This window comes from Meriones unguiculatus, chromosome 2 (genome assembly GCF_030254825.1).
Source record: "Meriones unguiculatus strain TT.TT164.6M chromosome 2, Bangor_MerUng_6.1, whole genome shotgun sequence".
Taxonomy (NCBI): domain Eukaryota; kingdom Metazoa; phylum Chordata; class Mammalia; order Rodentia; family Muridae; genus Meriones; species Meriones unguiculatus.
The window spans coordinates 32,312,147-32,456,325 of record NC_083350.1 but is presented as its reverse complement, the minus strand read 5'-3'; the positions used below and the strand labels follow the sequence as shown (position 1 = coordinate 32,456,325).

At 43.8% G+C, this 144,179-nt stretch overlaps 1 protein-coding gene, 2 long non-coding RNA genes and 2 pseudogenes across 4 annotated transcripts; 3 read left to right on the top strand and 2 right to left on the bottom strand.

Moving 5' to 3' along the window:
• Positions 1–41,318: 41,318 nt before the first annotated feature.
• LOC110562127 (cofilin-1-like) lies at positions 41,319–41,755 on the top strand (annotated as a pseudogene).
• Positions 41,756–49,928: 8,173 nt separating this feature from the next.
• Gramd2b (GRAM domain containing 2B) lies at positions 49,929–137,384 on the top strand. Of its 2 annotated transcripts, none has more exons than XM_021658805.2 (14): positions 49,929–50,161; positions 109,696–109,815; positions 113,769–113,880; positions 116,335–116,401; positions 118,041–118,144; positions 120,305–120,400; positions 122,995–123,066; positions 123,161–123,241; positions 125,400–125,511; positions 126,167–126,289; positions 126,823–126,910; positions 127,990–128,094; positions 131,206–131,299; positions 136,108–137,384. In XM_021658805.2, the coding sequence occupies exons 1-14, from the start codon at positions 50,040–50,042 to the stop codon at positions 136,147–136,149; spliced, it is 1,338 nt and encodes a 445-aa protein (XP_021514480.1). In that variant the 5' UTR covers positions 49,929–50,039; the 3' UTR covers positions 136,150–137,384. The 2 variants fall into 2 exon arrangements, with proteins under 2 accessions (XP_021514480.1, XP_021514481.1); XM_021658806.2 differs by lacking the exon at positions 49,929–50,161 and adding an exon at positions 80,454–80,758.
• On the top strand, positions 65,935–66,375 carry LOC110562126 (fatty acid-binding protein 5-like; annotated as a pseudogene).
• Positions 76,424–80,498, bottom strand: LOC132652303 (uncharacterized). Its single transcript, XR_009589795.1, has 3 exons — positions 80,381–80,498; positions 79,757–79,881; positions 76,424–76,613 (listed from the first exon to the last, which is right to left on the bottom strand). It is a non-coding gene; the product is annotated as an uncharacterized LOC132652303 (long non-coding RNA).
• Positions 91,408–96,140, bottom strand: LOC132652302 (uncharacterized). Its single transcript, XR_009589794.1, has 3 exons — positions 95,913–96,140; positions 93,759–94,077; positions 91,408–92,900 (listed from the first exon to the last, which is right to left on the bottom strand). It is a non-coding gene; the product is annotated as an uncharacterized LOC132652302 (long non-coding RNA).
• Positions 137,385–144,179: the final 6,795 nt, after the last annotated feature.

The following is a 144,179-nucleotide window of genomic DNA, read 5'->3' as shown; positions in this document are numbered from 1 at the left end:
GACACATTGCCAGCTAAAAGCCTTTTACTATGAAAACCACTTTATGAAATTAAGAGAGGCAACTCAACCACCAGACGCACAATACCAAGGCAGGCACTGGGGAAGCCTCAAAATATATAACAGGATGCTGCCAGAGGAACACAATTACTCTATAGCAACAAACCCAAATAAATTGATGCATTACTAGAAAAAGAATTTGAATAATTATTTTAAAGAAACTTAAGGAGACCCAGGAGAATACACACAGATAATTCATGGTGTTAGGAAGCCAATACAAGACGTGTGGGAAATTCAGCAAAGAAAACATGATCCTAAAGAACAAATCAGAAAGCTTGAAGCTAAAGAACTCAATAAATGAAATAAATAAAGCTGAGAGTCAACGGAATTATTAGACAGAAGACTGTTTTGCCAGCTGGATATCATATGCCTAACATCCAGCAATCAGGAGGCAGAGGCAGGAGGGTTTCAAGACCATTGGTAGAATGGGATATAGAGCAAGCCAGAAATAAAGGGGAGTGGGGAGAAAAAGAGAAAAGGAGGGAGGAAGAGGTGTGGTTGGGACTTGCATACAAGTCCTTTGAAATAATCCAATACTATAAAGGAAAAATGTGTATATCTTCATTTGTTTATGTCTTTTTAAAGGGAAAATATTAACAAACAAAACTCTGGAGGCTTACTGTCTTGCGGGCAAACCTTTGCATTATGGACATTCCAGAAGAAGGGAGGAGCAAAGGCACAGAAACTCCAGTCAAGGAAACTGTTTCTGATAACTTTCAAACTCTTGAAAAGACATAAACATCCAAGTCTAAGAAGTTCAAGAACCCCCGGGCTGGTTTGATCAAAACCAGTATTCCCCAAGCCCTATGTAGTCCAACAGTCTAAAGCGCAAACAAAGAATCCTGAAAATGGTAAGGTGAACACCAAGTCGCTTCTAAAGAAACCCCCATTAAACTAACAGATTGCTCTGTGGGCATCTTAAAAGACAGGAAATACACAAGGATACATTTAAAGCACTGAGGGGGAAAAAAAATTTCAGTCAAGAGTATTATACCTACAAACCTATTCTTCAAAAATTAACAAGAAATGTTTTCCAGGCCAAAAAAAAAGAAGCTGAGAGAATGTACAGCACTTCAGTAAGGCCCTTTGACAACTGTTTAAGGGGAGGCCAGCATCACAGGCAAAAGAAAAGATAATTGCTCTCCTGAAAGCACACCAAAGTAGAAAACACATACAAACACAAACAAGAGATTAAAACATAATACCAAAAAGCATCAAAACAGTGAACAGAAGATGAAGAACTGAGGGAAACAAAAAATAACCAGAAGAAAATAGACATACTGCCCCCGTTGCCTTGTTAATAACCTTCAGTGTAAATGGATTAGCTTGTCCCTCAATTAAAATATTCAGATGAGCTGAAGTGATCTTTAAAAAGAAAAGCTAGAGCTAATAATAAGTCACTTTCAGGAACTCCTTTCTTTAATAGATACAAAAATTAGAATGCAAATGAAGGGAGAGGCAAGCAGACATACCCTACCAAGCAGAAACTCAAAGCAAGGGCTGGCAAGATGACTTAGAGGGTCAGGGGATTGCTGCTAAACCTAATAACGTGAGTTTAAACTCCAGGATCCACTGACTCCCAGTAGTTGTCCTTTAATCTCCATAAACATGCTCCAGAATGAATAGATTAGATAAACGAATAAATGTGATAAGGAAAATGTAAAAGAAACCCAAGGCAAACATCTATCAGAACTTTTTCACTCACGACAGAAAAGGTCACTATATCACCATATGGTCATAAAGGAATCAATTCAGCAAAAGGAAGACGTATTTATTATATATTATTTTATTTTATAGTATATATTTTGTGTCATATATTTATATCATATATGTGATGTCTGTGTGTGTCTGTGTATGTCTGTCTGTCTCTCTGTCTGTCTGACTCTCTCTGTATCCAAATGCTGGAGCATTTAGTTATGCAAAGAAAACGTTATCTAAAAGCAAGTAACAGTCTCTTTCATCAGTGAAGACTGTGGTGGTTTGCATGAGCAGTGTCCCCCTCAGGCTTGTGTATTTGAACTCATGGTTCCATTTTGTGACAGTGTTTGGGCAGCTTATGGAAACTTTGGAAAGTACAGACTTGATGAATGAAGCACACCACTGGAGATGAGCTGGAAGGGTTTACAGCTGCACCCCACTTCCTAGTCTCTTTCTCTGCTTCATGGGTAAGGATGAAACTGATGAGTCAGCTTCCTTCTCAAGCCACTAAACTCCCCTTACCTGTTCCCATGCCTTCCTCACCGTGCTGGACTCCATCCCTCTCTTCCATAACTTGCTTGTCTCAAGAATATTTTTGTCACAGCCACAGAAAGTATCAAATAAAGACATGGTTATCCAGACGAAAGAAAGATATCTTAGGACATCAAAAGGAGGAAGGGAGGGAGGAGAGTGAGAGAAAAAGGAACCTTGTAGCTAATGTACTCCAAATGGACATAATAAATACAGAGAGCTTCATCCAATAGCTACAGAATATGCATGCATATCTGCAGCAGCCAAAAACTCATACAGAACAAAAAAGAAATAGATCCTGGTAGGCTACAAATCAAGTCTCAAATTCAAAAGAAGTTGAAACTAAATAACTTCTATTTCTACAACGAAGTGAAATTAGAAATCAACAGGAACTTCAGAAAATGTACAAATACATGAAAAATAAATACAACTCTTAAGGGCTGGAGACATGGCTCAGAGGTTAAGAGCATTGGCTGTTCTTCCAGAGGTCCTGAGTTCAATTCCCACCAATCACATGGGGGCTCCTAACCATCTATAATGAAATCAGGTGCCCTTTTCTGGTGTGCAGGCATACATGTAGGTAGAATACGACATATATAATAAATAAATAAATTATATATATAAAATCTGGAGAGATGACTCAGAGCTTAAGAGCACTGGTTGTTCTTCCAAAGGTCCTGAGTTCAATTCCCAGCCACCATATGGTGGCTCACAACCATCTGTAATGAGATATGGTGCCCTTTTCTGGCCTGCATTCCCACATTTAGGTAGAACACTGTAAAAATAATAGAAAGATAGATAGATAGATAGATAGATAGATAGATAGATAGATGATAGATAGATAGACAGATAGACAGACAGATAGAATTTTTTTTAAATACAACTCTTGAGTGACCAATTGCTCAATGACAAAAAATCAAAAGAAAAAATTTTAAGTTCTTGAAACAATAAAATGTACCAAAACCTGTGTGTTACAGCAAAAGAGGTAATAAGAGGTAAGTTTATAGTAAGTACCTACATAAAAGGAAATATTTCTCCATCATGGAAGACACAGGGGATCATGAGGTCACTCCCCTCTCTGAGGACCTATAGGTAGTTAATGAGTACTGGTCGACGGAGAGAGATTTTCATTAGTAGCGTACCCAACTAGTAAGTTACCCATGCTCCTGCAAATAACTCCTCGTCCACATTCATGTCAACAATACTAACTTATTGTGTCATATAAAAATACAAACTTTTAAAGGCATGGAGCAGCGGAGGGGAAGGTGGACTAGCTAGTATAATGAATCACATAAGAAAATTGCGGACTACCACACTTACTAAGCCAATTAGGAATAGAGAGAGCCCTTCATTTAGCCAGCGACCAAGAGCAGGCCATTGTCTGAGGAGAGTCTTCCTGCTAGAGTTCAGGGTACAGCATTTGAAAGGCAAAGAGCGTAGGCCACAGTGGCATCAATGTAGCCGTCAGTGTAGGTCGGAGTTACGTTGTGTAGCAGTTCTTTTGGTTACTTGCAGCAATTGTTTGGCTGCACCTTCCTGGACTTGTTTTTGTTATTTTTCTGGACTGATCTCAGGGTCATGAACAGTCCTGAATGTGCTACCAAGGTGGATATGGCTGGGATTTTATTGGGAAGGGGCAGAATATCTAGGACTGAACCCTCAGGAAGTCACAAAATAGCGTCAGAGCAGGGCCAGAGCAAGATGGCATTACCTCAGACATTTTTCACCAGAAGTGGGTAAGTGAATGTGAGAAGGAGACAAGAGAGAATGTAGAACAGGAGTGAATGTGGTTACAATACACAGTAAAAAAAAATGCAACATATCAAATAACCTAATGAAACAATCTAAGAAATATGAACAATCAAACTCAAAAGTAGTAGGAGAAAAGAAATAAAGATGATGGGACTAGAAATAAATTAAATAAAAACTAAACAAAATCCCAGGCTGGGGATATAGTTCAGCCGGTTTACTGCGCTTGTCTAGAACTTGTGAAGCCTTGGGCTCTGCTCCCCACATACACCAAGCACAGTGGCACACACCTTCATCTCAGCACCTGGGAAATGGAGGCAGCATGATCTGAAGATGAAAGTCACCCTCAGCTGTGTGAGACCTTGTCTCAAAACAAACAAACAAAAATATTAAAGATCAATGACACTAAGACTTGGAAATGTTTAGGAAATTAAATTGGTAAGCCTTTTTAGGTAGACTAAGAAAAAGAGAAGAGATCCAAGAGCATCTGAGATAAAAACGGATGTTAAAGATGATACATAAAAATACAAAGGTTCAAGGAAGCCTCGTGATGTGGACCCAGTGTTCCCCTAACCCTAGTTCTTCCCATCACCCCTTTCAGTGTTTCCTTCCAGGCCATCTCCAGTCCTCTGTGACCCTGCCAACCCACAGAACACCTGTTTACTAGGGACCCACACAAGGCTGGGACTCAGGTAGGGACTTTCATCCTCCTCCTGGGTCTCCAGACTTGCCCTTATTCCTATTACAGCCTGCCTGCCTGGGCCTCTTCTCCCAACCTTCCTCCATCAACCAGGGACTCGCCTCTTGGTGTGAACCTGGGATCCCCTAGTTCTTCTGGCCCTCCCAGCCTTTCTACATTCCTTACGATCCCTTACCTACCTGCAGAGTAGCACCTACAAGGGGCCCTACACCGACCTCACTTGACTGGGACCCAGAACTGCTCTCTCACAGTGACCCGCACAGCCATCACACTTGGCTGACTCAGATGGGGGCAATAGCATTCAGAGAATGGAACTTCCGCCCAACAAAAAGATGAGACCAGATCTCTTCATCAAGAAGTTTCTCAAACGTCATAACTCTAGATGCCTAGATCTCAGCACAAAAAAAAAAAAAAAAAAAAAAAAGTAAGCATGAACAACTAGGACTCTATGCCTCCTCCAGAAGCCAGAAATCCTATGGTAGAACTCCCTGAAAAAAGTAACTTAGCCAAATTCCCAAATAACTGAAAGTTAGCAATTATGAATGTGTTAAAGGACGTTAAAAAGAATATGAATGAAGACTTTCAAAACACAAACAATTGACTGAAACAACTAAAACAATTTGAGACATAAAAATAGAATTTAACAAAAAAAATAGTATCACTAAAGAAAACTCAAACTGAAATAAAACTGGAAGAAAATAAAAAAAAAAAAAAACCTCAGGATTTCAAATAAAACTTCAGAAGTAAACCTTACCAATAGGTCATGACATGGAATAGAGAAGCTCAAGTCTTGAAAGCAAGGTAAATGAAATGGATAGTTTGGTCAAAGAAAATGTTAAACCTAAAAAAAAAAAAAAAAAAAAAAAATTGAGGCAGACTGGTGGGAGTGCAACTGTCAGCCCCTGAGGTCATGAGAGTGGGAGAGCTGGCCCTGCCCCTTACTGGCTGCAACGCTTGAAATAGCAGGCCATGCACCTCACCTGAGTGGCATAGTAGAGCTAGCCCTGGTGGCAAATGTGTGAGTGAGCAGTCCACAAGGACAAGAGCAGGAGAGCTGACCTTGCTTCTTGCCAGCTGTGGCATTGAGTGAGCTAGCTCGGGCACTGCTGGAGAGCTCATCCTGGTGGTGCTGGCACAGGAGAGCTGGCAGGTTGTCCAACTCAACTAGCTTCCAGGCCTACATCCAGGGCTTTGACTGGGCCCACCCCAACATCTACCCTATTTATGAACTTCTGGAGGGTTTGAAAGGGCTGGTACTTTGGATCAAAAGATGCAGGAACTCCATGACTCAAGTAACGACAGGATATCTGAAAGGAGTCCCTGTGAGGCTCCAATACAGACTGTGTAGCAGAAGCCAGAGGCCTCGAACCAGACCAGTGACTCAACGCAATGAATATTCTCAATTAAAGAAGTATGAACAAAAGGGTATGCTGTGTGACATGACAAGATTTATTTCTTTTCTATCTTATTTTCTTTTGGGGAGGGAGGGAGGATGGTTGCAAGTGCAGAGGGCAGCTATGAAGGAACAGGAAGATGAGTGGGATTGGGGTGCATAATGTAAAATTTACAAAGAATCAATTTAAAAAGTTTTTTTAAAAAAAAAAAAACTAAGATAAAAAAATTAAGGCACAAACATTTAGAAAATCTAAGACACTATGAAAAGACCAAATCTAAGAATAATAGAAGAAGAAGCTTGGGTCAAAGGCACAGAAAATATTTTTAACAAAATTACAGAAGAAAATCTTTCCAGTCTAAATAAAGAGACACCTATCAAATAAAAGAAGTATAAAGAACACCAAATAGACAGGACCAGAAAAGAAAAGAAATTCCCCACAACACATAATAATCAAGAAACTAAATAAATGTACAGAATAAAGAAAGGATATGAAAAGCCCCAAGGGGAAAAGTCCAAGTCACGTCTAAAAGCAGATCTAATAACTCCTCAAATTATTCCAGAAAATAAAAACTGAAACAGAAAGTCTTCTTAGTTCTAATCAATCCCATATATATGCGTGATGCAACCTTGTTGAAGAAAATACGTCATGCTTTGAGAGTCTCTGTGCTTCCTAGCTGCAGCCTGAGGCTGTGAGCTCTCAGCCTCCTGTTCCTGCTGCCTTTTCTGCTACTATGTCTCCCTGCCCGTGATGGGTTCTTATCTCTTTATAGCTTTCAGCCAAAAGAAACTCCTTATCTAAGTTCTCTTGGTGGAGACAAGCACCAAAAAGTAACTATAACATTATTGTGGTGTAGAACTCTACAAGCTATCTTTTCACTCCAGTTTGTACCTTGTGTCTTTAACCCCTTCAACCCCCCTTCTTAGGCACTGGCAAGCACTATTCTGTTCATTGGGACTAACTTTTTTTTTTAAGTTTTCACAGATAAACCAAAACATGTACCTTCGGTCTTTCTGTTCCTGACTTATTTTTTTAACATGTTATCTTCTCATTCCATCTATGCTGCTATGACAGGATTTCATTTTAATTGTAGAATGCTAGCCTGTGCTTATATAGAACATTTTCTTCATCTCCATCCATCAGTATAGTCATTACTCACTTTCTGTTGCTGTGATAAAACATGGCCAAGGTAACTTCCTCCAACAAGGCTGTCTTAGTTTGGGTTTTATTGCTGTGAAGAGATACCATGACCAAGGCAGCTCTTATAAAGGCAAACATTTAATTGGGGCTGGCTTACAGTTTCTGAGGTTTAGTTGACTAACATCAGGGCAGAAAGCACAGCAGCATGTAGGTAGACTTGGTGCTGGAGGAGCCAAGAGTTCTACATCTTGATCCACAGGCAGCAAGGAGGAACTGTCTTCCACAGGCAGCCAGAAGGAGGCTAACTCCCGAAATGGACAAAGCTTAAGCATAGGAGATCTCAAAGCCTGCCTCCACAGTGACACACTTCCCCCAACAAGGCCACACCTCCTCCAACAATAGTGTCAATGTCTACGACCAAGCATTAAAATACTGATACTATGGGGGGCCGAAACTGTTCAAACCACCACAAAGGATACATCACCTAAACATTCCCAAATAGTGTCATCAGCTACAAAGCAAGTGTTCGTGTATTTGAGCCTATGAAGGACATTTCATTCAAATCACCTCATTCCATTCCCTGACCTCCATAGGCTCATGGCTGTATCATTAGACAAAATACATTTAGTCCAACTTCAAAAGTCCCCACAGTCTTTACAGTCTCGACGCTTTTTTAAAGCCCAAAGGCTCTTCTGAGGCTCAAGGCAATCATTTCATTGTAACCTATCGTAAATGAAGCCAAATCCATCCTTCCAACATAAAGTGGCACTGACTAGATATTATCAATTTAAAAGGAAGGACTAAGGGTATAGTAAGAAAGTGCCAGCCAAAAACAAGACTGAAACCCAGCAGGGCAAACTCTAAATCCTGTAGTTCCACACCTGATGTTAAAGGGCTGGGATGGCTTATCTGTCCCTAAGACATCCCTTAGATGTTCTGCTTGCAACATGCGTCTCTCTCTTGGGATGCTACCCCCTAGGTGCAGTTCTTTGGGGCAGACATATTGCCACTCTGGCATCTCTCATATTTTGGGATCTCCACTACAACCCAGGCTTCACTTTCACAGTTTCGTGCAATAGTCTGTCACAGCCTTGTGGTCCTGCATTCTGTAAGAAAGAGGGCTGAGCAAGCCATGGGGAGCACGCCAGCAAGGACCACCCTTCCATGCATCGGCTCCTGCCTCCAGGTTCCTGCCCGGTCTGACCTTCCATCTTGACTTCCTTCCATGACAAACGGAATGTGGGAGCATAAGCCAAATAAGCCCTTTCCTCTCCAACTTGCTTTTGGTTGTGCTGCTTCAGCACAGCAGTAGTAAGCCTAACTGGGACAACCTTCATGCAGGGAATTCGTGCCTCACGCTGCCTGGTCTCAGTGGTTCCATAAAGTCATGGAGGAAGAATCCACTGCTTCATTCACTCTCGTGTCCTTCAGACTTCTAAACCCAGTACCACGTAGACAGTACTGCCAAGTTCCACAGCCAGACTGGAATGGATCCTACCCCCTTTAAATCCCACCAAGAGCAGCTTTTTTTTTTTCCAGTTGCTTTCTAGGAGTAGAAAATGCCTCAGGCTTTCTTCAACAGTTTGGAAGCTTATCTGGGGTAAAGTGTTGCCCTGAGGGCACCCTTCCTTTTATCCCAGTTCCAAGCAGGCCTCTCCTTAATGATACTAATCTCCTTAATAATTACAACCCACTCCCAGTGACTGAATTCTTCTAGCAAGGCTGTACCACCTGAACCTCCCTGAACAGTGCTAACTAGAGACCAGGTGCTCAAAGGCCTGAGACTATGAGGGACATTTCTCATTCAAACCATATTAAGATGACTATAATTAACAGCTAGCTGAGTATATCAAGATAGCTAATAGCAATTTTGGACAGTCTCCATGCAAAGAAATGATGTGTAGGGTAAAGGATTTGCCAGCTATTCTGATCTACTTTGAAAGTCAGGTTGTGCTCCCAAGCATGCACAATCACTGTGTGTGATTAAAACTAATATTTGGGGCCCGAGAGACACCTCAGTGGGTGTAAGCACTTGCCACAAAAGTCAAATGACACAATTTCAGGTTCCAGAACCTATGTGAAGGTAGAAAAAGAGAGGCAACTGCACAAAGCTGTCCTCCGGCCTCTACACGTACGCCATGACACACATACATTTTTGTTAACACAGATTGTTCTCAGAGAGGACCAATCACAGCCTATAGGGGTGTTGCCACAGAGCCTAGAAACATTCCGTCCATCTGTGCCAAGAGTATGTGAATTGATCAGGGTCACTGTCTCCAATCTTCGTGTGATAGTGCCATGACCTTTACTGAGGTTCCAGCACCGTGTCATCTCCAGCCTGGGGGAATTCCTCTCTGCCCGTTGGTTGTCTGGCTACCTCCATTCAGAATTCTCAAACTGCCCCTTTTCAGTGACAAGTTCCTGAAGGATTTGTCCAGTACCTATGTCTCAGTGTCCTCCTGCTGTGAAGAGACACCATGACCATGGCATCTCGTACAAAGGGAAGAATTTAATCAGGGCTGGCTTATAGTTTTAGAGGTTTAGTCCATCGTCAACTTGTCGGGGAGCATGGCGGCATACAAGCAGACATGGTGCTGGAGAAGGATTTGAGAGTGCTACATCTTGATCCACAGGCAACAGGGAGAAAGCCATCGGGCCTGGCTTGGGCTTCTGAAACCCCAAAGCCCACTCCCAGTGGCACACTTCCACTAACAAGGCCACCTCCTAATCCTTCTAAGTAGTGCCACTCCCTGGTGGCATTCTCCTGTGGGGGCCGTTCTAATTCAAACCACCACAACCTGCTTCTGTTCAAGAACAAAAGACTTTGACCCAGTAGAGAGCCTACATTTTTCTCCTAACTTGTACGTCGACCCTTATACAGCGTCAAACCCTTACAGTGTCGCAGCCCAGTCCCTGTTTTACAGTAAAGCTTTAATAAGTCAGCTCTCACAGTATGGTAAGGGAACCCACGGTGGACTTCAGACCTAAACCTCCTCCTCCCTCCTCCTTTTGCCCAGCCGGCCCACACTCCACTGCACAGACTTTAAATCATCCCCACACTCCCGGCTCATGTACCTGCCAACATCATCACTGTCCGACCGCAGCCTGCAGCTGTTTATTTACAATTAGACCTGCCAGCTGGAAAGCAAACATTCTACATTACCGAATCAATCAATGCTGCTGGGAGTGGAAACACACAGGTACAGCATGAAATGGAGGGCAGCAACGCCACACGAGGCCTCAGCTGTCCTTGCCCAATGCCATCAGCCGTTCTCAGCATACAGAATTAATATTGCCATGGCGTAGGACCAGCTGTCTTCCGGTTGCAGCTTCGATTTCTAGAAATACAACCTAGGATGAGAGCTTTGAAAGCCAGCCTTCAATTGATGGCATAATTCTGTCCTGGGAAGGAATCTCTGGATGAGCAGAGTCTGCAGCCAACCCCGTGTTGTCACATTTATTTTCCCTCTTATTGAAGTTGTGATTACAGGGGAACCACACATCTTGGAATTGGAACTTCAAAGTAATATACCGCTAGCTGTGTGGTGTTGAGAGACGTTTACATATGCGCACTTGGGAGCATAATCTCATTTTTGGAAATGTGTGTATGTAGCAAGATCTTGTCATGTAGCCCAGGATAGCCTCAAACTCACAATCCTTTGAACTTGGCTTCCAGATGTGAATCTTTAACTTCTCTCCATAAGTGAGCCATTTATGAGTCATCTTCCAGTCCTTGTGTGGGTATTTCCTGATTTTTATGACCTTGATTTGACTGTTAATGTACACAGCTCATGTTCAAGAGACCTGCCTGATTTGTTCCTCATAATTAGTACGAATGTGGAAACAAACCTTCAACTAGGTAGCTTTGGCCGAATAATGTTCAAATTGGTGCTGCCTTTTGGATGTGTGGTTTCTTCTGAGATGAGGCCTCACTATGTAGACCTTCGAAGGCCTGGAACTCACTATGTAAACGAGGCTGGTTTTGAACTCAGAGATATGGGTCTCGGCCTCCAGGTGCTGAGGATAATGCGCCACACACCCTGGAGCACTATGTTTGTTTGTTTTATTCGGTTTTAACACCAAGGAAATTTTTTCCCTCTGACTGGGGAGTGGCGGAGGTGTCGTTGACAAAGGCCTTGGTGGGCTAGCAACATAACTAGATGGTAACTAAACACGAAATAACAATATATGAAAAAGTTTGCATCTTTAACCAGCAAAACTTCACACAGATGCCCTCATCCCTACAGACACCCTCTGGACCTCACTGCTGCTTGACTCCCAGGAAGTCCTGCCATTGCTCTGCTCTTTCCCTGATGTGCATGGACTTGCAGGTCCATGTGTGTGTAAAAGTTCCTGGCACAACCATTGTATTTGATGAAAACATAGGAACGTCTGATAAAGCCATTAATGCGGTGGGTGGCAAACCTTTATCTGCCAAAAATACTTACATCATGATTCATAACAATAGCAAAATTACAGTTATAAAGTAGCAATGAACATAATTTTTTTGGCTGGGAGTCACGTCAACGTGAGGAACTGTGTTAGAGGGTTGCTGCATTAGGAAGGTTGAGAACCACTGCTCTAATGAGTTATTGGAAATGCTGAACCCAACCTGCTGCGGAATCCTCTGGCCCTGACATTGTTAGAACCTGGCATTCAGCAGAAACACTTACATCTTGGACAGCTAAAGGGAGCACGAAAAGACAGCCGAAGGCCTTGGGAGGACAAATAAAATATCTCAGCCAAGCCATCAAACAGGTGGCTTGCTCGGGAACCTGCAGCAGCAGCTTCTCGTTTCCCCTGTCCAGGTTACGTGTTCAGCCACAAGCTCAAACTCCACCTCACTCACCTCCAACAGGCCAAGAGGAGTTGTCCATAATACCATAATACCTGGTTAATGTAGCTGTCCAAAGACTTATAAAATACGGCATTCCCGGGAGGGCAAAGGAGAGGGTACAATTGAAGGTCTCCACCTGTGGGTCGAGACGCCTCCTTGCGGGTCGCATATCAGATACTTACATTACAGTTCATAATAGCGGCAAAATTACATTTATGAAGTGGCAACAAAAGAATTTTATGGTCGGAGGTCACTGTAGCATGAGGGACTGTGTTAAAGTGTCGTGGCATTAAGAAGGTTATGAAGATGTCACGTATGACATAAGGAATGCTAGTCAAGCCAGAGGCGCCCGTGGGTGAGGTTAGGTGAGAATCACTTGAGGAATGGCTGCCAGACTGTGCCGGAACAGCATGGGCAGGAGGGGGATGAGCTGTCAATAAAAACCGACTGAATTGTCCCACAGCAGGGAGGCTACGCAGTGCAGAGGACAGAGAAGTCCTTGGCATCCCTCTCGTGGAACTGGACCAGAACACGGGGAATTTGGAAGTGAAGACTTTTCCTTTAGTGGCTCATGTGAGCTCGGTATGGCCTACTCAGAGGCACAGTGCTGTTAGACTTGCTTTCATTCTTGTTGCTTTGTTGTGCTCCTGGAAGAATGTCTCTTTCTCTCATACCTGATGTTCTCAGTCATTATGACATTGATGCCACCTCTCGATACCAACTTTCAGTCCCTTCGCTGATGCAGTGTGTATGCATGATACTGACTGAAAAAGTCCTTGGGGAGGAAATAAGGTATTACATCAAACAGAAGGTAAGTATCAAGGGTAAGGAAGGATGGGAAGTAGAATGATGTTGGGGGAAACAGGGAAACAGTCTCCTCTGACCACCCAATCAGTGAGTCCAGTCCAACAGCCGGGTCTGATCATGTGACTTGGGATTCATTTTTCTAGGTTGGGTTTATATGCCTCTCCTTGAGAAGACTAGGGCTGTTTTTCTGGTTGAGATTCCCATGGAGGCTGCATGGAGTCAGGAAGGTCCCCAACATTAGTAGCAGGAGGCAGTGCTGACAATGCTAAGCAGGTGTTAACAGTGACGAGCCACATGATACATGGCAATGAGATGGAACTCTGAGAAACTCTATGCCAGGGTCAGCTCTTAAAGGTCAGCCAAAGCCACGTATGGCAGTGATACCACAACCCCAGAATGAGAAAGGTGGAAGCAGGAGGACCCCAAAATTCAAGGCACCTTGTCTCAAAAAAAAAAAAAAAAAAAAAAGAACAGGTTGAGTCATTTATTCTTCATATTATGGGAACAGCCTCTGCCGCCGTCATCTCCACAGTGAACACTGTCAGCTCCTGCTGGGCACTGAGCATTGGCGGCTCTCCACAATTCACACATGGAGACTCGGTCTTCAGTGTGGTGGTACAGAGAAGGGCCTGGGAGATGAGATTCTGAGGCAGCATTCTCCTAGAGCGGCGAAGTGGCCCTTGATTTCCTCTCTTTTCATTCTGAGCATGTGGTCATTGGAAAAAATGATGGGTTTTGTTGTGACATTTTATGTGTGTCCATCACACGCTTTGCTCACAGTCATGCACCTCCCGGGACACAAGCCATCTCCCACACACACACAGTTTGGGACGTTTAATTATGTGGCTCCCAATTGGTGTCACTGTTGGGTTTAGGGAGCATGTCCCTGGGGCAGGCTTTGAAGATGTATAACCTTGCCTACTGCTGCTTTGCCCTCTCTGCTTTGTGCCTGTGGTTTGAAATTCAAGCTGTAGACGCTTGCTGCTCCGGCCACCATGTCTGCCACTTTCCCATGATGGTGATGGACCCTTATCCCTCTGGAACCAACAGAAAAATAACTAAGACACATGCACCCTAAAACCAAAGCAAGCTTGTTTGCCCATTCACCATGCCTGGTCACGGCAAGAAGATGGCAGCATACAGCCGGCATCTAAGGCCGCGGTTGTCATCCTTCCTAACGCTGTGACCGTAAATACAGCTCCTCATGTTGTGGTGAGTCTCCAGCCATAAAATTATTTTATTGCCGCTTCGTCACTGTAATTTTGTTACTGATATGAAGCGCCGCAGTAAATACCTGTGCTTTCCGGTGGTCTTAGGCTTAGGAGACCCCTGTAAAAGGGTCATTTGACAACCCCCCTCCAAAGGGTCATGACCCCCAAGCTGAGAACCACCCCTCTAAGGGCACATTCACAAGAGCACCCACGTGCTGGTAATCTCCTCAGAATTCTTCGCCTCCAGAATCAACAAAGGCCTATCCATCGGTAAGGTACCTAGTTTAACACACTCTCTGACAGGAATCCAGACCCCTTAAATCTCCGTTCTTGTCCTCTATGGTGGGCAGAATCAATCGGAATCTCTAGGAGACTAAGGTACAGGAAGAGTCTCAGAAGTATGGGGGCAGAGAGACATCTTCAGTGACATCAGCCGCAGTACGCTCTGCAGCGGTGATCATGTTCTCTATCTAAGCTTTCCTGTACGGCTCCTGCGGCTGAAGGACTGAATCCTGTCCCGTTCCAATTAATTCATAGGCAAAGCTAAGCAGCCACTTGTGGGTGACACCAAACCGGACCGTGAGAGAAGTTCTCCAATTCCCAGAGAATTCCTTGGGTTTATCTGGACTCTGCCCCGCATCTAAGTGCTCCTCCCCTCACGATGGTGGGGAGGGGCAAAGCTGAGTGACAGGGCCCTCCGTGGAACTTGTAACCAACCCCGAACAACTGCAGAAGTGTGGCTATAAAGGCGCACTGTGGATAAATGACTTGTATCAGATTACCACAAACCGAATACATCTGAGGGCCCACAGGACTGCAGTGAAACACCGTCACCACCAGGTGGCAGCCTTGAGTGCTGGCCCCCGGCTCTCTCCACGCGTGCATCTATTCAAATCCAGTTTTAGTCCTCGTTTCCCAGAAGGAAGGAAGTCAGTCTCGACACTCCTATCTTCTTTCCAATTTTAATGCCACAATTTCCATTTTTTTTTTCGCACTGTAAAATCTAGAAGTGGTAAGGACTGTAAATATAGATGGCTCCAGAGTCCAAGCCAGAAAATAAGAGAATAAGAATAACTTGACCTGTGGGAGCTGTGAAGAGTTGGGACACAGCCCGGCCAGTAATATGAAGTAGAAATGACAAACCGTCGCTCAACAGTCTAATTTTGAAGAAACACTTCAGAGATCCTTTCACTGTGTCTAAAGCAATAAGCAAAATGGTGCAGACTGGCCCAGATCCCGTCCGTCTGAAGCTCTGGAATACTCAGACCCTGCCTTTTCGAGTGGCCTCCTCTGCCTCATTCCCACATAAGCCCTCCTCAGAATTTCCTGGCCTCCTCTGCACTCCCAAATCGCATCAGGTCTTTAGTCTAGGTTCTTCCACCAAGTCATAACCACACCCTGAAGTTACATTTCTAACTTCCCCTTCTGTACCCCAAACATAACCCACACTGAAATGTCATCTGTTAGGTCAGGCTGTCACACTGCCGGGATGGCAAACCCGGCTTTGATTCTAACAACAAGAACAGAGAGAAGCAAATCACTGTGACCCACCTCTCATTCATCATCCGTGACTCTGTGAAGGGAGTTAGAGACGAAAGGCTTCTGTGCAACGTGTGCCTTGTGGGGAACAGGCTCCTACTTAGCCTTAGATAAGATTGCAAATAGTTGTTCTGGTACGGGGGCAGAAAATTTCTAAGCTGTCAACTCTGCACAGCCACAAATAGGACTGCAGTGAAACATCATAACCACCAGGTGGCAGCGTTGTAACACTAAAGGAACTCTGACCTTGCACGAGAGTTCTGTTTACTGAAAGATGCCTGGTCCAGCGTCAAATCAACTTCCATGTTTTCTTTATGATTTTTAACTATTGTCATTTGAATGGATTGCCAATGTTGTTTAAGCCATTCACTGTGAAATGGGCCATCCCTGTTTAAAACACTCAGTTTCTGACATTATTCAGACTACTAAACAAGTGGATTGAAACTACCTAGGAAGTATTTTAATGAAGCAGCCTTAATTGTTATTAGGCTCCCAGGGATATTAGTCATGTCACTTTTGTAATGGAAATACTAGACAACAAGATTTGCAGTCTAGAATCCCAAAAGCAAATTACAACAGCTCAGAAGAACCTAGACCATAAGGGGGAAAAATCTACTTTAAAGTGCAAGAACTGGGCTGGGAGTATATCTCAGTGATGGGGCCTTACCTAGTATGTGCAAGACCTTGAGCTGATCCCCAACACTTCGAGTAAGTGCAGAACGGCACCTTGCTTGCTCTGGAAACCCCATCTCAGTGCAGGACTCACCGTAAGACTCACAGAGCTCTGCCCAACAGGAGCCCGAGCCTCTCTTCCTATCTCTTTCACCCTCTCCCCAAGGTTTCTGTCCACCATGTTCTTCTCACAAATTTGAAACAAAATATTTTACCATTGAGAACATATTTATGTAAGTGGCTGTGACAGTTTGAATGAGAACAGTCCATAGGCGCCTATGGTTTGAACGCTTAGTCACGAGGGAGCGGAACTGTTTGAGAAGGATGAGGAGGTGGAGTCTTGTTGGGGCAGGTGTGGCTTGTTGAAAGACGTGTGTACCTGCGCAGAGACAGACACACTGGGTCGATCAGTGATCTGTGCCAGCAGATCAGGGCGCGAATCTAGGGACATAAATCAGTGGCAGAGAACTTACTCAGCGTGTGAAGGCCCAAGATTCAATTCCCAGTACTGAAGAGAGGGGGAAAAAAGAAAGCTGAGAGGGTAGTTCAGTTGATGTTCATTTATGTGTACACACACACACACACACACACACACACACACACAAATACATGTACACACACCAAAATATACATATTCTTAAATAAATGTAAATATATTTATATTTATGAATATGTAAATCCATGATGCCATCTTCTATCCAAAGAGCAATAATTCCATATAATCAAATGCCCAGAATAGTTCTAATTCTTTTAAATACAAGTCACATCGTTGTAACACACTCACAAATGAACGCATCAAACAGCTAGACGAAAGGAGTCATGTAAGCCCTTGCCTGGTCCCGAGCTCTTTTCAGCCCAGTGGACACCTGCAGAGCTAGAATGGCCTTCTGAAGGGATGTACCTTCACTGAGAGTTTTACACTAACTTTCGGTTATTCTTAGTCTATACTGAGAAATTACAAAAATCTACTCCCTGGCCATTTTTGAGGCTGAGCGGGAATCAAGGTGGGGGACCTTCCGGTTCAGTGTCCGTTGAGAACTGCTCTCTCCTGTCAAATGGGCAGTGTTTGCCCAAGTCCTTACATGGAAGCGGGTGAACCATCACTTCATCATTGTAAGAGGGATAATCCCATTTATGGGCATTCCAGCCGCAGGGATCAACTCCCTCCGAAACGCTGTCTTTACTAACACCTTGGTAACTAAGTCTCAACAGACAGATTGGGGGTGGGGGTGCAAAGCATAGAGTCTGTTTATAGCCACCAGACCCCAAAATTCGTTTTCCACTCCCACACAAAATGCCTTCATTTTATCCCAACAATCTCATTTTCATATCAACTTAAATCCAAAGTCCATCTGGCTTCCTTCATGATCATCTTATCAGATGGGTGCCTGGCCATACTGGTAGTACCCTCCCTTAAACACATTTTTTTCATTCTTTATATGGGAAGGCTGAAAATTTGGCCATGTTTTTTACCAGCCTTGTAACAAGGATGTTCTATCTTCCGGATTTCCTTTGCTGAATTCTTCGTGTCTAAGATCCAATAATTAACCGTAACAGTGACCCAGTCTGGTCTCAAGTTTACTATGTAGCCAAGGATGACCTTGAACTCTGATCCTCCTGCCTTACCTCTCAAACGTTGAGGTTACATGTGCAAGACCATTTCCAAGTTACTTGGTCCTAGGGAATCAATTGCAGGGCTCTGAGCATTCTATCAACCTAACCAAACCTCAGGCCCCTAATTCTTAATTCCTATGAGCTGCATGATCACTTAGGTGAACTCGAGGGAAGCTGAGGTTTCCCTACAGGTCTCTTCCAGCCCTCTCAAGAGCCACCATTAATGTCTATTGGCAGCAGTGTGGAGTTGCCCCGTCAGGCACTGCAAAGCTGTTCCAACCACCATGTCCTGTTCCAAGGCCGTTTCCACTTCTTAGGGATTTGTTACAACAGCAGCTCACTGCTTGGTGCCACTGCTTCTCGCCACTTCTGTGGCTGCTGCAAAGTGTACCTTGTCAACTGATAACAGAAAAAGGCAGAAATGTGTTTCCTCACAGTTGTGGAGGGTAGGAAATCTAAGGTCAGGACAACAGAGGTTTCCGTGTCCAGCAAAGGCCTCTCTCTGCTTCAGAGGCAGCACCCTCTGCTATATCCTCCCACAGCAGAACAACAAGCAGCTCTTGCACTGCTGCTGTGTTAGAAATATCTCATGCATGCTAGGCAGGTACTCCTCCACTAGGCTACATTCCCAGCTCAGCCTTACAGCCTTACAGCAAGGACACCCTAGACCCACTAGCAACATCAATGTTCTCATGACTTGATCCCTTTTCTGGCTGGTTTTATGGCAATTTGACACAAGCTAGAGTCATCGGAGAAGGAACCTCAATTGAGAAAATGCCTCTGTAAGATCCAGCTGTAAGGCATTTCCTCAATTAGTGATGGAGGGAGGATGGCGTTGTGGGTGCTGCCATCCCTGTTCTGGTGGTCCTGTATCCTACGAGGAAGCAGGCTGAGTAAGTCAAGATTAATAAGCCAGTAAGCAGAGCACACACACCCCTCCCCGTGGCTTCTGCATTAGCTCCTGCCTCCAGGTTTCTGCCCTTTTTGAGTTCCTGCCTTGACTTCCTTTGGTGATGAAAGGGATATGAAAGTGTTAGCCAAATAAACCCTTTCCTCCCCAACTTGCTTTTGGCCATGGTGTTTACAGCAAGAGAAACCCTGAGACAGTTCCCCACCTGACCTGTCCCACAGGTCTATCAACGGAGATCCTGAATGGGGGAGTGGGAATGAAAAGGGGGCACAAGGGCGGGAGAGATGAAGACCAAGACAGTATTTCTGATCAAAGTCTCCGTTTATTCAAGTTTTCCATACAACTATATAGACAGAAGCGGAAGGAATGTAATTGCCTTTGGCAGGGTTACTAAGTGACTAGAAATCACAGGATGGCCCACCAAGATGTGCTAATAATGGTAATTTGGAAAGTTCCTCAGAAGAGTTACTTAGGAAGCCCTGAGGGAGAGGAGGATTTAAGGTATTTCAGGAAGATGATCTTATCAAAAGCCCCAGGTCAGCCAGGAATGCACTAATATATCCGGGCAGTAGTCTGGTCAAGCCAGATGCCAAAATTCAGGGAGCAGCAAGGTGCCAGAAGGCCCCCGACACCTACCTCTTTCTTATTTTTTGAGACAAGGTCTTAGACTCATTATGCAGCTCAAGCTGGTCTCAAACATGAGCTCCCTGTGCCATGGCCTCCTAAGCATTGGGAATAATGAACCTTTAGATTCATCCTGGCAATTAACTTTCAACATGCAAAATTTAGAGAGAGAGATTCAAACCACAGCAAAGGTCCTCATTTTGTTGGGATTTTTTTTTTTTTTTTTTTTTTTTTGGAGGTGGGGAGGTCTCACCATATTACCCAGACTGGTCTCAAATCCAAGAGTTCAAATGGGCTCTCCTACCTCAGATTCCAGAGTAGCTGAATCTACGGGATGTGCTATGGTGCACCCCTTTAGTTTTGGGGGGTTTGTTGTTGTTGTTGTTGGTTTGATTTGGTTTTTTAGTGATCAAAATCATATTCAGTGATTTTGATCACACAATTCCATGGAGTAAAGTCCTTGACTTTGCACTTTGAAATTAATCATTGGGCAAGGCAGTGTGAAGCCAGTGAGCTGGGGAAAACACTTCCTCTGCTTCATCCTGAGGGTTTATCCCCAAAGTAGCCCATCCCAAGATAGAGGGCAAGTCTTCCCCACTTCCATTCTGAAAGGATTAACAGAAAGTCCAGATAGGTTAAAATCAATTTTAGACCCAACTCCAGGACTTGAAAAGAAGGGATTTTGTTTCTTTACAATGACACAGTGGATCACTGAGCACCACGAGATGTCCATTTGTTCTATAAGACTCCTAGAAAACTGGAAGATAAAATTATTTAAAAATAAAAAAATTTAAAAAAAAAAAAAGAAAACTGTAAGGATGTAATGAGGGCTTTGCACACATGTACACCTTCGATAAACAGAGTAGCTGTGATCACAGTTTCAGGAAGCCAGGAAGCCAGGCTTTATCCCAGGGTAAAGGCTCTTCGGCACTTTCCACCTTACTTTTGCTTTGAAGAATGAGGAGTTCTCTTTTCTCAACCCAAATATCCACTTAGCAGGCTGATTTGCTTGTCTTTTGTTTTGTTTTATTTCCTGAGGACAAAACCTGTAGGGGATCTACAGAACCACCTAAGAGAGAAAATAAGGAACTCCACATCCAGAAAAGCTAGGGCACCCGCCAGGGTGGGGGTGGGGCTACATTAACCAGAGCATCCTGCAGATAACCTCCCTAAAGATAAGGCTCTACCTCTAGAAAACTGTCCTGCAGAAATAGCCATAATGTCACCACCGAAGTCCCAAGGGACACCACTGCTGCTTTTTACACCATGAAATGTGTAATTGTCGACTGAAAATTTAGGCATTATAACACCAACAGTGCTGATAGTTTCAGTTCAACTGGTAGTGCAATTTGTGGCCTTGGATATAGTTTGATAAAAAAAAAAAAAAAAAAAAAAAAAAGCTGAAGACACTGCTGAAATGTGTTTGCTACAATGAGTAGAAAAGGCAGGTTCTGAAATAGCCTGTGCCAGAAGTCTATGTCCATAATCTATCCTGAAGGACACATATAAACACAGGGCTGCCTCTGCATTACACAGCTAGGGCTGGATCTGTATTTTCTCCCTTCTCATTTTTTCTTTTTTTTATTTTTAAAAAACAATAAGTATGTACTGTTGCATACCAAAATGTTTTGGACATAGGCACACTGAAGCCCACTTAATTGCTCATTAAAGACAATGGCCAAGAAAGGCAGGCAGTTTGGAACACTAGGGACATACCAGCCTGAAGGAGCAACGATAAAAGTAAAACCACCAACTGCACATCCCAGCAAAGAAAGTTTCCAATTAGAGAGCATTTCCGGGAAGGAGAAACCAATGTCTACAGCAGAGTGACAAGCTGCATCCTGAACTAGGACTTCCTCCGAGCCTCTGCTATAATGATTTTGATGAAGAAACCTCTACAGAAAGCACTGAGATGGGCCCAAAGCTCTGGAGTTTCATAAATTGTGGCTCCCAATGTTTGTCGCCTGTGGAAGAGAAGCTAAGAAACCTCTGGTCTCCAAACGCACATCCTTACCCCAGTGCAGAGAAAACCACCCTGTGTGTGGCAGAGAAGATCGGCCCTTCCATAGATGAGGAAGATCAAACAGGCTCCCGATTTTCTGTCACATAGATTTATGTTCATGTTTGAACTTGTTTCTTTGTAAGTCTCAACACGTTCAACAGAGATTTTAAGTGTTAAATCTCAGAAGAGGTTCTGGGGATTTCAGGTTTCACTTGATTCTCCTTTTCTTTTTTTATTCTAATTGATTCTTCTCTTATACCTTACATCCTGACTACATTTTCCCATTAGTTCTCCCAGCCCTATCCACCAGCCCTCTCCCCCAGATCCACTTCTCCTCTGTTTCTCTCCAGAAAAAAAAAAGCTGGCTTCCCAGGGATACGACTAGGCACAAACCCTCCTATCAGGGCTGGGCAAGGCAACTCAGTAGTAGGAAAAGAAAACTGAGAGCAGGCCAAAAAGTCAGAGACGCCCCACCCCACTGTTAGGAATCCCACAAGACCAACGACCGAGCTACCCGACCATCACGTATCTGCAGAGGACCTAGTGCAGATCCATGGAGGATCCTGTTGTCGTTTCAGTCTCTGTGATCCCCTAACCACAGCGGCCAGTCCTGTCTGCCCTTCCACCACAAACTACAGGTGTGTGGCACATGTGTACACCACACAAGAGCTCCGTCCGATCAGGTAACAAAGCAGGACTTTCTCAACCAAAATCTCAACCAGAACCATTTCTTTCTCACACCACTACATATTGCTAACATTTTTGGGTCTGATCAAATTCTGGCCTCAAATGACACATTGCTAGATTAAATGCTAGATTAAAATGCTATAGGAAGAAAAATGTAACAAATGTTTACCTTCGTGATTGATTTGTGTCTCAAATTTCTCGTTACTGTGTTTAAATAAATAAGACTCTATTTAGGAAATCTTACCAGCTCTGTTCATTTTCATTAGCAGGCAATAAATACAATTTCCCCCACGAGAGCGTCCAAACACAGAAAGAATCAAATAGAGGAAAAGTTGCATGGCTGTGCCTTCCCTCACACAACAGCAAAAAACAAACCTTCTGTTTTATAAAGTGTTTGTCAGGCATACGAAAAGAGCTTTTAGAAATGCGTTGTGGTTTAAAAAAAATTTTTTTTTTTTTACATTCTAAGAGCCTGGGAACTTTTGCTGGACCTCACAGCCAAAGTTAATAATGCACCTTGAAGCCACATAAGAATTTATCCTGCTCTTCTAGTGGGTACTCAGCTTGTTTGTCTAACACACTTTTAGGAGGACAATGGAACAACAGCCTTACTTGCCTGGAGTTTCCCAAGTAATCAATTTTTACAACCTACACTATTGCACTAGTACTAGTCCATATTCCTGGCCCATTGTGGTGCATATGTGTTCTAATCATCATTTCCTGGAAACAGCAAATACAATGGTTGAAAGTAATCTTATAAAGTGACTATCCACTGAAGATGTTGAACTCAACATCTGAATATCGCTTGATAAACAATGATATTAATAACACTGTTTGTTATCTGGGCCAGGTGGAGTCTGTGAATTAATCCCTTTTAAAACTGTTTACCATTTCTGTAAGGTGTCCCTCATCCCTTCCCCCCATGTGATATATTCTGTGATGCTCAATAAATACAGAGCAAAGCTCTTTCTTAGGGATAAACAAATAGAGACAGACTGACATATGGACAGATTTCCATGGGGATCTTCAGGAAGGCACAGACTGAGACTCATACACCAGACAGACAGAGGACAGAAGACACAGGGAGCATCAAGTAGCGAAGTCAAATCTGGACTCACTCTCGGTTAAATGGCTCCAAGGGGGGATGCCTTGATTTCTTTCCCTAATATGACACCGACCTATTATTGCTGACTCGGAGTTAATCACCAATGCACTTAATCCGGACAAGTTCATCCTTCCCTTGAAGACCTCAGACACTTGTAATTTGCAAGATTTATTCCGTTGATATTGTCTCTCCTAACCGGCTCAGGTTTGCAGCTGCAATGTTGTGCTGTGAAAATCAGCAGCCCTAGCAAGAACGACAACATCCACATTGATTTAAAATCGCCTCACAGATAACACTCCCTACGGTAGAGAGGCCTTCTGAGCCCTGAGCATTTCATTCATCATCTTTAGCTTTTGCTGAGGAAAAAGGCTAGCTGTTCGCCTCTCTCTAAAGATCAAATCCACTGTGTTCAAGACAAATTGCTTCCTTCTTAGGGTTTTAAAAAAAAATTATTTACTTCTAAGTCCTAATGAAGATATATCGCCTCAAAGAGCACTGAAAAGCAGTCCGCGTACATCTTTTGAGTGAGCCCAGGAAAGGTCAGAGAGGTGGTGGCGTAAGATGTTTCTACTGCCTCCAATCATCCCTTAGAGCCGCCGCGAGCTCTGCAGCCTGCCCTAGGCAGCAGCTCTGGTGGTGGCAAGCAGGGTCACCGGTGGGAAGCCAGCCGTACCTCTCACAACAGAGCCATCAGATTGCTCCGCCAACAGAAGGGTAATTCGACACTTTTCATACCTCGGGTTCAGAGGCAAAATGGCAGCAGGATGGCTTTGGACCACAGACGCTGCAGTTCTCCCTGACTCCCGCGCTCCCGCCGGTGGAGGCTGAGAGGTTAAGATGTCCCACGCTAGTCGAGGAGCAACTCAGAGACATCAAGGCCCAGAAGAACTCAAACCACTCAAGCCCAAGTGAAGATGCCACCTTGAAGGGCAGCATTTAGCTCCTTCTTTCCCCCTGAACCTCAGAGCGCCAGAGGTCTGCGCTGCGTCTCAATGGAAGAGGGAAAAGGAAACGCGGGCGCTTGGACCGTCTCTCAGCATGCGAGTGCAGGCGAGGGAGAGGTTTCCTCATTCTGATGGGAACATTGCAGTCTGTCCAAGATGAGAACTGATCCTGGGGACTGGCTCGCAGGTGATCGGAACAGACACCTTAACAAATCCATCTGAGTATTCAGGGCGCAGAGCTCGGCCGCATCCTCATGGACTCAGGATATTCCAGCCCTCACTCACCTGACTCTGGGAAGCAGGGACTCAAGCCCAGGCTTTCCAAACCTCGCTCTGTAGAACGCTTTAGGAAGAATTAGGGGAATGAAACGAGAGGAAACCTACAGTCCCACCCTGACTTAAACCCGAAAGCTAAGGCGTATCTGCTCGCGGGGCTCATGGTTTGTAACACATAATACATAGAATTAGTGGGTGGGTGCGGGGAGCTCAAACTGTCCCACTGCCCTGAAGACACTGGTAAGAGCTGGCTCCTGGCCAGTGCCTAAGGAAAACTCTAGATGGACATAGTAAGCCAACTTGGGCCCCTCTTTCTAGCTGTGTTTTCTTGTAACAGTTACAGATAACGTGAGACTTTTTGTCACAAATACATTCATGCTCCAGTCAGCTGACCAGGTGACCCTGCCGTTTCCTCTGAGCTCAAACTGCAGCTGTTCTATGGGGTTTTGTTCTGAATCAGTGAAATCTGTTTGAGCCCATGCCATTTGGCGGAGACCGTATTACCCCAAAGCATCTCTTCATCTCCCATGTGTGACCAGTCTGGGTTCCTGACAGTGGATGCTTGAGTAGGAAATAAGTGCTTTTTGAAAGAACAGCGTGCCTTTGAGTGTGTATCCTTTTAAGGAACTACTTGAGGTGATGCCATTTCCCTTCTTGGCCTTGTTCGGTAGACGACCCAGGAATCAGAGCTGAAGTGTACTCAAGACATTGCTCAAGCCACCTTCACCCTGAAGAAGCAGCACTCAGGCTCCAGGAAGGGTCAGTTGAAAAGGGGCAGGGAGGAGATGAGGGAGGGAGGGTGGGGTTGGGAGGGAATGAGGGAGCGGGATACAGCAGGGCTACAAAGTTAATAAACTGCAACTAATATTTAAAAAAAAAAAGAAAATAAAAAGAAATAAAAGAAAAAAGAAAAAGCACTCAGGCAAACTTTCCCCTCTTCTCCAGTCCATGACCCCAGTTCTGCATTTCCTTCTCACGTTAGACTCCTGTCTAGTCTCATGACAGTTCCATGGTTCTGAGTGTTCCTCTCTCTAATCCTGAGATGCCAGGCTCTCCAGGGTTTCCCTAAGGGTCTCCATATGAAAATAGTTTTCAATGTTCCTGTATGATGTATTCTTATGGAACACCTCAGAACACGCCCACCCCAATTAGCTAGAAGTCTGTGGGCACGAAAATGCTATCCATGATATCATGCACTGTGTATTCTTTATTCCCGTGTAGATAGTCATGGAAACGGCTCTGATTTTTGTTTGGTTGTTTACAGAGCTGGTATACAAACCCAGGGACCCACACAAATGTGAGCAAGTGTTCTGTCGCTCAGCTCTATGCCATATATACCCGATAGGCTGCTTTCGTAAGCTTTGAACCAACCATATGTGTTCTATTTAAATCCAGGATGAATTCTCTATTCAAAAAAGTTCCTCGTTTGAGTTGGGTTCAGTGTGTTGAACCCTGCAGCGGGTCCCTGACCAGTCTTTTTGCCTACATTCTCTGTAATGCAAGGTCCATGTGATTGCTGACTTCCTAAAATTTGAGGAGGCAGACCACTCCCCATTTCTTAATCCTTCTGCTGCTCTTCAGGAGGAGGATCCAATACCCAGCTTTGCTCTAGGTCCCTCCTCCGCCCCAGGCATCCCATCACCACAACTGTGAACAGCCCGGATTTCTCAGCATCTGTGCACACTCTACGGAATACCTGAGTGTCTGCAGCCCTGTATCTGGGATGTCTCCCCCCACCTTGTGTACCTGGAGTGTGCTCACCCAGCTCCCAACCTGATCCTCTTCTTACAGCCTTCCCTGCTTCCAGTACAATCCCTTCCCCTCTCCGCCAGCCATTTCTATGTTCCTATATTTCTCTGCATGACTGACACTTGCCCACATAAAAATAGGACAATATGTTTATCTCACAATTCTGAGAGCTCCCCTTTAGTTATCTTCCCAACCCTAATATTTTACACAATAAATGCCATCCAAGAAATATTTGTGGAGAGAGAGTTAATCTCAGCTCATGGGCCGGGCTTATCGTATGAACTCAGGAATTTAATTAACCTTAAACCCCACATCCCAGTGATCTGCTCCATTTTCCCCATCACAGCTCTGCCCCTGGCAGTCACCAGAAAGCCAAACTCCAACCTTTCCTCCTGTGACCCACAGGTTGAAGGTAACACTGGCTTGCAAGAGACAGAAGGCTGAGGACAGGACACTGCTGCTTAATGTCCAACATCTTACCACAGTCTCAAAACAATCGGAGAAAACAACTGAGAGTCATCCATGCTGCCGAGGGAAGCCAGAGTCTGCCACTTCAGCCTGCAGGGGAAATGCAAGCCTAAGAAAGCCACCACTAAATATGAACTTGGCCTAATGTAAAACACTTTACGAATTTTACCACGAATAAATATATTATATGTACATATACATGTATATATATACATATGTACATATATCTATGAGATATATATATGCATATATATATATATTATATATATATACAATTTCTGCCTAAAACCTTTCTCCAAGAAACACATGGCACAGCCTTTGGCATTGTTTAGAAGTAAAACCCCATCTAGAAATACTGGCTTCAATAACTTCAAAGTCCAAATTGCAGTTTCCACTTAAGGTGGCTTTGGAAGGGTGTCTTTTTATTGGTGACTTCCTCACATCCTGGAGCACGATGATGATTCTTCAATAAAAGCTGTCCTGTGCTCCACTGTACTCAGGAGCTCTCTTTCTTGGTGGTGGGTGTTGTTTTCTTCCTGATGCTGGTTGCCATAATGTGTTAAATGCCTGACCCCTGAATGTGGCTGAAAAAGAGACAGGAAACTGCCCCCCACCAAAAAAAAATCACCACTGCAAAGAAAAAAAGGTGGTCTGAAAAGAAAATGTTACAAGTGTGATTATTATTTTCTTTAACAAACACTGGGGGCGCCTAGTCTCAGGTCTCCCATGAGAGTCAATGAGGAAAATCTTTTGTCTTTCAGTGTCCTACTCATAACCAACTAAAGCAAACAGGGAAGGGCATGAATAGTTGGTATAACACTCTCTGAATTTCCAAAGCTCCACGCCCAAGTAACCAGCACCTGGATCATAACCAGCCCGTCAAACCCCACTTGCCAGCACCCCTCCTCTCTTCACCCCTCTGCTGCTCTAACTGCAGATCAGCTGCCTATTTCCCAGCTCTCAGGAATTGAGTAGATACTGTGTCCTTCTTCCTCCCTCCCCCAGCTACAGTTTGTGAGCTCCATGTTTGGTTTCGCCCACAGCAGCAATTGTGCTTTATCTCGACTGCCTTTCAGCTTCAGGGGGGATCTACGCAAATCGTTCAGTGAAGATCATTTGATGTGCCTGGACCCCAGCATTCCAATATCAACGCTTCCATCAAAACTCCTGAGGAAGCATGCAAAGAGCAAATGGTGAAATCAGTGTTAAGCAGCCGTTTCTGAAGAGAGGGAGGGGATGAGCAGGGCTCTTTGGTGATGTTAATCAGCTTGCCTTGATCATTCCACAATGTTGGCACATATGGGAATGTTACATCATATTCCCTGCGTGTCATAGTTCATTTTTATCGTCAAGCTAGCTATATTTAGAGTTACCTAAAGGACACACCTCTCTGAGGGTGTGCCCAAAGAGGGTTAGCTGAGGAGGGAAGACTCACCCTGAATGTGAGTGATGCCATCTCATAGGATAGGCACTCATACAGACTAAAAAGCTGTTTCCCTGTTTCCTTGCGTAGATACAGTGTGAGCGGCTATTTTACACTCTGTCACCATGACACATTCTGGCTTTAGAGTCAAATAGCCAAAACAAACTAGCAAGTTGCTTCCATTAGTGTTTTCTTGCAACAACAGAGAAGGCAACTGTATTTATCAAAAATAAAACTTAAGGGGCCAGAGATGTGGGTCAGTAGTTAAGAGTATTTGTTGCTCTTGTAGAGGACCTGGGTTCTGTGTCCAGCATCCAATGGTGCTGTGAGGTATCCACCAAAGAAGACCATTCAGACACAGGTTCTGGCCAATAGAAAGTCTTTATTAGCCCAGCTGGAGGCTACATTGGGTGTTTGAGATCTGACTACAGTCCTGAGCCTTTTCTTGGGGTGAACTTTTTAACCACAAAAGTCACATCCTGGGCTGACACAACTCAGTTAACAAGAACAGTTAGCCAGAAACTAAACTACAGAAGCCAAAATATAAGGTTAAAACATTTAGGAACTTTCCCATAACTATGGACTTTGATGGAGTAGGTCTTTGTTCTCATTTTGGATGGTGTTGTTGCCTACGTGCTAGGTCCCAAGGGGTCTTCCTGCCTCAAGATCTGGATCAAAGGTGTGTGTTTTCTAACCTAAAAGGTCCAGACTAGAAGGAGATCCAACCACATCAAACGAAGCAAAAATTCTCTTACGGGTGCTCCCTCCATTTCTGGATTGTAGTTCATGCCTGGGGTAGTCAAGCTGACAGCCAAGAATAGCCATGTAAGGGCCTGATGCAGCGGTGTCTAACAAATGCCTGTGACTGCAAGTCCACAAGATCTAGTGCTTTTCTCTGGATACTAAAAGTACAGGCAAGCAAAAGAAAAAAAAATCAAGTAAACAAAAAATAAAAAAATCAAATAAACAATAAATAAACCATAGGGGCTACGGAGATGGCTCAGTCAATAAAGTGCTTGCTCTGCAAGCATGAGGACGTGAGTTCAGATCCCTAGCAACTGTGTAAAATCAGGACATGGTGGCACACATCTGTAACCCCAGATTGGGGGTGCAGGAACAGGGACCTCCCTGAAGCTCCCTGCCCAGCCAGTCTAACAAAATCAGTAAGCCCGGGGTTCAGTGAGGGACTCTGAATCAAAACAGCCTGGAGAATGATAGAGGCCAGTGTCTAGTGTCATCTCTAGCCTGCACACCCACCCACGTGCACCCACAGATACGTGCATGTGTAAGCACATACGCACAGGCACCACACACACCAATGAGTACGTTAATAACACCTTAAAGTTCTACAAAGGAAACCAGAAGAGCTGTCTCGGAAGTCTGAGGACTGATGGGGGGGTCTCCTTTTAAAAGAAAGCCAAGTTGTCCCTCATGGCGGTGTGTAGATTCCCACAGTCTTTGGCTTTCTCTCGGGAATGCAGCCTTCTCGTGCCGTCTCTCCAGCTGTGCCCCCAGGAGACTATGTGGGGCCAGCTCCTGCCACAGCTCTCTGCAGCTGTGTCCTAGGAACCTGTGCAGGTGCGGGGACCAAGTTTTGCCTTAGCATGCTGTTCATCATGTGACACAACCAGACAATTCCCCACATAATCATGCATCTGCGTCCTATTTCTGCCACTTCCCAGCACTTGTTAGCAATTGCCCCCTGTATAAGGCTTTGAAATTGCTGCTACAGGTAAAATGTCTGAGCCACTACATGCTACTATCAGCTAATTCCAATATTCAAGTTTCTAAAAACTTAAGGGTGCTTCATAAAACTGCCAGTGATGCAAACAAACATCTTCATAACAAGTATGTCAGAACAACCCCCAGTCCGCTCTCTCTCACTCTCTCTTACATACACACACACACATACACAAAAGGAGCTTTAGCTTCATAAAACAAGTTTTTTGAAGTACAACTTAGTAATTTTTTACAGATGTTTATTTCAGAGGGTCTAGAACATAGAAAACCTACTCTTTCCTCTCGGTTCTTCTACTTACAAGTTAATGAAATATATTAAACTTCAAGGGCTCTAGCTTAAAACATTTGCTAGGAACAAGGTTGGAGGCTGGAGAATATTCACTATTATCAACACGTGCTTAGGGAATAGAGTCGACAGCTGTGTCATCCACACTCCTTTTCAGTGAGGCCTGCACAGTGCAGGAGGCGTGGGAACATCTGCCCACCAATCCCCGTCAAACACTCCCAGTGCCAAAGGCTGACCCTAGAACTTCCTTGTGTTTCTTAAGCGAGCGTCAGCCTAGGAGGCTCCTGTCATCGTAGAAAGCACCTAATGCTAACCCCTGGGCAGACATTGCCCAGAACTGTCCAGGAGAGCCTCGCTGAAAGCAGGGAGCATGTCTGTCATGTGTGAGCCAGCGATGCCAACTCTTTCCCATCTGGTTTGATATCTGAAGACCTTTCTCCTTGGGAGGCTTCACAAAAGGTCCAGCGAAGTTCCCAAGTATCTTTGGGCTCCCAAAGCTTACATGATCCCTCAAAACTCAAACTATTGGAAACTTTTTGATCGTCATCCTGGCTAAGCTTGCCTGTGGTCTGGTCACTCTTTCCAAGACGAGCTTTCCACAGAAACACCTCCCTAGAGCCATCTGAAATGATCATCTTGTAAAACAGCTAACTGGGGCAGCTCCAGAGCCCAGACAATCAAAATTGATATGATTGGAGCCCATTGGCATCGCTAGCCTCCCAAGCTGCTGAACTGACAGCAGAAGCTGTCAACACTCTCACTAAAGATGGGTCCTGGACCAAATCAGGAAGAAACATCAGACATTTATACAAATTAGTTATCTAACATGATTCAAAATAAATAAAATGGCTCCAAATTGACTAATTTTTTTACATTTTTTTTTTACCATTAGGTAGGAATACAAATTAGACACACTCTTGGGACAGTAAGGACATTAAATAAAGTCTATAAATTATGGAATAATATTATTATAATATCAGAGCTGCTTTTTTAAATGTAAATCAATTTGCTATGAATAAGTAAAGAATTATCACTGGAGGAATCTGGACAAAAGATGAGAATTCTGTTTTTTCTAAGTCTGAAATGACGTAAGTCTTAAAAGGGAGAAGTTAAACTGGATGTGTTCGTACACATCTTTAGTCCCAACAGTCAACACTTGGGAGGTAGGGGCAAGTGGATCTCTATGAGTTCAAGGCCAGCCTGATCTACAAAGTAAGCTCCAGGACAGCCAGAGCTGTTACACAGAGAAACCCCATCTTGAAAAAAAATTTAGAAGGGGGGGGAATCAGTAGGATAGAAGATTAACAATTAAAAGAGGCTCCAACTGTTAGCCCAGCCCAAGTCTACAAAGTCCACCTGCCGTGCTTGCTGGCCCATGGCTGAGTACTCCGTGTCTCTACTTCAGCATAGCTCAACAGTCCAACACCCCCACCCCGTTAATGCTAGGGTCTTTCTTTTTTCCTTTTCTTCTTTTGGTTTTTCAAGACAGGGTTCCTTTATCCTTGACTTGCTTTGTAGACCAGGCTGGCCTTGAACTTACAGAGATCAACCTGCCTCTGCCTCTCCAAGTTTTGGGATTACAGGAGTGCACCACCGTGCCCAGCTTAGGGTCTTCATTTTGTTCTGCCAAAAATATCAAAGTACTGTTGACCACAATTCTCTTTGATTTTGCAACATAAAATATCCCGTTTAATACCCCGTTTTTATGAAGAAAAACAAGAGAGTTGCAGAGGGAAATCAGACAAACAGAACTGACTTCCAACAAGAGCCTGGAGTCTTACAATCAGTTACAGCAGAGCACCTAGAATGCTTGCTTTCAAAATGGCAATGCCCAGTTCACATACTAAACCTATAGAATAAGAATCCATGGGCTGGAGAAATGGCTCAGTGGTTTAGAGTACTGGTGGCTTTTCCCGAGGACCCCGGTTCAATTCCCAGGCATCCACGTGGCAGCTCACAACCGTCTGTAACTCCAGAATCTGACAACCTCATCCAGACATACATAGAGGCAAAGTGCCAATACACATAAAATAAAAATTTTTAAAAATCTAAAGGAATAAAAGAGTCCACATGAAGACTTTTTCAATAAACTCCTTGCTTAATTCCAAAACTATGAGATAATAGAGAGGTACCTTTTGAGAATATGACTGATCTAGAAATCAGGATCCATTAGCCACTAGATGGTGCCAGGACTTTAAAGATGGAGTGTTCTTGGTACTAGCCTCATTGCATTACTCCTTCCCAGCACCCCAACTTTTAGAAATATTTCACTCAGCTTCAACTGAGCACTCTTCCCTTGTATTTACCTTGGTTGTAACGCACGGGTGTTTCCCAAGAGAGTCTCAGGGAAGAGGCTGCTTCAGCCCTCCCTTTGCTTAGGGGACAGGTGTTGAGGAGGAGAGCAGGTGGAGGCCTTGCCCAGTCATAAGCAGCATGACAAAAATTTCACAAGGTCTGTATTTAATCATGTTATACTTTCCATTTCTGCTTTCCCCCCGAACCTCCCCCCACTTGTAACATATACAAAAAGAAAACCAATTGTTTTTTAACTTTCCTAAGTTCCACTATCTCTGAGAAAAACCTAGTTGACAAGTTGCCTTGGCTAACTCAGTTCTTCCTTCTTGTTTTGTTTTGTTTTTTTTTTTTTTTGCATATTAAAAATTTTTGTTTGGAAAATACTCTCATACATTTGTCTTTACATGTTTTTTAATTGTCAAAATGCACACGTTTGCTTTCAGAAATGTCTAGAAAGCAAAGTGAGACCAAAAACAAAACAAAACAAAACAAAAAAACCCCTCCATTTCTTTAATTAATTATTAGTTTGTTTGTGCTGCTCTAACAAAATATCTGCAAATAGCTAATCTATAAAGGATAGGATTATTTTCTTCCTATTTCTGGAGCTGCCAAAATCCCTTGTCCAGCCAGGATCTTCATCACAATGAAGCAGGAGTTTAAACAGATTAAGTCTTGTGCAAAGTCTAATATTTTAATGAGTGAGAAGCCACTGTGCTCTAACCACACCCTTAAAGCTTCCTCTCCTTAAAGCTGACAGCATTGGCACCCCTAGATTATAGAGGTGACACATCCAGACCACAGCAATCCTGGAAATAGCTATCCAGCCAGGTACTATACTATACATTGAATTAGGGATATACGTTTGGAGAAAACAAACCAAAAAGAAAAGAAATGAACCGTACAAGGACAGAGAGTAGCATCTTTCAAAAATAAACAAGCAGGGCCGTGGTAGTTCCTGCATAAGGTAAAAGCGTTCTTCACGATGTGCTTAGGGAAGGCATCTGAGAAGACATTTGAGGAGAGACTGGCAAGAAAAGCTGGAGGTAAAGTGTCTAAGCAGATACTTGACACTCTAAGGATGAGGCTGGTATGTTGGCTGGTCAGAAAGAAAACCATGAGGCATGAAGCGAGTAAGGTTGTAGATGAAGGCAGCAATCTCATCAGGACCAGAGATTGTGTTTCCATTTCACTTGTAGTGATACAGGAAACCAGCAGACAGACAGCTTTAAAGAAAATAAAGCCAGGCATGATGGTTATACCTGGAGACCCAGGTAACTCAGTAGGCTGACAGAGCAAGCAAGATCCCTTGACCCCAGGAGTTCAAGGCTAGTCTGGACAACAGTGAGGAGCATGCCACCAGCACCACCACCAGCACCACCACCACCATATCTACAATATAAAAAGAGAAAAAAGCTTGGTGGATGGAATGTAGCTCAGTGCAGAGAGCCTGTCCTGCGTTTAATCCCTAGCATGGGGGGGGGGGGGAGTTTGGGTTTTTGTTTGTTTGTTTGTTCATTTTTATTTATCCTCTTCTTCTGTGGCCTAGCAAGACCACATCGCCAGGGGCAAGTGATCAAAGAGCAGGCAACTGAGTTTATGACAGAGGCATCACCTGTTCCCCTTATTCAGGAACCCACATGGAGACTGAGCTGCCAATTGGCTACATCTGAGCAGGGGGTCCAGGTCCTCTCCATGCATGGTCCTTGGATGCTGCATCAGTTTCTGCAGGACCTCCTGGGCTCAAAAACTGTGCCACATTTACACAATGGAATACTACTCAGCTATTAAAAACAAGGAAATCATGAAATTTGCAGGCAAATGGATGAAACAAGAAAAGTTCATCCTGAGTGAGATAACCCAGAAACAGAAAGACAGGCATGGTATACACTCACTTATAAGTAGATATTAGCCGTATAATATAGGACAGCCATACTACAATCCACAGACCTAAAGAAGCTAAACAATAAGGAGGACCCTAGGGAGGATGCTTAAATCTCATTCAGAATGGCAAACAGGATAGACACCAGAAGCGCTGGAAGAGAGGGAACAGGAGGGGAGTCTACTGTAGAGGGTTCTCTGAAAAGCACCACCCAGCAGGAGATTGAAGCAGATGCAGAGACTCACAGCCAAACTCTGGGCAGAGCGCAGGGAGTCTTATGGAAGAAGAGGAGGAGGGATAAAAGGACATGGAGGGGACAGGAGCCCCACAAGGAGACCAACAAAGCTAAAAAATCTGAGCCTGGGGGTCCTGCAGAGACTGATGCACCAACCGAGGAAGGTTTGGTTTTGTTTCTTTTTTTAAGATCACTCTGTGTAGAGAGGATTCCCATGGAAGGGCAAACAGACATGGAATGCTATTCGGCTAGCATCAGGGCCGTGCTGTTTAGAGGCATGTTCTGAAGACACTGCTGAGAACAGCTGTTAACAAGCTGAGCTGCGTAAGGAAGAGTCAGTGAGATACATCTGCATTGTCTCCATTGCTCTGCCATCTCTCAGGAGGATGAGGAAACACTGGGACTAGAAAGATAAAAACCACAGGAAAGTTTTCAAGGATATTTAAAAATTTTGTTGTGAATTTAAATTTTTGCTTCAGTCCCATGACGCCTGAGATGTTTATTTACTAGGGATTGGTCACCCTGCTAGGATAAGGGCCTTACTACAATATGTGGCATTCAGTCACAGGGCTAGTAATACAGCCTTACAGATTTGTAGAGCAAGCCTGCTGGGCATGGTGGCACACACCATTAATCCCAACACTCAGAAGGCAAAGGCAACCTGATGCCGGTGAGTTAGAGGCCAGCCTGGTCTGCAAGGCAGGTTCTAAGACAGCCAGGGCTACATAAAGAGCCCTTGTTTCAAAAAGCCAAAAATAAAAAATAAAATAAAATAAGAGAATAAAACTGACCCCAGAGATTCCGTGTCTTTTGTTGCTCTTATCATAAAACTGAACTGGTTATGGCAGAGGGGGGAGAGGCATAATTATTAAAGTCAGTATCACAAAGTAAAATAACACTATTCCATATGGTTATTGTAAAGAAGTAAACAAGAAAGATTCTAAAATTCCTGGACAGTGCCTGGCAGCACAGGCAATCTACAACATATGATTCCTCCACTTCCTCCTTTGGCAAAAGTAGAGTCCTTTACAGCCAAAGAAAGCCTTACTTGCCTGTGTCTGCATGATCTCTGCTGGCTAAGCCTGAGCTAATATGGGTGCCTAGATTTATTACATGTGACCTTCATGAAGGCCTTTCTGAGGGACAAAAATTTCATACAGCATATCCTCACTTTTATACGAGCTACAGTAATTATACACAGATTACAGAAAAACTGGTCCATCCCACATATGAGAAAACTGGGGACAACGGAAAAAGAGTGGCCTGAGCCACATCCCATACAAGTGAGGCGCCCTGATAACATGACCTGGGACTCTTCATTGTAGAAAACGCCATTGTTATAAAGCTACTTACTGTTCCAAATTTATTCCCCAGTTCCTCTATCGAGGAGCCCATTCCTGCTTTCTTACCAGCTGAGCGGATGATGTGTCTAGAAAAGATTTTTATCAGATTAGATGCCTAGAGAAGATCTTCAAGTCCCCTTATGTGTCTGGAATTGCCCTGTGGGCCGAGGAACTCCCAAAGGAGGAATGACTTGTTTCATATTCATGGTGTCAAGCAGGAGGCAGATTTTCATTTTTCTTTTCTCTAAAGATAATCAGAACTTGGATACTCGAGCTGTGACCTTACATTTATGACCTCACCTCCCATGGCATGTGTGACTTTGGATTTATCTACAGTACTTGAAGTCTGAGCTTTCGTTTCTGCAGCTGATAAGAAAGTAGTAAAATAGGAGTTAATATTTACTTAAAAGTTTGGGCCCAAGTTTCCAAGAAGAAAGCATCTTTACTGGTAATCAAAGAGACCTTGGACTGCCTCTCTTAAAAACAATCAACAAGTGTTTTTCTACTATGTCTTTCCTTAACAGAGGCTCATCAGTGCAGAAAGAGTAGAGCTTGGCCAATTTCCTTTACCTCATCACCATTTCTCAGAAAAGAAAACTAAGCTGGAAGGTTTCTAAGACCTCAGAAGATTTGAGGACACTTACACGGCAGGCATGAGGCAGGAACCAACGCTGTGTGGTTGTCATACAGATGCTGTGTTACCCCTTTTCTGTAGAAGAGTTGGCCCAGCAAACAGCATATTTTGGACACAGATCTGAGAAGAGAGACAGATGCTGGTCCCTGTCCTGAGCTTTGCTGAAAAGACTCAAGTGGAGTGCAGGAACAGAAGTGTGTGTGTGTGTGTGTGTGTGTGTGTGTGTGTGTGTGTAGGGGGTGAGAGGAGGTAATCCCAGCATTTTGGGGAAGTGAGAGGTCTACCATATCTGACTTTGAGATCTTTTGTAGATGTCATAATCCTGATCCTAATGTTACCTTCCTGTTAATACATGGCTCTGCAATGCATCTGCGTATCATTCCACAAAGCCTCCGGGGTGCCCTTGATTCTGCCTGATGCAGACACTGCCTTAGATTTAACTTCATTTAAGTCAAACACTTGACATCTAAAATGGGATTGTTCCTGGGAGAAGCTATTACCAGTTTCTCCTATTCACAGTATGAATCATGGTCAGAAGCAGTGATTCATTGCTGTCTGGCACACCATCTTAAAACATAAGTGTTGAACACGATATATCATTTATTTCATGAGCCTGCAGGTTGGCAGAAGTATTGCAAATCCAGATCTGTTAGATTCGGGCCAGGCTCAGTCATGGGACTGTGGTGAGATGGTCCATGGGCTAGGCACTGGCTGGCCTGCCGTAGCTGGAATGAACCAGGTCTGCTTAGCTGGCCTCTCAGGGAGGAAGCCTGTAATTCAGGCATGTTGCCGTGAGAACCACAGAAAAGCAAAAGTGCTCAGACCTCTTGAGGCCTGGGCTTCCAACTGTCAGAACTTCACTTCTGCCATAGTCTACTCACCAAAGCAAATGATATGTCCAAGTTAAAGTGGGCAGAAACTACAAAGGGACATAGAGGTTATGCATTTAGATCATCATTTCTCAACCCGTGGGTCGCAACCCCTTTGGGATTGCATGACTCTTTCATAGGGACCCTTTCACACTATCGGTAGACACAGATCTTTACGTTGCCATTCATAACAGTGGTAAAGTTATAGGTATAAAATAGCAATGAAAATAATTTTTTGACCATGGGTCACCACAACATGAGGAATGGTATTAAGTGGTAGCAGCGCTAGGAAGGCTGAGAACCACTGATTCAGGTAGCGCCATTTGGCCTCATTCTCTAGTTGTCAGGCTTTCCTCCCCAGCCTTGGGCCCAAGGCAATGCGGTCAACTGACCATGAACTGCAATTGCTCATGCCACTAGAAAAACGGATCTTTTTCTCCTGTAAGTGGTTCTGCTCAGGTGTCACAATGATGGAAAGCTGACTGAAACAGGCACTAGCACCGCTAATCTTCCCCAGAATCTTGAGACGAGTTTTCATCAAAGGGGAGAACAGAGGTGGAGATCAGAGAATGAAAGTCATTTACGGCCCTAATAGTCTTGTTCATGGGAACTTCTGGTTCTGTCTCAGAACTCAGACGTTCTGTGCTCTTCTGTTTGACATCGTTATCTTAGCATTTCCTTTGCAGATAAATCATCTTTCCGGTGCACGCTTTGTTCTGCAGTGATCTTAAATAAAGTAAATTAAATACATAAAACATGTTCAACCATTTGAGTTCAACAACTGAGATTTTATTTGACACAGAGGAAAAAGAAATGCTGTTAGGACCTTTCCTAATTCTAATTAATAAGTAGTTTTAGTGTTCACCTTGCTGATATGATAAGTGCACTTACAAACAGAGAATAGAAAAGAGCAGCTCCCAGTAGTAAATTTCATCTCATAGCACGTTTTCTTCTGTTGATCAGTAAATATTTTTAGACTCTCCACTGTGAGGCATAAACCATGGTGAGCCTGGCACCGAACAGAGTCAGCAAAAGCCATGTTCTATTCTGATTACAGAACATGTGGCTTAAACATTGGTGGTATAATTTAATAGTGAGCATCCAACTTGTACCGGGAGGTTTGAATTATATAATGTATAGCCCTGAACCTGAACAACAGGAAAATGTGAGAATTCTGGTGGAAACCTTCAGACTATCTTCTAGTAAGAGAGGATATTTGGAATGGTTTAGGACCCAGTAACGTAGCCCTCACTTGTCCCTCATCCCATCTCCCACTGGTCACCTCCTTCTCCTCAAATGATCCCCGTATGCTTTCATGATGAGTACGTATATGTTTGTGTTGGGTATGCTCCCATGAATTTAAATCTAGATTCCTTGGGTGAGAGAAAAGGGATAATTATCTTTCTCAGACTTTCTCACTTCACTTAACATGACCTCAAGTTCTGTCCATTTTCATGAAAATGATATTTCATTCTTATGACTAGATAAAGCACCTTGAATACACATACCACATTTTCTTTACTCGTCATCTCATGGGCATCCAGGCTGGTTGCACATCTTGGCTCTTACAAATAATGCTACAACAAACATGGCTGTGCACGTCCCCATGTGTTCTGATGACTAGGAATATGTCAGGTCTATGCCCTGGAGTGGCATGGGAACTCTATTTTTGGCTTTGAGGAACAATTGCTGATTTCCACAGTGGCCAAACAAATTTCTTGTGGTCACTCTCAGAGCCACAGGTGGAAGTTTTAAACTGTGGCTGATCCTGCCTTTCTGAGCAGTATCTGAAAAAGAAACCAGACACTTGGCTGACAGAGCTGCCTTGGACAGGTGGAGCATAAACTCAAAGTTCCTTCCTGGCACTCTGCAGAGGTTCTTGGTGATCAGCAGGCTTCTGGAGATGAAGGGAGCACAGCAGGTCCTGTCACCAAAGAGGAGAGTCCAGCAGCTGCTGGACCTTAAGCTCATGCCCTGGAAGAGTCGTCTCCCGGGGAGGGACGTCAAGCCAGAGGAGCCGGACAATGAATTGTAAGTGACAGGTCTCCGACCTGGAAAAACAAACAATGGAGAGTGCCGCGCAGCAGTTTGCTGTACAAAAGGTCTTTTTCTTGCGTGGAGAAGGTCTTTAGTTGCTCACTGAGGAACCTTTCTTGCTTATCTTTAGAGCCTCGAGCACAACTGAGCATGGTTCTGTAGACTTGAATGCCCTCAGAGACTTCTGAAAAGAAACATTTCCCTTGTATATTCATTGCATAGAAGGCTTAGGCGAGTTTCTTGTGTCCTTCAAGTTGAAGAACTCAGATGGAGAAGGTGGGTAGGGGATGCAGCGAGAGGGTGAAAGGTGTGGCTGCGGCCTGAGACTCCGTGTGCTCGGGAGAGCTCTGCATTTCCAGCTTCAGTGTGTCAGCTCTGCAGGACTTGGCTTTTAATCTAGAAAGATTGGCTTTGTTTTAGGTTGTGTTTCTTGAGTTCCTTGTAGTGAGGGGGTGGAGAGGTGGCTCAGCTATTACGAACATGTCCTGTTCCCACAGAGGACCTGAGTTCAGTTCAGCACCATGTCTCTGGCCTTCTGTGCACTCACACAGACACACACACACGTCCTGCTCCCACAGAGGACCTGAGTTCAGTTCAGCACCATGTCTCTGGCCTTCTGTGCACTCACACAGACACACACACACACACACACAGACACACACACACACACACACACACACACTGGGATGGAGGGGGAGAGAGGTGGAGAGAGCATTAAAAATAATTTTAATATTTTTTTAGTAGGAACTATGGGTTAGGGCCCACTGGTTCTCAACCTCCCTGCTGCTGTGACCCTTTAACACATTGCTCATGTTATGGTGACCACCAACCATAAAAATGATTTTTGTTGCTACTTCCTATATGCAATTTTGCTACTGTTGTAGATTGTAGAGTAAATATCTGATATGCAGGATATTTGATATGCATCCCCCCCAAAGAAGTCATGACACACAGGTTGAGAAACACGGGTTAGGCTTTTGGGGTTGGGAAATTTTCTGGTTTTCAGTTTGAGTTTTTTTAAACTATCCACACATAGGGAGAGGCATATTTTAGTTCTCTAGTGTTCCAGCTACAATTTCATTTAAATCCCTGAAAGACGTCTATCTTCAAAGATTTTTATTGGAGGGGAAGGAGAGGGTCTACTGCCCACAAGGAAGCCAATGAAGAGTACAAAACCAGAGAAAGGACAGGGCAAACCACATGTTCTCAGACAACATTGTAAGGAGAAACACTGCGCATGCCGGATGAACAGAATGAAAAGTGTATTATAAAAGTGTAATTGGGTTAAGAAAATTGGGATGAGCTAGGCATGGTGGCACATGCCTGTAATCCCAGTACTTGAGGAGGCAGAGGAAGACGGATCTCTGTTCGAAGCCAGCCTGTTCTACGAAGTAAGTCCAAAACAGCCAAAGCTACAAAAAAAAAAAGGATGGTATTTTCTTTCTAAGGAAGCTGTGAAGCAACGTAAGGATGCTGAGCTTTGGTTCCACAGGCACGCATTTGAATCATCTCTCAATAACAGAGAAGTCACTAATCCTGAGTATGTTTCTGCTTGTGTTGTTGAGAAGAATTAGCCACCCATGAATAAACAGTAACTAATATATGCAGTTAATTAATCTTCAACAAAGTGACTGGGGCAATCCGATGTGGAAATAGTCTTTGCACGGGCAAAAGGAAGCTGTGACTCCACCTCACAGCATACTTAGAATTAACACCAAGGGATTAAGGCTTTACACTGATGAGTGAACTAAAACTATCAGACTGTGTTCAGAAGAGACACAGCGGTTCAGTCAGATCACGGCAGCAGCCGCAACTACTAAGTTCTTCTGTAGCTCCTCCTGGTTTTCTTTCACTTCCGGAAACATGGACTCTGGGTGTGTCATCAAGGTATTCAACGACATGAAAGAGTGCAAGTCCTCAACATCAGAAGATATGAAGAAACACAGGGAGGTGGTGCTCTTCTGACTGGGTGAGGACAAGAGGCAATCACCCTGGAAGAGAAGAGGAAGATCTTGGGAGATGTGGGGCCGACTATGAACCAACCACTCCTACACTACTTCTGTCAAGATGCCGCTAGGCAAGGACTGCTCTCTATGATGTAACCGATGAGATCAAGAAGAAGGACCCCCTAATATCAAAATCATCCAGGCCACCTCCAAGTATGCCATCAAGATTAAACTGACAAAGATCAAGCAAGAATTACAAGCAAACTGCTACAGAGACTGCTGCATCCTGGCAGAGAAACAAGGTAAAGGCGCCGTCATCTCCCTGGATGGCAAAAACTTGTGAGTCACAGCCCCTGCCTGCAGCCATACCAGAGGGGCTGAGGGGACCCCAGAACAGGGAGAAAAATCCCTTCACCCCAGTTGTCAAATGTCCCTCTCACCCCACCTCTTCCCTCCATCCACTGTTGTTCTGGTCTCCCCAAACAGCTTTTGATCTTCTGATTCCTTTTGGGTTAAAGCAGACAAAGTTCCACCCCAGTCATCCAGTTTGGAGAGAGCCAGTATTGTTTTAACAACACCCCCACTCTTCATCCCTCCCCATCCCATACGGCCAACTTCTATCCAAAATAGACTCTGTGCTTGTCTGGTTAATTGTGTATGAAAATGAAATGTGGAAATGACCCTCCCTATGCCAGCTGGTCACCCTCCCCTTTCACTTGGTCTTGGCCATTCATTGAAGAAGGATCAATAAGTATCAATCAATTTAAAAAAGAAAGAAAAAGAAAGAAAGAAAGAAAGAAAGAAAGAAAGAAAGAAAGAAAGAAAGAAAGAAAGAAAGAAAGACAGAAAGAGAAACCACACACACAATAAGAAGGCTAATTAACATAAAGAAGAAGAAAAAGGAGGACACAGAGAAGAAGGAGACAGAGGAGAAGAAAGAAGAGGAGGAGGTGAAAAAGAAGAAGAAACATAGCAATAAACCATAGCAATAAACATAGCAATGACCCTGAGCTGAGCCATGATATCTTAGGTATGACACCAAGATGAGAAGTGAAAGGAAGAACTTGAATAAATTGGACTGTACAATTGAAAAGCTTTTTTGTCTCAATGGGTATCATTAAGAAATGGAAAAAAACAACATAGGAAGTGGTAGAAAATACTTACAAGACATGCTCAATGAACTTGTACCCAAAACATATACAAGACACAATACAATAATGAAAACATCCAATTTAAAGACAGTTGTCTCAGTTACTGTTCTACTGCTGTGAAGAGACACTATGACCAAGGAAACTTTTAAAAATCATTTAATCAGGCTTTGCTTACAATTTCAAAGGGTTAGTCATGATCGTCATGATGAGAAGTGTAGCAGCAGGCAGGCAGACAAGCATGTTGCTAGAGAAGCAGCTGAGAGCTTACATCTTATCCACAAGTAGGCAGCAGAAAGAGAGCCAGCTTGAGCCTCGTGTGGGCTTTTGAAACCTCAAAGCCCACCCACAGTGAACCACCTCCTCCAGTCCATACCTCCTAATCCTTCCTAAACAGTTCCACCAACTGGGAACCAAACGTTCAAATATATGAGCCCTATGGAACCATTCTCATTCAAACCACCACAGTAGGCCAGGAATTATAAACATATTTTTCCCCAAAGAGAAAATACAGATGGCCAATAAGCACATAAAAAAGATGGTCCAGATGATTGATCACTAGAAAATATAAATAAAAACAATGAGGCATCATTCCCACTAGAATGGCAAAGTGTTGGCAAGCCTGGAAAAACAGGAACCTATCTCCATTTGCTGGTCAGCATGTAGAGTGTTATGGCCATTTTGGAAAATAGCTAGGCAGCCTTTCATAAAGATAAACATGAACACTTCTATTCCCAGGCATTTAATTAAAGAGAATTAAAAGAATGTTCACACAAAGACTTGTACTCAAATATCAATAATGGTGTTATTCAAAATAGCCCAAAGACATATGCAACCCACTTATCTGCTAGCTGAAGAATACTCCACATGCCCTGGAGCATTACTGTGCTCAACATAGAGTGAAGAGGTGATATATGCTATATGGATGAGGGTTTGAAATATGTTAAATGAAAGATGCCCAGCCACAAAATAATCACATATAATAGGCACCCATTTGTAAGAACTGTCCAGAACAGGAACTTCCTAGCCTATGGATGAAGTGAAATGTCTTGTTTATAGAAAGAGAAAGTAGCAGATATCTAGGCTGAGTGGAGAGGAGAGGGCTGTTCTTGAGACACTGCTCTTGAGCGCAAGGTTTCTTTAGGAACAATGGAAATGTTCTCAAATTAGATGCTGGGGATAGTTGCACAACTCTGGGTATACTGAACTGCACTTATGCAAGTGATTTGTATTATAGGGACTGTAGTATGACACAGCTGTTTGAAACAAGACAGGGCCAGGGAGATGGCTCAGCAGGAATGAGTTTTATCACTGGGCCCCACATGGTGGAAAGAGAAAGTAGACTTCCATTAGTTATCCTCTGACCCCCACAAGGACACTTGTAGCGTACTTGACCACACATACTCATGAGCATGTATGCAGATAATTAGTTGCCTTTAACAATGCATCACATTTTATTGAAACTATAAAGGCAAATAGCTAGAAATGCTGTCAAGTAACTAGAAAGTTGCTGAGTGTGTATTATATATTAAGCCATGTTCAACTTCTTTACAAAATTAACCAGCTAATTTTCCAACAACAACAAAATAAAGTGGATCCCATTATTTACAGACTAGAAAACTAAAACACAGGAACTTTTAAGATCCCAGTTTGTTAAAGTAACACAATAGAAATACATGGGGCTGGAGAGATTGTTCAGGAGCTAAGAGCAATGGCTGCCTTTCCAAAAGACCCAGATTCGATTCCCAGCACCCACAAGGTGGCTCACAACCATCTGTAGCTCCAGTCCTAGGGCATCTGACACCCTCTTCTGACCTTTGTATGTAGGTACATGCATACCACATACATACATACAGACAAAACCCCATGAACATTAAATAAAAATATTTTTTGAGAATTTAAACATATTTTTAAACAAGATATGAAATATCCCAAGAAACCAATTGTAAAATATAAGGAGAAATCTCTAAAATTAAAAAATATATATTATACAATTGATGACAAAGCCTATGAAAGGTAATGTCTGGAAGTAAAATGTAGAAATACACAGACAGACAGACAGACAGACAGATGCGCACATGCTCAGTCACATCTCCCTGTATGGGATGCGGGTTAGGTGATACCAATCTGTTATCCCAGCAACTGGAAAAGAAGAGTCAGCAGCTCAAGGCCAACCTGGGCTCCACAGCAGAAGCCAAACAGAAACAAAAGAAATAAACAGCAAACGCAGATGGGTGGCAGCTGAGGGAGTTAACCTCCTACACATCATATGGCGTGTCTGTTCTACACAGCACCATGATGCCGAAATCATCCCATTATCGAGTCAGAAATGAAGGGGAGCCTGGAGGCAGAGCTAGTCTTGCTACTGATTATCCCTGGGAGCTTGAGAGGGTCATCATCCCCTCCAAAAAAAAGAGGAGACATCTACAGCATGAGCTATCTTAACTGGATGTTTTGTAATGTCAGTTATTAATATCCAAATCTCATTATTGGCATCATGTGCACAGACTCATCTCAAAACCCTGGTGGCCAGTGGTGAACACAGATCTGTGTCATGAGGTTGTCCAAGGATAATCTTAATTTCATCTCCACTGTCCTTGACCTCTGGTAAGGAAGGAGCCAAGAAAAATGTGGTTTTTATTACTCCCTCTTGATACAGGCTCTCAAATATATTTAGTCATGTTGGACATACTTTAAAGATTACCAAACTACTTTGACAAGCTTTAGGAGTAAAATGTAAATTTGATGAAATTACAATGTGAACAGTATTATTCTAGGGAATATGGAATACAGACCATTTAATTTCTTCTTTATGTCTTACTTATTTTCAGAATAATAAATAAATATACATTTATTTTATAAATAATACCCACCAACCTATTAACTTGAAAAGTGTAAATTTTGTTATATCTTAGTCTAATAATGTCACCAAAACTGCCCCCATAAAAACACAAATAATCATAATATCTCCAGAAATAATTACCAACTTATATACAGCCAAAGGCAGAGTATGCAGTAGCTGCTGCGCAATCTGTCAGCTCAGAATGCTAATTAAGTCAAAGAACATGGTTTCTTAAGTCTAGAGTCGTGGGGATAGATGGAGGTGCTTCACCCAGCACCCAGGCTTGAACGTCAGAGGGTCTGTCACAAGGTGAGTGAGTCAGCTCAAGCATTCTCGCAAGGTCTGACTGTCACCAAACCGGGAGGGCATCATGTTGGGATCAGCCACAGTGGGAAAATGTACATGATGGAAATAATCCAGCATGACACACTAGAGATTTGTTTTCTGGAGGTTATTAACACAGCATTGCTAAAGAAGTGCTAATCAGTCACAATAACAGAAGGCTGAAAGTGAATGGCGAACGTGCATGTGTGTGTGTGTGTGTGGTTAGAGGTCAACTTTGGGGCTCTTATTCTATCACTCTATATGTTATCTTTTTTTCAAGATTTATTATTTATGCTATGTTCTGCCTGCAGGCCAGCAGAGGGCACCAGATCTCAACAGTAGATGTTTGTGAGCCACCACATGATTGCTGGGAATTGAACTCAGGCCCTTTAGGAAGAAAAGCCATTGCTCTTAACCTCTGAGCCATCTCTCCAGCCTACACCTTATCTTTTGAGACAGTGTCTCAAAGCTCACAGCTTCAACGAGACTGACTGACCTTCAGGCCCCTGGAATCTGCTCGCTTCCATCACACCCCTCATTGGCAGGCACTAGAGTTACAGATACATGATGCCAGGCCTGTTACACAGGTACTGGGGATCATGAAGCATCTAGGGGTGCAGAAACAGGTTCATTTTCCTTACTCATGAAAAAGCCAAAAATGAGTCTTCCCAGAGATCCGGGAGAGTCCCAGCAGAGCCATCAGAGGATACCTAGGAAAGCAGGGTCTCCTTTGAGGTTTTTAAGTCTCCTTAGTAAAAAAATTAAAGGATGGGTACAAACAGAAACACACAAAGAATGGACTCAAATGGAAGATAAAAGACAATGCATTGAAGTTCAGAAAGGAAAGCTCCAGGGCAGGCAAGCGGTGGGGAAGAGAAGGAACAGATGCCTTGTTTCTGGAGCTAAGGCAGCATGGAGGTCAGCCCCTGCCAGCAGGCAGCTATACCGTGGGGAGGGGGAGCTTTAGAAAGAGAGTAAGGAAGCCCATAGCATTAATTGGGTATTTGGAAAGCAAACACTCTGTGGGCTCTCCAGTCAGCTACAGCCAAGACTCTCCTAAAGAGCTCAGCCAGGACAGGCCTGTGGCGTGAGTAGTGTCTGAATTCCAGTGGAGCCTCAGCCACCCTGAAACACAGTGAGAATAGGGCTGACTAGAGCCCTCGGTCTTCTGACCTTTCCCCTCTGAACGCCACTTCATTTTCTTTCAGTCGTCTCTAGCTGCAGCACCGCAGCTTCCACACAAGTGACCTAAGAATGGTAGGTTTCCTGTGGGTTCACTATCTGCTATCAGTGTGAACCGGCCAAATGGACAAAATGTCAGACTGACAGGAACAAGGATTGGCACGGAGGAGTAGACCCGGGAATGTTTCCTATCTTGTGAATGGGAGGACTGAACAGTCCATTTTGGGTCCCAGACAACATCCTTTTAAATGTGACACCTCTACTTGTCAGTTGGCCCACATGGTAACCGTGTTCTAAGAAATTCGCTGTTTTTCCTGACACAAACAGGCACGCTGATAAATCTGACAGGATGATGACCGCTTCCCAGCCACATTCACTCCTTTCCCTCAGACTCCAGTAGAAGATATTGCTAGCGTAGGACACCGGTCCACCTCAGCAAGAGAGCAGCCCCACCCGAGAGCAGAGGCCCAGCACCTCTGGTGCTATGAAATGTGGGCAGAACTATGACCCGGAGGAGCCCCCAGGTTCTTAGCTCTGCTTGCGAAACTGGATCGCCTACAAGCTCTGTGCAGGCACACAGCTGCAGTCACTCACAATGAGAAAAAGAAACCACACTTGTTAATTGTACTATGTGTGACTTCTGTCAAAATCAGTGAAGATATTGCTAGCTCAAAAATCACAATCAGGGCTGGAGAACAGGGCCCAGTGCTTACAAGCACAAACTGCTTCTGTAGAGGACCTGAGTTTGGTTACCAGCGCATACATTGAGCAGCTCACAACTCCCTGTAACTTCAGCTCCATGGCATCAAACGCCCTCTTCTGGCCTCTTGAACACCTACACTCATATACACCACACAGAGGCAGGAACATACACATAATTGAAATTTTAAAAATCATACTCTTCACTCTAACCCACAGTACTTTTCTGAATCTGTGTACAGACTGTACTGGAACCTTCTGTGCCCAAATAAGCTTAAAGCACATGAACTAGTGCTATTCCTACCACCCAAGGCATAGTCTAATCCACCAGATGAATCTCGGAGTACAAATCTTTCTAACTTTGCTTAAGCCCAGAGGACACATTCACTTATGAATAGAAACTGATATTCCATGCCTCTGGAAATCTGTTTTTGAAACTGTTTGTCTGATGTTTCCAGTTTGATTGTATGCCTTGATAGCCAATGCCCATACTTCTAGAAAAGATAAGGGAGAGAAGGAAAAGGAGAAAAAGAAGACTAAACAGTCATAGAGTCCCCACCTCAAATCTAGCCTAGCGCCAAAAGGTGTATTACTTCTTCAGACACAGACTTCAGAATGTTTGGGCTCAAGTAAACAAGACTACCATCATTGCACAGTGCTAAGTTATTGGAACTATGGACCTTGTTTGATTGAAGAATTGAAAAAAAAAAACTTAGAATCAAATTTTATTCTGTGGTGTTTACACAAAGAGGCTGAAGATGTTGAAGGTCATCTAGGCCAAGAATCTTAAACTGAAATGCAGATTATGAGAATGAGCAACAGATCAGGCAGGGCGGTAGTGAAGGCTGGAGGCTAGCGGAGAGCTTTGCCAATTGGATGCGTATTTTGTTATTCCAGCCCTGGGAGAGCTTTCCTAGTGAAAGCTATGTCCAAAACACCAACACCAGAATTTTCTCCCTTAGAGACTTTTTATTCTGAGTAAAACATTGCTTCCGGCTAAAATCCCTGCCTACAAGAGAGAAACGGCACCCTACACTTCACTGGTCATTAACATCTGGGCTGGGTGGACTTTTCTTCACAAAGGAGCATCTATGTGACTAGATGCTTCTCTAAAAGGCATGATGATTGGTTTCAGGCAATGGTTGATTTCTAGGAGTCATGACATTCAGGCCTAAAAAGAGAAAAATCCCAGGCAGACAAAGATAAACAGGTCACCCTTCTAGATAAGAGGATAGTTCCACCAATTCCGCCAGAAGAAATACTTTCTCTAATGTCCAGAGTGTGCCTTGAGACCGTAGTACAGCCAGCAAGCCTGCCCCTGCCTGGGTATCAGCAGAGTGATAATGAAGCCAAGGCTAAAGGTCTGATTTCCCAGGAAACTGTGCTCCCTTCTACAATCCGAATCTGTATTTCTCTCGGTGTCACAGGCTAAACACACACGTACACACAAAACACGAGAGCCCACATTCCTCTGGAACAACCTTTCTTGCTGTAGAAACACCAGTAGGATGAGCCTGATGTTTTCCATCACAGGAGACTTATCAGTTGACTATTATCTCAAAAAGAAATTTCCTCTCTGGACTTCCTGGGTTTAGGTACAATGTATATCACCCCGCGCTTAGTGACAAGTCACCATGGCACATTGTTCCGTGTAATTAATTGCCTTCTAAGCCTGTGAGGCAGAGAGATGGACGCTAAGCACAGTAAGGTAGGGACCATAACAACTGTCCAGTCTACAAGCAACAGAGACGAGACTCAGCTCTGCTTCTTAGCGTCTTTGCTGCTAAGGCTTTGTTAAAGGCTGTGGCCAGCAGTAACTTAGCGGAATAAACAGCCAGAGGGTTTAGATTTGGTTGAATTTGCCTTGTCATGTCCATCAGAATTCCAGAAGCCTTCAGGTCCTTAGGACCAAGGCTCACGCAGCTTCAAGCATCCTGGGCATAGTGACGAGGATTATTTTCTGTATGTGTGGGGAAACAGCACACCTACATTCCTCACCCTGCCCAGCAGGCTCAGGCAGTTCACAGGGGCATCTTGTTCTTAATGTCCACCTGCAGCCTGCTCTGCTCCTCCGTGTTTTGGTTTAACTGTTTATTTTTCCATAGCTTTTGGGTTGTTTGTTTGTTTGTTTGTTTGTTTTGGCCTAAATCCACAGATACAACAACATTCATATTACTAAAGTGAGAGCTCAATTCCCCAAACACATTCGTTTCTCTTTCGGAGCAAATGTCAGTAGAATGAAAACCCATGCTGTGTCATACTGATAGGTTACTCATTAACTAACTTAAAAAAAAAAATGCCTGGGCTAGATCAGGGTCAGGTAGGCGCTTCCTGCAAGGCAGGCGCTGTGACAAGCTGCAATACAACAATTCTCGATTGAATTGAGAGCTCTGGAAATGAGCTTATGAGCTGACATCCTGACGTGGTGGTGGACAAGAGTACAATGGTGAAGAAAAGGCTCTCCTCCAGTGACAGTGTGTTCAAATTCGAGATTCCCAGCAGCCCGAGGACCAGTGCGGAGGCCCCACACAGCTCCACTGACAGCCCCAGCTCCGTTTTCCTCAGGTAGGCACAACCAGCACGCAATGCAGGTCACCTCCAGCCACCCGGCAGGTGGCCCTTAGAGAGCTCTCACCTTGTATTCCTCAGAGGAACACTGAGCCGAGGGGGCGGGGGGGGGGGGGGAGAGCTTATAAGCCAGGCATTCTGCTGGGTGAACTTGAAAGGGTGTGGAGAGAAGGGATATGAACTGAGGCGAGGGTGGGTGGGGGAGAGCAGACTGTTGCCACCACTAAGCTCAGTCTTTTGCTTCTTCTTCCATATTGGATATATTGGATAACTAGAAATAAATCAGAAACTGGGAATTTCCTCAATCCTTGGCTTGCTGTCAGGTTTTCAGGAAGTGGAGTTAAATGATCAAACCAGAAACTTATATGGTATAGGTATGGTTTTTTTAAGTTCCCCGGCTTATCATTAAAATGTTATTTAAATAGTAATTCTTAAGTCATTCAGACAATTGCCCTCTTTTTTGTCTTTCTAAATACATACTAACGCGCTGCTCCATCTCTTTAACGCACAGTGACTCACAGAACCTTTGACCACAGTCAGGTCACAGTCCCTCTTAGCTTGTTAATGTCAGTACACTGCTCTGAGGCAGTGTGATTGCATTTTACTAATGAAAACTCGACTCCTTATTAATTTAGTTTCAATAATCCTTTTGTAAGTTTTTATGTTAGATTAATTTTTCCACCCATCACCAGTGACTAGTTGAGTGACTGAAAATGTAAAACTCTGGGCTGGTGCGATGGCTCATCAGATGGCTCATCCGTTAGGAGAGCACCAGCTGCTCTTGCAGAGGACCCGGGTTCAATTCCTAGAACCCACATGTGGCTCACAACTCTCTGTAACTCCAATGCCAGAGGATCTGACAGCCTCTCCTGTCCTTCTTGGGCACTGCACACATGTGGTACAAAGATATCTGCGCAGACCAGACACTCGTGCACAGACAATAAAATTAAATAAATCTTCTGGAAAACTTAAAAACCCCTGCTGCGTGTGCTCACGTTTTGTTGCGTTTCAGTGGTCTCTCAAATGCTGGTTCCTTGGCCTTATCTCCTTAGCTGTCTCCACGGCTGTTAAACAGCCATGCAGTCTCTGGCAGGCAAAACTAAAGAGGAAAGATGAGGTGTACTAGCAAACAAAATGTATTAGTAGCTGCGGTTTAAGTAATTACAATTTTCAATAAATAAGTAGAATAAAAAGAAAAGAGGAATGGCTTAGCAGTTAAGAGCACTTGCTCTCGCAGAGGGCTGGTTAAATTTGTCAGATATAAAATAAGAACAAGTAAACACATTTTCTATTATATATATATATATATATATATATATATATGGAATTTCTGTAGCTGTGGCCTTTTGGTATCCTATTATTCTTCCCATGAACTGGAGCTGATAAAGCTTACTCTCAGATCAACAAACTACCTTAAATGGAAATATACAAAATCCCTGCACTATTTTTATTCAAGCATGCAATTCAGCCAGAGTTCATCGAGTAATTATTGTATGCCAGACTGTGTGGAAGGGTTACAATCATGAGCAAGGGTAATCCCTGGCTCCATGGAGATGATGTTTAACATTGGAGACCTGTAAAAACAAAACAAAACAAAAACCAGATAGACGCATGCATACATACATAAATGCATAACTTAAAATCGGTATTTTCGATAGAAAACACATTAAAGCTAAGATGGAATAAAGTATGAGAACCAATTTAGGTGAAATGGCAAAGGACTCCTTGAGGAAGTAATACGGACCTCAATGGAAAAAGCCAGCTATGAACAGTCTCGAAAAAAGCAGGTACCAGGGATAAGAGAGATTGGGCTGACCAGTTTTATGTCAACTTAACATAAGCTAGAGTCCTTTCAAAAAAAAAAAAAAAAAAACATAAGCTAGAGTCATCTGAGAGGAGGGGGGCATCAACTGAGAAAATGCCTCCATGAGATCAGGCTGCAGGCAAGGCTGGAGAGCATTTTCTTCATTAGTGATTGATGTGGGAGGGCCGAGCACATTGTGGGTGGAGCCATTCCTGGCCTAGTGGTCCTCAGCTTTAATGTGCATTTCTCAGTAATAACAAAAGGAGCATCATTTCAGCATAGCTGCCAGTCATGTGTAACCTCCCCTTTGTGAGTTGTTTGTTTGTTTAAGATTTATTTATTTACGTGAATGTTCTGTCTGCATGTACACCTGAGTTCTAGGGGAGGGCACCCCACTGTAGATGGTTGTGAGCCACCAAGTGAATGCTAGGAATTGAACTCAAGACCTCGGGGAGAACAGTCAGTGCTCCTAACCACTGAGCCATTTCTCCAGTTCCCTAACCTCTACTTCTTTAGGGGTGATGAGGTCACTTTTGTTGTTGTTGTTGTTGTTTGAGACAGGATTTCTCTATGTAGCCCTGGCTGTCCAGGTCTCACTTTGTACACCAAGCTGGCTTCAAACTCACAGAGATCCACCTGCCTCTGCCTCCCCAAGTGCTGGGATTACAGGTGTGCACCACTGCGCCCAGCAGAGGCCGCTATCTTTTTCTCCTTGTTGACAATTTTTAAATACCGTGGATACTAAATTTTGTCAGTTGCAGATATTGTAATGTTTTTGTTCCATTTGAATTTGTCTTTTCACACTATGTCCAAGACTTAATTTTTCCATTTCTTCTTTTATTTTTTGAGATTATAATATTACATCATTTTCCCTTCCTTTCCACCCCCACCCATATCCTCCCATATACTTCTCATTGCTTTCCTATAAATTAATGGCCCTTTTTTTTTCATTAACTTGTTATTACATATATGTATAGGCATATATATTCCTAAAAATAACCTCAGTCTGTTCAGTGTTACTTGTGTGTATGTTTTCAGGGCTGACGATTTGGTATTACATAACTATTTGGGAGCACCTCTCTATGAAAGACTATTTCTCCCACTCTCAACATTCCTTAGTTGCCTGTAGTTCCTTGACTAGGTTAAGGTCCCATGGGCTTTCCCTCGTCCACTTTAGCATGTCTATTGGTGTCATTCTTGTTCTTGCTCATGTTTAAACAGCCTTGCTTGGTGAAACTTTAGGGATGTATCTTCTGACAAAGCTAGGAGACACAACCTCACAGCAAACTCCTTGATCCTCTGGTTCTGACAATCTTTCAGCCTCTTCTTCCAAATGCTGCCTGAGCCTTAGCTGGGGGAGTGTTTTGTAGATGTAGCCATTGGAACTGAGAGCCACAATTCTGCATTGTGATTGGTTGTTTTCTGTAATGAAGGCCTTGTAAGAATGCTCTTGTTTGTTTGTTTGCTTGTTTGATGTTTCCTTTTAAGGTGGGGTCCTTCTTACGTTTGGAATTTTTTGTTTTGTTTCTTGGTGTTAATCAACAGCATTAGAATTTTTATTTTAATACTGAGTTGTTCTACATTATTGATTGATTAACCGTCCCTCTTCCACCTAATAGGCAATGTCAGTCTGTCACACATCATGTTATTAACTTTTATCACGTTACACTAAAAAATATATATATATCTGGTAAAACAGGACTCCCTACCTAATGGAAGGGCATAGTTACTTTAGTAAGTCTTAGGATTGACTTTTATTTTTAATTGAAATGACATTGAACCAATTGTTCGATTAAGAAAACTTGGAATCTTTACAGCATAAATATCTGTATTTATAGAAACAGTGTATCTCTCTCCATTTGCTTAGGTCATCTGTAATAATCTTCAACAATTTTTTTTAATGTTCTACACAGATCTTATAGATCATTTATTATACTTATTCCTAGGTCCTTGGTTTTTGTGTTGCTATTGTAAAGACACTGTATTGCAATTATCTTGATAATCTTAATAATAGATTACTGTTGATAATATTTTGTTGTTGATAGTATTTTGTTAATGTATAGAAATGTATCTAGCTCTCTAAACTGACTGAGGAGTTTCTGTATGTGCATGTGTTGCATGTATACATGAGTGCAAACGTGTTTGGCCACATCTCTAAACTGATCTTTTCTTCAATATCCTTTTATGAATTTTCATAATTTATAAGCTTTAAAAATGTTTTCTTTGGCCAGGCAATAGTGGCGCATGCCTTTAATCCCAGCACTTAGGAGGCAGAGGCAGGTGGATCTCTGAGTTCAAGGCCAGCCTGATCTATAGAGCTATTTCCAGGACAGCCAAGGCTACACAGAGAAACCCTGTCTTGAAAATAAAAAAAAAAAAGTTTTTTTCAAGATAGAGAATAAAATCATTAAGATAATAAAATCATTAAGAATGTTAATGTTTGTTTTTACCGTGTGTGTTGGGAGGGATCAGTGTATTGTCCATGTGTGTTCATAAGGAGGATGTTGGATGCTTTGCTCTGTCCTTATTCACTTTATTTCCTTGCAGCAAGGGCTCTCACTGAACCTGGAATGAGGCTGACATCCAGCAAGGTCCAGCAATCCTCCTGTCTCTGCCCCACATGGTACTGAGGCTACAGGCATGTGCGGCCTTGCCTGGCTTTTTATGAGTGCTGGGATTCAAACTCAGGTCCTCAAGTGTTCTTACACACTGAGCCATCTCCCCGCCTGCTTTTACCTCCTGCTCTTTACTTTTTAATGTGTTTTTATTCCTCACACAGGCAAGATGCTCTGTTAGAATGTGGCACATGGGCAGTAATTTCAGACATTCTTGTTCTGACTTTAAAGGGAATCCTTTAACAGCTCAGTATTTATCAGTCTTTTTCAGACTAAAAAAAATCCCCTTCTAATTCAGGCTTTCCAAGGGGCTGTAAACATAACTGAGCACTTCCTTAGCTTCCATCAAGATGGACCTCATTTAAAAATCTTTGACACTCATAATATGTACAGTATCACTATATTCAAAAATCACAAAAATCACCACTGGCTAAAATACGCAGGACGCTAGACAACCTTCTAAGAAATAGAAGTTGCTCCAACTTTGTGTATTTGATTGGAGAAAGCTTTGGCAAGTAAAAAGTTAAATCGATTCAACCTAATAATTAAATCATAATTAATAATTACTGTTAGGTTTCAAACCTGGGACAAATGGCTGAGGCGCCTGTTTAACTCATCAAAATGAACCAGGCCACCAGGTTCGCCCTGCATCCCTCAGTGCCCGACTGTTACAGGGCCCACCTGGCTAGCATACCCCAAACCCTGCCCCCAGGGGACTGGGCTCCTCTTCTCTGCTTTCCCTTTTCCCTTCTCCTCCCGCCTCTCCTTACAAGGCACAAGTCAGGTCCAGTCAGGTCCTCTCTGGACTCTCCTAGGTGTCCCTGCCTCTGGCCATGCTCTCCCACGTAGCTATAATAAGCTTTCTCCTCCACCACACCGAGGAGCAGCCGTGTTCTTTTCCTTTCGGTTCTCTTTCCATTCGTCTTTCAAATTAATTTGACTTCATAATTATATGTTAATTTATTAATCAGCTCAGTCATTCAGCAAATAGAAAAATCAAGAATTGTTATTGGATCAGGTAGTTTTGGGAGATCCGTTGCGCCGACTGGCAGTGAGACCCGACCGAGGAGAAAGTTACTCGTTGGTACTTAAGTGGAAGGGTCGCTGTGGGCTCTAGGGACACACACCAGGTTCGTGATGGCAACCAAACAGGTCAAGAATGAGGCAGAGCTGTGCTGGAATGCAGGAAAGAGGACCAGCCATGCCTGACAACTATCCCTGAGCTCTGATTTGGGACCTGTTCCACATAACCGCCAGTGACTTCGGAGTGCGGGGCAGCCCTATAGTCACACTCTTGGTGACCTGACTGAGCTCATTCTACTCCCCCACTCTAGCAGCTGCCACAGTGGGTGGAAGACAGGGTCCTTGCCTTTCTCCCTCTAGCTCTCCCCTCCCCCCTGGCCTCACTCCTGCAGATGCAAAGGACAGGCACTCCACAGCACCTGAAGAGCAGGAACAGAGCAGACTATCACCAGCCATTTTCACTCCTGTCCACCAGAGTCACTGAGACAAGAGGAAAAGTTAGACCCTACAGGTGAGCTGAGTTTTTAAAGTGTGAACATCACTCCTCTCTCCTCCAGGAGCATGAAGGACTTGGCAGCAGTTAGGGCAGTCATCATTTATTTCCTTAGCATGAGACAAGTATTTTTGTCAAGACTGTCAGAGGGACAGGACTGCTGGAAATCCTCAGAAAGGCGGGTGAAGGGCATGCAAATTCAGAAGGCAGTGAGAATGAAGAGTGCCAGGGTATGGGGGCCTGTGACTGTGGGCGTTAGAATGAGGAGGTTAAACAAGGATGACCAGGCGTCTTTCTCAGGAGAGTCAGAATTTTCATGAGGGAAAGGATAGACATAGTCAGCAGCTATCATTGCCAGGAGAGAAATAGTCCCTCACCCACCATCAACACACAGTCCCTTACAGCCACTTACACAAAACACAGGACAGCTACTTTAAGAGGCAATGCAGAGACAGAGAGGAGGCAGTTCTACCAGGACAGTAATAGAGAGGCAGATTGCAGAGAAAGAACTCAGGTGAAGCTCAAAGGAGCCAGAGAATGAGAAGGAGCCAGGAGATTAGAGCAGATTGTTTGAGTTAGTTGAGGCCAAGCAGAGCAGGTCAGGAGCCAAGAAAGAAGCCGGACTGAGTAAGTCAGATGGGAGAGGAGTTTGAGCCAGAACAGCTGAGTTGAATGAGCCAGCCCATAGCACAGAAAAAAGAAGAAAGGGTAAGCTAATTGTGCAATAAGGCTCAAAGGCTGAAAACATTCTAGGCCTAGGTTAGCAGCCTTTTGAGACAGCAACTGAGACAGATGAATAAAAAAATTCCTTTTACAGTTCTCAGTAACTGCGTGCTATTGCCAGATCTTCAAACATGCAGCATGTCCCTCTCTTTCTCAACTGCCTCATAGACTCCTATTCCTCATTCAAGATTCACCTTCTGATGAAAGGCCCGGTCCAACCTCTAGGGGATTTTTCTGTGGCCCCTACCTCCCAGGCCTCCAAATCAGCAATCTTTTTATCTTTGTTGGCACCGTGTCCTGTATCAGGATGTATTGGAATGGAGTGTGGTTGTCTCTGTTTGCTTGCTTGCTTTTTACCATGCCACTACAGCTTAACCCTCTACTTCACTTACCTTCCAGGACCCCTGAAGAGTTTCTAGTGAGGTGCTTACACACTCTTGCAATTCTAACCACAGGTGTGATCACTGTTTCCTCCACTAATGCTTCCTCTGGTCCAATAGCCAAGGGCATCTTTGACATTTTGATCTAGGGGATGCAGTTTGGAGATTCATTTAGCTGGGAGTTAGTGGGATGTAGTTTTGTAAATCACCCTTATCTCTGTGTGCACGTATTAGACCTGGGTTTGGAATGTCTTTCAAGAATATTCCCACCACTTTCTAAGCCAATTTACTTACTGGCATAGGGATTTAGGGTCAGCGATAACATTGTAACATCAATGTTCCCTACAGGTGCTATAAATCCGAGGCATGCGGGTAGGGGAAAAGAGACACGGATCTGAAATGCATGGAGCCATGAAGCTAGGCTTTGAAAAGCCCTTCCCATCATTAGATGTATAAGTTCCAAGTGACAGACACCATTATTATTGCTTAGTCACCTCTGGGTGACTATCTATATAGACAAGCCTCAGCTGACTAAATAACCAAACTTGGGCTTGTTTTCATTTTTTAGGGTAATTACACACAATAGTTTGTCAAAATTCCTACTGGGGGCACTAATCTCAAACGATAGGAAAATGGCCATGACATCTGTCTGTCACACAGATGAACATTTGCAGCAACATATTTGAATTTGAAAAAAAAATTACTATTGATAAAAATTGTAAAAATATATCATGGATTCTGTCTGGTAATTGGCTAATCCTTGTGCTGAATGAGGAGTACTGCTCTAGATTTGGAGACATTATGGAATGTGTTGCCTTTTTCAAATTGATAATTTGATCTCTCTCCTCATTCTAATAATAAATAAATAGCATATAAATAAATAATACTCACCTCATTTTTAGTCATATGATTCTTACAGAAAAACCTAAAATTGCACAACCCCCAGACCCCTGAAGGCTGTGACTATAACTGACTGTATTTGCCAGGCCGATGTGTGCTTTTAATGTAAGTAGGGACTGACGCTGGCAAGACGCTATGCTGAGTTAAGGAACAGATGAGATTTGGCCAGATCAACCCCCATAAGAAAGTCATGCTGGCTTGGAAGTGACTCCAGTTATCAGTCTTTCATGTTTTGGCAGGGGAAAAAAAAATGTGTAAGAAAACCAAATCTATAAAACGTTTTGAGAAATCTTCACTCTATTAAAATTTGCAGATCGTCAAAAACTGTTTTCCAAAAGAAAAGCATGGTTTAGTCATCTATGCTCTAATTTTTAACTCTTCTTTAAAGTTTAAACCTACACGGATGAATTCAGCTTAAATGCCCTTACTTTCATTAGGGGCTTGTCAACAGATTTCTTAAAAAAAAAAAAAAAAAAAAAGATGCCTTTATGTGATTTCATCTTTGTTCTTTGGATACTTATTTAACATGCGTGTTTAACAAAAGCAAACACAGGCAAGGAGAACGGAACTGTGAAAGCTCTAGAAATTGCCTCCTCTGCAACTCACAGAGCAGCAAGAGGACTGGGGGGCTCATTGACAGGGAGCACGGACGTGATGAGTGAGTGCTCGCAGGGAGCCCAGTACTTTCTCTTGTAGTGTGCATAGTGGCTCATGCCTGGGAATATTTCCACAAATGTGAGAGCTTTTCACTGTAGTAGATGGATTCCAGCAGTGGTTCTCAACATGTGGATTGTGACCACTTTGGAGATCAAATAAGCCTTTCACAAGGGTCATCTAAGACCACTGGAAAACACAGATATTTACAATACAATTCATAAGAGTAGCAAAATTGCAGTTACGGAGTATCAACAAAGATGATTTTGTGGTTGAGGTCACCACAACTTGAGGAACTGTATTGAAGGGCCACAGCTATTGGGCTACAATCACTCCCTATACTGCCTGGATGAAAGACTCAAGTGAAAGAAACATAAAGGAAGTTTTCAGTGTTACTATGTGAGGAAGTAAAACCAGCAAAAATAAAATTAGCTAAGGGATGCACTAATGGAGCAGTCCTATCCAACTTTATTGCCTTTTGCCTGGCTTGGATTCAAATTCTTTCTACAACTTCCAAAATTCAATGTTCATTTCATTCAGTTCACTTACCTTACCCAGGATAGTTTTTAGAGCCCCCAAAGGGACCGTCAGAAATAGGCACCATATTGTTTTTAAAGAGAAATCTGGGATTCCTGACCCTATACTGACTGATTATGCAATTTTGTAAGTTTCCAGTGAAGTGGACAGATTTGCCTCAACTCCTGATGGAAAACCTCAATGTAAGTTAAAATATCTACTGACACAAAAGACAAACAAACAAAATCGCAGATCCTGCCTTCAAGGAAATTAAGAGTTTATTCTGGAGCCATTTTGAGTGACAATGGCCCAGGAACACAGATTTAGGCTAACCCAAATTCCACGTTCCAATATGGAAGCAGTTTCATGAAGTTTTACAGTTTTGCAGAACAAAGAAAGTCATAAATCAAGGCTACTTTAGAGTACACTGGTGCAAACATCAGAAAGGTAAGTTATAGCAAGATGGGAGAAGTTTCTCTACAGGCCTCCAGTGCTATCTTACGACATTCTGAGCTTTTGGGTTTGTGAAAGCTCATTCGTCTGCTCAGTTAATAGATTTCTGAAAGGTTTTCAATGTATTAGTCAAAGGATGTTAGTTCCAACACAGAAGTGGACACTGAATAGCTATTCAGGGTGCTAAAGCTTGATGAGATGAGGTAATTAACCCTGGACCTGCAACATTCCAACCTCTCCACATCTCACTGCAGTCAGTCAATCTAATTAGATCGCCTGCAATCTAATCAGTCAGTCTCTGCAGACAGAGCTTGTTTCTAGAAATTCCCATTGACAAAGCCACATATGAAGTCCCAGTAAAATAATTAGCATTCAGAAAGTTCTGGCCACTCAAGGATCTGAGTTCAATTCCAACCACTCAATAATAATAACAATAATAAGAATAATAATAATAACAATAACAATAAAGGCATGAGTTGTAGTCTCCCAGTGCTAGGGAGACAGAGGCAAAATGATCCATGGAGTTAGCCAGCAAGCCAGCCCCACGTCCCAGTGAGAGACCCTCTCTCAAAAACTAAGGGGGACAGCTTCTGAGGGAATGTCACTTTGGAGATTGACTTCTGGCCCCCACATGTATAAACACAATGCACACACATGAAAATGCACACATACCCACAACACACACACACACAAACACACATTTTGAAAGAATGGTTTTGTGGCAGAAACATAAAGCTGAAGCATTGCGGGTCAGGGAGCATCTGCTTATAAAGAAGTGGCAGGTGCCCTGAGCGCCTTCTTAGCATCTGTTGGGGTCATTGTGTGAGCCATACTGCTCAGTGTACAGCTGGTTTTGTAACTTAGGAACTGTTTGTGTGTGTGTGTGTGTGTGTCATCTTCTTCAACTGTAAAGTGGGGATAATCAGGACTGTCGAGAATTCCTCCCTGGGTTTTGTTGTTGTAGTTGTGGGTTTTGCTGTTGTTGTTATTTTGAGACAGGGTCACACTAGGTAGTCCTGGCTGGAACTCATGGTGCAGACCAGGCTCTGTGTGTGTGTGCGCGCGCGTGTGCTCACGAACTCGTGAGGTGCACGTGCATGCGTGGTTATATAACAAGTATCCTAATGCTAGCTGTTATAATTATAAGGTAGTAAAAGATTGGGAGACAAAAGAATGTATTTTTCCCTAGAGTTCCAGGTTGGGGGAAGAGGTTAAGGACACCCTTTCCCCTCTAGCACACACCTGCACAGAGAGGAAAGTCTGCTGAAAGCAGATCTTCCTTGAGTAACTAGATGGTTAAGAACCCAGCTCCTGAATCCAGAACCCACACAGACACCAACCACAAGTCATATGTCCTCTTTGAAAATGATGCATAAACCTCCAAAATTAGCATAAACCTCCAAATTCATCCCACAGCATGTCTCCTGTCCCCCATGTCTCTTGCTTCCCATGTCTTCTGTGCCCCAAGTCCCTTGTCCCCCCGTCTCCTGTTCATCCTATAACTCCTGTTCCCTGAGCCTCCTGCTTACGCCACATTTCCTTGATGTAGAATTTTACTTTAGAGTAAATCGTAAACAAAGGTAGTTTCTCCTCCCAAAGCCCAACTTGCTTAAAGCCAAACAAAGCTATTGAAATGTGAGTCACAGGATTGCTTCCCTCTGCTTTTGAGTTATTTTGTGGTGGTTTGAACCCAGAGTCTTGTGCGTGGGTTGGGGGTGGTGTACGCAAGCCTTTTACCACTGAGCTAAATAACTGACCTCCATTGCCGGAGGGTGTTGTCATTGCTGATATTGTGGTTGGTTTTGTTTTGTTGGCGCTGAGGATAAAATGCAGAGCCTAGCTCATGCTAGACAAGGACCCTACCACTGCTTTCCATCGCCATCCTTCGGGAGTTTGAAGCGCTAAAGCTTCCGGAAATCTCCCCTGACAGTTCCCATCTGAACTGGCATGTAGCCCACAGCAGCAGTTAAAAGCTGCTTCCCAGCAGGACTGCTGGGTCCCAGACTCATCTAAGTGACTCTGTGCTCTGGTTTGCTTTGGGCCTAATGAGTTACCCTCCTCATGATATGCTTAGACAGCTGCCTCGCCTATGTGATTGGCACTCTTTAAAACTCCTCCATCTGATCTTCACCCTTAAGAAACAACTTTTGAAAAAAATAAGAGAGAAACTACTCTCCAAGATACTCCTGCTTATTACCCTATTTATTTTATTTTTTTAAATTGCCCCAAAAGGAACCTATTACTTGATCTTCCCAGCATTTTCAGGATGCTCAGCCCTGTAGGTAGCCGTTGCCCCATCCCATATGGGATAAAGAACTAGACCACCGGGTACCATGATAAATTTTTCCGACATTTTCTAAGCAGTTGCTTGGAATCTCGGGACAAGCAATAGCAGAAGGGATTGCTGGAGGCTTCCAAGGCCTGGGTCCTCATCCCTGGTGGCAAAGTGTCATGCATAATCTCAGTCTGCACTTATCATGTGTGTCATCATACTTCTCTTGGAATGCCTGAGAACACTCAGCTCTGTCTACTGCGCCGGCTGTTCTTGCTTTAAAAAGGGGAGAAATGTCAGTACACAGACAAAAGAATGCTACACGGAGACCAAGGCCTTGGGGAACGGTTCGAGAGGCTCTAGGGGAAAAGGCAGAGGTCCTTTTACCTCAGGTTCATTTTGTTTCCTGGATGGATCTTGGACATGATTTTTGTGTCTCCTGTGACAAACATTTACATTCAATTTATAAGACATGCTTATTCTTGTTGGATGTAGGAAGATAGCTATAGAACCCAATCTGGTGAAAGAATATGCTGAGTGCTGTCCCCAGGGTACCCTGACTCTGGATATGGTCTCTGCATTGCTTACATTATATTTACATTATATTTATCAGATATAATCTATGTTTCCTGCTGGCAAACAGGATCATCACCAGAAGCACTGAAAGAGAAGGAACAGAGATGTCCTTTGAAAGGCTCCACCCACCAGGGGATTGAAGCAGATGCAAAGGCTCACAGGCAAACTTTGGGCAGAGGGTAGGGAGTCTTATGGAAGAAGCAAGGGACAGAAGGACCTCAAGGGGACAGTAACTACACAAGGGGACAGTAACTACACAGGGGACGAACAAAGCCAAAGAATCTGAGCCCAGTGGGTCCTGCAGAGACTGATGCACCAGCCAAGGACCATGCATGGAGAGGACCTATATCCCCTGCTCAAATGTAGGCCATAGACTCAGCTCATTCTCCTTGTGGGTCCCCGAGTACGGGGAGCAGGGGCTGCCTCTGTCATGAACTCAGTTGCCTGCTCTTTGATCACTTCCCCCTGGTGGTGAGGCCTTGCTAGGCCACAGAGGAAGTGGATCCAGGCAGTCCTGATGAGACTTGATAAGCTAGGGTCAGATGGAAAGTGAGGATAACTCTCCCTTTCAGTGGACTAGAGGAAGGAATAGGGGGAATAGAGAGAGGGAGTGTGAGACCAGGAGGAGTTGACGAATGGGACTATATTCAGGATATAAAGTGAATAAGTTGTATAAATAAATAAATAGGTGAATAAATAAATAAAAATCTTAAAGTTTTTAATTTTTTTTAAGTTAAGATAAGAAAAACCAAATAGAAACTACTGTGGCTTTACTTAGTGACTATCTCACATCAAAGAGTAATGATAATTACTTTAGCAAAAGATGTTTAAATATCTCCAGCACTGAGATGTCCATCTTCAATTGATAACTCTTCGTCACTGAGAAATATGCGTGCATGTTAATTGTCAATTAAGACTTTTACTGTTTTGTCTCTAAGGATGTGAGCCTAGCCTCTATTAGCTCGGCTATCTATTCAGCCCAAGAGTTTTGCTTTTTAGTAAGTGATCTTATCCAAAAGGCCAAAAAGTGATAGGAGAGTTTTTTTATCCTCTTCTTTTTTTATTTTGTTGGGAAAGGAACACGCACTGTGTGTGGCATGCATGGGGATGTCAGAACACAACTTGCAGGAATCAGTTTTCTCCTTTCACCATGTGGGCCCTAGAGATGGAATTCAGGTCATCAGATTCTTTATGACATAAAATTTTATATTGAGTCAGAGAAGTCACGGGGTGGGGGTAGCAGTGCACGCCTTTAATCCCAGCACTTAGGAGGCAGAAGCAGGTGGATCTCTGAGTTTGAGGCCAGGCTAGTCTACGGAGTGAGTTCCAGGACAGCCAGGGATTCACAGAGAAATCCTGTCTCGAAAAAGCAGAAAGAAAATCAGAAAAGTCTTTTAAATATATATATAATATAAATATATACTGAAAATATATAAAATATATAAATATATACTGAGAATATATTTATATTATATAAATACTGATAATATATTTACATTATCTATTAATATATATTAATTTGTGTATTGATAGGTACACCTCTATTGAACAGTAGCTTCTTATTTACCAGAGCACCTGGCTCTCAGAGTGGCCTGAACTAAGATCATTTGACTTTGAACTTTCACCATATCTGAGTCTATAATAACAGAACAAAGCTAGAGTGTTGGCTCAGCAGCTAAGAGCACTGGCCAACCTCCCATAGTTTCAGATTCAAATCCCAGAACCTACGTGGTAGCTCACAACCATCTGTAACTCTCAGGGGATGCAATGCCCTCTTCTGGCCTCTACAGGTTTTACATGCACATGGTGCATAGACCTACATGCAAGCAAAACGCCCATGCACAAAAAATAAAATACTAGTAGAATTTTAAATATGATAAGAAAAACAGCAAAAATAACAGACTATCCCTTGACTGTTTCTTTCTGCTTCTTCACCCATATGAAAGTTCTGAGATAATGCTGCAAAGCATGGTAAATATTTAACTGCATATCAAGTGACCTTTCCTACAGTCCCACATCTAAGTGATAAAGAGGGAGTTTTGTCTATTATTTTGCACGTAATTACATAAATAGCCACTAATTAATGAGACCAAGACCATGTCATGACAAAGTGTTCATTTATGCCAATAAGACAGTTTATTCTTAATCTATGATTCCTTAGACCTCAAAGAGTTGTTTATCATTGAGATCAAAGGAAATAAAATCACAATTGCTATGTGCCTGTCAAATTTCCTGGAAGGTAACCATGGAGTTTCAGCAGCCAATCAGAATGCACCGAGAGACAGAGTAACAACTTACCTGCTGGGTGATTCCTTACGAAAGTCAGTTCCAATGTCTCTTGATGAGAATGACAGCAACCTAGCATTTCTGAGAAGCCTCCTGTGTGCCGATGCCTTCCTCTCAACCCTTTCCCAAGAGCCAATCCAAACATCACAGTAACTTCACCAAATGGAAGCTACTGACATTCCATCTTCCAGACAGGAAGCCAGGAAGTAGGCACGAAAAGACTAAGAGCCAGACCCTAAACCATCTTTAATTCCCTCTTTCATGAAGTAACAGAACAGGTCTAAATTATGTAGCCCTTCTAAAGGAAGGAGGTAATTAAAGTCTGATATAGGGATTCAAAAGTATTAGTGAAACAATAATAAATTAATGCAATACACCACTATGAAAGTGAGAGAAAACACACAGAATGGGAAAAAATATTTATAAAGCATGTATCTGATAACGGTCTAGTATTAAGAATTTTTACTACTTAACAGTGAAAAGATAGCACACTTAAAAAGGAGCACAGTGAGTCAGGCTTGGTGGTGCACACCTTTGATCCCAACACTTGGGAGACGAGATAGAGGCAGGTCAGCCTTGAACTAATTAATTCAGCCTAGCCTACAGAGCAAGTTCCAGTCCTACCAGGACTATACTGAGAAACTCTGTCTCAAAAAGAAGGAGGGGGGGAGAAAAGAGAAAAAGAAACGAACAAAGTGAAGAGCCAGAGAGATGGCTCAGCAGTTAGGAACACACCATGCTATTTTTCTGGAAGAGCTGAGTTCTGTTCCCAGCATCCACGCTAGGTGACCAACAACTGCCTATCACTCCAGGACCTGGGAATTTGATGCCCTCTTCTGGCCTCCACAGTAACCCACACACATGTGCCAGACACACAAAGACAAAGTAATAAAAATAAGTCTTTTTAAAAGTGAGCAAAAGGTTTAAACAGATTTTTCACCAACCAAAACATAAGCAGACAATAAAGTAGGCTATTGTACTAAAAATCATTTGTCATTAAGAGATAAAAACGAGAGAGCACCCCTGCCACCACATCTCCTCGATGCCTTCATGCTTGCCCACCCACCCACCTGCCATGGCCAGCATTAAGGACCTCGAGGTAGCACCTGTCGGAAAGCCAAGGCTTTGAGGAATACATGGAGGGGTTAGGAGTAGGACCAGCTCTTAGGGAAGCAGGTGCCATGGCCAAGCCAGACTGCATCATTACTTGTGACAGCAACAATATCACCATCAAAACCGAGAGCACTTTGAAGATGACGCAGTTTTCTTGTGCCCTGGGAGAGAAGTCTGATGAAAGGACAGCCGATGGCAGAAAAGCTCAGACAGTCTGCACCTTCAAAGATGGCGCCCTGGTTCGGCACCAGCAGGGGGATGGCGAGGAAAACACAACAACAAGGAAACTGAAGGATGGGAAGTTGGTGGTGGACTGTGTCATGAATAATGTCACCTGTACTCCGGTCTATGAAAAAGTGGAGTAAGGACTTCACCACCACCCTGGATAGGAGTTAGCATCAAGAGTGGATAAACTCAGTGCCATGAGCAGGTCATAAATATCCATACAGCTCCTTTCCTTTGGTTTTATTTTTCATGACTATGTTTAATTATCTTTATCACAAACACTTTACATGAAACCCATGTCAAAGTGTTGATTTACCTAGGATCATGCCTTTGGTTAGTAAATAAATGTGCTTGTGCTAATTGATTAAAAAAAAAGAAATAAAAACTAAAACCACAATGGTATCATTTCAAGCCCACTGACATGGCTATAAATGAAAAGCTGGCACTAACAAGTGGGATTGAGTAGGTAAAGGAGTTGGGGTCCCCCTGCATTGCTGTTGAGAATGTAAAGCCATACAACCCCTTTGAAAGACACAGGTTAGCAAGTTCTTCAAAAAGTAGAACATAGAGTTATGATTCGCCTCAGCAAATCCACAGGAAAACCTGTCTATAGTTATTTGTCACTTATATCTCCTCAGCAAAGCTGGAAGGAAACTTGTGCTAATGACAAAGCCACCAATGGCAGATAAACATTCGCCACAGTATTGTTGACAATGGTCAAATATGTATCATATAACAATCTGCTAAGGAAAAAGTAAAATTGGGAATATCAGTGTTATCGGAATATAATTTGATCATAATAAGGAATGAAGTACAGTTGAACGCTATAACAGAGGAAAAGGCTAGTTACAAAAGGCTACATGATTCCACTTAAATAAAATGTCCAAAACAGGCCAGTCTGTAGAGACAGAAAGCACACCGTAGTCTTAGGGGACGGAGGAAGAGACAATAGATACAGAGTTTGGGTTTTTGGAGTTTTGAAGAGTCTGCTTTTTTGTTGTTTTGTTTTGTTTACGGAGGGGGGAATGCGCGCGGCAGTTTGATAGTGGTGGTTGCTTGATAGTGGTGGTTCTATTTAGTGATATGATAGAAATGGACACTCCACTTTTTAATATTTATTTTAATTTTAATTCATGCGCAATCCCTCTGTGTGCATGTGAGGGTCTGGCACATGTGTGCGGGTGCCCTTGGGGCTCAGAAGAGGACACTGGATTCCCTGGAGCTAGAGTTTGGGGCAGCTGTGAGTCACTTGGTGCTAGGAAACAAACTTGGGTCTTCCAGAAGAACAGCATGTGTTCTCGACCACTGAACCATCTCTCCAGCCATGAGGTGCACACTTGAATGGGGTGTACCATGTGAACTGTATCCCCAGGAGGCCAAGAGAGCCTTGAAAGCATCCCTTCTTTTGAAAGTGCATTTGCCACAAATACAACATACATAAATAATTTTCCATGAATAATACACTGACTCTCTCATCTTCAAGATGATTGGCACTTTTTGCCTTAAACTAAATCTTTTAATTAAAACAAACAAAAAAAGTTGACACCATTTCCAAAAACATAGCTGGGTGTGATGGCACATGCCTTTAATCCCAGCACTTGAGAGGGAGACAGAGGCAGCTGGACCTCTTTGAATTCAAGGCCAGCCTGGTTTATGGAGTGAGTTCCAGGACAACCAGGGCTACACAGAGAAACTTTGACTTGGAAAAAAAAATTAAACATTGCCTATCCCCCAACAACTCAGAGAAAAGTAGCCCAGCCTAGCCCTGGCACTCTGACAAAGTGTTTGTTTCTAATTGGTGCAATGAGATGCCCCCCACTTGGATCAGAAGCGCTCCGTTAACTTCACTCTCATTGCCTCGTTTTTTTTTTTTTCTCTGATTGTATAAAATCTCAGTCCCCGAACTACCCTTCGTAGTAAACCAGATCACAACTGGCTACCCATCGTCAAAGGGCCTTTTGCAGACAGACAGAAAGTAAAATAAAGAATCTTTAATGTAAATTCTTTGCTGCAACTAAAGGTTAGAATCTGCATGTACCATGTTGTATGTTACAAATCCTACTAGCTTTTTGTGAGCCCTTTGATTCCACCCCTCAAATAACCTTTGAAATACCTGCATACCCAACTAGGGGTCAAAAATAAGCATCCACATTGTTAATAAAGCAGGACTTATGTGACGTGGGACATTTTCAGCAGGTATTTCCTAGGTTTTCGTGGCAAAGAGCCATACACTTTGCAGTGTAATGTACTAACAGAAGACGGGATAAAGAACAACGAAGAAAGGCCCAATCAGGAACTCCTCGGTCACCACTGAACTTTCACCGTCAAATAGTAAGTGAAGCAGAGATAACGAGACACTTATCCACAGAAGAGAGACACAAAGAGATTAAAAACTTTTTGTTGTTGTTTAATTCATCTGTTATTTCACTAACCGTGCCTACTTTCTTAAAACTACTTTGACCAAAGACAGTTGGAGCTTTTAAAAAAAGAATTGAAACCAAACCTACATATATTGAAATGTGTGATGAGAAGCTGGAGAGATGGCTCAGAGGTTAAGAGCACTGGCTATTCTTCCAAACATCCTGAGTTTGATCCTCAGCAAGCACATCACATGGTGGCTCATAACCATCTAGAGTGAGGTCTGGTGCCCTCTTCTGGTGGGTAGGCAGAACACTGAATAAATAACAAGTAAATGTTTTCGGAACAGAAAAAAGAAAAAGAAATATTCAATGAATTTGTTCAATCTATACAAACGATAATTGGCCACTAAGATTAACGTTTAGAACATTTTCAGGGCCTGGAGAGATGGCTCAGCCATTAAAGGCTAGGCAGAACTCCTAAGAGTTCCCTACCTGCTTCTTAGGCCAAGTCCACTATTCATCCTTTGAAATAGATAAAATGACAAAAATGGAAAATGATAAAGACGAAGTAAAGGATGTCGAGCTGATCTTGCTGTGTTTTCTGGCACATGCTGTAGTTGTCTCATGGCAGAGCTTATAAGAGACATTTAGTAGTATTAGCTAGCCAAGGCTCTAAGAAACAAATGCCCTGAGAGATTAAACCGGAAGGCAGAGCCTGGAGCTTAGGAGAAGCAGCCTTCAAGCTCTTTCTCCCTAGAGCAAAACATCTCAGGAAACAGCTGAAGGAAGCCAGATTGTTTTCAATTCCACACAGAGGGCCTCACTGAGCAACAAAACTTACTTGTTCTGTGTTTAGTAAAGTCAAGACAAATAACAAGACTGAATTAGTCAGACCCAAACTTTTGATTGAATCACGAGCAGCCAGCTTTGTACTTAAGGACATGCCCTGGCTTCCTCTCGGTGGAGTGTGAGCTTGGGCTGTCAATCAGCAATTGTAATAACTGCATACATTTGTTTTCACCTGGCCTTGCTGGAAACTTTCAAGTCATTGACTAGATGTTGGAAATGCAGTGACTGACAGAGAGCAGCACCTGGCCAGCAACGCAGACTGGTTAATTGGATGCCCACTTGAAACAGTTGGTGCGGTGAACACTGCAGGTTAAAAGTGGGGGTGTTAACATACATCTGCAATCTGAGCACTTGGAGGGCTGGCGCAAGAAATTCCTAGGTTCGAGTCCATCCTGGACTACATTATAAGATGCTGCCCCATCCACCACCTCATTTTACAGAGTCATTCTTTAGGAAATGAATAGGACCAAATCAGGATTGTCCCTAGCAAAGCAGATCTATAAAAAAAAAAAAAAAAAAAATCTATAAGAGTTAGTACCGATTAACTCCTAATTTAAATAACTCTTGTACTGGGTGATCTAAAGCTTTTATGTTAAGAAAGATGATATCTTGTCTGGGTTGGAGGTGAAGCAAGAAGACTTGAGCAATTAGGGCTAAGATTTAGCAAGTTAAATATGTCCTTGCCTCTAACCAAAGGGCATAGCCTTAACTTCTGACATGAATAAGTCAGCGTGAATAAGGCTGAACTCTGAGAGGAAGACATAGGTCACCGTTTATGTAGTATTAGTTTCTCCAGAATGTGACACTAACACTTTACCTACTGTGGGTTGGCTTTAATTACTGAGGGCTGGCGGAGTAAGGGACAGCCGCATGCCCAATCTGTTAAGACCGTCTCTTTGGTTGACAATAGTTAATAGTTCAGAGTCACCAAGTGCTTGCTATGTGTCTGGCATACTGTTCACAACACAATGATCTTTAAAGGCCGATGCGAGTCCCATTCCCCCAGCAAATGAGGAAAGTGAGATTTAGAGAAGGTGAGTCATCCATGTGAGGCAGTAGAATTCCTGTAAAGAGCCTTATGTCAGCCTGACTCTTGGTCTACCACGCCCTTGCCCTTATTCTACCTCTGGTCGGGGTTCTGACTGCCAGAACAAATCTTACACCTTCTAGCTGGAGTTCAAGCATGTGAGACTCCTAGCTCCAACAGGAAGCTCTGTTTAACGAAAGGACACCACAGACAATCCCCTGAACATCCAAGGGCAAAAATAACAAACACTGTAGCAACATCTGGGGAGGAGAGAGAAGCCAAGACCATACCCAGCAGCTCTCATCAGGGCAGGCTTTGTGTGATCTGCTTTTATACGCTTGAGTTTTATAACAGTAAGCATTCCAGCAACTTTCCTTGGGATGCACGTTTTGGTAAACAGACTATTACCCATCAGCTGGTATGGAATAAGATTAATTCTTAGCTAATTTGTTTGGTTACGGCAAAAAAATAAAATAAATTTAAATTCTGGTTTTAGTTAGTCTACGAGCTTAACACACAGAGAAATCCCCCGATTCCATCTGGAGTGTTTCTTTAAAAGCAGAAGCTAACGCAAAGCACACAGCCCTGTGGGGAGAAGATGAAGGCCCGTCTTCAGCCCTGTGGGGAGAAGATGAAGGCCCGTCTTCTCGCGTGAATGCATTGTAATCACTGCTCTGTCCTCGGGAAACCTCAGTTGTTTTGCAGTAGGTTCACGCAAAAATGTTATGTCATCCCCCACTCCCCACTGCTTAGGCTGTGTGGAAGCAGAGAGAAGTGCTGTGGCTCTAACTGGCCTTGCCCTTAGTGCAGCTCGGGCGCTCCCATTCTGTACTCCCTTAATAGATTCACATTCCGACACAAAGCACAGGGCTTGGACGGAAGCCCAGTTCTCCCGACTTCCAGGCCAGTTCTAAAACGCTATGCAGATGTGGGGGAGGGGACGGCTTCTCTGTGACCCTAGACAGGAGAACGGGGATGGATGGCCAGCCCCTTCGCTCTCCCATTCTTTGACACCATGACAGTTCTTAGTACCAAGGATCTAGTTATGAAACAGAACAGTTTATGTATGCATGCTCAGTAGATATCTGTCTGTGGGTGTGATCTCCCACAAAATCATAAATTCAGTTACAGCAAGCATCCTACAGAATATAAGCTGGACCATAAAATGAAAACTCTCCCACCCCACCCCCCCAAAAAAAATGTTGGAAGAAGGGAAAAAGAAAGGAAGGAACAGAGAGGGAATAAAGGGGAGATGGACACAATTTGCCTCAATTGGAGGCTCTATTCTTAAGACTGAACCAAAACACAAGTAAATTTGTAGCTAACTGACAAAAAGAACAAAGAGTTTATATTTTTCTCAACCATTCTCCTGTCTCCCTTCTTGCACTGCTCTTCTGGGCTAACTTAAATCTTGTGATTGACTGTTTCAAGATGAATAGAAGTGCATAGACGAAAGAACTGCAAGACGAGAAAACACTAATAGGATTTAACAGAAAGGAAGAGGAAGGTATAAAAACAGAAGGAATAAAGCCAGAACAAGCAATTAAAAAGTGTACGGTAGAAGTAACAAGGCGAGTGATAGGCAGACACTCTAACGATAACTAAGCGTTAGCTGCTTCAGGACAATGTGGCAAGGACAATGGGGGACCATACTGTCGAGGAGAGCCTCAAAACCTGCCAGAAGATGGTGGAGGGAAGAGAAAGGCTCTTATGATGACTGATGGCACCATCCCAAAACAAGGAAGAGACTGTGCGTGTTTCTAGACTCTGCAGCTCTGCTTTGGTCCGGATGTTAAAAACAGTGTGCTAGATCGTCTGGGAGTCTCCTGTTCTGTTTAGAACACTTGCACCCCAGTAGCAAAGAAGTGACACATAGCATGAGCTGATGGTTTTCTTTTTTAGCTGTGAGGGGAAAGTCTCTATTATATATTTCTTTTTCATCTACTCCTTTCCCCATAGTGAAGAGGGAAGAAAAAAAAAAAACAGTGCTGAAATATCTTACGTCAGTAAGAACTCTACCAGAGTGTGGTTGGGCATAGGTAGATAAAAATGGCTTCTCAATGACTCACTTGACAACATCTAACATGAAGCAGACACTTTTGTATACAGTAGTGAATACAACAGATAGGGTCCTTGTTTGGGAGGCTATTCCATTCCTCCCCCTGCCCCATGACAGGGTTTTTCTGTGTAGCCTTGGCTGTCCTGGGCTCACTTTGTAGACCAGGCTGGCCTCGAACTCACAGAGAGCCACCTGCCGCTGCCTCCCAGAGTGCTGGGATTACAGGTGTGAGGCACCAGGCCCAGCTGCCATTCCCTTCTTGAGGGAGAGAGCTGATGGAAAAACAAAAGTAGACAGAAAACCCATTACCGAGATGAGACAACAGCTGTCTCCCTCCCTACAGCAGGCAGACAAGGGAGCAGCAGCCTTTTTGCTATTCCTAAAATGTGCCAAGCTCAGCAACCAGTCTCAGAGTCTTTGCCTGTCTCCTTGATCCTGCTATCTAGCTTTGTGCCCAGATCTTTACGGCTTCTAATCCTTCTTGTCCTTCATGAGCTGTCACCTCTTGACCCTGCTTCCCTGATCATCTTATGTCAACAGGTCTCCCTCCCATCGCCTCTCTTCTGTTTCATTGCCTTTGTATCTCTTGTGGATTGAGAAATGGTGCCAGGGGCTAGAGAGATGGCTCAGAGGTTAAGAGCACTGGTTGCTCTTCCAGAGGTCCTGAGTTCAATTTCCAGCAACCACGTGGTGACTCATAACATCTATAATGAGAACTGGTGTCCTCTTCTGGTGGGTAGGGACACATGCAGGCAGAACATTGTATGCATAATAAATAATTAAATGACAGAGAGAGAGAGAGAGAGAGAGAGAGAGAGATCATACCACTCAGATACAAAGGTCCTTCAGCATCCTCTGTGGACTGTTGCTAAGATCAAAAGCCAGTGGAGGCTTCTTAATAAAAACTGGTATAAAATCAGCATTTAATCTCTAGTCCTTTATAATCCCGAATACCATGGAAATGCTGTGCAAATAGTTGTCATACAAGAAGGGAAAGGCCCTGTGCGTGTTTAGTGTAGACACGGCATGGTAGGCCTATCTACAATTTGACCTGCAATTAGTTACATCTGCAGATGCAGAATATGTGAACTCAGAGGGCAGGTCACATTTTTCAAATTCTGGTTTCTACACCTAGAATGTAGGATCCATAACAAGTTGGGTTTTCGTGCTTCTTGGTCACTTCTGTATCTCACATGTTTCAAACAGTGCTGTTAGAAATGTCTGATAACCCACAGGCCCAGGAAGAGAGTTCAGAGGGCTGCGTTGTGGCAGCTGCTCTCTAACTGTGTTCCCTGGCGGCTGGCTCCTGGTATTCACATCCTGAATCTAGGCTGGCCTATGGCTCACCTTTGATGAACAGAATCTGACATAGGTGAAGCAGAGGTTAAGAGCACTGGTTGAAAAAGAAAAACATGGTTGCTTATCCAGAAGCCCTGAGTTCAATTCCCAGAAACACATGATGGCTTCTAACCATCTATAATGAGATCTGATGACCTGTTTTGGTGTGTAGGCACACATGCAGGCAGAACACTACATACATAATAAATGAATGAATCTTGGAACTAAAAAAGAAAAGAAAAGAAACTATAGATTCAACCTCGGTTTGCAGGATACAGCCCCAACAAGTTTAAAAAAAAATACACATGTACCAAGATCTCAATGTTATATATGAGGAAGCCACAGCTGGCTCACTCAGGAGGGCATCACACAAGGAGACTGGAATGTCCCGCTAGTCCTCAGCCTTACTGGCCAGCCCACCTAAAGAGCCACATCTTCCAATGAAAATACATCTAGCATATCCCGTTCAGTTGAGTCTTTGAATGATCCGTCTCTGGGCTCCTGTTATTGTACCCAACCATCTAGCTGAGCACAATCAAACTTATAAAACTATGAGAGATAATAATAAATTATTGTTGAAACCCCTACAGTTTCAAATGGTTGGTTATAAAACAACTGGAAACCTCAAAATACAGCCACCAAAAATAGCTCTAAGTTCAAACATCTCCTTCTCTATGAATACAGCTATTTTTAATGTAAGTTTCTATGTTTTTGAGAATTTCATAAGTGAGTATTGTACATACGTCACTCCCACTCCTCCGTCTGTCCCTCCAGTTCCTCTTGTGTCCACCCCTCCCTCTCAAGTCCATAACCTCTTCTTACACCTTTATTGTTACACACATGCATATAGACATAATCTGTGTGTGTGTGAATACACACACAATATGTGTGCAATTACAAATACATGCACGCACACACAAGTTCCTGAGGTCATTTCATATTGCTCATCTACACAAGTGTTTAGGGCCAGTCACTCAGAATTAGATGACCTATAAGGCAACTGTCCCTCGAGAGAACTGATTCTCCCTCTCCCAGCAGCCACTGATTGTCTGCAGCACTTCATCTAGGCATGGAAAATTTCTTCCACTCACAGTGACATGCTGGGGTGGTTTGAGTAGGTGTGGTCCCATACGTTAATAGATTTGAATGCTTGGTCACCAGGGAGGGACACTATTAGGAAGTACGGCCTTGTTGGAGTAGGCGTGGCTTTGTTGGAGGGCTAAGGGTGGGCTTTGAAGTTTCAGATGCTCAGGCCAGCCCCAATGTCTCTCTTCTCCTGCTGCCTACCAATCCAGATGTAAAACTCTAAGCTCCTTCTCCAGCAACATGGCTGCCTACACGCCACCATGCTTCCTGCCATGACAGTAATGGACTAAACCTCTGAAACTATAAGCCAGATCCAATTAAATGCTTTCCTTCATAAGAGTTGCTACGGTCATGGTGTCTCTTCACAGCAATAGAAACACTGACTAAGACATGTGTCAATTAGAATTTTCACACAAGTCTTGTTTGGGTAATTATATTGTTGAGATTACATAGATGCAGTTCTCCTGCCATGCATAGAAGACAGTCATACAGAAGACATCCTGGTCCTCTGATACCTACAGTCTCTTCCACAACATTCCCTGGGCCGTGGATATAGGGGTTGCACTGTAGGTATACAAATTGGGGTTGGGCACCCCGTGGTCACTTGTTCTCTGCATTTTTACAAGTTGTTTCTTCACAAATACCATTTCCACCCCTGTTAGGCCCTACTGGGACTTTTTTCCAACACACTCCAACATAGCATGCGTTCTTCAACATCAACAAAATGTGTTTTTGCATTACTCCAGCTTCTATAGTCCTACAAGAATCCCACGGGTGGGCAAGAGAACTGAGTCTTCCTCTTCTAAGGAGCACTGGTTCGTTCTTGTTTTGTTTAGTTTTTGTTATTATTGTTGAGCGACTAAACTCCCTGAAGTTCAGACCCGTCTTTTAAAAGTGATGGAGGCTTGACTGTTAAATTGTGTTTAGTGTGCGGTGGACAACAGTTTCCCATTTTTCCCAGTAAAAGTAAAGACAAAGCACAAATAGGTGAAACAGATCCAAGAAAAGTATCTAACCGAAGCAGAAACGGCTGCACTGACGTAGTGTTAAGAAGTTGGCACTGTTGCCTGGTACTGTTAACTAGGTCAAAAACCTGACTATCTAGGTCATAGGCTCTTGGGGAAAATCTAATACTATGACTCTTCTAGATGGACACAGTAGTAAACTTCCCCCTAAATGCTTGTCTTTATACCCATAGGTAAGTGCCCCTCTCAGTCCTTACGAGAGGAGCTTCTTTTTGTCAAACATGGCAACTACTACAGAGGCCCAGAGCTGGCCAACACACAGAGAATAAGAGACTATGGGGTGCTCAGTTCGGAACAGGACATCTATATCACATCCCCTTCCCCCGGGGCTCAGGGAGCACAGCGGAAGAAGTGACAGAAAGATTGTAAGAGCCAGAAGTAGTGGGCACCTGGAAGCAGTGGTCAATAACATTTACTGTTTAGAAAACAGACATACAATTTAAAATTTATTCTAAATTTATTTAATTTATCTTTTATGGGGTCCGCTAGCTTCTCGTTAATATAGCAAAATAACTGAGATAATCAGCTCACAGAAAAGAGACAGGTTAATCTTGGTTTCACAGAACTGAAGATTTCAGTTCATGATCAGTTGTGCCGTTATTTTGGAAGCTGGGAAGGGGACGTGGAGAATGGTGAGAGAGTCTGCCGGAGGAAACTGCTTACCTCTGGGAGCTGGAAAAGCAAAAGAGAGACAGTAGGAAGAGCCAGCTCATGGTAATCTTGAGACTAGGCCCCCTGTGGCCCAATTTCATCCCGTTAGGCCTCATGGCTAAGGATTCACCACCTCTCTCATCCTGCCATGAGTTGGGCATTGTGCTTTTTAACATGTGGGCCTTGAGGGAACACTTGTCTAAACCACAGCATGTGGCACCATTTGTCTTCTTTCTGAGGAGTCCTGAAACAACGGGCCGAGATGTACTTCAGTTGGTACAGTGCTCGGCTGGCACGCACAAGGCTCTGGAGTTCAATCCTTAACGCCACATCCAAGCCAGATGTGGTGAGAGTTCAAGGCTAGTTGGACTCTAGACCCTGCCTTTAAAAAAAAAAAAAGTAAGTTAAGTAATTTAAGTTTTTAGAAATTGAAAGAGCACTGAAACGAGGGAGCTTTTGCATTGCCTCCTCTGTTGTTGTGGAGCCAGATATACGCTGGTAGTCTTGAACTAGGACTTGTACCACTCTGCCCTTTCTTCTCATCCTGTGTAGTATACGTGGTTAAATGTCCCCATATACACTATCGCCCGAGTTGGGAAATACTGTTTTTTGGAGGGTATGGGGGTAGAAAGGGTTTATTTGGCTTGTACCTCCTCATCACTGTTGGCCACTGAGGGAAGTCAAGACAGGAGCTCCAAGGCAGAAACCTGGAGTCGGGAGCTGATGCAGAGGTCACTGAGGGGAGCCGCTTACTGGCTTGCTCCCAGCGGATTGCCCCGCCTGCTTTCTTTTAGAACCCAGGACCACCAGTCCAGGGGTGGCCCCACCCAACGCCTTGTTATTTTAAAGGCTCCACAGCAGGTGCTTCCACGGCCTATGACATACTCTTCTACTGTAAAGACTTCCCTATTTAATACAACGCATTCAAAAGTGATTAGCCCCCAGTAATATTTCTCAAGTTCAATTCTTACAACTTTGTTTTTTTTTTTTTAGTCTGATCTGAGAATTAAGCTCTTTGCTGTTTTCTTCTTTCTTCTTAACAGCTTTCTTCTTAACTCTCTCAACATCTTCCCATTCTCTCCTCAGATAACAGACTGTAATTGAAAACAGGAATGGGCTGCGAAGTGTTTCTGGGATGCTTTGATCCTGAACCCTGGGCATGGGTAAATTATTACAGAGCCTCCAGATTTCCCCTTGAAAAATCATAGGCATCTTCCAAAATGTATCAACAGGCTGTGAGTGACCTTACCGGCCTGTGAAGTCAGTTAATGAATGTCATATTGACTGCCACATATTGTGAATTAGGTAACCACTTGATCGCACACCACAGTCACATCTCCACTCAGATTTCCAAACTCATGCTTTGACCTCTGCCCTTCAGCTCGTGACGGATGTGCAGTGCATCTGACCAATGCTAAATAAAGGTCAACGCTGGACCAGTATTCTAAACCACTTAAAGTTTCTACCTCCAAAAAGATGAGGGCTTCAGATTTTCTAACAGTTATTTCAATAACTGGAAAAACTGTGTGTTGAAATTCTTCTTTGATATTACAAAAAAAAAAAATAGATTTCCAGAGGCCTGAAGGAAGAAAAGTAATGAGCTTCATACCAGCACAAAGTCAAAGAGCCTCCAAAAACACATTTCAGCAGTATCTTCTGCCTCTGCGCTGCCACATGAGACTTCGCTATTGTTTGGCTGATGCTACATTTGCTTTTAAGATTTTTTTTTTTTTTTATGTGCACTGGTGTTCTGCGTGCATGTCTGCAGGGGTGCCGGATCCTCTGGAACTGAAATTACAGACAGTTGTGACCTGCCATGTGAATGCTGGGAGTTGAACTCAGCTTGGGTCCTCTGGAAGAACATCCAGTGCTCTTGACCACTGAGCCATCTCTCCAGCCCCCGATGCTACAGTTTATATACCGTGCTTGATTTTATTGCACCATAATTCAAAGAGAACCCTTATTCACTGTTGGTGGAAGTTCAAATTAATACAGCCATTGTGAAAGTCAGTTTGGGGATTTCACAAAAAAAAAAAAAAAAAAAGAAATAGAAATAGAATTACCATATGATCCAGCTATTTAATTCCTGGGCATATGTCCAGATAACTCCATATCCTATCACAGAGACATTTGCACCCCCATGTTTATTGCTGCATTATTTGCTGTAGCAAAGAATTGGAATCAACCTCTTTGTTCATAAATGAATGAGTGGATCATAAAACATAGCATATATATATAATATGTAATGAAGTACTACTCAGTTCTAAAGGAAAATGAAGCTATAAAATTTGTAGAAAAATAGATTTAGAACATATAATATTAAGAAAAATTATACAATCTCAGAAAAAAAAGAAACCACGTGTCCTTTCTCATATGTGGAATTAAGTCAATAATACATGGGAATATGTAAACAAATGTTCATGTGGATACAGAACAACATGAAAAGGGAACACGGAAGTCTAAATATTAAGAGATAAGGAGAGACTGAACACGGGTAGTGCACATGAGTTATAAGGAAGACATAATCTATTGGAGTTTCTCTATGTAGCCCTGGCTGTCCTGGAACTATCTCTGTGGACCAGGCTGACCTCAAACTTACAGAGATGGGCCTGCCTTTGCCTCCCAGGCATGTGCCACCAGCACCCAGCCAGAATGCCAATTCTAACTGTGGAGAAGTTCGCTGAGTTGTACAGAGTTTGGTTAACTTTTCTGGGTGACGCTATTTATTTGCAATTTTATAATACAGTTTATAAAAATAAAAAAAAAACTGGAAGAATAAACAAATTAGTTGTTTGGGGATGTAATTAAAAACTTAGCAAGTAGGCCAAGTGTGGTGGTGCACACTTTTAATGCTAGCACTCAGGAGGCAGAGGCATTCAGACCTCTGTGAGTTCAAGGCCAGTCTGGTCTACAAAGAGAGTCCAGGATAGTTTCACAAGCTTGTTACACAGAGAAACCCTATCTCGAAGAACCAACCAAAGAAACGAACAAAAACTTAGCAAGTAAAATAATGTAGGTTTCTTACTCCTTCTGGTACTTTACCTACAATCCACCTCTCTGGCCTCCCCTCGCTCTGCCTCACTTACAGGAGTCCTAACCAGAGATGCTGAAGGAGGATTTCAGCGCTCTTTAACTCAGCTGTAAGGATTACCTTGCATACTCACCCTATCCACGCGTCAAAACAGCCCTGACAAAGGCTTTGCAGAAGGTTAAACACCGAGAACACGTGACCCAGCAAAGGCATGGAAGCAGGGACTTAGACACTTGGACACCAGAGCCTAGCAGCATCCTTGAGAACGACGGAAGGCGGGGCGCCCCCAAATGTCCAACCGTGGAGAAATAAAAACACAACCGTGGAAGATGGATACATGGTAATGGAGTATTATTCAGCCAACCCACACCCAGCCAAGATTGCTGAGGAAGTTTCGATGGTTGTTGCCCTGCCTCTCCCATCTCTTATCCACCGAAGAACTGGACAGGGTTAAAGAGGTGAATATTTACTCCCTTTGTCCCCCTGCCTGACAAAGCGAGGGGCTGTCTTGTTAGCACGGAGAGGCAAAACTCTGTGTGGATAATTTGGGCGGGGAAGTGAACCCGCCCGCAGGGCACTGGTGTGAGCCAGCACCCACCCAGTGCGGTCCACTTCCTGCACAGGCTTGCTGCCCAGTCTGACACCCTCGCTTAGCCCCCCCCCCCCCTCCCCTGTTCACCCGCTGGGCAGGAGAGAGAGAAAAGACCCAGAGCAACAGGCGGCTACTGCGCTGTGTCTTGTTAGGCAAATGTTTCACCTGCTTGGCCAATTAGAGTCCTCTCCCAGAAAGACAAGTTCAACAGGTTTCCATTTGCTCTGTCTCTGCCTCCTGGGTTGGGGAAAAGGGCTGTCACTTTGCTTCGACCCTCCCCTTCCCTCCCTCTAGACTCTTCCAGCCTGGCTCGGACCAATCGCGCCGGCTCCAACGTGTCCAGGTTGGCGGCCCCGGAGATCGGCCGCCTGGATGCGCAGAATTAGGGCGCGGGAGGGCCGGGAGCGGGGAGCCCCGAGTGAGGAGCCGAGTCCTGGGGTGCGCCCGGGAAGCAGACCCGATGACTGAGCTCCAGCAAGAGGTGGAGGACAACAAGCCCGCCAAAGTGCTCGTCAAGAGAGAAGGCAAAGTTGGCCAGGCCCAGTAAGTGACCTCTGCTGGACGCGCCCAGACAGAATTGTTAGCCTGCATTCTGATGGGAAAAGCTTTCTGAACTTCTGTAGAGACAGCCCATATATATATATATATATATATATATATATATATATATATATATATATATCCCTCCATCACTCTGTCTCTCGCTCTTTTTGTCTCTCTTTCCTCTCTCCTTCTCTGTCTGTCTGTCTGTCTGTCTCCATCCATCTCCAGCTCTTTCTTTCCCGCTCTCCCTTCCCGTCTCTTCCTTTCCTTCCCTCATTGAAGAATGCATTGTCTACCCGGCAATCCAGTGGTGATGAAAATTATTGGATCCGAAATTATAGTTGATGCTTTCTAATTCCCAAAAGAGATTTAGGGAAACTCCTCAAATCTTGGAGCCAAGCCAAGAAACCATGCTAGAATTTGCTTCAGTCCTTCTGTTTCTGAATGACCTCCGGGGAGAGCCAGGCGTCTTTGGTTTTTGGATGTAATCTGTTGGTCGCTTTACGATAACATGTCTTTTATTTGATTCGGAGCTCGTGGCTTGGCTCTCTACGTTCCTCCTCACTGTTTCCACCTAAGAGAAAAGTAGCTGGAAACAAGTATGATTGTTCTTTCCCTCAAGGTCTGCACACACACCAACACACACACCTCACAACCACCATTTACAGTGTTGTGGAAGGTCAAGGAACACGGAAATATGTATGAAGACAAAACATTTCAAATATTGCTGTGCCTGTTCTCTTAAAGCATTTACATGAATATTGGATTTGCACATTATCTAACCTATAAAGTCATCAAACTTTAAAGTCATCAAACTATAAAGTCAAATATTCCATCACAAGGATTTACACCCATAAGGAAACTTTCTTCCCTTTCTTGAAGGCCCTTTTAATAACCCAGAAGTGTGGTTTTTAAACAATTGTTATTTGTGTTCCTCTTTTTAAAAGAATAAAAAAACTTTCACTATTTGCTGATAAGTTCATCACCATACCACTGAAACATTAACTAATGGCACAATCAATATCTAAGTAAGCCCAATTTTATTTCAAGGTATTAAGTTGTTGGGCAGCCTAAAATGTTTTATTGATACTACTGTCAGTGATGATTTCTAATAGTGAAGACTCAGTCTCCATTACCATCATTTCACCAGTCGGGCATTTTGTTGTTTTGTTTGTGAATCTCTGCTCCACATGAGGAGTTTCATACATGACTGCAGACTCCAGATCATCATTTCTCAACCTGTGGGTCATGGCTCCTTCAGAGGTCAAATGACCCTTTCTCAGAGGTTACCTAAAACCATTAGAAAACACAGATACTTACTTATGATTTATAACAGTAGCAAAATTACAGTTGTGAAGTAGCAATGAAAATAATTTTATGGATGGGGTCACCACAACATGAGGAACTGTATTAGAGAATTGCAGCCTTGGGAAGGTCGAGAACCACTGCTCTATCAATTGTGTTTACATGGAAATTTGGAAAGAACATTTGTTAGTCTGTTAGTCGCTTTGTTCGGTGGTTTCAAGGCTGTGGCCATACCGTCTCCTGGGTCTCTATCCTTCTGACAGCTCATTGTCATCCAGTGTCCAGTATCTTAAGCTAATGTTCCTCATCCTTCACTTGGTTAAAAAACGGTATTCATTATGCTAAAGGGGAAAGGTTACCAGAAGAAAAACTCTCATGCAATGTTTTTTTTTTCCTTATTCCCAAATAAAATCCTAAGTCTACAATAAGAATTTAGCTCTATGACTAGGCATGGTACATGCCATGACTCCTAGCACTTGAGAGGAAGAGACAGGAGGCTCTCCATGAGTTCCAGGACAGCCAGGGCTACACAGAAAGACCCTGACTCAAGAAAACAAAAAACTAACCAAGTGACCAAATAACTCAGCTCTAAGAAAAAGATGAACTATTAAGCACCCATTTCCTTTCCTCTTTGTCATCATATATATATATATATATATATATATATATATATATATATATATTCCAAAGAGCAAAAGAAATATATATATATATATATATATATATATGTACTTTATTTCTCTGAAGAAAACTCAGTATGAATAGTCCTTTTACCATACATTGTCTGTGACTGGAGCATTGAGGGTCAGAAGAAGGACTAGAGAGCCTGGGTCTTGAAACCCCTACTCCAAGACTCACCCAAGGAAATCTACAGTTACACATACAGAGAAGGATGACTCAAGTCTGCCAAGCTTTGAAATCTTTGTGTCCCAGGTGTCTAGGTCCTCAGATACCTTTGGATTGATTGAAAACTCTATCATGGTACTGATACAAGTTTCGGTCATTCAAAGCTTAGATATTAGGGAAATGCTTTCATAGAAAATAATAAGCCTGACCACACTGAAAGCTCATAGCTCGGATACACCCTTTCATTTGGAATAATCCATGTCACAAATTTGTTTCAGTTCAACAAATACTGCATTACCTGCTGTACAATCACAGTGATTAGTTGGAGGACAAATGTGGTTTTCTTGTGTCATTCTGGAACTCGAAAGAGCCTGTGGGATGGGCAAGGCATGAATGTGGCCATGGCTACATTATGTGGACAAGGTGCCATAAAAAGTTTGATCGTCAACTCGGTCTTCCCTGTGGTTAACATGTTTGCCTATTGCTGTCTTTGGTAAACTGTTGCAAAATTTGCTAACTTATTTGACTCCACGAGGTAGCATTTCCTAAGGCTGCCAAAGTCACTTTTGCTTCCATCTAGATTTCTGAGCTTTTCTTTGGAGCTCTTCAGCTCTTGCTCTGGCATCAAGATAAGAGTTACTTAAAGAGGGAATGACACTGTTGGGTGATAGTAGTGTGATAATGTCACATGGAATCCTGTTAGCTTGCCATCTGTTTATGCTTTACTTCTGCAGCCTTCCAGGTATCTAGGTAAACATTTACAGAAAAGCATTAGAATGGCACTATAACCACAGCCACCTTGTGACCAGGCACCTAGCCTCCTAGGTAATACTTGGTGTTGTTAGAATGCTTTCTATGTGAAAGGGGAGATGCTCAATACTCCACATTCACTCGCACATAGAATGAGTTCTGCATCGTTGTATCTGCATTTTACAAATAAGAGCATTGTTGCTCTGAGAAGCTAGACAGGACTGATACAACAGAAGCTCAGAGATAAGCCACTCTCCTCTCTCTCTGGATGTAAACTCTGGGTAAACTTTATTCTTGGTCCTCCAGAATTTATATACCAGAGTGGCTCTCCATGACCTACTCTAAAACACAGACCTTCTTACTGGTGTTCTAAGGTCCTTCTACTTCTGGACACTGATCGACCATCTCAACCTCCTTTCCTACTATTAGTCACCAGAAGTAGAACTAACTGTGAGCCGGTCATACTAACAGCCCTGCACTAAAGGGGTAACACGCAGCACTCCCCATGTTCATCTCAGAACCATTCCCAGCAGTGAAGCTGGAGAATTAGCCTTTACCCATTAATGAATGAAGGGGTAAAGAAAATGTCGTCCACATGCACAACAGAAAACATGGCATGGTGATGCTGTTTGGCTTCAAAGGGGAGGGAAATCGTGTGATTTCAATAAACATGTGAATAAACGAAAAAGACATTGCGCTTAGTGAAATAAGCCAAGCTCAGAACAACAAATACTGCATGACATCACAGAAGTAGAATGATAGTTAGCCAGAGTATGGAGTGGGAAGGAATGGGGAGTGGTCAGACCACAGAGTTTCAGGGCTGACAAGGTAGAGCATAAGGGCAGCTGACGATCTGAGTTTGATCCCTGGGTCCCACACAGTCGAAAGACATGACTGACTCCCAGAAGTTGTCCTGTGACCTCCACACATGTATGTGGTACACACACACATACACACACAAAATGATTGTAGTTTGTAAGAAAGAGGACAGCACTTCAGATGGATGGCAAAAGTAATGTGAGATACGTTGCTACCCACCATAGCAACACAGCTCACGTTTATGTCACCAAAGTAACAAATAACTGTATATTTCAGAGAAGAAAATATCGAAGTGTCATCCCAAAAAAATGATGGGTGAGGTGCTGACTATGTTAATTAGTTTGATTTTCTCACTCCATGTTTTATATGTATGTATGTCTGTATATATGTATATGCCTCACAAATACATGTAGTTATAATTAGTCCTTTTAAAATATTGATTAAGGGGGCTGGAGAGATGGCTCAGAGGTTCAGAGCACTGGCTGCGCTTGCAGAGAACCCAGGTTTAGTTCCCAGCACCCGCATGGTACCTTCCAACCGTAACTCCAGTCCCAGGAGGTCTGACGCCCTTTTCTGGCCTCCAAGGACACCTGACACACGCACGGCACAACTTCATACATGCAAACAAAACACTCATACTCATAAAATAGGAACAAATACCTTTAAACTATTAATTAAAGACAATTAATTAATTAAAGGGGTAATGTTATCTCAGCAGAAGACTGCTTAAATAGCCAATTTGAGGCCCAGCACCAAAACTAATAATAGAGAAATTAAAATTTGAAAATATTCTAGTAAACTAAAAAAAGAGGAAAGAGAGAATACAAAGAAGGAATAGGGAGCTGAGTTACCCCATCTGACTCCCTCTCCTCGCCTCTGCTTCTTTATATAGTATTTTTTTCTCTCTTCTTTCTCTTTTATCTCTAGAAATTAACTCAAATTTTTCTACGCTTATAATGTTCCTGGCTATCACAATCCACCTTCCTGGTAGATATGTGGTCACTTGATGGAATTTAGCTGTTGCTGTCGTAATAACTACTCGTCTGTTGAAGGTTTAGTTTGTACCAATTGCTGCGGTAAATTGCTGGCATATATCAACCCACATGCTCCTCTCTTGGGTATCTTTACCCTAGGTGGGTAAGGGTTATAAACTCGTTACCTTTTTCCCCTCACTAAATTTCTCAGTGACTTACAAATGTTCACTTTTAATAATGGCTTGCTGGTGAGCCAGGGAGGCTGAGACCCGTGGCTCCCTAATTAAGAAACCTGGCAAGCTTACGTCTGGCATTCAGCCTGACTGTGTCAGGGGAAACGCCACATATTCATGGTGTGAATCAGACTTTCTGTCAGTTATTTTTAGGTACGTTTGCTTGCCCAATAGCTACTGCTTATTCAGTCATGGTGCTAGACATGGAGGCTGTGGACTCTCTTGTCACCGAACTGCATACCTGATGTATGCATGCATTGTACCCTGGGGCTAGAGAGATGCCTCAGTGGGTAAGGTCACTTACTGCTCTTCCAGAGGACCCCTAAGACCCTACGTCAGGCAGCCCAAACTCCAGCTATGGTGGCCTCCATACACACGAGTCTCACACGCACACACACAACACATACATTAAATTTTAAATGTAATAAAGGTTTTAAGGCATAGTAAAGTTTTCTAGGCAACTTTCACTGCAAGTTACTCATTTTTACTCAAACTTGAAATTTTTTAAAGATTTATTTTTATTTATATATTTATTTATGCCTGTATCTACGTATGTCATGTATATGCCTGGTGCCTTCAGAGGCCAAAAGAGGACATCAGACTCCCTGGGAGTGAAGTTACAGATGGTCTTGAGCTATTACATGCATGCCAGGAATTAAACCCAGGTCTTCCGGAGGAGCAGCAAGTACACACATTTGTGTGTGCACGTGCGTGCCTGTATGTGACTGTGTGTATGTGTGTGTGTGTGTGTGTGTGTGTGTGTGTGTTTGACACGTGCATGGAGGCTGGAGGAAAACTTTCCAGAATTGTTTTTTCTCTGTCTAACTTCATCGGGGTCCTGGGAATCAAACTCAGATCATCAGGCATGACATGGGGCTTTCTACTCTGGGCTGCCTACGTTAGTAATATTTGGGTGTGGCACGCTGGGTGTACTTGACAGTCAAAGTAAAGAGCGAAGAAGTGGTCTTGAGTTAGAAACAAGAAAGGATGAAAGGCAGTCCTAAAGTGTAACCTGATTTCTCTAGTGTTTGATTTTGAACTTTGAAAGTTCCAACTCAGTACAAGAACCTATTATCCTATTATCCTCCTGTCCATGTGTGTGTGTGTGTTCATCTCTAAGGCATCAAATTCAACAACCCCAGTTCAGTTGCTAGTATAAACTTCATGAGAGACAAGGTCCCCTCCTGGCTGCCTTGGGACTCGGACACCTTCCTGCAGCAGAGGATTCCAGGGAAAAGGCATCTCTTACGTTCCACTGTGTCAGTAGTCTGCGAGCCCACGTGGGGGCAAGTATGTCTTTATCACAGCTTGTCCCTGTGAAGATTGTTGAGGCTATAGACTGGAGATGTTAAGAAGCCCAGTTCCAAGAGAAAGGCCCTGGCATGGGGCTGAGCATCTGCGTCTCAACTTCGCTTCCTGTGTTGTATCACTTCCTTTGAAGTTTAAGTGGGGATCCTAAATGCACTTGGCTCAGGCCTGGCGTTTCTCAGCGCTTCAGAAACTGTATCTGGGTTGGTCATCGCTAAGGGTCTGGGACATATGAGGAGGGGGCAGGAGAGAGATACAATACATGGTAAGGAAGTTGCTGAAAGCCAGAGGTTTCAATTCTTCCTGTAGCCTACAGCTATCTGTCCTGAGACCCCAAGGAGTCTTCCAAAGCTTTCAGCTTTGCATTCTCTACTCGGAAATTCACATGTGCTGTGTTCGTGACACCCGGCTTCTTTCAACATTAGCAAGTGGTTTTCATGACACCTGTTGCCCTGTGCTCTTACCCAGGACACCTAATCCTCACCCCCTGACTCCCAGCACTGAGCCTTCTCGCTGTGAATCCTCGGTTTTGACATGCCGAGTTTTCTGGACGTGTTAAATCCAACAGAAGGAGCTCCAGTGCCTTTCTGGTCTTTGTGTGTAACTTCCGGCATACCACACTTCTTCCAACAGAATAAAGCAAAGATTTTTATTCTATTGTTACTTAAGGCCAGAATCACGTGTTTTGCTTTGTTCTCCTTAGAGCGTTGAATTTCACACGGACATACAGTCCTGTGCTGTGCGGCATCGGGAACACATTTGAAGCCGTGCACTGTCGGGTCACTCCACCTTGGAGGAAACGTGAGAGAGTTACACCAGACTGCTGCCCAGCCAAGCCTTTGGGTTTCTTCTTGTAATGGTCTAATCTGTTGACCTCCGGGGCCTCTGCGAGGGAGATAGTAAGAGATTAAATTCAGCACAAGAGAAAGTGATGCAATCAAGGGACTTGTCAAACACAGAGGGTGTAGCCTGCCACACTGATACTAATCCTTCTTTTTTTTTTAACTAGAGAGTAAATTTAGAGAGAATGAAAAGCACAACAGTAAGTATTAGTTTGTTTTCATCATCAAACACTACGTACCTTATAATAGGATTGTGTCTTTATGCAGTTGGCCGTACATTAGATTCTTTGCACCAACATCGCCATAAACATATGCCGTATCATGACACCATGTTGTAAGGCTGTGATATCACAGGGACTGTTTGCAGCAGGAATTCCTTATGACATTTTTTTTCGCGTTCTCCTGTGTATGTGAGTTGTGTGCGTGTGCCTGTTTGCAGGTGTGTGGACATGCGTGTGAGGATTCACGTTCATATGTGTGCCTCATGCATGCTGAGGCCCAAGGCTGATGTCTGGACTCATCCTCAATGATTCTGCCTTCTAATTTCTCAGGTGGATCTCTCTCTAACCCACGGCTTACTAACATTACTAGTCTTGCTCTGAGGGTCCTGTCTCTCCTCTCTGAGGCTGAAATGACAGGCCGGCCACTGTACTTTCTCAGCCCTTCCCTGGGTTCTAAGGATCTGAACTCCTGTCCTTGTGCTTGAATGCAAGTGCTATATGAGACCTTTATGGTCTTATGGGCTACTGTGATATATGCACTATTGTTTTATTTGAGACTGGGTTTCTCTGTGTAGCCTTGGTTGTCCTGTATTCACTTTGTAGACCAGGCTGGCCTTGAACTCACAGAGATCCTCCTGCCTCAGCCTCCCAGAGTGCAGGGATCATAGGCATGCACCACAGCACCCAGCTTTAGAATGTTTCTTTAGAGGACTGATGTGTTTGAAGAGCATGTGAATATTATCTGTTTTAAAGTAGGTGCCAACAGAACTTGATATCTTGACCAAGAATACTGCAGTTTCACAAAATCTTTTGAAAATCTCTCTTGCAGTGTTACTTTCCCAGCCTGATTGAATGGCCACCGGGTTGGCAAGTCCTTTTCTTTTGAGAGAGAATTCAAGTTTTGAAAACAGCCCGGGGTTGTTTGAAGCCAATTTGGGGGAATAAAGTGGACAAGAATAGTTTAAATACCCTTAAATCTTTCTGTAAATAAAACCATTTTTTGATCAAATACAAGCTGTGACTATAAAATAACAAGACTGCTTCGGGCAATAGTCACAATAATTTCTGCACCTAGAATTACTGCTTAATTGCCCTCCTGAAAACAGTAGAATTTTATGACTGCTGTTCTGTCCTAAAATCATTTTCATGGCTTTTCATATACACGGATAAGTGCTGATATAGCATTGTCATTAAAAATATTTTAAGGGGATGGGGAGACGTAGTCATTTGTACAGAACAATCATGAGAAGCTGTGTGGTGGTTGGAATAAAAATGGCCCCCATAGTCTCCTAGGGAGTGCCACTATTAGGAGATGTGACCTTGTTGGAGTAGGTGTGGCCTTGTTGGAGGAAGTGTGTCATTGGGGGTGGACTTTGAGGTTTCAGATGCTCAAGCCAAGCCCAGTGTCACTCTCTCTCTCTCTGCTGCCTGCCAATCAAGACATGAAATTCTTGGCTTCTCCTTCAGCACCATGTCTGACAGCATGGAATCATGTTTCCAGCCCTGTCAATTGGACTAAACCTCTCACCCTGTAAAGCCAGCCCTAATTAAATGTTTTCCTTTATAAAAGTGGCCATGTTCATGGCATCTCTTCACAGCAATGAAAACCCTAAGACACCCTGAGTTCAGATAACCAGCACTTACATGAGAAACCAAGTGCCCTAGAGTGCGCCTCTGACCCCAGAGTTGGGGAGGTAGAGACAGAATCTCCAGAACCAGCCAATATAGCCAGTTGGTGGTGGATTCCAGGCTCAGGGAGAGACCCTGCTTCAAAGAATGAGGTAGGTAGATGACCTAGAGAGATGCTTCAGCTGTTAAGAACACATCCTGCCCTTCCAAAGGACCTGAGTTCAGTTCTCAGCACCTATGGCTGGAGGCTTACGGCCACCTGTAACTCCAGTTGCAGAGAGATCCGAGCCCTCTGTCTTCTGTAGGCACCTGCACTGATGTGCGCAGATACACGTATACACATAATTAGAAATAAGGTGGCTCCGCAACTAAGAGCACATGGTGCTCTTGCAGAGGACCTGGGTTCAGTTCCCAGCACCCAAATAGTGGCTCACAGCTGTCTGTAACTCCGGTTCCAAGAAATTTGACACCTTCTTCTGACCTCTGCAGGCACCAGGCAGTATGATGCACAGACATCCCTGCAGGCAAAACAGTCACGCATGAAATAAATGAACAGAAAAATAACTGTGTGGTCCTTTTAAGCTCAAGGGCATCTTATTTTTATAAATTTTTGTTTATGTTTTATATGTGTATGTGTGCACGCGTGTTAGTGTATGCTTGTATATGTCAGAAAAAAAACTTGTGGAGTCAGCTCCCTCATTCCATCACACAGGTCCTCTGAATTTAAACTCAGGTCGTACAGGCTTGGGAGTAAGCCCCTTTACCCACTGAACCATCTTACTGGCCCCTTGAATGCATATGTTTGAAGTGCATTTAGGGGTGTCCTGAACAGGGAGAATGGGAAGAGGAGGACCTGGCGTCTTGTTAGCCAGAATTCCCTTCCCTGCTTTGAGCTTTGCTTTGCTTCCGACTTTGGCTCTGCAGCCAATGCTTTGACACTTTGGGAGAACCATTCTCCTCTGGCCTTCAGTTTTCTCCTTTATAGAGGAATGACCTGGTTTGTTAGAGCCCTAAGGAGTACTGGTCTTTGAAGAAGCTGCCCTACTTCTCAGCACTCTTTGGTGCCTTTGTGTAGAGAATTCTATTAGCCGAAGCAAACTGGAAACAGCCTTTTAAATACGAATGGGCTCTTGGCTTTCCTGTATGATTTGGTGTCTTCATTAATTCTACTATTTCTTTCCTTAAGTCAACCACACCTGTTTAAGGTGGTGACTACCGCTGTAACAAAGCTAGACTACCCCTTACACACTAGAGGTTCATGTCAGCTTTCAGTTGCATTCCCAGGAACCGGGGTTGCCATGGTGTCACGGTGGAAATGCTTAAATGAGTAACTTCACTTAAGCCTGTAACACAGATGAGGACCGAGTTCATCATCAACAGGGCTATAAGCTTCTCTGGTGCACTTAAGGTCTGTGGGTAATCGTTCATTGGGTCTGAAGAATACAAACCAAGATGAAAAACTAGGGGAGAAAAAAAAAAAGAAGTGAAGCTAGGAAAATACTAAGCAGTAGCAGCTGTCCACTCGGTAATTTTACTGGTGTTTGTACTTTACTTGTGGTCTTTAAAACACTTGCCTTTGCATCAGTAACCAACATTGTTAGACAGTATACTTTGTTACAAACGTTGGGGTGTATTTGGCATAGGCCCTGTCCTCAAGAACATTAAGGCAGGAATAATCGATATAATTTTTAAAGCAAATTTATTTTTAGCATACATAAAACATACATCTACGGCAGGATACCATGTAATATTTCAATATACATATACTTTGTATACTACTTCAATCAGGTTGAACACAGTGAATCTAGGAATGGAGAAACAGCTCGGTGGTTAAGAACGCTGGCTGCTTTTGCAGAGGACCTGGGTTTGAGCCCCAGCACTCACACGGTGGCTCACAACCCTCTGTAATGCTGACACCCTCCTCTGGCCTCTTTGGGCACTATGCTAATGCTGTACACAGGACATACTTGGCAGGCACACACTCAAACACATAACGTAAGGAAACCTTAAAAAAATACATAGCTGTATCCTTAAACATTTAGAATTTTTCAGATTTGAATATGAAGTGTATTTATATCTGCAGTCACTCTACTATTACATTAGGACGCCAGAACTTCTTGCCCCTATCTGTAACTTCATACAGATGGATCACCAACCTTCGCCCTCCCTCTCCCCTGTTCTCTCCAAGCTCTGGTAGCCGCCACTGTTCTCTCAGGTTGTTTGATTCACTTTTTAGACTCCACCTGAGTTAAGTATTGTGATATTTGTCTTCCTTAGCAGAAAGGTCTCCAGCCAGTCCCTGCTGTTGTAAATGACAGAAGTGATTCCTGTGAGGTGGCAGTGGAGGTTACGGGGTGATGAGCTAACACCCAAACAACCCTGAAGGACCCAGGTGTCAGAGTTCACAGGAATAGAAAGTATGCCACAGGACGAGGGCAATAATGAAAAGTAAATGCAGCCTGGTCAAGGGTAATGCGTGGGATGTCAGACTTTCTCAACATACAAGTTGAATAGAGGATAAGTTTTATTACATGGTGTTCTGTTTCGTTTGGTTTGGTTGGTTCTGGTTTTTCTACGCAAGGTTTCTCTGTGTAGTCCTGGATGTGTAATCCAGGCTGGAGCTCACCCTGTAGACCAGGCTGGCCTCACACTCTCAGGAATATGCCTGCCTTTGCCTCCTGGGTGCTGAGATTAAAGGCGTGTGCCACTGCCACCAACACCTGACCTGTTATAGTGTGCTTTGAACTCAAGTGAACTAGCCAAACGACAATTAAAGAGTTCAGTAAATTTCCAAATTGCCAAGTATAAAAAAATCAATCAGCTTTCTTACCAACAATGAGTTAAAATACAAATTGGAGAAAGAGGTGCAGATAGGCAACCAAAACCACAAAATGACTAGTAGCAAATCCAGTAAGACTTGAAGTAAAACAATATGCTTACTGAAGGAAAAAAAGCTTAATAAATGGTGGACATAGCTTCTTCAGAAGGAGAGCTGAATGTACGAAACAGTTCCTGAAATCTGTGCAGCTGAAAATGAACCTTGGCTCTCGGAATGATATTATGAATGACCCTAAGTCTCCTTCAAAAGAACATGGCATCAAATGCCCAGGCAAAGTCAGAATGATATAGAAACATGGGCCTGAGCATAGCACGGTGAAGCCATTAGAATGGAGAGTTGGGAAGAAATCCAAATTGATCTGGAAGCATTTTCAGATCTGTGGAGAAAGAGATAACTGGTTAGCCATCTTTACTGTGTAACTGAAACAAGTTTCAGTTACACAAGTTTCTGATGTGTGTTTAAACCCAAAAGAAGAACTATAAAAATACTACACAGCAACAGGAGCCCTGATGTAAGTTTGAGGCAGAAAAAGCTCATGGAATCAAATTCAGAAATATGAAGGGAAAGAATGACTGAAATTAAACGGAAAAAAAATGATGTTTAAACAAGGTACCCTAAAATCTGTTACTATTGGATGAGGTTAATATAATGGGATGTTTTGCAGCATTTGTAAAAGGTGTCATTTATCTCTGCTCGTGGAGTAGAATAGTCTCGGGGACATCTTAGATAATTTTTTAAATTGAAAAAAAGTCACATGGGCCTACTGTGTAAAATCGTATGTGAATGTTTCTATTCATTGAAACAGGTGCCTGGGAAGAAGGCCACTAAGATCTTTCTCAAGGAAAGCTCTCTATAAATTATGTTTTCCATCTTATGCCAGTGACATCATTTCGGGTTGCCTAAAATTAACAACTGCAAGAGAAAAAGACTTTAAACTAGGGTACGATTTAGAATACTTTTCCCTTTAAACTTGGACGCCTACTCTCTGGAAGCTGTCTAAGTCTTTTCAACACTAAGATCCAGTTGGCCTGAAGACAGCTCTGTAATGCTGGCTCACTGACCCTGAAACCAAGTTGGGCTGTGCACTGTAGATTGCCAAAGCTGCAGGGTCACCTGCGGGTGCTGAAATCAAGACCGTTTTGAGCAGGAGCCAGGGCCACCCCATTTCTACCGTGTGGCCCTTTCCACCACTCCATGTATGTTCCTAGTCTTCTACCGTGGTACCATTGCATACAAGTATTCCGAGATCAGTCTGCGGGGAACTTCCATCCTTTCCCTGCACCCCGTACTCCTGACGTGGTCATCTGATCATCCCACCGGAGAGACACTGATGCGGATGCTGACATTGCAGGGGGTTTCACAGGTGCCATGGTGACGGGCAGGCTTGATATGAAGTGTCTTCTTGAAAACAGACTGTCTACCCTAGTTCTATAAGAGCTCCCCCAATGAGAGCCAGCGTAGACATGCATTAGCCAGTTGGTTACAGGCTCCCAATAAAATGTACTTCCGAGCTTGATACACTTCAGGGTTAAACAGCGGCATCTGTGTGATAACTGTGACAATGGTCAGAGCATTATATTAGTCTTTCAAATAAATTAAAAACACTTTTTTAATTTGGCCGAAGTAAAATGCATATAAATAATATACATATATAAATAATTAAATAATATGCATATGTATATACTATATATTCCTTACTATACCAAGAAAGAATCTTTTCTTGCCGTACATGGAAAAATATTATAACAAGGTTCCCTGTCCCACCAAATACCTAGCAAAACAAAAGCAGAAGGATTTGAATGGAGTGTAAGAACCCACTTTCTCCTAGGCTCATTCCTTCACCTTAAAGTATTTACACCAGTCATAACCTTAAAACAAACTCATCCAAAACCCAATTTTAGACACATTCCCCAGGGTCCAGTCACATTTGTGTGCTACAAGACTTCTAGATTTTTCCTCCCTATGACTCCACTGCTCGCAAACACACCCTAAAAACTTACTTGAAATCTGCTCCCATGTGGTACAAACCATGTATCAACATCATTGTGTTCTTTTAAAGAGGATTTTTAAAATTCGCCCTTTTAAAGAGGATTTTCAAAACATTATCATCTATGAAACTTTGGTAGACATAGATTGTATCGAAAATTAAAAGCAAACAAAGATTATACCTGCAATTGGAAACCCAAGTGAGGTAGGTATTTTGAAAATGTATCTATAGTAAATGTTGAAAACGCCCCTCCTAAAAACAATGTTACCAGTTCATAATGATGGGAATTGTTTTTGCAATAATGCTGGTTTGTAGTGATATGCTGACCATTGTCTCCCAGCCCTTTTACGAGGCTTCTGCATGAGAGAAACACAGTAATGCTCTTTCTGCTTGGCCCTACGCTGCCAGATGTACAGAGGTCTGACTAGAGCTAAGAAGTGTGTTTTCACAGACCCCTGGCACCAAGTGACTCTGACATATAAAATGTCCTTTGAGTTCAGGGACATTTTACTATATGGTCCAAGCACAAATGAAATAACCCCTAAGAGAAAAGGGAAAAAATTCTTCAGCTTTATTTATATTCTTCGCTATTGTTTCAATCTGTGTTTCTTTGCTATACTAGAATTCCATTAATTAGACAAAAATAAACAGGGCCCCTTCAGGCAAAACTTGTACTCCTAAGGCCCTCCCATATATTCTTTCCCTCTTTGGCACTTTGGCCCAGTCACCCGCTGCTCTCCCAGTGGAGATGGTGACTTTCCTATACAATATGATAGTCTTCCTTTTCTGAAGTTTTAGTTACAATCTGAAATGTTAAATGGAAATTTTCAGAAGTAGACAGTCTGTAAGTTTTTAGTTGCATACAGTCCACAAGATGAATTTAGTCCACTTCTTCCCACTCGGACACTTTTTCCAGTGTACCCAGGTGGTACATACGTTACTTACCTGTTAGTCACTTAACTAGCCTTGCAGCTATTGTGATGTTAGTAGAGTAATCAGCATACAAAAGACTCTTCTTTGACTTAATACCAGACCCAAACTATAAGAGTGATGCTGCTCTTTTGATAGTCTATTTTTATTAGTTATTTCCGTTTATATTGTCACTAATTCATGAATTAAGCGGTATCACAAGTGTGTAGGTATAGGGAGAACACAGTACATATAGAATTCAATGCTGTCTGCAGTTCCTAACATCTTTTGGCCATTTCAAAACATGTCCCCCCTGGGTAAGGGAGGACTGCTGTGCCATTGCTGCCTCCCCTATAAAACCGGCCTCTGCTGGCTTCCCTCCAGTTTATACATTCAAGCTGTGTTATTATGAACATAAAATGATGATCTGTCAAGGACACGGATGTCTTCTGACTCCCTGTCATCACTATCCCACACATGCTCCCGACCTACCTTTTTCAAAGAGAATTCCTCAGAAGTGTCAGTGGAACACTTAGACATGCAAGAGAGGTAAATGATGAGAAAGTGGCTTTTTCTGGTGGGTGTAGGACTACGTTCGGGAGGTCTGACCTAAGCCTGCCGTCTCAGGTGAGAGCATCAGTGTGGACGCCCAGACAGACCTGGTACCAGCCCAGCCTGCTGCCTTGCTGAGATAAGATGCTGGTTGTCATGTCTACTACTGTCCCGTCAGCATGGGACAGGAAAAGAGCAGCTGTAGCTTTATGTATGGCTCCGCCTTCCAGCCTAGTGTCATGATGCTCCAAGTGCTTTGATACATTCTGTTTATAGTTATGACTCAATCCATGTTGACCCGTGTAATGAGAATCTCTTCCTTTATCTCCAAAGAAGCCTAATCAGGCCCAGATGTTAGAGCAGGCAGTGGCATTTCTATTTCTCCCTCTCCCTGATAGCCAGAGTGGCTAGTGACTCTGGCCCCTGACAACAGCTCTGTAGACTAGTTTAGAAAATGTGACCCTCAAATTTTATACTGGTCCCCAGTGCCTAACTCTGTATCTTAGAGATGCTCAAATCTCCTGGATTCTGCCTTCTATTGCTCAGCATTATTACCATCCTAAAAAAATAAATAAATATTTTTTTAAAAAAAATCTGGATTTAACTCTATTGAAAATATTATCTGCAGCCAGGCAGTGGTGGCACACGCCTTTAATCCCAGCACTCCAGAGACAGAGGCAGGTGGATATCTGTGAGTTTGAGGCCAGCCTGGTCTACAGAGTGAGTTCCAGGACAGCCAGGACTACGCAGAGAAAGCCCATCTTGAAACAAACAAACAAACAAACTCTATATATAATCTACAATGTCTAATCTTTTTTCAGATTTTCGGTTGTGGTTTTGTTGGGTTTTGTTTGCTTGTTTTGCGTGTGTAGGTGTGGGGTACTCATTGCACGTAGGTAATTTGTGGAGCGTGCCTATACATGTGCGTGGAGACCTGTGCTGGATGCAGGGAATCTTCCTCAACTGTCTGCCTTACTAACCCAGACCTCACAGATACAACAAATCTATGCTGCTGCCTTCTGAGCATGGGGTTTACAGCTGGCCCACATGCCCACCCAGCATTTACGTGGGTTCTGGGGTGCAGACTCTGGTTCTGATGTTACACAGCGAGCGCTTTATCCACTGTGCCATCTGTCCAGCCGGGCTGTTGGTTATTGAGAAACCTCCTTCTCCGGCTACATGCTGTAGTAGCCACAGATGAAAAGATAAGGTTGGGGATTTGCTCCAAAATAAATGGGAATTGGGAGTAGTTGGCAGGGCTACCAATGAAACCTGATCAGCTCCAACATTTATAGATTTCCCTCTGCCTTGAACGGTTGCCTTCTGTTATTACCTCATTATGATGTAAATGTATGAATAATCTCAAAAAGTAGGCCAGCCTGTGTTTTTCTAATGAAATCCATCGCCTACCATATCTTTCAGTGGTGACACCCGTCTTCTCCCATCAGGTAGACAGTTCATAGACTCCCAGAAACCTTTTCAGAAGTCTGTTTTCTAACTTGGAGGAAAACATAACAAAGAACAGCTCATGCCATGCAGATGTGACACAGTCTGTGGGCCTGGTCATAGGAAATCCCCACCTCTTCATAAGACACTGAAATATGATAGGCATCCCTCGTGAAGGTGGAACGCCCAGAAACTGCCTTAGGCTCTTCTCAGGCAGCCATAGATCATGGAAAAGAGATTCTCTGTAGCCTTCTCCACGACCAAGAAGGAATAAAGGAAGAAAATCCATCCTGTATTAGTCTAGTTCCCTGAAGCCTACAGTGTCTGCCCTTTCAACTCAAACAAAGTCCACACCGTGGCCATATGGCCCCTCCCAACAAAGTGGTAAGATCACTGGCCTCAGTCACCAGACCAATTCCACTACCTTTCACCCAGTTATTGGGAAAGACTGGGGAAGCTTCCTCAGTGAAGGTGAGCTTCCTGAACGTCACCTTCCTGGGCTCCTGGAGTCTGATCATAGCCTGGAAGAACTGGCGACCTCTGTTACCTCCTTGAGACCTGCTAGTCCAGTACTAGAGCAAGATCCATTCATTCCCACACAGAAAACTTCTCTGGCCTTCCTATGCCAATATTCCTAAACCCAGGAAATTCCAAGGGAAATCCATCCGTGCCTGCTGCTGTTGCTGGCAATGGGGAGCAAAGAAAGGGCTGGGGCTAGAAATCAGATAGCCTAGACTTTAGGTGTCATGCAATTCTTGAGCCAATTTTCTTATGCATGCAAAATGTATAACAATATGCTAACATAGCATTTAAATATTGTTTTTAAAAATATATAAAAAACGGAATTAGTATTGTCGACATTAACATGTACAACATATGGCAATAAATTCCTGGGAAAACTAAATACAAATGAGAGATATTACTGTCTTATATAGGTTAAAAGAAAGTAATTAACAATTTTAAAAGTTCTCTTACAACTTGCAAAAGCAAAAATTATGAAGTCTTTTGTTTGATTTTCTTTTCTTTTTGCTCTTTGTTTTTGTTTTGTTTCTTTGCTTTTTATTTGAAACAGGGCCTCACTATGTAGACCAGGCTGACCTAGAACACACAGAGAGGCCCCTGCCTCTGCCTTCCAAGTGGTGGGGTTAAAGGCATGCAGCTACTTATTTGTTTTTCATAGGAATGGAATGACTGCTTTTTTTTTTTTCTTTAGTATATGTATCCAGTTTGGGTTAAACAAAAGTGCTTAAAGAAACTTGAGTGTTTGGATTAAGCCAAAGCATTTTTGTACAAAACTGTTTTCTCTAATATATGGATACCTTGTTTTTAAGAAGTGACAGTAACTTTTCCAGAAGTTGGCTCTGGTTAGTGTTGTGTTGATTAATTAATTTTTTTAACTAGGTCTCACTGCATTGTCTAGGCTGGGCAGTCTCCTGAACTCAAGAGATCGGCCTGCTTCAGACTGCCAAGTAGCTGGGACCACAAGCAGGTGCTTCCACACCTGACTGGTTGTTAGAAAAGGCGTCCAGGTTTTAATAATGCATGGTGTTTATACACAGTGCATTTCCTCATGGCATGGTTCCCTCCCATTCTATGTTGATTGTGTGGTGTCATATGGCATAAGTTGAGCCTGCCTGTGGGAAATTCCTGGCTGGTGAACACCCTGTGCTTTAGGAGACTGGAAATATTAACAGCAGGTTTGAGTTAGGGAGAAGCAAAGCCTAAGGGGGCTCCGGGAATATTCTGGAGCTGGCTTGGATTTGCTGCCCTTCAGTTCAGCTGCAGTGAGCATGTATTTTGATCTCTGTGTTGATTTATTTCATTCTCCTACTTGGGACAGAGAGATAGGGTCATGGAAAACAGAGGGCAGAGGATGGAGGAAGGGCTTTAGTGTTTAGAGATGCCAGCCACAGGGCAGAGGGCAGCTTTGCCCTCCTGTGCTTCAGATCCAAACTGTCCACTCCCACAGGCTAGGGTCAAGGCAGGGCAGCTGGGCTCCATGGCGAGAGAGGCAGCCCTCAGCCCAAAAGCAAACATTTGTCCTTCCAGAATCTGCTTCATCCTACCTAGCAGTCCTAGCTTTGTTTGTTTAAACTTTAAATGCTATTGCAGTATTAATAGGTAAAATATTCCCTTCTGGACAAATACATGTATTTCTAGTACAGCACACTCTGCCCTCCTACCGCCTCTCTGCCCCAATTTAAATGTTGTCATGGATTTAATTTCATGAAGGTCTCAACAAGAGAATTGGAACTTAATTCATGAACAATTTATTTTAACCTGAAGGAATGTTCTGCCCATAAAGTCTAATAGTGGCCCTCTCTGCCATGTTTCTGCCTCATCCTCTTTTCTTTCTGAATTCTTACCAGGTCCTCATTGATTCTTTTCATGGAAGAGGAAAGTCAAGTGTCTTAGCCCATTGAGGCTGCTGTAACAAAATATCAAACAATTGAAATCTGTGTCCATTCAAGCTGCTGTAACAAAGTATTAAACAATTGAAATCTGTATCTCTAGTGGCAGGGCCAGCTGCTCCTGCTCATATACTTGCCTTTACTGTATCCTTTAGGAGGACAGTCATTCTACTGGTGAGAATTGCTCTCTCTACAGTAGTCACCTCCCAAAGACTATACCTCCTTACTTCCACATCTGAGGGTTTGCATTTCAACAAAAGAATTGTACAGAGAGCTAGGCATTGTGGTACATACCTGAAATGTCAACTGGGGACGATCAGGCAGTTGAACTGGGGCATCATAAGTTCAAGGGCAACCTGGACTATGCAAAGAACCAGAGATCAAGAATTTAGTGGAAACACAAACATTCAGACTGTAAAATTACAGACACTACTCTCATGGAATATACCAAATTCAGCAGTATCATGATTGTAAGCTACGTTATCTCAGGAAACCATAGGGAGACCTGTTACTGTCCTAAATTCAAAACTCTGCCTGCCCTACTTTCACCGCCCCTCAAGGAGCTCGTTGATCCATCCTTAGATGTAAACTCATCCTCAGGCACTCCCCTGCTTCAGCACTCCTGGTACTACAGGAGCTGCTTACTCTTTCCTTTTTCCTTCCTTGAGTACTTTCAGCCTTTTATAGCTTTTGCCTGAAGCCTCCAACTTCCTGATTTTGTATTTCAGTATTTTCTCCTTAAAGAGAGGGTTCCAAATTCATCTCCTGTATGATGAACTCTTAATTCTGACAATCCAAAAGAGGTGTTAACATTATTTGGAATTTAAGTGGGGTTAATATGACAGGGGACTTTCTTTTCTATACAAGCATTAAATCTCTGCTTCAGAGACGACTATATTGATATCAGGGCCCATCCCATGTGCACTTTCTTCCTCCTATGTGTGGGATGTGCCAAGTCCTAATGTATGTATTTGGCTGTTTATCATGGATTTAGGACCTCTTTCTTTTTGTGTAAACAATGGTGTCACATGAAATTTTTAGGCATGGCATTACCCAGAGCCAGATGAAAGCACTTAATTATGTTTACATCCTGGTGCCCCTGCTCTTAGCAGCTGGCTTTCTTACAAACATGACCTGTAGCAAATCTAGTTTGTATAAACTTTGCTGCATTTTACCATTCAAGACTGGGTTTAATTCCAAGTGGCTATTTTAATTTAATCACATGCCATACTCTTTCTGTGTTTCCAAAAGATATTCCCAATGACCACATTGCTTACCAAAATTTAAGCTTCAGTTTTTAGCTATTTCTAAAATGTTTAACCAACACTTCCATCTTGTTTGCTACTTCTGATGTTTATAGTATTTAATAGCTGAAAGTTTGTTAGAAAGCTTTATCTCATTTTTTTCTGCATTTTATGCACTCTTTTTTTTTTTGGGGGGGGAGTGAGGTGTATATTCTATTTAAAAGCCAGTTCTTCTCTAAAGATTGCTTAATCAAATAATTGTCCTCCAATATATCTTATAAGTGATTTGTTCTGATATTTGGCAATCACTAGTAAATAAACAACCACAAAAAAACAATGGAAGATAGCGGGGTGTGGAAGGCAGAAATAGGAAGATGACCACAAATGTAGGGCCAGCCTGCTCTATCTAGCTTGTTTAGGCCCAGCAGGGCTATATAAGGACACTCTTCTCAAAAAAAAAAAAAAATGCAGGGGGGGGCTGGAGAGATGGCTCAGTGGTTAAGAACATTGCCTGCTCTTCCAGAGGGCCCTGGTTCAATTCTTAGCACCCACATGGCGGCTCACAACTGTTTGGTCTGTAACTCAAATTGCAGTGGATCCGACTTCCTCACACAAATACATATGTATGCCAAGCACCAAATGTACATAAAAATAAATTTTAAAAAAAATTAAAAAGCCCAGCACCTAAGAAGACTATATTCTGGTTTACAATTGAAATGTAATAGTTACACTTTGCTTGTATCAAGTGCTAATATGCCCGTGCAGAGGATGCAAATAGCAAGAAAACTCCAGGGTCGGTATCAATCTGCCTTGACTGGAAATTGGATGTGTGAGCTGCTGCCTCCTTGATACAGAACCTTGTTACTTTCCTGTATTGTTTCCAGCTGTGTCTGGCCTCAAAATGCTGCCGCCGAAAATATATTCCATTTATTTATTTATTTATTTATTTTCTTGCTGTAGTTTCTACTAATAATGATGACAGTTTTTCAGATTTCCACTTGGTTTCAAATTATTGCCCAGCTAACTGGTAATCATTTGAAAAAGAAGTTTGCCTAATACTAATTAAGCAGGGGAAAGCCTGGAGATTTGGCCTTTTTCTCCTCTCACCTCAACAGGGCCCTCTTCCAATGTGACCTGTCACCCACATTTGAGAAGGAAGTTACCATGTAGGTTTGACACAAAATTCATGGATAAACTTTCTTTATAGTGAAGATTCTTGCCCTTGGTTATTATAGTCACTGTCTAGTCAACTAGTATTAGTTGCAGTTTTTTTACATCCAGATATTGGGAATCAAGAGATGAAGGCTGATACAAAAGGGGAAAAGACTGGACCTGTCCTGAGGCCATGTGAAGGAGCAGAGAACACACTGCAGGCCGCAGAAGAACCAAGCGTCAGTGTGCTCTAGAGGGAGATGGAATGGACTATGAAAGAGGCCATAGCAGGAAGAGCAGTGGGCCAGGTTGGAAAGTAGACTGGAGGGCCCTGGCGAGACTTGGGTGACATCCAGGGCTCAATGAAAGGCCAGTGTTGGCACTGGAGCTGTGGTGTGACCCAATGGAGGCAATCTGAGGAGGGTGAATCAGGCTTGAAGAGGGTGACTCTGGACATCACTGCAGCTGTGGCTGTTCCCCATTGTTCGACTTCACAAAACACTCCTAGAGGCTGGCTCTCCATTTGTCTGCTTTTAATGTGAGCTGCTTTTTACTCGCTTCGGAGTAGGAATCCTGAAAAGTAAACACACTGGAGTAGCACCATGAGTTGCCGGAGGCTTTGAGAGCAGTGTCATGGTTAGGGAGACAGGATCGGGAGTGAAGCATGGGTGGGAAGGGACAATGCCCCGCGCATAGGCATAGGGACAGAAGGAGATCTGTAAGATTCCTGCGAGATTCTGCTGGGGCTGGGTGCTAGACTCAAGCCATTGTTCAAGCCAGTGTTCCAAGCTCTCAAACCACCCCCACCCCTCCCAGCACCATGCACTCTTCTTATTGCTGGTTTCTCTCGGCCTTTCTTGATTTTGTTTTATTTTTAGATACAGTTTTTTACCCATTGACCACATCTGTCTATCACACCTAAAACCAGATTCACAAAATCCTTCCCAGCAGGTTGTTTCCTTTGGCTATCCTCAGACTGTTTCTGCAATGCTCTTTCCCTTCCCTCTACCCCCGCCCTGGCCTTGTCTTGCTTGATGTTTCTCTGTCATTGCTTTTCTTCCCTCTCAATTCAACATTATCTCTGGATGTCTTCCCCAGTGCAGTCTGTTTCTTGTCCTCAAGTTCCTCTCCCACCCACTTTTCCATTTTCTTTGTCCCCCCCCACCCAGTGCCATCCTTGCCCCCTGATCTAAATACAATGCTCCAGAGACCTGGAAGTCCTCAAGTCCAGGTGACGAATGGTGAGCACTCAACATCTCATCTCAAATTCAGGCCTAGACTCAGTCACTTAGCAAGACTCTTGACTAGAAGAAGGGAGAGTAACAGGGAAGAAAGGGAGAGAGGGAGGGATGGGCAGATGGACAGAGGGAAAGGATAATGAGAAAGATCTGTGCACGCTGATGAAGAAACAGCACCAAGATACAGTACTTTGTGGTGGTGGTGGTGTTTTCAAGGCAAATTTTAAAATTTTTGACTGAGCTGACATGATATCTCAGCAGATAAAGGAACCTACTACCAGGTGATCCCTGGGACTCACGTGAGTAGAAGGAAAAAACTAACTCCCACAAATTGTCCTCTGATCTCCAGCTACACACACACACACACACACACACACACACAAATAATAAACAAATAAGTAGTAAGTACTTTCCTTAAATTTAGGGGACAGAGAGATGGCTCCGTGGTTGAGAGCACCTACTGCCCTTACAAGGTTCCCAGCTCCCATGTCAGGCAGCTCTCTGCTGCCTGTAACTCCAGCTCCAGCGTATCTGATGCCTTCTTTTAGCTTCTGGCGGCATCTGCACTCACGTTCACATGCCCCACCCCCACAAACACACCCACCAATACATAGAGACACAATTTAAAAACAGCTCAAACTTTTTAAAAAGCAAGCTAAAAAAAACAAACAAACAAACAAACAAAAAACAGTATGCTGTCATTTGCATTTATAACATACACATACTCATTTGCACAGACTTACAAGAAAGACATACAAGTTACTGCGAAAGTAAGTGCCTCTGTGGAGAGGAACGGAGCCACCATGAAACAAACCGAAGAACTTGTTTCCTGGTTTGTAACATCCAAACTGAGTTGGCGCTTACAGTATCTATGCTGGAGTAGAAATGTAGACACATAAACTCCAGCTAGACAAAGACGCACTAGGCTGGAACTGTAAGCAGAAGCTTGTTGTTCTATAATCTATTTACAGCTAGGATATCCCGCACTTAGCAAACTGGAGACGCTGAAGGGCCTTCTGGCTGTCCTTATGTCTACTACCAACTTCCACACTTGTACACCTCACGTCACTGGCGTTGTTGAGGTCCTGGAGGCCCTGACAGGACAGTCTCAGCCACCTGTCCTCGATATTCCAATTAAAGGGGTGCCTAGTGGGGGAAAGCAGGGAGAAGAGATTTGTTCGGTGTGGCTCTGTTGAGGAAAGGAGCAAGCAAATAAGGAGGTCTGGTAAACACCCCACCCCCAGCCAGACTCCAGTCCGTCTTCGAGGGCCTGATAGGAGGTCTAGGTCTAAACCGAAGGCGAGAGGTATGCATAGCTAAGAAGTGTTGGCCAAGGTGTGATCCCACCCACCATTGTCTCAGCTCCAGTCTCTCTTGCAAGCCTGAGTGATGTTGGAACTGTGGGGGAGCTCTTTCTAGGAGCAAGTACTTCCTCTGACTAGGCTGGATTCCAGCCTTTTCCTTCTTCCGGCGTGAGATTCCTGGGAAAATTCCAGGTCCCTATGGACGGTCTTTCCAATATTCTGACAGCCATAAAAAGATACTCTTCGGAGCATCTCCCCCTTGGCCTGGACTATCACACCCACGCTGCTTCCTCCTTTGGGGTAGCTAGAATGGCTGTCTGTATTTTTACAGAGGGTGTCACCCAGCAATTCCCAGACTCCTTCTCCATCACTAGAGGATAAATCTGCTCCCCAGATATTGCAGCTTTGCCTGCCCTTCCTGAAGCCATCAAGCTGGCGGGCAGCGCACCAGACCAAGGGTCAGTGAGGACCCCTGACCAGCCAGTCAGTCTTCAGCAACAGGGCTGCTCCAGGCCTGGCTTTGACCTCTACAAAAACTTATCCTTCGTGGACCCTCTTTGATGGTAAAAGTCTATGGTTTGAAAAAGAAGGCAGCTGGAAAATTACTCCAACCTTCAGTAGCACAGGAAAGTTTAGTATTATTTTAATGCCTTCACTCTGGCTAATTTAACACGGAATTGTCACTATAATTAGAAAGGATCGCAGCTTCCGGGACTAAGTACCCCAGCAAAGTACTTGATTTCATTCCCCTGAGCCGAAGTTTGATCGTATCTTCTTCTGTCCAGTGCTTCAAATAAGAAGGGAATATTGAATGTCCTTTAAACTCCCAGGAACAAGCACCAGAAGAAATGTTCCTAGCCTCTAACTAAGAAATCTAAATCTGAAAAATTATGAGATCTGAATTTAAGTCATCCTCGGATTAACGAAGTCTGGGAAATGGCGACCATCAACCTGCTGATAAGGGTGGTCCAGCCTGTTTTCACTTGTGGGTTGTATAACAGTGTGTGACAAAGTTGTGTTAAAGCCAGCTTGTCCTACCTAGTGGTAAAATGCAGTCTGTTAACAGGCAGGGCGGTGGCTTGTTTATATAAGCTATAAATCTGAATTTCATACTAAAAGTCTTTGAGGGCCTCTAACTGATACTCAGTCTGGGTTGGAGATGGGAGAAGACATAACCCTGCTGAGGCTGTGTTTTTGGCAGCTTCTGCTCCTTCTCTGGTGCTCAGGTCAGGTCCATAGCCTGACCTCTCTCAGGAAACTCTGAGCCCTGTCTCCTAGAGACCTTTCCAAGAAATACTTGTTGAAAGAGAATGATTGGGTTTCCCAACTGATTCTTTCAGTCTTTGTCCATGAAAAGGTTTTGTCTCCTCCTTTAGAAAGAAGAACAAACCGTGATTTAATGTTCATGATCAAGTTAAACCCGCTTAGCCTCGTTTTCAGTAATTCCCCCCAGTTCCTGAGCACCTTAGGGAAGTGTCCGCCCACACACTGCTCCCCCAAGCACAGCAAGGTTTGGCTGTTTGGATCCCCCCTACCCCGGGTTTTAACTCTTCGCTGACAAGCCCTCCAAGGTGAGGGACCCTTGTTGGGAATTCACTCCCTTAAACCCACAGTGCCTTCAAATAAACAACACCCTGAAACTGAATTGCCCCGTGGATGGAATTCACTTCCTCTTTGAAACAATGCGCGATTAATCCCCACATCCATCCATTTACAGACGACCAGCAGAATAAAAGGCTAAGCCCAGTGCTGTGGACCAAAACTGAAAGTGCCTGAGTTTCCAGGAATTGAGTAGTCACTCAATAAGGAAGGCACTGAGAGGGAAGGTGATTAGAGCAAGGCTTTGAGTGGGCACCTCAAGAAACCAGCAGGAGGGCCTAAAGAAATGGCCCAGAGTAACTGCAGCTCCGGAGAATCCAATGCCTGTGGCCTCTGAGGGCACCTGCACGGGCATACACATACCCACACCACACACAGGCACTCATATAATTGAAAAAAAAATTTTTAATCCTTTTAAAAAAGAAAGGAAGAAACCAATGGGTACATGAAGAAGACCAGGTTAGGGAGGAAGGCTTTGAACCCAGTGGGTCCCCAGTAGGGCTGTCAAGCAGAGAAGCAGGATGACGACCGGCACATGTTTAGAGGAAAGTGAAGTGTGTTTTGCATCGAAAGTCACTATTTGGATAGGATGTGTAGAGATGTGTGCTGGAGACGCCAGTGCTAAGCTAAAGTCCCAGAAACAGAACCACCGTGTGAAATGAACCCCTCAGAATCCTGCCCTGTACCAAAACGCCTGCCCAAGTAAGAGTCAGGTCCAGGAGGGCTTGAAATTCGTCTCAGTTTGGCTCCTCTACAGCTTCTTGCTAGACCATCTGTGCTCAGAGCAAGGGACATCTATCTCTTCCGAGCCAAGCCAGGTATCAGGAGAGCTGCTTCCTTCTGAGTGGCTCTTGAGGAGAGCAGCTCTCACTTTCTCTCTCTCTCTCTCTCTCTCTCTCTCTCTCTCTCTCTCTCTCTCTCTCTCTCTTCCCCTCCTCTCATTTTTTTCAAGACAGGGTTTCTCTGTATAGCCTTGGCTGTCCTGGACTTGCTTTGTAGACCAGGTTGGCCACGAACTCAAAGCTATCCAGCCTCCAGCTTCCATCTCCCTGAGTGCTGGGATCAACCATGTATGTGCTACCATACCTGGCTGGGAGCAGCTCTTCCTATACTACAGTGCCTCTAGGAGGCACTCTGACCCTGTGTAAAAGTTAGGAAGTATTTAAGTGAGTGGTGAAATGAAGTCATCTCCCACATGATTAGTCTCCCTTCTGGAAGGAGGGTTCCCAAGAAGCTTTCTTCCTGATGAGCTTGAAGGGGGGGGGGGATGTAATGTGTATATCTTAGGAGTTAGGGAGAGTAGACAGGAAGCTGAAGAGATGGCTCAGGGGTTAAGAGCCCTTGAGTGCTCTTCCAGAGGTCCTGAGTTCGATTCACATGGTGGCTTGCAAACATCTATAATAGGATCTCAATTTCTCTTCTGATTTGCTTAAAGATAGAGCACTCATATATAGAAAATATGTGAATAGAGAGAACTAGCAAGATGGCCTCAGAGCCTATTAACAGTCTAAAGCTGAAACAGTGTAAAACAGATTAAGCTGATGCTGAGGTTAATTAAGTTATTATTACTATTATTACTGTTATTACTATTATTATTTTATTATTTTCAAGAAAAGCATTTTCTTAAACTCTTTAGACCTTTAGGCTGCTGGCCTCAAACTCAGAAATACACTGCTTCCCAAGTGCTGGGATCAAAGGTGTGCTCCTCCACACCCGGCTCCGTCATAGTTCAAAGGCCTCTCATGCGCCTTTTGTCATGTGATGTAGTGCAGTGGGAACTAAGCCCTTTCAGTGGACCTGGAGAAAAACTAAAGGAGAGGGCTGGGTCTCTTTTCTTTGGTATTTATGTTCTTAGAAAAAGAGAAGTAGGAACTACAAAATGAGAGCGCCAGCCATTTCTGGAATTATGAATTGGTTCTGCTTGTCTCTACTCCGTCTCGGTTAATGAGGGTGCACCGGGAGCCACCTGCATGTTAACCTGCTCCCAGCCAAGTGGAAATACCGAAGAGGTGATGAATTCGGATTCAAACCAGCTAATGCAGCACAGCAATGCCATCGCATTGCATCTGACGTGTGATCAGCGTCGTACGTCAGTGTTCACAGCCTCAGAAGTACGTCTCCTGAGTTCTTACTGCACGATCAAAGACGGTCAGGACCATGAGAACCACGTTTGTTCTCCTTCAGTTTTCTCTCTCTCCACTTCCCACACTGAAAATCATCCCAAAGCATTTTTCTACTGACTGGGGTGCCCGATTCACCCACCACTCTGGCAGTCACCCATTTGTTGGTGGTTGGTTGGTTTTTCGAGACAGGGTTTCTCTGTGTAGCCTTGGCTGTCCTCGACTCTCTTTGTAGACCAGGCTGGCTTTGAACTCTGGCATTAAAGGCGTGTGCCACCAAGGCCCATCTGAACAAACCCTCTCTACTCTCTCTCTGTCTCTCTTTTACCAAGGTCAGGCCTAGTTTTTCTGTTGCCTACTGATCATAGCCCACTGCTGTCCTAGACACTACTGAATGAGTTAATGTAAAGGTTCCTGCCCCACCTTGGAACTTCCACAATGAATAAAGTGAATGAATGTGTGAGTTGAGGTGGGAGAAAGGGAAGGAAGGAAGGAAGGAAGGAAGGAAGGAAGGAAGGAAGGAAGGAAGGAAGGAATTAGAAAAAGGATGTGTATACAAGTACCTTAGGGAGAGAGCCTTTCAGAAAGTACCTTTCTGAGCTCTGTGGGCAAAAGTCTGTCTGAAAGTCTTAGATTTCCTACCTATAACAGGAAGGTAGTAATTCCTACTTAGCCTGGGTGGCTATAAAGATTAGAGTCTAAATTGCTTAGGGAAGCGCATAGTTAAAACAACAACCCAAAGTGGGACAGTCATAACTACAACAAAGGGTGATAAGTGACATTAGAGAAGTGCAAACAAAGAGGGTGCGGGTTCCCAGCACCTGCAGGAGGCCACCCATACTTACGAGCTATGCTATGCGCATGCGCACAGGGGCTCGCCCAGCCTCCAGGTGATCTGCCCCACAGCACACGCCTAGGCTGGGCAGAGCTGAGCAGCTGGGGCCCACGGGCACAAACCAGAAGCTGAGCAATCCTGAGTGGTCACACATTTACAAGGGAAGCAGGTGTCACCTGCAACTCCTGCCAATAAGGGCTCCCTCAGCGAGGCTTTAGAATGGAGCCCGGGAAGGACCACAGCTGTCAGAGTTGACAAGGCCACCGGAGAGGAATGAAGAGAATTCCTCTCTCCAGAACTCGAGACCACTTCATCATTTCTCCTTCTGCCCCCCTCTGGATGTTTAAAGTGAAGCGTTTTTCTCTCTTCTCCAGCTCAGAGGCTGAGAATGGTGTGGAGGACAGAAAGAGGAGCAGCAAGTCGCCAACAGCCCAATCCCCTACCTCATCTTTGGAGGCCGAGTCCCCGGACCAGAAGAGAAGCATCGGCCTGTGGTGAGTCCTCAGTGGGCTCTCTTTGTTCTCGGGCTTTTAGGGAGCACTGGTGTTTTTAGCTTTATGGTTGTCTTTAAGAGTGCGGCTCAACTTGTAGGCAAATCATGCCCTAAGAAAGGATGGCACGCTCTTCCTCAATACCCTGACCCTGGTCTTTGCCCAGGTACCCTCATGACTTCCCAGCAGGAACTTTTGCTCCTGCCTCCCAGCCTCTGTAGAAGGCCCGCCTCTTTCTGGAGCATTGATTTCCCGGCTGAGGAAGCCAGCTGGTCCAGTGTCAGTGCTGCCATTGTCTGCTGGCCTCCAGATAGCTGCACACCTGTCCCTCACTTTTCTGGGAGCCCAGGAGAGAACAGAGGAGACCACATCCCAGCGATGTGCTGTGCTACCAATGTCCTGTGACTGGGGCTCTGGAGGACACGTGGTGTGACTGTGAGATGTAACTTTTTAATAGATAGGCTCTATCACTCTGAGAGGCAAAAACTACCCAGGTGGAGCTTAGAGATGCTTGCAGCCAGAAGAATAAATGTGAGAATGTGCGGAGAGGTTTGTTTGTTTTGGTTTGGTTTGGTTTGGTTTTATTTATTTATTTATTTACTTACTTACTTATTTTTGGTGCTGGGTATCAAACCTGGGGCAGAACACGTGCTAGGCAACTAACCGTTCTATCACTGAGCTACATTCCCAGTCCTAAATGTGGGGTTTAGAACTCCGCAGTAAGGGTGATACTCTTCCTCCCCATCTCTAGAACACTGTTAGAACCGTTGCCTTCTCCCACTTTTGACCTCTGCTAGGAGACAATCAAGTCCTACATTCCCCTTCATCCCTGGCTTTCCTACCTGTATCTCCTTTCTAAACTGATGCCTGAGTCGTAAGTCCCTGCTCCGGTTTCCTTTTTCAGGTACTACTGCCAAACTAGCTCCGTCTTCCCCGCACGGAGGGTTTGTGGTGTTTTGTCTTTCACCATTTTTTTTTCTCTAGCTGTTTCTCAGCAGAGCATCCTGCCCGGCTCACTAAATGACTCCCCCTACAAGAGCACCATGTGTGTGCTCCTTCATGGTGACTGACTAGATAGTCTCTTGCAAATACCTGGGTTCGTTGTGACTTCCCCGGGCTTCAAATGAGAACTGCGTGTGCATCAGGAGGATATGTGGGAAACCGCGGGGTACGCTGCCTGTGATGGTGTAGAGGGCCAGGCTCTGATGTTTTGTTCATGCTGCCTGGAAATTCGTAACTGTTTCTGTGCACTTTCGTTTTGCACTGGGCTTTGGTCTTGTTTGGGGGCAGCTGTAGGAAGTGAGACTAACGTGGCTGGGAAGATGCAGTGAAACCAGTACTATGCAAAGAAGGTTCCCGTTTGCTCCACAGAGCAACCCTAAGCCACTCATCGTGAAAACTGCCCTTCTTTCTGCATTTGCCTAACATGCAGACTCCTTCAAAACATCTCCCTGCTGCCTTTAATTCCATTAACATGGACTGAAGTGATACATTCTATCCTTGTATTGTTTGCTTGGGGGTTTTGATTATTATTGTAGTCACTTTGTTTTCTTGGTATTTGTTTGTTTTGAGACAGGGTCTTACAATGTAGACCAGGCTAGCCGCACAGGGATCCGTTTGTCTCTGCCTCCCAAGTGCTGGAGTTAAAGGCTTATGCTACCGCACCCAGCATGGTTTTGTTGTTATTGTTTGTATTTGAGGCTCTGTGTAGCTAAGGCTTGCCCCAAACTCACTGTATTCCCCAGGTCGGCCTTAAATCATGATCTTCCTGCCTTAGTTTCCCAAATATTGAGATTGCAATTGGCCACCATCAGACCTATCTAAATGCCATTATTATTTTTAACATGTGTAAAAATAGTTACCTTTTCAGGTAAACTCATAGTTTCAAAAAATAATAATCTCCAGAATTCCCAGAGTCTGTATTAGCTAGCCCAGAGATGGTCAAGTCCAACTGCTATGAGTTGCTGAGAGCTGCCTGTCCTGAGAGTTCAGTGTTATGGATCATAAGCTGCTGGAGAAGCCTGACATCATAAGTTGTTCTCACAGCAGAGAACACCAGCATCTACTGTCTCCCCAGCTTCTCCCCATGCCGGTCCCACTATGGCATTGGAGTTCCTTCAGATAACTCTTAGACCTACTTTGAACCAAACAGTTTCAATTTAAGAAATAGTGTGAAATCATGGTCACTCTCTCTACTGTTTCCAGCCACTAGCAATAAAGTAACTACGCGATTAGATTAGAAAACACACTCTTGAGTCAGCTCTAGAACCATATATGCTCTTCTCAGCTGCGTAGGGTGGAAGACATGTACCGACTCACACATCTGCTAAAATAGAGACAGGCTAGAAATCACCTGCAACCAAAATTCCAAGTTCTAGCCTCTGCCTTTAACAGGCAAGGGAAGACTTGGAATTTAAGACGTTCATTTTTATTTCTTTTTCTTATTTTGTCAGAATTGATTTTTACTGTCTTCTGAGGCTGGACGCTCTGTCTCTTTTCCCCTCATGCCCATTTCCTCCTGTTGGTTCTGTAAAGCCCTGAACATTGGAGTCATGCTGGGGGTGGAGTTCTCTTTGCCAGTGCCTGCTGAACTCCCTGGCCTAGATCTCCAGCATTGCAGTGATAAAATAAACAAATAAATAAACAATCAAATCCACATCGTCGGTCACTTTCTTTTTCCTTAGTCTTCTGCTGCCATCTCTAACCCATCTAATTTCTGTGATATGTAACAGTTAAATCGTATACTATCTCTCTGTGTCTATCTCTGTCTCGGTCTCTCTGTGTGTGTGGTATGCCTTTGTGCACATTTCAGGGGAGGGGGTGTGAGCCTATGTGCACATGTGAGAGACCTGAGAGGTACTACAAGTATCCTGCTCTCTCTCTATCTTATTCCCTTGAAGCAGAGGCTCTCGCTGGAGAGCATGGAGCCCACCATTTTCAGCTAGCCTGATGGCAGCAAACCCCAGCAATGCCCAATCTCTACCCAGCCCAGTGCTGAGGGTACAGACACAACAGACATGCCTGGCTTTGTACATGGGCACCAGGGACCCACTATTAGATCCTCATTCTTGAGTAGCACCCACTCATTACCTACTAGGCCATCCTCCGAAACCCCACTCTTGTTTTTCAAGGTTTGTAGCCCAGGGTGGCCTCCAATGCATTTCTTCCTGTCAACCAAATTACAAAAATGAGCAGATCTTCTGAAGAAATGGAGTCTGTGGGCAAATGGGACAGGTAGAACAATGCTGCCTTTGATGGTCTGAAAGGCACCGCAGCACAGAGGCTCCTCTGTGGAACCCCACCCTCTGTGGGTGGAGCCCCGCCCACTGTGGGTGGAGCCCTTCCTTACACACTGTTGCTTTCTGGGCCTTCTCAATGTGTTGTTCTTGCTTCCTGTAGGTGCTGAGAGCAGCACCCGAAGGTCAATGTGAAACAAAACTGTTGGACACCTTGCACAAGGCCTCTTGCCTTAGCCTTCCCCGTGCTAGGATTACAGACATGCACTCCCACGTCCAGCACGCACTGCTTTTAACAAAAAGAAAGGAAAAGACATGTTTGATGCATGTACCCACTAGGTTCCCAAGCATAAAGACTTCAGCACAATGCCTCGCTTAGTTCTTATTAAATATTAATGGACTGTGAAACAAAAATACTCTTTGATTAAGCGACAGCTCTAATTTTATTTGGTAATGGGTCTCAAGCACTCTTCTTTGTAGTTTGAACTGATATATACTCTCACATCTCAAATGCCCTTTCTGCAGTTCATCATGGCAGTCCGCTGAGATCATCCTGATCATATGATGTGGAAATGCCCTCAGAGTGTAGTGAACACTGATGAGTATCTAGAAGAGAAAAACAAATGCCAGGCTTTCTGGTGACATGGTACAATAGGGAGGATTTATAATGAGTGGCATAAACAGTTCCTTGTATAATCTCTGTGGGTTTTATTTCCCCAGGTCAAAATCCAGTTTTGATGGTTCCAATTTGTTGAGTGATAAGAATGAGTCTAAAGCCGAAAGCAAGACTGACCCTAAGACTGAAAGAAAAAAGTCTTCATCTTCCAGCCAGGTAATAAGGGACTGCAGTGTGCACCGGCTCTGAGGGTGACCCCATTGGAGCTGATAGAAAGAATCCAGAAATGCAGCCTGTCTGCTAACCAGGGCCAAAGTAGGCACGGGGTTTAGAAAATGTAGAAGGGCCAGGTGGTGACGGTACACACCTTTAATCCCAGCACTCGGGACGCAGTGGCAGGTGAATCTCTGAGTTTGAGGCCACCCTGATCTACAGAGTGAGTTTTAGGACAGCCAGGGTTATACAGAGAAACCCTGTCAAAGAAGGAGGAGGAGGAAGAAAGAAAGAGAGAGAGAGAGAGAGAGAGAGAGAAAGAAAAGAAAGAAAGAAAGAAAGAAAGAAAGAAAGAAAGAAAGAAAGAAAGAAAGAAAATGTTGAAGGACAAATGGCGTTGTTCCTCCAGCCTTTCAGATTCCACAGCTGACCCCTCAGCACACATGGAGAGACAGAGGGCATGGCTGTTGAACTTAAGCTGGCAGTCCTGTGCTTGTCTGCTGTCTCACAGAACAGGGGGAGTGTCCATATGTCATAATACAGTGTGTCACTGGGTACCCACCACACAGAGAAGCAAAACCCAACACATAGCTCCCGCCTCAGCAGGAACCATCCCAGCTCTGTGCTAAATACACTCAAGGCAGCAACAGGATCCACTTCTGAGCCAGGCAACACCTTTACTCCCCCAGCTTGGGGGAGTTTGGGTTTATTTGGGGCTTTGGTGCTATGAGTTGAACTAACAAGGTGTGTCTTTTACAAAGGTTGTTTTTTTGCACTCCTCCATAAAGGGCCAGTCAACATTCTCACTTATATTTATTTGCTACATGTAGCCTCTCTCTCTCTCTCTCCATGGCTTCCATACTATGGCCCAGGCTGGCCATGAACATGAGGTCCTCCCTCCTCAGGTTTCCTGATAGCGAGCATTACCGGCGTATACCTCCATGCGCAGCTATCCTAGTGTGCACTCAATGCTATCTGTAACCACTAAAGAGAAAAACTCTGGGAAGCCCTACCCCCACCCCCACCCCGACCTCTCACAGGACATACAGCTCTCATCACCTGATGCAGGCTTAAAGACAAGCAAATTCAAGTCTCCCAGGATGGAGAACCACAGCAGGAATCATCCCAGGAAGAAATTCCAGAACTCTGATGCCAAATGCACACGTGGGGGCCAGCCCTCGTTCATGTGTTTTACATAAGTGTTCATCTGTTAAGCAGCTGACTTATCGGGGGCCATCTGCCCTCTTGATGACCTGATCTGTAGATTTTCTTTATACCAGTAGAAGGGCTGGTTTTGCTGTACAGAGCTCTCTGCTGGTTCAGACAGCACAACATCAAAGGCCTGCTTTCCAGAGGTCTTATGACAGTGGTTCTCAACCTGTGGGTCATGACCCCCCCTTGGGGGCAGGGTGTTTGAGTGACCCTTTTACTAGGGTAACATATCCTGCATATCAGGTATTTACATTACAGTTCCTAACGGTAGCAGCCAGATTACAGTTACGAAGTAGCAACAAAAGTAACTGTATGGTTAGGGGAGGATCACCACAACATGACGAACTGTGTTAAAGGGCTGTGGTGCTAGGAAAGTTAAGAACCACTGTCTTATCACATATTTTCTCAGAAGCATTCTAGTGATAGAGCCATGTGTCCCTAAAAGACCTAGATCTGTCTCTCAGACCACCATGTGGCCCTCTTCCTCAGTATCCCTGACGTGAGGTATCCGTCAAATAGGGTACCACCTACTCGGGGCTGGGGTGCAGATGATGCTTGTGGTAAGCATGTCACTAGCTCTCAGTTGCTGGCTGTCCATTACCTCCACAGTGGTGGAGACGGGTGCAGTTTGCAATGAAGCTGTTACAGTGTTTTAGACTCATGGGCCTTGTACTGCCCTGAAGTGTTATGTCCTGCTCATCTGCCACTGACTTCACGTGCTTTCATGGCCACATGGTAATAGTGGACACATGTTGTCCTGAGGGTGGGCGCTCCCAGTGTGTTACTTCCGTGTAAGCCTGTAGGCCTTCCGCCAAGTAAGACAGGGACATTCTTTTGTTATCAGGCAAGGAAAAAAGAAACTGAGGCCCAGGGGAGCTAAATCATGAGGGCATGACCACACCCCAAGGCAAAAGTACGAACACCTCAAGTGCAGGGCTATGTGAGTGCAAAGCGTCTAAGCCCTGAACCTTTCCCAGGATCCTTAGGTGTGTGTCGATAGCACCTTCGCTGGTGTGAGTACTAAGAATGTCGTCTCCTGCCTTATCAGCAGTGCCTTTGCCCTGTTCTGATACCTAGCTGGCCACCCGGCAAGGCGTTAATTATGTTGGAACATGAACCGATGTGACCCTGTGTGTCACGGAAGGGTTGAATTGGAGAATTAATCAGTTTAACTGGGGTTAAAATGTGTGATGGTCGAAAAAATAACAGTGTTGGTGTCAATGCCTGTGTCTTGTCTCCCCGCAGTACAAAGCGAACATGCACTTTCATAAGTTATTCCTTGATGTCCCAACTGAAGAGCCACTGAGGCAAAGTAAGTGCCACCTGTTTGAGTGCTCATTTAAGTTACATAATATTTTTTTTAAAAAAAAAATTTTAATTGTCTAAGTAGTGGAGGAAGGTAAGTACATTTCAAGGATTCGGTCACCAAGCAAAAGGTTTCCAAAAGGTATAGGTCACGTCATGACAGTAACGCCAGCTGCACTCACCCTTCACTAAGACCTTGGAACATAAAACAGAAGGAACAGCCAGCTCTCGTGATGCGGAGTCATCCAGGAAGGTTCCACCATGGTCTCCTTGCCATTTCTATTACGAAATGTTTGTGAGTGAGTCATCCTGAGATTTGGGATAATAAGCCTGGGGCAGGAAAGGCTGCCGCAAGAGGCTAAAAGAAAGCATGGTTCCTATTGTATAGAAGTATTCATGCCTGTGCTAGGCAAAGCGTAGTGGCCACACCCAAGCAGCTCCCCAGAATGCCAGCTCAGCATGTGGCTCAACACGGGACCCACGGTTCAACTCTAGCCTCTCTTGGTATACACTTGTTAAATCAAGAGCTTGGGCTCCCCCCACCATGATCCCCTGGCAGAAGGTGTGGTCATGTGCCCTTCCCACAGTGGGACCATCTAGTTCATCAGTAAGTCATTCGGATCCTGGAAAGAGAGGGCCAGGGGTGCTTATATCAGCATGCAGGTGATGCGCTGTTGCAGCTAGCTCCTAAAACATCATTCCTGGTTCCTAGATGGCACTAGTAGACTTGCCCTCCTCCCGTCTCTACTCTTAATCTAAGACTTTGGGTTGAAAACACATTCTAGTCACTACAACTTTATTCTGCTAAAGCTGACTCCAGAGCTGGACATGGTGTGTGCCTATATCCCAGCACTCTTGAGACTAGAGCCAGAGGATCTCAAGTTTGAGGCCTTGCAGGACTGTATCTTGAATTTCAGGCTAGCCTGGGCCACACAACAATACCTTATCTCAAAAGAATGAGAAATGAAATAAAATTAAATGATCAAGAAGTGGTAGTGCAACCAAGCGTAGTACATTCACATATTTCTGTAAGTACAAAAACATGTACAGCCAATAAATTTTTTAAAATGGACAACGTTTATTTCCTCTAGTGGATAAAAAGCCTAGGAGTTATTTCCAAAGCAATACCCTCCTCAAAGGAAAGGAAAGGAAGCCTGAGGGGTTTATTCCTGGAAACTATACTAACAGTAAATCACTTTGGAGGTAGGCGTGCCTTTCTGAGCATGCTATTATAAGGATACAGTTCAGGGAGGAAAGATGGCAGACACACTTCTGGGCTAACCCAAACTCACCGAGCACATGCTTGCAGGTAAAGTGGCAGACCTGACTATTTTGGGACATGCTCAGTTAGTGTCGCAAAGATGGTGGACAGGAACATGTCTGGCCGTGCTGAGCTTCCTTCGGAAAGTCTCAGGTGAAAAACAAACAAAACCAACGCAACACAAGACATTTTGAAGTTGTATTAAATGTCGGCGTTGGCCCTGAAGAGGCTCGCCTCTCTTTGTCACCAGCAATGGAACTTTGGGGTGTTGGTGTATATTCAGTGACCAAATGAAAAACAGATTTTTATTTGAAATAGAAATCACAGGAAGAATAGTAGTTTGGTGAGATACTAAATGGTGCTATTCTACGTGTCTGTCTCTTAGGCTTTACTTGTGCTCTCCAGAAGGAAATCCTGTACCAGGGGAAGCTCTTCGTGTCAGAAAACTGGATTTGTTTTCATTCCAAAGTCTTTGGAAAAGACACTAAGGTTGGTCTGTTTAGAACAAAAGGTTAATGTGGTAGTCCTTACATACTGTAAATAGAAATTACTTTAAATTTAACTATATTTATAAATATTTCCATGAGTCTGACTTTTACAGAGTGTTTTCTTTGTTGTGCTTCCAAACTCAGCTGCCCAGAATGCCTCCAGATGATCCCAACTCCCTCCTCCTTGGAGCACCACTTCCTCACTCCTTTAGTTACACACATCACCCTGTGCTTTTCTCACCCTTTGCCCTGCACCCCTTCTCCTCACATGTTATCAGAGACACCAATGTTGTTCCTGTGTGTTTCTGGGAAATATGCCCTAGTCTGCTTCAAAGGCATTCATTAAAAACCAAAACACAGGCTGGAGAGATGGCTCAGCTGTTAAAGGCTAGGCTCACAACCAAAAACCAAAACTCATATCTGGGTGTGGTGGCTCAGCCTTATAGTCCTAGCAAGAGGGATGCCATGAGGGATATCAGGCTGGGCTATAAGTGAGTTCCAGGCTAGCCCACCTACTATACATGATGCTGCCTCAAACAGCAGCCCCGGAAAAAAAAAAAAAAACTTTACAAATTACCCATTTTTGCTGTATTCATAGCAGTTCCTAGGACAACGCGATTGTGAGTGAGTGTCTTTGCAAGGCTTTATCTGCAGAAGTCAGACTCTCACAATTTCGAATATGCTCTGGTGTGGCTGCCTGTGATTCTCTATTAAACACAGATCTGAGCCAAGATAAGGGGGACACCCAGAGCTTGAGAACAGCCTCAGTGACAGAGGAAGTGGCAGTTTCCTGAGGCACTGCTTTCTCCTTGCCTGTGAACTATGATTTCACAGCCATTCAGTCAGGCGGCCAGAGGCCAGAGAAGCACCTTTGTGCTTTGCACGAACTCAGTGAGTTTTCAGAAATCACCTCGAGGTATGAATAAGCCGTTTTTATGCCTGTGAAGCCAGTTATGAACTCTTTGAAACAAATACACTCTATCTAAACATTCTCCCTAAAGCCACTGGTAATCCTGTAAGGACGATCCCAACAAATAAAATGGGTATTCTCTGACGTGCTGAAGTTAGCTCTGGAGGGCAGCACACTTCGTGTGGCTTTTTATATATGCTTATTATATGTTATTTTTAGAGAGACTTGTTTTGAGCTGAGGCATTCTCTGAATTAATACAATGCACACTAGTATTCCACTGTAACTCTAGATCTCAGGATTATAAAAAGGTGGTCATGGCTTCCGGAGGGTATCAGGTCTGCTTCTCGGTGGGATAAACTGAGTCCCGAGTCCAAAGCTGGTCCTTGTCTCTAAGCAGGGACGGAAGACATTCTGAACAAAGGCTTGTCCTTTTTTAATAACGTTTGAGTTCACAAAGGCAGCAAGCAAGTTTCAAGCTAATGAGATTTAGCAGTGGTTTGAAATTTTTGCTTCTGCTTCAGTGACAAAAAGAAGCTAAAATAGGAGTGCCCCTCTTTTTGTTTGTTCGTTCCTGTTATTTTTTTTTTTAATACATGAACACACTTGGGTTTCTTTTGTATGAGCTACATCTAACCTTCGGAGAGAGGAGACTTCAAATTAGCAGGGGACAAAATGAGAGCCACTGATCGTGGTTTGTCTGTTTCTCCCCTCCCCAAAAATGGTGTCAAAAGAAATTCGGGCTTTTCAGAAATCTTGCAGAATTCTCTCTCGGGTCAACAGACCTCAATCCAGCATGGACGTACATTAAGCCTTCCAGCTTGTTCGAAGAGGGACCTTTCTAAACGCCTACCCTGAAAACGTTACTGGTTTTGCCTTCCTTCAGCCAGGGCCTTCCTCCAGGGGCACTTTCAGAGGCTGATAAAATTAACACACGTATATCACGCCCCGTCTCGTCTCACCGTGTGCGTGAGGCTAAAAAGGTCATGTAAATAGTAACAGGGCTGAATTCAGGCTGAAGGCTTTCTGTCCGGCACGTTTTCCCCACCCATATGTGCTCAGCCGCAGCTGTGTCCTGTGGCTTTGGAAACCCCGGTCTGAAGAGCTCAGTGCTACGTTCCCCTCACCCCGGGACTGACTGCTCTTCACGCAGCCTGGAGAACCTAACCGCCGGAGGTATCCTTAGCCAGGTGCAGATCTGAAGTACTGTGTGCAGAGTTTGAGCTGATGTTGACTTGACGGTTCTGTTTCAGATCTCCATCCCAGCTTTCTCTGTGACCCTGATCAAGAAAACCAAAACCGCCCTTCTGGTGCCAAATGCCCTGATCATAGCGACAGTCACAGACAGGGTGAGTACAGAAGGACCGCCTTCGCTTTGCCTTTGCTCTTGCTCTAGTTCTTTGGAGGTTTGGTTGCTGCTGCTGTTGTTGTCATTATCATTTAAGGCATTTCAACAGCAAATTTACAAGATCAGCTCAGAAGGCAAAGAACATTAAGTAAGCATGCATTGTACGTAGGACAACTCTGAGAAGCATGCCAAATGCATGGGATCTACTGTGTGCTAAAAATGTTTTCTTCACCATCCGGTTGACACCAAAATTTATGATCCTGGGAACCTGGCAGGATGGCTCAGTGAACGAGACGGCTAACTGTGGCAGCCTATAACAGGTAGTGGTCAGTCCCCTGATGCCACAGTGGACAAAGAGAGCTGACTCCCAAACATTGTTCTTTGACCTCTATATGCGTGCATTGTAGTACTCCTGTGTCCACACATACACACATATACATGTATGCGGTAATAATAATAGATAATAGATAAAGCCAGGTGGTGGTAGCACCTGCCTTTAATCCCAGCACTTGGGAGGCAAAGGCAAATGGATCTCTGTGAGTTCAAGGCCAGTCTGGCCTAAATAGTGAGTTCCAAGACATCTAGAACTACAGAGATGCTTCTTCCCAAAGGAAACCTAAATAGAGAGAGATAAGCCTGGGCTGGTGAGGTGGCTCAACAAATAGAGGAACTGAGGGAGCCTGACAGCTTGAGCTTGACCTGCAGTCCCACAGGCTACACACACACACACACACACACACACACACACACACACACACGCGCGCATGCGGCCTCTCTTCTGTACCAAGGTTCTGGAGTAACTCCTGAACTGGGCTACCCTGAGCAGGCACAGCCAGAAACATTTCCATTTAGACATTTGTTTCACCTACTCTTCTTTGTAAAAGCATAAAAGCGACCTTAAACTTCTAACCATGATAACTGAGTACAGCTGAGAAGAAAAAAATAGCAGCTACTCTGGCCAAGTGTGCACAACATGATCTCTGTACTTGGGAGCTAGCTCAGGAAAGTCATTAGTTTGAGAATGGGCAGATGATAGGTATGGACAGACAGATAGATAGATGATTGATACATACATATATACATACATACATACACACACACATAGATACATACATACAGGATAGATGATAGATATTCTGATAAACTAGAAAACACATTAAGATGCCTCTATTTTTAAATACAAATAGCTGTCAAGCCCTTACTCTTTGACAAGAGTGCGTCAAGTGCTTCCTTTATGTTTTCTAATGTATTTGTCTGCACTCCATAGGGAAAGACTGCTTAAGCAGTTGCCCATTGTTATCCCCTAGTAAGTATCAGAGGTGGCCTTTGCACCTACAAGTGTCCGGTTCCAGAGCCCACGGTGCCCACTACACTGGCATGCAATGGTGCTGACTCGGAGCCTGCATCATTCTCTTGGTGGGAAATGGGAAGAATCATTCAAACTCAGGAAAAGAAGGTCTAGAAAGATAGCATGACACACACATGGATAAAGCAAAAAAAAAAAAAAAAGTAAAAAAAAAAGGGTTTTTTTGAAGATGTATCATTTGCATAGTAGTAAAATCTTTCCGTATGTCATGTGTTTGCAAAATATTTGTCTAGCTTTTATTTTTTCCCCCCATAACTCACAGGCATCCAGTTAAGGGAGGCAGGGAGATCTCCATATTAGTACAAGGGAAGAACCTGGAAGTGATGTGAAAAAGAGCAACCCTATTAGAGCTGCTGAGTCTTCAGCAGAAGTCTAGGTCAGAGCAGAGAAAGCATGCCTCCTCCAGGAATCACCAGATACTTTTAAAATCAAAATATTGCAGAGGGGAGGAGAGGTCCGAGCTTGTAGCAACAGCCTTGCCTGAGTGCCCTGTCCTATCCCATATCTGATTTTCAGGGGCACCCATGTCGTCCTTTGGAGCCTTCATTATTTTGCTCCATTTTTTTATTGTGCTTACGTCGAATGTGGAGGTTTCATTACTATAGTAAGTGGGACATAAGGAGCTGGAGATATCGCTCATCTGGCAGGGTGCTTGCCTAGCAGAATGAAACCCTGGATTCAACCCCCAACATCAAACAAACTGGAGGTACACACCTACAATCTCTGCACTCGGGGGTGGAGGCCGGCCTTGGCTCCCAGCAGACTGTCAAGAGTTCAAGGTCATCTTTGGCTGCATAGTGATGTTTTCGTTCAGCCTGAGCCACGTGAGATCCTGCCTCAAAAGGAAAAACAAAAAAGACACCATAGGGTAATGTACTTAATTTAATCAAGAAATACAATAAAAACTGATGTTCAGCTGGAAAAAAAAAATGAGGTTGTAGTTAAAGTAATGGTCTTTGTCATTTAACAGTATAAAAGATAGGGCTGACAGAGATGGCTCAGCTGGTAAAGGCATTTATGTGCATCAAAGTCTGATGACGACCTGAATTCAGTCTTCAAGAACCACATCTTAGGAAGAGTTATCCTCTGATCTTCCCGGGGACACCACGTCACATGCACGTGTGACATACACACACTAAATGCAATTTAAAACCTTATAAGAAAACACAAAAGCTACATGGTAGGTAATTTTTAGGACTCTGACCCCTTGATTCCACTTTATTTTCCAGTATATATTCGTCTCCTTACTCTCCAGAGATTCAACATACAAACTGCTAAAATCTGTGTGCGGACACTTAGAGGTGCGTATAACGTCAGAATTCCATGCTGTCTTTCTCTGGTATTGCTTCAGGTCTGTAGTTGCTCTGGGTCTTCATTTCCTTCCTGTGATTTCAGAACTCGAGTGTCGGTAACAGTCCCAACCCATCTTCTGCCAAAAACAGTTTCCGGACCGATCGCCCTTCGTCTCTGCCTCTGGTGAGTCGCCTCATTAATGATCTAAATGCACAAGCGAAGGGTAGACCCAGGACTACACTGAGCTCACACCACAGCGCTCCTTTAAGGAGATTCACAAATCTCTTTAACTCGGCTCACAAGGGCCTGTTCAGGGTGTACACTATCAGAGACCAGGAAATAGTAAAACTAATTTTCACCTTCAGAGACTTTAGCTTGGAAAGGTGAGGCAAAGTCAGAAATGCCTGGGCAGCATAATTATTCCCAGGTAACAAGTAGAGATATGATTCTTTTGGACTTTGTAGACCGCACTGAAAACCTCCAGTGGTATCTCCCATTTGTACACACTGTGTACCTACCATAGAGTTTTGGTTTTCCAAGAGAGGTTTAACCATATCTCTTAAAGATGGACCCCCACACTAAAATGTTTGTCTTGAGTCAGTCAACACAAGCCCATAGTTTCAACATCTATGAATCTTCTTTTGCATTTTGAAAAGCTAGTGTAATTAAAATATGTTCACTTAAAAATTCAAACAAGAAGGTTCATCTGGGTATGGTAGCACGCATCTGTAATCTCAGTACTTACAGAGCTAAGACAGGAATGTTGCTATGAATCTTAGCCCAGAATACTGGGCTGCATAGTGAATTCAAGGCCAGGATAGAATACAAAACGAAATGTTGTTTCAAAAACAAGAAAGAATGTTTATAGCAGTATTTTTCACAATAGCCCCAAAGCAGGAGAAAATCCTGATGTGTCCTTCAACTAATGAATGGGAAGTTTTCATTGTAGTATAAAATGGAATATTACCCAGTCATAAAAAAAAGAATGGAGTGCTGATACAAGTTACCACATAGATGGACCTTAAGATCATTATGACAACCAAAAAGGCCAAACACAAAAGGATATATGTCACATGATTGCATTTTCTGATACTTCTCAAGTTAGGGTGTATTTCCATCCCAATATACCCATCATAATGATCCATGGCACTAGGAGAGAAAGGGTAGGGCAGTGTGAAATCCACTGAAATGCTAGCCTCACTATGTGGCTGGGAGAGTCAATGCATTCCTGTGTGTGAGGTGTTTTCCGCCACACTGCCCCATACACGATAAGCACCCTGCAAATCATCATCAAGTGGAAGACTTCAGAGTCTTCCACTTTTCAGACTGGGATGTAGCTCGGTTAGTAGAGGGCTGGCCTAGTACGCACTAAGCCCTGGCTTCCATCCCCAGTACCAAACAAACCGGGCGTGGGGGCACACACCTGTGGGGTAGAGGCACAGGGGTCCAAGGTTAAAGGTCATCCTCAGTTATACTGAGACTTTGGGACCAGCCTGAGAAACAAAAAAATGAGATAAATGCAAATCAGTCAATCAAGTTTTCAGCTTTCTTTGCCCTATAAATCATTGTAAGGAATCGAATGAATGCTGAGATGACCCAGAGACAGCAAACTCAAGCAAGAAAGGTGCCCATTTGCTTACCAGATGAGTTCTTTTGTGGTTGGCAGCTAAATGATTAAGAGCTCGGGCTAATTCTGCCTTTGCCAGAGCCAGCTGGGAACACCGTGTGTCTCCCTCCTCAGGTCTTAAACACTTCAGGGATGCCAGCAGAATACAACTTAGAACATCTCTGCTCACGTCCTTTACCCCTGCCGGCTCCCCAGCCTCTGTACTGTGGCCAACTCTGGTCGGAGCTAATTTAAAAAGCTGCAGCTTTCTTTTCTCCATATGATTTTCCAGCAGTGGTTCTTTTCTTTTTCATTTCCTTTGTCCGATGTCTTTTTTTTTTTAATTATAATTTTCAATACTTTTTTCTATGTATTTGAGCTATGATTTGAGCTGCCTGTCCATCCTTCTTTTGTGCTGTCTGCCACAGTCAGATTCTCCAGGGCGCAGCGCCGCTGACAGTCCTCAGCCCCACACTAGCAATTGCTCTGTCACAAGCTGTCCAGTGCTTTCTCTAGACATTTGTTCCAAACAAGCTGTGTGCCGTTTGTTAACAGAATTCTGAACGTGCAGAAGAATCTCAGTGTCCGTAACCAGATACTCCCAGGTTAGGAAAAACATGTAGTGTGGGGTCACCCCTGCTTCATGTCCATATTTTATGGGTCAGCCCTAAGCAAAAGGGCTAGCTAGCATCTGTAACGGCCTGCCTGTCTCTTCATCTCCCTGTCTCCCCTCAGGATTTCAATGATGAATTCTCAGACCTGGACGGAGTGGTTCAACACCGAAGGCAAGACATGGAAGGATACAGCAGCTCAGGCTCTCAGACGCCAGAATCTGAGAACTCCCGAGGTCTGAAGTCAAGTTTTATGCCCTATAAAACACCCTCCCCTCACCCTCTTCAAAACAAAAAAAACAAGCCTCACCCTTTTCTTCCCAGTTAACAGTCGCAAAGAAAATCTGGGGAAAGGGTCCTTAAGAGAATTGCCTCTATGGCAAAAATCCATCATCTTTATCCATATTTAACAGATGGCTCGTATATCAGTGGTTCTCAACTTGTGGGTCATGATCCCTTTGGGGTCACCTAAGGCCATCAGAAAACACTTATATTTACATTAAGATTCATAACCACAGCAAAATTACAGTTGCTAAATAGGAATGAAATAATTCCATGGTTGGGGGCCACCGCGACATGAAGAACTGTATTAGTGGGTCGCAGCATTGGCATGATAGGGTGACCAAGAGAGGTCACCATAAGGTTCCTCACCTCTTTCAATAATACTAACAGTAGGAGTTGCTAACCACGTGTGTCTGTGGATGCAAACCCAAAGCCCTTGCATCGTGTTAGTTCTTTGATGAACTTTGGTTTCAGTCTCCAGGCATCCCACTCATGAGGGAGCGATAACATGGCTGTTACGCAGATGAAGGAGTCATCTGCATTGTAGTTCATCCTATGAGTTTTAAATACATTGCGAAGCAAACTGACCTTGCCTCGTTTTCTTGACAGACTTCCATGTGACCGAATCTCAAACAGTTCTGAATGTTACCAAGGGAGAAACAAAGCCACCTCGGACAGATGCTCACGGGAACAGAGTGCCCGATGGAAAAGCCAAGAGCCTGCCTGCGCATGGTGAGAGACAGGGGAGCTGATGGGTCGGCGGTTCCTGTTGGTAACACCTAAAGACCCCTGTGTTTCACACTGCGGTTGCCTCTCATGGCTCTTCCCTCCCCTCCTGTTGTCAGTCTTTGCATGACAAATCCCACTTACTTATTAATATGGGTTTTAGGCTTTGCTGGGGTCACAAATGGAAGTTGCCACACTCTTTTCCATACTTTGAGATTATGAACCAAAAATTCAAGTTACTGATTTCTTTCTTATGTGTTAGCTGTAACAACAACAGAAACAACAATAATAATTGTCTTACTTTGTTCCAGTAGCCCAAATACAATACTTGGGGGAAAGAAGCCTCTCAAATATATAGTATTAGATGAAATGACTTGAAAAAAGAAAAAAAGAACCTATTGGTTAAAATATCAACAGGGACGCTTCCACTAATATTTTCCCCTCCGCCTGAGAATGAACCTGTCTCGGTTGAAATATTACTACAGGAAAGAAGTATGCAGGAGTGCTAAATTATTGCTGTTTTGGTTTCCACTCAACAGGTCAATCAGAAACTAATGGGATTCTGCATAAAGTCAAGTCTCAGAAATGCCCAACTCTCCGCCATATTCTTATATTCTATGCAGTCATGTAAGTAGACACATTTACTGTAAAAGGCTTATGCAAATTATCTGGTTTTGCAGATGAATAGTCTCTTGACTTTGCCAAGGGTCATTGTAAATCCCACTTGTACTGACACAACCCACATATTTTCCTTGGCAATTTCCATTTCCTTCCTGCACTTTTTTTTTCCCTCCCCCACCCTCTTAGGCTTAGGTTGGCTTTTCATAATGATTGTGCTGAATGTACCGAAGAACCGAGTTCTGAGCAACAGTCAGTAACTTCTGATGCATCCTCGTTCTGCCTATTTATTTTTCTGTCTGTCCAGCTTCTTCCGAGCAGAAGCCAAGACATCATCCATCTTTACAAGCCAGGCACAGACTGTTTCATCAGCTTCCAGACTACAGCCAACGGCTTTTCTGAGAATAGCCAGTTCAGTGTTAGGGTGTTTCTCGTACCCAAGGAGGTTAGATATGTCCATCAAATCCCCATTAAAGCAGAGAACCTGTAAGTCTCCAAGGAACAAGGTTTGCTGCTGTCTGCCTAAGCTCTTGGACCAAAGGAAGCATGGGAACATCAGCTTAGGCATCCTGCTTGGGTCTATCCCTGAACAGTCCTGTAAGAATGGCCATGTTTTTGCACTTTGAGAAACTGGTGACAGGATTTTAAGTCTCCTTGCTGTGAAGTTTTATAACAAACATCAATTATTTTCTTTCTTTTTTTAAGTGCTCTCTCTCTCTCTCTCTCTCTTAATTTGGATGGTTCGGTTTTGCCTGGCCTGTGTCTGTGTACACCATTTGCATACCTGGTGGCCCTGGAGGCCAAAAGAAGGCATTATTAGATCCTCTGGAACTGGAGTTACTGATGGCTGTGAGCCAGCCTGTGCCTCCCAGGAATCTAACACTGGTCCTCTGGAAGAACAGCAAATGCTCAGTGACTGAGCCATCTCTCCAGCCTCTCAACTCAGGCCATGTTAAAGTCTCTAAAGCCTTTAGTTCTTTATGAAAATGCCCCCAGAGTCGAAAAAATGGCTCTGAGTTCATTGCTTTTTTAAAAAAATCAGCTCCTGGCCATTAACATACTGGAAATGTCTTGTTACCCCTCTCTAGTGTCTGTGCACTGATCATCTCAACCTGCTACATGAGATACAGAATTAACACTTTGGAGGAGCGGCTGGGGTCCCTGACGTCCATTATGGATCCCCACAGTGCTGAGTAAGATGGCTTTCCCATGCCTGCTGTTCGGATTAGTGTGACAGTTGACCTAGTTTTAAGAGTCCTCCTTAGCAAACTCTGAGAACATGTTTTGTGTGAAGCTCTTGGTTATGTGTGTGCTTGGGTTATAAAGAGGTAGGAGGGCCCCAGAAGTGAGCGACTTAATCTTGCATGATTCCTGTGCTGTCATGTCATGCCTCCAGCAGTACCTCAAGAAACATGCGAACACTGTTCCGCCGATTAACCTAAGATGGCGGTTGTGACCTTGGCCTTAAACTGTTCGCCTTTATCTTTAGAAAAATGGTAGTGGGTCGAAACATTTGCTTTTTGTTTGCTTGTTTTTTGTTGTTGTTTTTAGATTTATTTATTTATTATTTATAAAGTGTTCTGCCTGCATGCCAGAAGAGGGCACCAGACCTCATTGTAGGTGGTTATGAGCCACCATGTGGTTTCTGGGAATTGAACTCAGGAACTTTGGAAGAATAGCCAGTGCTCTTGAGCTATGAGCCATCTCTCCAGCCTAAATCAAAACATTGTTGAAAGAAAGGAAGGAAGGAGGGAGGGAAAGAGGGAGGGAAGAGAGAGGTAGGAGAGAGGGAGGGAGAGAGGGAGGGAAGAAGCCAGGAATGGCAGCACAAACTCAGGCAGATCTCTCTGTGAGGTGGAGGCCAGCCTGGTCTACAGAGGAAGTTCCGGTACAGCAGGGCCTCAGAGAAACTCTGTCTCAAAACACCAAAAATAAAAATGGAAAAGAAGCAAAGTGATTCAAACAACTCAGCACATTTATATTAGCCAATTTAATATAAATGCCCATATTCATGATTACTAGCTAATTAAATGTGTCTGTAAAGATTTTTTTTTTTTGAGACAGGGTCTCTCTACATAGGCCTTGCTATGATGGAAATCACTATGGAGTTCCAGGACAGCCAGAACTATATAGAGACCCTGGCTCAGAATAGAATACAATAGAATAGGTATATACATATATAAATCAAATTTTCCTTTATTATATGTAAAAATATATATGAAAGGTCTTTCATTTTGTAATGACACCAGGGTTCAAATACAGATATGTCAACTGCAGAGCCCCTCGGCTCCCAGTTCACCAGGGCCTCTCAGACCTCAGTGTATATCAGATTCCACTGAAGGGTTGGCTAAAACAGATCATGGGCCCATCCCAGAGTTCCTGAGGGAATAAAGCTGGAATGGAGCATCCTGGGTAATACCAATGGCACTTGTCTGGAATCTCTACTTTCTACTGTGTCATATCCTGGTCTAGACCCTTCTTCAGTGTCTACCTAAATTTGTTCTATGGCTTATACGTATGCTTTCATACAGGTCATGTAAGAGCCATGAATAATATCTGAACCAATAAATGACCACAGAACCCTAGCAAACAGTTTAGAACAGACCCATATATCCTACCCTTGCTTGCCCATCACGTTGAAAATATTAGTACAGCTCTCTGTTTGTATTAGAGGTGACACCAAATGATTGTGGACTGTTATTTCCTGTCTTCTCAGGAGTTGGTTTGTTAGAAAAATATACCTCATGTTGTAGTACCCGATAATTAACTTAGCAGTACAGAGGGCTTCCGGCAAATGAAATGTTTGCTCTCCCTCCTGAAGTCAGCCCAAGAGGAAGTACAGTCTCAAAGATAATCTGCGTAGAAAAATGAAACCACACGCACACATAACATAAGGTGGGCAGACGCCCGTTAGAGGAAGGACTGTTGATACAGCACCATCCCACATCCTGACTCTCCCTGGGCCCTTTGTCCGGAGTGAGCCAGGTGTGTAATCTGATTCTGTGCTGTGAGGAGCCTTTTGTCTTTGAGCCCATACCTTTGGCAAGTGCTGTCAGCAGGCTGCAGGCTCCTCGGGACACCACTCCGCTCCCGTTCCACGCCTGATGGTGAGAACATCGCTGTCGCTCAGAATCTCCTGTTGATAAGTCAGTTCTCCAGGGCTCCAGTCCCCTGAACTAGATGAAGGATTTAAATTCTGTTTCCAGGAATTAAGGTTTTATGAGCGTACTATGATCCCGTAATAGACACCCTTCTTAAGATGTAGTCATCAGCAATTTACTAAGGCCTCTCTGTCTCAAAAATGAACTGGATAGAAAATAAATCAGACCAGTCATTAACATCAAAAACTGAATCGCTAAAGTTAAGTCCTAGGCTGAAGAAACGGCCCTGCTGTTAAAAGCACAGCTGTTGCTCTCGCAGGGGTCCTACATTTGGTTTCCAACACCCACACGACAGCTCACAACCACCCATGGGGGTCCAGTACCATCTTCTACATCTACTATACACAAGGGCACTAAATACATGGTACACAGACATCAAAGCAGACAAAACACTCATACATGTAAGATAAAAATAAATCTTTAAAAATAGATAAATGTTAGTTTAAAGAATCACAACCAAGAAAAATGCAGATGATGAAGACCGTGGCTTATCATGGAAATGCAAGAAGTACTATTAGGCCATCTTCTAGGAAAATGTACTTACTCCAAAGTTCCTGTGGCATTAGCTGGCACAGCAATCCAGTATAGGATTCCAGCCATGAACAGTCAACTGGTATGATGAGTTCCATGTGCATATTTATATAAGAAGTCTTAAGGAAAGAACTGGAGTGAGGGATCATGGCTGTGTGGAAATTTAACTAGGTAAAGATACTCCCAACTAGGAAAGATACTCCCTGGGTTTTTGAGTACTCTAGTGTAAATGGCTCCTTCTCCCATGGCTGAGGCCAGCAGCCCTGGATGTACATGTAGCTGCAGTGAGGATGGAGAGGGTGTTGAGATCTGAACAAAGACTCTAAGAAACCACGTGCTTGAGAACAGTTTTCTGAGCAGTGTGGGTGATCCCAGCCACAGCAAGGGACTTAAAGAAAAGCAGCCTAAGAGAGTTCCAGCTAAACCCAGAACTGTCCCCTAGACACCTAGCCTCGAGGCTGAGGGCTACGACTGTGCTTTTGAGACAGTCACAGGCAAAATGAGGGCAGTCCTCTCCTCTAGCCTAGCTTTCTGTTCAGCCTTCAGCTCTACTCATTCCATGACTTTCTTTACCATGGTTGCTCCTAGTGACACTTCCCTTTTTCCTTATAGGCAGACACCCCCATCGCGCCTGGGATCGCAAGTACAGTTGAATGTGGAAGCCCTCTGCCAAGAGCTTACAGCTAACATAGTGAAATTAGAAAAGGTGAGTCGATGTGTGTGTGTGTGTGTGCGCGCACAGGAGCAATCTGGTCATCCTTTTCAATTGCTGCTGACCACTGCCCTCCCACCCCCACTCCATCCCCCCCAGACAGTTTTCCTCTGTAACCACCCTGACTGTCCTGGAACTCACTTTGTGGACCAGGCTGGCCTAGAACTCTAGAACTCAGAGATCTACCTGCCTCTGTCTCCCAAGTGCTAAAGGCCTTTATTTTTATAAAGAAACAAAATTTAATCTCATTTTCTGCAAAGTAAAGATTTGGTTGGTCTATCATATGTGTCCTTGGCTGGTCATGAGAACACTGGAAAATGGTCATTGACACTGACCAGCCATGGAGTGGAATCCCTGCTCACAAAAAATACTGTGCTTAACCCCTGTTACTGCCTTGGCTCATAAGGAGAGAGCCTCGCTCAAGGCGGCAGAGATAGATGGTGAACTGGGGATCCAGAATTTGAACCTCTGGCCAAATGTAGTTATAAGTCATCTGCTTGTTTTAGGGCCTGGAGAGATGGCTCAGTGGTTGAGAGCACTGATTGTCTTCCAAAGGACATGGGTTCAATTCCCAGCACCCACATGGCAGCTCACAACTGTCTGTCACTGATCCAATACCCTCACATAGACATATATGAAACACCAGTGCACATAAAATAAAATCATTAAAAGAAAGAAACCTGGGTATGGTGACACATGCCTTTAACCCCAGCTCTTGGGAGGCAGAGGCAAGAAGATCTCTGAGTTCGAGGCCAGCCTGGTCTACAAAGTGAGTTCCAGGACTCTGTGTAAGCCAGAGCTACACAGAGAAACCCTGTCTTAGGAAGGGGGAAAAATCCACTGCTTGGGACTGGCTCAGTGGTAGAGCTTGTCCACCACTCAAGAGGATGTGGATTCAATCTTTACAATAAATATATGTACCTTTGCAAGTGAGACTACTCATGCTTCTACCTCCAAAGCATCTTCCCTGGCTCAGCTCTGTCCTTAGCTTAGGGCATTCTTAGATTTAGGATGATAAGAGGATGAATGAGGAGAGGATAACCATTCATAAATATCTTGGAGTTCCACCTGATTCCCAGGGCAGTTTTAATATTTCAGTCCTTTCACACTCAGTAACTCCTTTGGTTTTGCACTAATCCTTTACCTGATGCTCTCCGGAATGGGGCGCTGTTGTTTTTCAGTCTCACTCCTTCTGACTTGTAAATTTGTTCTTTGGATCAGAAGCACACAGAATCCTTTCACCTTCCCTTGCCTTTCTTCCTCCTCTCCCACCAGGCCCTGCCAGAACACCGAGTTCTGTAACAAGGGAACAGAAAACAGAAAGGCGTGTTCATATCGGGAGTTGGCATGTCCGTGTGGGGCTCAAACCCAGCCCAGCTGGGCCGCTAGGGAGGCCGCCAGAAATGAAAGACGACCACTTGTATCCCAAAGCAGAGGCTGTACAAAGATTTAGGCCAAAATGTTCCCAGAAGCGGTTGAGCAGTTGCCTGGCACAGCCTGGGAATGGAGAGGCCATGATACACTGTGGGAAATTCGGAGACATGACTCAGCTCTTTGCAGCAAATCCTTTCCGCTGTCAGAGACTGGACACACATAAGCCTCATGAACATTCCCCAGCTCTGACTGCCCTGTTTCCGTTCATGGTTGTCACTGCTCTTTAGCTCACCCTCACAGGAAATCCAAGAGTAACCCCTGTCTGCTCCCCACCTCAGGTCCACCCCCAACTATCCCCACATTCTCTCAGTCACACCAAGCTGGTGGCCCTGACTACCGGTCTGGCACTGTGAAATTGAACCCCACTAGGACTGTTCTTTATACGTTCTCTTTATTATTATGGGATGGGAGGGGGTATAAGGAGTGTATACACATGTAGTCATCAGAGAACAACTTTTGGGAGTCAGTTCTTTCTTCACTGGGATCCAGGAACCGAGGTCAATAAAGTCACACCCCAAGCATTTTTATCCACCAAGCCATCTCCATGGCCACTACTTACATTTTCTAAAACTCCTGAAAATCAACATTTCATATATTTACTGGCCACTGGAGGTTTTAGCTGCTGGTTGTTTATTTATCTTTTTTTGTTGTTTGGGTTTTGCTTCTGTGTTTGTTCCTCTTTATAGGTATGTTTGTGTGTGTTGGGAGTTTATTTCAGTTCCTTTCTGCTCCAGCTTTTTTCACCTATCCTTTTTTTCCTGAGAGTTAGGCAGGGCAGATATGAAGCCGAACTGGGGGCGGAGCAAAGGCTTTTGGGTTTGTTTGGGTTTGTTGGGGTTTTTTTCCCCCATATTTGTATGTGTGTGTGTGTGTTGGTGTGTATGTGAGTGCCTGTGAGTATGGAAGTCAGACAACGATTTGTGGGAGTCAGTATGGGATTCAGGGATCACACTCAGATTGTCAGGCTTGGCAACCAGGACTGGCCTCTAAACATCTGACACAAAATTGAGAATTACTACAGGGCCTTCGTGATGATCACAGGTAAAATAAGACTGGTCCACTGTCCTAGTTTCCTTCTCTGTTGCTGTGAAAAAACACTGGCCAAAATCAGCTTGGGGATAAATGGGCTTATTGCAATTTACAAGGTACAGTCAGTCATCCAGGGAAGCCAAGGCAGGAACTGGAGCAGAGAACAATGGAGGAAGGAGTGCTGCTTACTGGCTTGCTCAGTTTCTTCCTTCCTTCCTTCCTTCCTTCCTTCCTTCCTTCCTTCCTTCCTTCCTTTCTCCCTTCCTTAAGACTTATCTTATTCTGTGTGCATGAGTGTTTTGCCTGCATGTATATAAGAGCACCACGTGTGAGCCTGGTACGCAGGGAGGACAGATCCCCTGGAACTGGAGTTACAGACAGTTGTGAGCCACTATGCGGGTGCTGGAAACCAGGTACTCTGCAGAAGCAGGAAGCGCTCTGACACACTGTGCCATCTCTCCCACCCCCATTTTTTATAATTTTTTTAAATGTTTTATTCTATGTATCTGAGTGTTTTTACTGTGTGTATGTGTATGAACCACATGTATGCAGTGCATGTAGAGGCCAGAAGAGGGAGCTGAACACCCGCCCAGTCCCGCCTCCCTGAAAAGCTGGAGTTAGAGAGAGTTGTGAGCCAGCATCTGGGTGCGGAGAACTCAGGTCTTAACTACTTCTCTTACACACCCCAGACCCACCTACCTGGGAATGGCGTCGCCCCCTGAGCGGGGCCTTCCTGCATCCATTAACAATTAAGCCTCACTGACAGGGCCACAGGCCAGTCTGATGGAGACAGTTCCTCAACTGAGGTTCCCTTTTCCCGGGTGCCTCTAGGTTCGTGGCAAGGTGAAGGGGAAGCTAGCTGTGACACCTCCTGAGCCATTTCCCCACCTCAGAGTGCTTGAAATCTTATTTGTATATCTTTTAGGGTATGAGTGTTTGCTGGCATGTGTGTGCACCCCACATGTGTGCAGGTGCCCCTTGAGGGTAGAAGTCATTAGATTACCTGGAACTGGAGTTACGGGCACTAAGCCACCTGATATGGATGCTAGGAACCAAACCAGCGTCCTCTGCAAAAGCAGAAAGTGCTCTTACCTGCTAAGTCATCTCTCAGGCAGCAATGCCCCCCCCCCCCCCAGTGGGTGAAGAAGTAATTATTTCCTTAGGATGATGCAATAGGAAGAATATAAATTTTAGAGTCAAGTTTTTGTTTTTTATTCTTACGCTGTCACTTGCTACCTGTGCACATGGTCCTGTAACTTATCCTCCCGTCCTCATTTCATATGTAGACCCTGCCTCTGTATGGGTGGCATGGTCAAGGTGAGACTACATGAGTGTCCACATGTGCATGTCGGAGCCCCTCTCTTTTTCCTTACCGTGAGCATGCTGCTGTTTATCACAGCCTTTCTCCGAGCAGCATCTTAGTTTGTTGGGCAGTCTCAGTTTGCTATAGTTTAATCCCACAAATTGGGTGAGTTATAAAGGAAAAAAAAAAGGTATGCTAAGCTCTTAGGCTGGAGGCTGGCAGGTTCAAAGTTGGGGGGTGGTGCACAGACTTGTCAGAGGACTTCCTGCTGATGGGAACTCCACGATGAGACAGAGCAAGCTTATCTCTTCCTATCAAACCACTAATGCAACTGAGAGTAAAGCCCCACCTCAAAGTACCATGGTCATAGGACTTTGGGAATTTCATTTCAACGTGAGTTTTGTAAGAGGGACACAAATACCAGGCCATAGATGAAGGCTTTGATCACGGGATTCCTCTGCTCCCATTCATAACCCTGGCTCTTCAGAATCCCTTGCTCTGAATTCTTTTGTTTTGTTTTGTTTTTGGGTGTTGGTTTGATTTCGTTTTGTTGTTGGTTTTTTGTTTGTTTATTATTGTTGTTTTGGAGGTTTTATTTTTGGTTCAGTTTTGTTTTTTTGAGGCAGGGTTTCTCTGTGTAACCCTGGCTGTCCTGGACCTCACTATGCAGACCACATGCTGAGGTTAAAACGGTACAACACCCTTCTGCTCTGAATTCATCAAAACGCGCTTATTTTGTGTTTCTTGAGAGTGTTTTAATGCCCAACTGTGGACAGTAGTCTTCAGGTCTCTCTGGAAGTCAGTATGTGGATAGAACACAAAGTAATGTGTAAAAAGAGTTGCTAAACATTATGACACATCTGCTACTTAAAACCAGGAACCGAGCTTTATTTAAATGTAACCTCTGTTACATTTTATTTATGTAGCCTTTTATTCTAGGTAGAAAAAATGTCCTGCATTTCCAGGACATAGCAAATGTACTCTTAAGACACATACTGTACTTTATAACAACAGCATCTCTTTTTATTGTCTCAAGATACAAAACAACTTACAAAAGCTGCTCGAAAATGGTGACTGAGACCAGCTGCTGGGGCCAACCTAATACCTCACATTTTCCCTCGAAGAAAGGTGCTTCCCGACAGTCTGCCGTGCGCCCCCTGCTGGCCAGAGGCGCAAGAGTCTGAGAATCCAGATGTGTGTGCTCGGAGGTCTCCGGTTCAGTAATGGGGGAAGGAGGGGAATGATTTTGCTTTCGTGCAATAAAAGTTGACCTTGTCTCTGCTGCTGCCTGAAGAAAATAGACCTATCTCGGGAGGTGAGCAAGGTCCCGGAGGACCCCTGTAGCGCTGGGGTTATGGTAATGGTTTAGTAACACAGCAAACACTCCATGGTCTTCAACCCTTCCCAGCTGCCCTTCACTCCCTTCAGCCACCCCAACCAACCTTCACACCTAAGGGGGTACGCGGTATACCAACAAACTCAATATGGTCCTCTAAGGAATTAGCCAGGAGCCATCAACAAGGCGGTGAATGTCTCCAAATGGGCAGGTTTGCTTCAAACACCTGCGTTTTTGTCCAGGGTTTCTCCCGCTCACCCAGCCAAGCCCCGCCCCACCCTATTCCACCCTACCCCACCCCACCCTACCCCCTGACGCCGCTGCCATTGCCTTTTTGCTCTTATATTCTGTTTTCTTTCATCTACCCGTTTTAGTTTTTCAACTCAATTTTGTAAGCGTATCTGGTAAAGGGAATTAAAAGCCCCATCTTTATTGTGCTGCCTTGTTCCCATGTCTAGTCCTTAACTGGAGTGATTTCTCCCACCCCCACCCCCCGCCTTTGATCAGGAATCTTTGAGATGTGTGACTGAAATACTAAAGTAGATTCACTCTGAAACCAAAACTAATCTTTAAGCCAAAAGTTGTCGCATTAATTTAATGTGCATTGGAAAGCACTGTTTCTAAGATTGTAAATGGACTATGGTAGCAGCTTTGAAACAGGGTGTCTGTTGGACTCTCAAACCCATTTCAGCGTGGTAATTGATGCTTTCTCTTACCGTAAAGCAATAAGTGGTGGTTTGCTAACCTTACTTACAGGATGGATAGGCTGGTTTTTATTAATAATTATTTAGGGTGCCGTAAGATCTGTAAGTGTAAAACATTCTATCTGCAATGCATTTTATAATCATTTCTATGAAATGTATTTTGTTTAATCGGATAAGCTAATAAGTGGATTGGTTATGTCCTTCATATTTGTCAGCCTGCTGGGTAGCTGTGCCCGGTGCACTGGCTTTTAATAAATAACTCATTGCCTAAAACTCTCTGGTCAACACTGTTTCCTTACAGAATTTCCTTAGGTAAATTCTCTTACCTAAGACTTGCTGTGATTTTTAAGTCTCCTCACCTCCACACTATGTATGACATTCAACTTCACGCTCACCACCACCACCACAGAGTATTTATTCTATAAGTTACACACACACACACAAAAAAAAAAAGTTTAAGTTTTTTGGGTTATAATGGTATCAAGGAAGGAAAATGAGCTTTGAAATCAGTGGACGGGTGCTTGATTCCTTGGTTTGATTGATATTTTATGAGATGTTTGCCCTTGGTCAAGAGAGTTTGCCATTCTCTCTCCCGTTTCAATAATGAGGCTGGAGGTACCAAAGAAAGCACGCCCATCAGCGGCGATTTCTCCCCTTTTGCGCGTCAGGAGGCGGGACAGGACAGCTCCATCTCCTCAAGCCCTGCAGCAGGGGATCAAGCTTAGGCAGGTCTCCTTTTGCCCAGATGGATTTGTGTGTTTGAGGCAGAGTGGCTCAGGCTGGCTCCAACTTCGTATTCTGCCAAAGGTGACCTTGAACACCCTGTCTTCCTGCTCTGCCTCTGGAGTGCTAGATTACAGGTGTGTAACTCCCACATCCCAGTTTATGCAATGTTGTCAATGCCGGACAGGCGCTCTTTCAACTGAGCTGCAGCTGTAGATCCTAAATGAATTTTGGAATGGGCCTTTTTAATTACATTTTATTTAGCTACAGTGCGTGTCTCTGTGGGGTTTTTTTTATTGTATTGATTTAGCCTCTGTGTGTGTGTGTGTGTGTGTGTGTGTGTGTGTGTGTGTGTGGAGGTTGGAGAACAACATGTAAGGGTCAGTTCTCTCTTTACCATGTGAATGCCAGGGATTAAACTCAAGTCACCAGCTATGACCACAGGCGCCCTTACCTGATGAGCTATCTCTCCCGTCCCCTGAGTGAGGCTTTTTAAGGAAATGACAGCATATATAAATATTTCAAGGGGCTTGAGTCCCTTGAGTATTCATCTTCCCTGTACTTCGATGTTAACAATAACCATTAATTTAAAAGAACAAATGAAGCCGGGTGCAGTGGCACACACCCGGAATCCCAGCACTCTGGAGGCAGAGGCAAGTGGATCTCTGTGAGTTAAAGGCTGGTATGGTCTACAAGGAACAGCCAAGGCTCTACAGAGAAACCCCCATCTCAAAAAAACTAAGTAACTAGATAGATAGATAGATAGATAGATAGATAGATAGATTTTTTTTTAAAGTGAGGGCTTGGAAGATGAACAGCAAGTGATTGCCACACAACATGAGGACCTAAACTGGATCACTCAAATCTACACAAAAAGCTAGGCATGGTGGCACATGCCTACAATCCTGCCACAGGGAAGGCAGAATCAGTAAATCCCTGAGGCCTGCTAGTTGGCCCATTCAGCGGCAACAGTGAGCTCCAGACCCAATGAGAGACCCCATCACAACAATGAGGGAGACAGTCAAAACTGGCCTCCAGCCTCCCTTCCAACACACACACACACACACACACACACACACACTCATGAAGACAAACAAAAAATGAAAGAAAATAAATGATACAAAAGTGAGTTTCTAAAGAAGAATTTGATAAGCATTTGGGACAAGTCACATGAAAAACTCATTATTTCCCTTCCCAGTGGCCATGTAATAGTTGGTAGGAATCTCACCTGTACATCAACTATGGCCTCGAGAGAAAGGTGTTGGAAATATCCACCCCACCCCCTGGCTTAGTCAAAGAAGGAAAGAACACAGCTAGAGAACTGGCACCTTCTCCTTGTACATAGAAATGGTTCAATGAACTTTGCTATGGTGGAGGTTCGGGCCTCACTATGTAGCCCTGGCTGGCCTGAGACACCAATGGCTGAAAAGCTCTCAGCTTCCTCTTGGGTCTCTGCCAGGTAAAAATATCTCCACATGGCCACACCTGCTATCAAAGTAAATGCGTAAAACCAAATGTGTAGTCTTCCTGGAAAAATACAAGGGGTTTTTTTTTTGTTTGTTTGTTTTTTTCAATTTCCAAATCAGTGTTTTTATAATCTTTTGTTCTGGCACTTTCAAGCTTGCTGTGTATGGGCCATTTCCCGACATTTAGGTAAACTTTAATGAATCCGACAATGGCATTTATAAAGGACAGACTATGCCAGCCCCATTCTCTGCTTCCAGCTTCTTAAGCAGTGCTGGCTGAAGGAAAGGTGGCTCAGTGGTCCAAAGCACTCGCTGCTCTTTCAGACAGCCTGGATTTGATTCCCATTACACAAGTAGCTACTCGCAAACTGTCTGTAACTCCTGCACCAGGAAATCCGATGCCCTTTTCTGGCCTCCTTGGGTAACAGGCACACACGTGCACAGACATATGCCAGACAAAACAGCCATACATGTAAAAATTAAATTAAACTAACACCTATAAAATCATACACTCTGAGCTGGACAGATGTTTCAGTTGTTAAGAGCATTTGTTCACCTTGCAGAGAACCCAAATTCAGTTCCCTCTGTACAGGCAGGCACCAGCAATCACGTGCTACGTACTCACACATACGTATACCCATAATTTGAATTACAAAGAAACCTTCAAAATTGTACACCTTTTCCCATGTTAATTTCTCTCTCTCTTTTTTTCTTCTCGGTTTAATTCACAGAAAACTAGTAAACTGAAAATTTCCCCAAGGAAATTTGTCATTTATCCATTACCACAAAATTAGACATAATTTTGTATATTCAGTTCGGATCTGGACCAGCCAAAGACTTGACATCCCCAGAAGTCCAGGGATGAGAAAGCTTGAAGAAAATAACCTTCTCAAACCCAGTGATGTGGAAGCCGGAATGCAAAGTTCTAAAGAGCTAAGATCACAGATTTGGAACCCCAGATCTCTAGGTTCAAAACTCTCTTTTGTGAATTGCTAATGGTGAGATTTGAAGGATTTCTGTCTTGGGGGCAGTGACAGACAGTTTTGAAGACTTGAAGGAAATTCCACTCAATACTGAGCCTAGGGACATGGTAATACAGGGTCGTGCCAAGCAGAAGGCTGCTGCACTGAGGAATGTGAGCCCAGCTTCACCCATTGGGATAGCGGTTCTCATTCTGTAGGTCACAACCCCTTTGGGGGGGATCACATATCAGATATTCTGTACATGAGATATTTACATTATGATTCATAACAGTAGCAAAATGACAGTAGCAACAAAATAATTCTATGGTTGGGGTCCCCACAGCATGAAGAACAGTATTAAAGGGTCCCAGCATTAGGAGGTTGAGGACTGCTGTAATAGAATGTTCCACACTTGCTCCTCTTCAAGAAGAGTGGTGGCGCACACCTTTGCGCCTTTAATCCCAGCTCTCGGGGAGGCAGGGGAGGTAGAGCTCTATGAGTTTGAGGCCAGCCTCATCTACCTTGAGTCTCAGGCCAGCCAGGGCTACATAGTGAGACCCTGGCCCAAAACAAACAAGCAAACAAAAACAAAAAAACAAAAAAAGAACCCAGCTGCTTCTTGCTCACTAACCATGGTGTCACTGAGCCATCTCGTCAGCTCTAGATATTTTTTTTTCTTATAATCACTTAATAAAACAACTGCCAAGTGTAATAGTCCTAAATCTTTAAATCTTAGACAGACCTGATTTTAAGCAGGTACACACAGGAATGCATACATGTCCACAGATGGACACACATACCTATCTCATGACTATTCTAGGCTTGCAGGACTGTAGCTAGAGCCAGCAGCCACATGCTAGATCTTGCATGTAACGAGGGGAGTGAGTGGGGAATTCCAGCCTGGCCTCCCTCGGTTTGAATGTGAGAAGGGCCTGAGGTCTCTTTCCTCACTCTCAACCAAGCAGGGCCTTCCAGTTAACCAACCTGAAAATAAATTTATCTTCTCTAAGGCTTCTGTAAACTCTGGGACTGGACACGCTGTGAGTTAATCAGCCCACGGTTTGTTTTGTTCCAGGCCACAAACTGCCACTAAAATACGCCAACCTTGTCTCCCAAAACATTGCAGTGGTTTTTTTTATTTGTTTGTTCTTTTTTTTTTTTTTTCTCTTGAGCCTATGGCATCTGGCCAGGCAGGCTGCTGCTGTGAGTCTCCCTGTGGAAATGGCAGCCCACAAACTAACCCACTGGTTGGCACATGCAGTAGCTCTGAGGTCATTCAGGGGTCAATTGGAAACTGTGACCAAAGGAAAGCAAAGATGTGAGGATAAGCGAGTGCCCTGACCCTATGTCTCTCTCTGATCTACCCAGAAAGCCTCCTGTGTGTCCCCACCAACTGCAAAGCAGAACGGCACCTTCAAACTGATACATAGAAGACTAAGCTATTGTTCTGGGTAAACATGAAGTTATATGGCATCTTGGGCAACAAGAACAGGTCAGCATTGTGCTTTTAAGGTATTATAATTTAATTAACAATATTAGCATGAGGCACAGATTATATTTTTGTCTTCTGTGAGTACTTTACACAGGGCAGCCAGCACCAGTAAAAGGCCTGTTTATAGGTCTTCACTCACTCCCAAAGGAACTACTTTCAAACATGCAGGGAGATGGCAGCTTGTTCCCAGTTTACAGCATGTTGGTTAGGGATACAAAGTCTAGCTCCAAATAACCTGACCTTTTGTCTCTAGGGTCCAGGATCACTCAGGGGAAAATGTTTTTATTTTAATGATCCACAACTACAATGAGATGAAAAAGACTCCCAATTATAGGATTATGCTAAATGAGCATTCCTGTGGGGGAGGTTATTCACTTCAAAACAAGAAAAGACTTTTCCCATCAAGCTGAGGCTTGGCAATCTGTTGTTTATGGGATGGCTCACGGACCAACCCTTCCCTACTATTCACACATCATCCCCCACAACCATCCACTGCCACCACCCTGTAAGGAAGGACATGGCTTGGTCGGTAGAGTGCACTAGACTCTGGTCTCCATTTCCCAGCACCTCATAGCCGAGTCTTGTGGTGCACACCTATAGCCCCCTCACTAGGCAGGTGGAGGAAGGAGGGTCAATTTGGGTCACCCTCAGCCACATAATGAATCTGAGGCCAGCCTGACCTGCATGAGATCCTGTCTTGAGAAGAGCTGGTATACGGTGGTGTACACCTTGAATCCCAGTCCTTACGAGTCAAAGGCAGGTGGACCTCTGTGAGTTCAAAGTCAGTTTGGTCAACACAGAGTTACAGATCAGCCAAGGATGCATAGTGAAACCTTGTCTCAAAACAAAGAAATAAATGCAACATGCACCCCCAACATATCTCGCTGCAAGCAATAAGAGAGAGCCAAAATCACAACAGAGGGGGCTGGAGAGATGGCTCAGAGGTTAAGAGAACTGTCTGCTCTTCCAGAGGTCTTGAGTTCAATTCCAAGCACCCTCATAGTGGCTCACAACCATCTATAATGAGATCTGGTGCCCTCTTCTGGCCTGCAGATACACATGCAAGCAAAATATTGCAGACACAATAAATTAAAAAAAAATAATTACAACAAAAACAAAACAGAAGGTCATCTCTTGGGTCAGAAGGACCTAGGGGTGGGCAGTCCAAAGCCGATGGCCGTGTGCCATCAAAAGTAGGGATTCTTCATACTATTCACATGGCCGTCCTCCCAGCCTACAGCCCTGACTTTTTTCTAGCCATGTGCCCACCGCAAGAGGAAGGGAAGATGACTACCAAAGGTGGAAATGGTCCATCCCCACCACAGAGAGATTCTACAACCTCCACAGAGCAACAACTTGTTCCATTAGTCAACAAAGGTCAACTAATTCCATGCCATGTGCCAGCTGCCTCATGGAACACAGGGAAGAGAGTGTGTGTGAATGAGCTAGACAAGGGTCCACCCCTGCAGGGTTCTCGCTTAGTAAGTGAAACAATGAAACAGCAAATGTACACGTAGCTGTCACGGACAAGGAGAGGAAGAGTTTGAATTTAACATGGAAACGGTCAAGAGAAAGTTTCTGTAACCTTCCCTGCTGTTGCTAAACCTCAGATACACACACATACACACACACACACACACACACACACACACACACACGAGAAATAAAAAACAAACACATACGAGGCTTTCTTCAGATGCCAGCTGAGATCACAGGCTCTCCTGAACAGCTTTTTGTGCAGAGGGCTCAGAGGCCTCACTACACGGAGGTAGAAGGGATGCAAATTTCATTCCCCTTGGATTTGCACTGTCAACACCAAACAATCCTGTAAGCACTGTGAGTTCACTGAACAGCTGATTGGCTCATGATAATCCAAAACCAACCTGGTTCCTAGCTCAGATTCTTAGGTCTGCATCGTGGTACAGCCTCCAACTTCACCACCCTGGCAGGAGGACTATTATGAATCGTACCATCAATCAACAGACTGGGGGGGAAAAAAGCTGTCTGCCCTTCCTATCTTTGCTTCAAAGCATCACAGTGTTCCAAAGACTTCCCTCCTCCTGTCTCTACCAGAAAGGACAAAAGTTAATAATGACCTTTCCAGCCAGGAGACCCCACCAAGAAGCTACATCACAACTTTGTTATCTTACCAATGACTTCCCGTAGCCTGCTGGCCCAGATTCCAGGTCCTTTTACTTTGTCATTCAAAAATTAAAAAAAAAAAAAAAAAAGATTTTTCCTTTGCTAAGATGTTAGACTATGTCATTCACCAATGACAGCTGCCTTGGGTCAAGAGACACATGCTAATAAAATTCTGTCTTGTTTCTCTGCTGCCTATTTGTCTGTGGCTAAGAACTTAAAGGGGCCCAGAGAGAGAACCTGGAGGACCATGCGGAAGCAAAATGTCTCCTCTCCTCGCACTTCC

What these genes read in the sequence shown, in the direction of transcription:
- Gramd2b (XM_021658805.2), top strand. Translation starts at nt 50,040, where the DNA reads ATGGTGAAGAAAAGGCTCTCCTCCAGTGACAGTGTGTTCAAATTCGAG. An exon ending in CCCAGCTCCGTTTTCCTCAG is followed by an intron (nt 50,162 to 109,695) that starts GTAGGCACAACC and finishes TCTCTTCTCCAG; the next exon opens with CTCAGAGGCTGAGAATGGTG. An exon ending in AGTCTTCATCTTCCAGCCAG is followed by an intron (nt 113,881 to 116,334) that starts GTAATAAGGGAC and finishes GTCTCCCCGCAG; the next exon opens with TACAAAGCGAACATGCACTT.